We start from the raw sequence: 123,799 nt of genomic DNA on the forward strand, positions 1-123,799 counted from the left end.
GTGTGCCGATCACCTCATCACCCGAGTCCTGGACACCGACGTTTTAACCGAGCGGCTGGAGACGGTGTTTTCCTGGGCGAGATCGATGGGAATCTCGCTGCGTTGATGGTGGGAAATATCTCGGCGTAACGGTGGTGTAGCTGTGGATGAGGGGGCCATGGGCGGGGCGGGGGCGTGGTGCCGCGGATTCAGTGGGGGATTCCTGCATCTTTTGCGGTGGACGCGGGTCGCCAAGTTGGGTGGTTGGTTGGGTCCGCGAGGATGGATTACTTCGCCTTTTTTTCCTGCCTGGTTGGTGGCCCGGTCGCAGCCATCTGTCCGTCCGTGACATCGGGTTTGGGCTATCAGAGAATTTTTTGCGTTTCCTGTGCTCATCCACCACCCCCTCTCGAGCGTGGCATGTCTCGATGGAGGCTCGTGACTCGTAAGACGGCGCCGCTCGCGTGCAACGATGTAAGTACGTAAACACGAGGTGGGTCATCGGCCATCGTCCGGAGGCCGTACTGCCGCCGATGGATGGATGATCAGTGATGCCGCCGCCAAGGGGGGCACGGTGCACGATAACCATAAGGAACGATCGTGCCCGTGCTCGTGCGGCCGCTCAGCAGCCTACAGATAATTAAAAGGGGTGCATTTTTTCTTACCGGCGTAATTAAGGATGAGGAAATCTAACAAATAATATTAACAAACAATTAATTTGAAAAATATTATTGATGAGCGTGAGTTCTGCAAAATGTCATCGTACAAATGAATTTATCTTAAAAAAACATCATCGTTAGGGTGCCGTCAATATTTCTTTGTTAATTGCTATAATATGAACATTGTATTTAACATCAGAGATGGATAGAACTCTCACGATGATGTTATTTTTTTAGACAAAGTCGTTTATATGATAATATTTTGTAGAACTCACAGTCCTCAAAAACATTTCTTAGATTTTATCTTAAAGGAAGGCTAGTATATGTATGTGAAGGGTGGTGTTGGCTGCACGCATGATCACTTGAGTTAAGATCCACCGGTGCAAAAAGGACGCTCCCTCGACAAGCATACAGGAGATGCGAGTGGTGAGCTTCACTTCCTAGCCTGAGCGAGATCATGCATATATGGGACAACACGTCAACACATGTAAAGCCACGGAGACGAGTTATTATAGAAGGCGAGAGGGGGTCATACCCCCTTTTCATCGTCCCTTCTCACCAATAGTCATAACAAGCCTAGATATAGGTCAGCAACGTCTTTGGCAATGATAAAGCGATCGGGAGTTTAAATTGTTTTATCGCGTGGAAAATTCGTGCTTCATGAAGTTGGAGCCATAGTATTTTTTGACAAACTTAGGCCCGGTTTAGTTCTCAAAAACTTTTCCTAAAAACATCACATCGAATCTTTGAACATTTAAATAAAGCATTAAATATTCATGAACATTAAAACTAATTACACAGTTATAGAGGAAATCGTGAGACGAATCTTTTGAGCCTAATTAGGAAGTGATTAGCCATAAGTGCTACAGTAACCAACATGTGCTAATGATGGATTAATTAGCCTCAAAAGATTCATCTCGCGGTTTACAGCCGGAATCTAAAATTTGTTTTGTAATTAGACTACGTTTAATACTCCAAATATATATTCGAAAACTTAATGTGATGTTTTTTTAAAAAAATTTTGCAAACTAAACACCACCTTAGAATGGATGCCTTACGGTGGGCTCCGCCATTGTGTGGCTACCAATTGACTAGAGTAGAGTATTGTGGTATCATCTCTAGCTACCATATTAGGTACTATGTATGGGCTTTGTTGGTTTCTCTTTAAAATAACTATGGCATTGTGAGTTTTTTTTGTTTGGTTTTCCATAATAAACCGATCCAACTTACTGTAAACGAAAGAGCAAAAGCTCTACCTTCGATTTAGAAATATGGCCATCATCTCAAAGGACAAAAAATTGTAAACACTGTCCATGTTAAAGGAGAGAGAATGAGGTGTTTACGTTAAATAGCTAAGAGTAGAGACAGTAACATGCTATGTAAACCAGCTATAAGTATATTTTAAAGAGATAAAATGGGAGAGAGAATGAGGTGGATTACTAATTTATAGCCAGCTTGCACACAAGCTCCAAGACAAAATATGTGTATGACATGTGAGACTATGTATTGATGTTTTATAGGTAACTATTGTATGAATTGGCTATTAGATTGACTATAGATGAATTGTAGCTAGTAGTTAGCTATACTATTGAACTTGCTCTAAGAGCAAGTATAATAGCAGGCTACAAGCTGTCTAAATGCTTACGTGGAGGAGAGAGAGGAGGAGTGGGCTATAATCTTATAGCCAGCTTGGACACAAAAACCAAAAAATTACGTGGGAGTGACATGTGGGTCCTGTATTGATGATAAAAAGTTTACTATTATATGCGTGGGCTAAAAAAGACTATAAAAAATCTTATAGTCAGTTTATTGACTATATTATTAGTCTTGTTTTAAGGATATGGCTTTTTGGATGCGTGAAGACATTTCTGTTCCCTCGAGCTAAGAGATCCCCGATCATTCCCATCCTAAGTTCACAACGGCCGTGCACGACACCATGGAATAAGATGGATGCGTGCATGCGGCACACGTACGCTACCTCATCATGGGCCGCGACACGCTCCACCTCCACTCCACTGGAACCGCACGAAGCACGCCTCAACCGCCAGGGGCCGCAGCTGCGCGCGTGTCCGCCGCGCCACTGCATCTATCTGCACGCGCGCGTAAAACCGCGGACGCATGGTGACACCAACCGTGAGCGTGGGGGCTGGCTGGCAACCGGCAGCCCAACGGGGCCGGGAGCAACTCGGTGCGAATTGAATTCGGGCGTCATCTCACGACAAGCGTAGACGTCCACGGATGGACACGGCATTTCACGGCGACGGCTGCAATCGCGCCGGCTCCAACCAGGCAAACATTCCGTCGTCGGTTCGACATGAGAGTTTCAGGTCTCGTATTGCGCAGCTCGCATAGTGGCAATCCACAGTGCCGGCCGGGGCCGTGCACACACAAGCAAGAGAGGGAATACCGCAGCGTCTCTCCACAGAACTCAGATCGGATCAGTAGGAGAGTTGAGGATTTAATTATCCACCTACCATCTCATCATAGTACGTACTCCTCCGTACCAAAATAAATTTATCTTTCACATTTTACCTATAATGTTTGACTCTTCGTCTTATTTGAAAAAAATTACGATTAATATTTTTGTTTTTATTATATGATAAATTATGAATAGTATTTTAAGTGTGACTAATTTTTTTAAAATTTCTTAAATTTTTTTTAAATAAGACGGATGATTGTTTTTATTATATGATAAATTATGAATAGTATTTTAAGTGTGACTAATTTTTTTAAAATTTCTTAAATTTTTTTTAAATAAGACGGATGATTAAATGAGAACTAAAGAATTAGTCTTATGTAGGATAGAAGAAGTATTCTGTTTTGGTGGATTGCCGAACAAAAAGGGGACAAATTCCTCGTCAGTAATAATGAGAGAACCTTGAAGCAGCCCACAGAAAAATGGCTCACATTGCACAGACTGCTGCAAAAGCCGTTGGCCCCCAGCACACAGAAAAGAAACAGTACGGATGAACATGAACTGACCGCCTTATCAAATGCAGGCAATAGGCACACGAAATGGACGGCTACAACCCTCCTTGTCCGTTCTTTAACAACCCGGCCCCGCGTTCGATCGCAATCACACACATCCATTTCCAATATGCAAATATAAAGTCACTGGATTTTCAATTCTAGCACACTCCACCTATAATTGATTATAGGTGGAGTTGCTAGAATTGAAAATCCAGTGACTTTACCTGTATATATTGGAAACCACTGCTACAAAGCCACTACTGCCTCACTGGTTTCTTCCTAATTGATGATGAAAGGAATCAGTTCAGACGGTAATAACCCTTTTATGTCGGCTTGTGTAGCATATATTTATCGTACAAATGTCATACGTAAACTAAAGGATAATTGATGACATCAACTAAATCTCGGGGATTGTCATGTGCAATTTTGCACGGAGTTAGATAACTCGTAGCCTCGTCTTTTCATTTCTGTTTATATTTATAAGCCAAAATTTAATTTTTTTTCCCACCTTAAATTTGAATAGATGTTAGGCTTTTTTTTTTTGTTATAGTTTGTTTTTAGTCTTGACTTTTATATCGCTAAAAACATGTATAAAAAATTATTTAATAAATTATCTTTTATTTATAAATATGTCGTTTGATTTTTCTATGAATAAGCTAAACAATCATCCCTCATGTAGAGTTAGATTTAACATATAAATAAAAAAATTATAAATACCACGGATATAGAAATATATTCGAATTTCATATACTGCTCTTAACATCTGTGTCTTTAAGGGTTAATTTCATATACAACTATACCGATCAATGTATACCATATCGACTGTAATCTAAGCAGGGTAGTCCATGTATTTGTGTAGCTATATTTAAATTATTTTCTTATATTAGTTATATTTCTTATATCATTTAAAATATAAAAACATTAACCCTTTAGTTCTGTTAATTGTTGGTTTCAGCGTAACTCTTGAATAATTTTCTATTGATAAAATTGATTTATATATATATATATATCACACATATATACATATATGTATGTATATATGAAAATATATAATAAAACATATTTTTATCTAATATGCCGCACACATCTTTTTCATGACTTGCTTGTTCAATGTGCGTGCAAAGAGGGCACACGTCGGCGGGAACTATGGTTTCATTTATCGTGGATCCTACTGAAACCGCTCCCACAGAAAAGCAATTATCAACGATAATTGTGATAATCGCTCAAAAGTCGCACAAATTTGAATTTGACTTTTGAACAATATTGCGCGGTAGGGGACGATAATCACGTTGTTTGGTGCGAATATCACGACGATTGTGAAGACAACGATAATCATGGTTCAATTATGATAATCACGCGGTTTGTATGATTATTGCGCGATTTTGAATACAATGATAATCACAGTTTCGATAACAATAATCACGCGATTTTGCTACGATTATCATGAGATTTCCTACGAATATCGCGATCATTTTGAATTCCTCCCCTATTGGGCCATATTGGACCTCCGCAACAGGGCGATCTTTATTTTTTTCTCACCTTTTGACCTTTTTAATTGATTTGTGTCACGCCCTGAGTTTATCCTAAGCCTTAATTCGTAAAATAATAATTAGCTTAATTAACTCAGGAAAAATCCCTCTAAAGAGATTAATTTAAGTAAATCGAGGTTCGCAAATCGATTAATTGGATTTAAACTCAAATTGCAGAAATATAAAATTTGGCCAAATAAATTAATCTAAAATTCGGCAAAAGTGGACCTTTCCTTTTTCTTTTCTTTTTCCCTTCCTCCTAAAATTGGGCTGAAGTCCAATTTTCCTCCTCACTCCATTTCCTTTTTCCTTTTTCTTTTCCCCTCTTCCTTCCCGGGCCGGCCCAGCCGAGCCGGCCCATCCCTCCGCCCCTCCAGGCCGGCCCAGCCGAGCCGGCCTGCTTCCCCGCCCGCGTGCCCCCCCATTGGCCGCCAGCTGCCCGCACGCCACGCCCGCCCGCGCGCCACGCCCGCCCGCGCGTCCTCCCTACCGTCTGGGCCGCCAGCCGCCGGCCTAACCCGTCCGCCTCACCTCAGCCCAGCGCCGCGCCCCGTGCTGAAGTCTGTGTCGCCTCCCCGCCGTGTCCGAGCCGGACACCGCCACCGCCACCGCCGCCGCAACCGCCACGCCTGCAACGGCTGCCGCCGTCGCGCCCGCGTGTGCGACTCGGGTCTCCAACGACCGCCTCGCCCTAGCCGGCGCCACCTTCCCCTATAAATCCTCCTCTCTCGCGCGACGCCGCTGTTTTCTCCATCCGCTCAAGCCGCCGCCGCGCCCGACCACCCTCACCACCGCCGATCGATCTGCGTCGCCGCCGCCTTCGGTCACCGCTGGTCGTCATTGCGCGTCCCGTTGCGGCGCCGTCGCAACCGCGCCTTCGTCGTCACCGGTGGGCATCCCCAGCGCCCGCGCATCCTTTCGCCACCCGGTCGCCGCCGCGCCCAACCTCACCGCCATGCTTAGGGTTAGTCAATGCTTAGCCATGCTTATAGTTCAACTAGCTCACCCATTCTTATTTAATTATTTGTTAGACTTTGATAAACTTTTAATGGTTGTAATCATTATTAATCTCCCAATGTGGATTAATAATAACTAAAATATTGCTTATGGTGGGCTGTGGGTGCATGGTTTTGAGAGTCGTGCCCATGGCAATTAAGGACCGGTTCTCAGGAAACCCTGTAAGTCTTACACGTACTAACCACAAGCCAGAATGGGCAACGGTAAGACTCGTAATCTAGCTTGTCTCTATTCGACGTACCAAGGCAAGGGCGAGCGTGATGGAGTATGGACAGGCAATCGTGGTGTAACGAAAGCCTCTGCTGCTTTCGGATTCACCAAGGCACAAGAGGGGACTGCCCGACTTGGAGTAAAGTAGGGGGTGAAACCTGAAGTGCGGTGCGATTGTCTAGGGAGGGTTAGGTGAAAGGTCTTATCATGGTTTCCATACTAAGGTATCATGGTGATACGTTGGGGCATGGTAACATGCTTGGGAGCCATGTCTTGTGGATAAAGTTGTACACCTCTGCAGAGTAAAACTATTCGAATAGCCGTGCCCGCGGTTATTGGGCGAACTGACAGATTCACCGGGATTAGTTGAACCATTAATAACCTGATTAATCTTGGAACTGGTTTGACCCTGCGCAACATGGTGTAACATTGACAGTGGTTTGGGTCTGTCGCAATGTGGTTTAACGTTGGACAGAGGGTTAACCCTGTCGTTACGTGCTGTAACGTTCGACAGCGGTCTGGGCCTGTTGCAGCGTGGTGTAACGTTGTACAGTGAATGAGTATTTTAAATGTTTACTTTACTTTTATTTCAGTCTATTTTGTCTACTGTTTTACTAAATTACTGCCGCTTTATGCAAGTTAACCTTAGTCTATCCTTGTTACCCTATTGCATTCATTATTTCCCTCTCTTAGGTGTTACTTGTTGAGAACGCTGGTTTGTACTCAACCTTGCTTAATTTTTTCCCACCAGAGCAAGTGCCAGAGTCTGAGTCAGAAGGTTGTTCCAGAGGTTAAAGTGAGGTTCAGTCCGCCGTCGAGAATGTCTGTGGTGTGTAGCCGTCATCGCCAGCTGAAGCTGAAGATTAGATGGTTTAGTTTGTTTCCTTTTCCGCTGCATTTCGATATATAAGTGTTTTTATTTGTTTTTAAGTCGTGGAACTGTGTATTAATTTGTCATAGTATGTATTCGGGCTGATTCCTGAACCAAGATTTAATACATGCTATTGTTCAGAAATTTGGTGTAAATTTCTGGGCGTGACAATTTATGTCTTGTTTATAAAAATTTTCATTACCACTAAGTTTAGAAAAAAAAACATAACTATCACCGTGATTTTTTAAGATTATTCTACTATTTTTGAAGGAAAATAAATTAGGACGGTATTTGCGGAACCGTATTGCCAAAAACTCTTACCATACCTAAACAATTCGTGATTTTACGATTTTGTGAACCCTAGCGGGAACACATACGTACAGTCCAACTCAGTCTAGTTCTTGCCCTTTTATTTTAACTGGAATCCAAGTCGGTACTATAACTCTATTGGAATTAGACCTTAATATGCTCCTATATTAACACCATAGCTCTAGTTCCTATTTATATATATACTGGGTATTACATCTCAGCCATTAAAATCTAGATATACTACGATACGACGGTTAAACATTTTCTCTTTTCTTGGTAATTTATAATCAAAAGAGTAAAAGTGTAACTTCTTTCAAAACTGTTTTAATTATAGATATTATATAGATATATGCGTGTTGTTTTTCTCCAGGATTATCTGATGCGTTGAAACCACATGAACATAATGTTTTTCCAGAAGTGCACGCCTTAAAAAGCCAGCTATTTTTATGCAACATGCATACATCTTTACTTTAGTTACAATACATCATTGCGGCCATGGCACACCAAAATTTTCCAATATAGCTGCAACAATTTTCTCCAAAAGACATTGGGTAAGTTGCACCTTTCATCAAAACAAATCGCAGTTACATTTAGGGGATAAGTAGTATGACTGGGAAAGAATTCGACAAGATGTCCCCTACGAGCGATTAAAAATACCTGGACCAGATGGAAAATATCATCTTCTAGAAAACCTGGCTCGTCTCCTGGTAGCAAGTGAAGCTCCGCTCCCCATATACCCACCTGTTCTTTTATCATCTTCATCTTCACTAGACTCATCGGATCTCCACCTTGACACACCTTTCCCAGATGCTGCTTCATCAACTGAAGATTTCTTACCAAAGCTACACATGATATAAAAGATAATGGTAAATTATCGTGTAACATTCCATTCACCATAGCACCACATTTGTGGTTCTGGCAACCACCAATTAAGCGGCTGCTGGAGCAAGTATCCAATATTCTAAAATCACTGCAGAAAAAATTGCTAAAATTTCACCTTTAGTTAGGAAATTTATGAATGATTTAGGCTTACTCAGGCCAAGTCCTTGAATGTATAAACTAGACTAATACTCACTCCACTTCAAAATATAAGACGCATTTTGTTTTGTTAGGATAAGAGTTTAATCATAAGAAAGTACTTGTGAATACGAATCTAATAGTATTAATTTTGTGTCGATATTTATATTTTAATAAAGTAATCTTTGGTTAAACTCTTATCGTAACAAAAACAAAATATACCCTATATTTTGAAATAGGGAGAGTAGTTGCTAATAAGTTGTTGGTTCCCTATAGATGTATCCCGCTTCCTTTTGATTGTCTTGAAAAGAGTGGCTGCCAACTATCACAAATGGGAGATAACCAAATAAAGGCCAGGGACCAAAACCTTGTTGGGAAGCAGACACTAGGGTCAGCTCCAGATAGTCCAACCAGCTAGCTAAAATTTCAAATGAAGCAATGAACACTAAAACCTGCAGTCCCTTGTGCCTGTTTCTTATGCAGCACTTTCGCACTTGGGAGTAGGAGCCACCCATGGGCTGTAACTTTTCAAGAAGGCTATTTCTAAATTCCAATTCCTAATATATGGTAGACCATTCAGCAGTACCCAGGCAAGTACCAGGGAGCTACAGCATCAACTAGCGCAAGTAGACTGCAGAATAGAAGTATGAAACAAATTGCCAAGGTAGAAGGTACATAATCATGGTTACCTAAGAAAATTCTCTTTAGCAGGTACTTTAGTTTTCTGCATGTGGTCCTCAAGAAAACCAGCACTCTCAGATATCTTTGAGTGGCCGTTTTGACCAGCACCTGTGCCACTCAAGATGAAAGGTTTCTCAGCGCGTGAACCGAAACCAAACTCCCCCTTTCTGATAGAATCTTTTCCTTGAAAGGGAGTGGTTTTGTTAACCTCAGTCCTCAAAGAACTCGATTGGTAATCTTTCATAGGTGTATCACTAGAACCCATGTTGAAATACATAGGGATTGAATCATAACCAGTAGGTTTAGTTCCTTTTTTAAAACCAGACTCTCCTTTCATAAAACTGTGTTCTTTAGTGCCCTTTAAATATGGACCCTCTCCATTCTGTCCCACAGAGGGGAACAATGATATACCCCCTGCAGTTGACCTCGTATTAGATATAGGTGAGCCCAGGGGAACTGGTCTGCATTGGAGGATAGACGGGACCTTTCTATCAAACTCTGAACGGACACTGCTGTTAAGGCCAACAGAATCATCCAATGCATTGATATGTCTTGAGTGGAGAGGACTTGACTTCTTTTGAGGAATAGGGGTGGCAGATAAGCTCAATGCAATGATAGGATTTGGTAATCTTCCCAGATGATTAGCTGGAGAAGAATTTTGCATAGTTCGTGCAGCAAACTGGTTTTTCTCTCCACTGCCAATGGCTCTCATATCCTCCCTCTGAGCCTCAGGAAGCATCTCAACGCATTTAGCCTGTATAGGCAAGAAAAAAATATTGAAGTTGCATATTAGCATATATACATCTCAAAGACAGCGATGCAGACATGCAGTAGAACACATCCTGTGTTGAAAATTATAGGTTTCTTCACTGGGCAAAGATAAAGTATACTACATTAGTTACAGTATATCATGTCTGGATACAATCACTACAATTATGAAGAACACCAGCAACTCTTGACTACCAGATTAATAAGAATTAGACAGGCACTTTGAAAGAATAAAAGTGTGGAAGCTAGGCACTTACAACCAAACTCTGTCTCCACTGAGCAATTGCTCTGATTTTGGATGCTGCTTCTTCACTAGCAGTTTCCAATGCAGTCTGCTCAAAGCTCTGAAGAGTACAATCAACCTCATATGCTTCTGTATACCGATAACGCTAAGAGAAGAGGCAGAAAAACAATTCTCAGATTTCACCTTTCAGAGTGTTTCCTTGCTATGAGAAGTAAGAAAATTGTGCATATCTTAGCAGTTTGTGGCTATGATTTAGATTGAACTGACAAATGTGTCTTGTGGTAATTTGATAGAACATAGTGAATAAATATGATAGACTACAGCAGTTAGAACATAGTGATATACACAATGTAAAGATATTATAGACACCCCTGATCCATTCTACTCAGGCTATCATTTAGTTACAAAGTTTCTGCACATAGAAACTAGGAACTCATAAGCATCATTTTCTATCTTGATCCTTAGTAGGCCAATAGTAAGCATAAACCATTTCATACACAAGAAAAGGTGCTGCTCCTGCTATGGTTTACTAATCTGAATTAGAACTGCTTTTATCATTCCTTCATTGTCTGAATGATGTGTCTAGCATTCGAAATAAAACATAAACAATCGGTAAATGTATGAGAAAACTTAGATAACAATTTCCTACAGCAGTTTCATTTATGTAGACTGCATGCACCTGAGCAACTCCTGTACTGAAATGATGCAGGGGGGGGGGAGTTTAAAGTATAAATTGTTTTTACCTGTAGGTAGAAAACAACAAGCAAACTACCAAATGGCTCCATGGGCATTTCACGAGCATAGTCAAGGAGGGACTTATGAAGATGTTTTTCTTCCTCAGAATCCCAAGGCAGATCAATCATTCTATCAACAATGCTCCTCTCAATGCAGATATTACAAAACTCAGTCATCATTACCTCAACATGGTGCATCCAAGAGCTTTTGTGACCATTAGCATCTTCAATGTGTAAAATATCTGCTGACCTTTGCTCTTTTACCTTAGAGCAGTAGCCCCTATGGTACATAAATGCTTCTGCTAGATGGCCATACTCAATTCTTACACGGACTGCGGTTACTGCCTCACTAAGAGATGCTGTGCCATCTTTCTCAATGTTTGCAGCAGCAGAGAAGGTGTCACGCCCTGTGCACTTTAACACAACTAATGCCACATCAGGTTTATGACGCTCCAGAAGAACTTGTGCTATCTTCGGGTGTGTTTCCTTGCTAGAAATCTTGGGAAGTAGAGAACATGCCACCTGCACAGAGTAGAGGTGCATGAAAAATGTACGATAATTAGATTTCAATAGTAGATCTTAGGTGAACAAGCAAGTCTTTAGTTAGAACCAAAAATAAGACTCAAGCTCTGATGCCAGGGTGCTAATACGGACAGCAAAAATGAGAGTTTTTATTGGATTTTGAAAACAGATGATAGTTACACAGCAACTAACAAAAACTGACATTTAGTGGGACCCACAAGTGAGATGAATTGGTCACAACACATCACATTGCTCTTAACACACATTAAGCAAAGTTAAATGAATTGGTAATTCGGGCATGCATCCATTTCTTGGTTATAGAAGTCACTGCAACAATACTTAGCACCAAAATTCATGCTATTTCGTAGTACTTTGCTTAGATTCCAAAAGAATAAAACCATTGACTGTTACAAAAGGCCAAATCCTTGTAGAAGTCCCGATGCATAAAGAAACAGGAGGGGAACAACAGAAGACATGGTAGATTCCAACATATCCGTATATGCAACCATGGCAACTACTACTGGCAAGCAGTTCTTCAGTTTCCCGTTCAACTAAACAGATTTATCTCATCATACATATATGTTTAATAGTTATATTATTTTACTCCAGCATCCAACAGAGTCTACACGGCCCAACAATTCCAAGAAAGGAAAAGAAAATCAAAAGTTGCAACTATGCAAATCCATTTATAATTTGCCTATGAAAGAGGTATGTTGCACCATCACCCATAACATATAATATGACTATGGAAAGCTAAGGCAGATGCTTATGATATGTTGATCACGCAAATATGAAAAATTTTCACAAGTCTGATGTGCGCAAAAAAAATGTGTATATCAATCAGATATTTGCATGAGGCATATATCAGTAGTAAAATATAGGTAGAAGGAGCTACCTCTAGAGCATGGGAAGAATGATCATCCAAAAGACAAAATACCAGACATTCAAGCAATATTCTCCTAGAGATCCCAAAGGTGGCAGCAAAATCATCCACAAGATGCCTCCATTCTGAATCTGGTCTTGTCCAGTGACAATCAAATAGATAATACAAGAACTATAAAAAATGTCAAGGATATACAGAGGAAATAATGTTTATGTGAGGAACCAAGAAAGTATTTTTGTTTTATCATTACATCGCGAGGCCAAAGGATACAATTGCTTGCTTTGCAATCACCATGTCAGATGCTCCATGCAGGAAAAGTACATCAACAGCCTCTCGCAAGTTCTTAAATGGGTATTTATCAACACTAAACTGATCAATTGTGGAACGGAATATAGATGATGATTGTTCACTCTGCAAACAGGCAATTTTCACTCCTTCCTCATTATCACTGTACCTTTCTTGAATCCCAAGGTTCTGTAGTGCCTGCTCAATGAAAAGTATCCCCTCGTTGTCTTCATTGTATGCAGATGATTTATCAGAGAATTCAGGCCATTTCCGTTCTTTTGCAGACGCCTTTCTTTTAATCACATCAGAACTCCAAGATGCTAAGTTAGTGTGCCTTAAGCATATGTCCTCAAGAAATTTATGCCTGATGCACCACATCATGGCCTCCAAATGCTGTAAAAAAAGCTCCAAAATGAACACTTCACCAAACATAATGACAGTAAGAATCATCTACAGAAGAAGTGGAGTTATGGAAATAAAAACCTGTTTCGCCTTCAGTGTGCTTTCCATGAGTTGATGAAGGTCATTAACATGAGCTGAAACTGCCTCACTGAAAGATGTGATCATAACTTCAACAACACTGGAGATTCCTGCTAACTGCACTGCAAACTTCTGCAGCTCGGATAACTTAGATATCATTGTCTCTAATCCAGATCTATCTAAACTATGGTTAAGGTGTCATTTAACACTATATTAAGGTGTGAAATGCTAACAAAAATGCAATAAATTACAGAAAAAACATGTTTAATGGTAGTAAGCTGCAAGTCTGCAAAAACGCTAAACGCTTGCTGTCTAATGGACATATGGTTACCAAAAAAAAACAACCCTAAGCAAATCTGTCCTCGTGAGTTCAGCTCAAGCTCCACTCTGTAAACTAACACTGAACCCACTGTAGCAGCAATTTCCAGCCTGATGCTATTAAGCTGAGATTCGGTTAAGGTGCTATTTCCTTTGGTGAAACTTGTAGTATCCTGTGAAAACATGTTTAAATGCAGCTAATAAAGAAAGAAATCTGCACTTTTCTGCAACTAGACCACAAAACATGTGTTTTCTGCAATTTACTTAAGAAAATGCAAAAACCATAAATTTCACTCAAAGTAAAACATTTGCTGGATACAAATCATGCTAATCTCAGATATCAGTGCATTAACAGCAGCCTTGCACCATTCCTTGATGACTACCTCATCCAAAAGAAAAGCCAGAAGTGGATCACTTGACACAGCATTTTCATCCAAACAAACATCTGTGATATCTGGTATAAATGTCAAGGTGAAAACCAGGGGGAAATGTAGCATATATAAAATGAACATGAGCTATAGTATCGGCCTAAAGCAGCATAAATTTCTGAAGAGGATACAGTGGCATATCAAGGATGCCAAATTGTTTTGAAGGGCAACGTCAAACAAGGAATGCAACCGCTGGACGTCCAAGTTAACAGGATCACCATGGTCTTCCTTTTCCTGAAACCTTTCATCATGCTGCTTAGAGATAAGGCCAGCCTCCAGGCACTTGTAGTAAAGGCGCAGCCGAACCCTAGTCCCAGTGCCTTGTATTGGGCTCCTGCAAATAGGACAGACATCACATCTTTGGCTGCACTCAGCACATAACGATGCATGCCCACATGAGTTAAGCACATGCTGCACATAGCGGCCACAACTACTCAAGTCCCTAGTTGCACGGCAGTGCTCGATTCTAGCCTCCTTGCATAGTTCAATGAGATCAATGGATGCCAGCTGCTCCAAAGCATTCTGCAAACAATTTTTTTTCAGAAATCAATCACAAGATTTATAACCACTTAAGAAAGCAGTTTAATTCTGAAAACAGGAAATATTTGAGAAACTAGGTGCATGGATCACATAAATGAAGTAGTTACTATTTTCATGTATGTGTCCACCTTTGCGCTGGAGGTTGTGTTTCTATGTGTGGAGTTGAGGTGTGCAGGTCTGCAGGGCAGGGTAGATATGTAAATTGCCAGAATGCATTCCCAGTTGGATTTCTCTAAAGATGCTGAAAGGCACTCACCGCAGATGAACCATGTCAGCCCCCTTGTATCATGGTCAATTAAATTAGTTGGCTGCCTTTCAGCTTATAAGCCGCTGCCAAAATTTGAATTTAAAAACTTAATTTTGGGACTTTTTCAATGTAGATTGTCTTCCAGCATTGGTTTTTAAATCTTTAAGGACTCGTATTACCCACAAATTATATTTTGGTCGAGTGTTGGGCTAAAAAGCGCTAAAGAAGTTCTGTTCAAGTTTTAGGGCATCATTACACTAGTTGAACATATTACATCGGCTAAGGTAGTTAGTTAAACACAACATGTTTGCTAGGGTAGGTGTATTAGCAGGATACTCCTGTGTTGCCAACTGCAAACAAATTAAACTTGTTGTATAAAGGAAACTAAACCAAATTGATATCAAATGCTGCCTACCTGTGGCCACACCTAGCATCGATAAATGGTTGAACTATCATAGCAGAAGTACTCCTGTGACGCCCATGCCATACTAATTTCACCCAAACTCAAATCCGTGGACGGTTTGAAAATCGGATCCCCGGGAGTTCGGTTCTACAGTGAGGAAGCAACTCAAAGCAGGGTTTCCTAATGTGGGGGCATGGGGTTTCCGCTCAACCCCAAATTTAACGAAGAAATCAAATCGGAACCAACCCGAGTAAACTGATTCGAGGGAAATAAACCAATCGAACTCCGAACGGATCTCCGCTGATGAAATGGCAGCTCAGTTTTGTTTCAGTTTGAAACTGACCTGCTCCATCTCCGACTGATCGATGCAGGCAGAGCTCTGGGCGACCTCACCGGCGCCCCGCCGACCTCCCAGCCCTGCTTCGCCGCCGGGCTGCTCCGCCGACGCCCCCCCCCCCCCCCCTCCAGCAAATCAGGACAGGACCCTCTTCGAGACCAGTAGCAGTCGGGGTTAAAGCGGCCAAGGAGTGGCCGCGGCGGCGGACTTCTAGGACCGAGGGAGGGAGGGCTCACGACGTCGACCGGGGAGGGAGGACGCGCGACGGCGGCCGGGGGAGGTGGAGAACGGCGGCGCGGCGCGGAGCGGTCGGGCCGGTCGGGCGAGGGGCGCGTGGGCGGGCGGCCCTTCTCAATAGTGGGGAATAGGGTTTAGGGATTTTGGGGGGAGGCTGATGTCGATTGGGCCGTGGATGCCCGAACTGCCGACTGACTTGTACTTCGGCCTTGTCAGCATTTTCAGTTTACGGGACTACGTGAGGTTCAATCCAAACTGAAAAACCGAAAATCGATTAAAAAATTTGACAGTTTTATTTTTTAAAACATTGTACGACTCACGGACTAATACTGGACCGACGCACAGGGTCATCTTAAGGGTGTTTAGAGGAAAAAATCAAACGACATATATATAAATAAAAAATAATTTGTGAATAAGATTTTTATTTACGTGTTTACGGCGAACTAAAAGTCAATAATTTTCAGTAAAAATCTTAAAATTAACTTAAAGTTTAAGGCTAAAAATTTAAATTTGGATTATAACAAGAGGCAATGATAAAAAAATAACCCTGGAACACTCCACGTACTTCAGAATACTGTACCGAGGAGATTGACAAGTTATCACGAATGTCTTGTTATGAACGAGTAGATCTTTTAACACTTCAAAAAAAAAACAATTAGACATAAAAACAATTAACCACAAATATGAGTATAGTATTTGACCTCGGATGGATAGATTTCATTTCACCATGGAGAGCCTAAGTAGGCAAGTAGCCTACCCACGTCAGGTGAGTTTTGGTTTTACTTTTAGTTACGAATTTTAATTGGCAGAGCAACATTCATGCTTATATTTTCATATGGAACATGCACATTTAATTGTTTTTCATGAAACAAATTTGATCTTGTCCAATCGAAGTTAATTTTACAAGATTTCTTGCTCTCTGAAGTTAATTTTTGCCCACATATTCCATGTTGGCAATTAGCAAAGTGAATAAAGTACAAGTTCAATGAGTACACAAATGGTTTATTTTCCTTGTCTGTTGATGATCAGTTCTAGCCGTTCAACGAGGGTACTCATCTTTATCTGTGCTCGAGGCAGCGAACTTAGCAGCAAAGTTATTTAGACCCAGCTTGAACATTTCAAGATTAACGCCTCCATCCCAATCAACAAGAATGCTCGTCACTCCCATTTTTGATACCTGCATATGTGAGAGGGCGAAGATAGTAATTAATGCATGCAAAATCACAAAAATGCTGGCAATTACATTTACATGTGAGTATACATATAATTTAGATGGATACAAAAGTAAGTAGATACTAGCTAACTGCAACGTGATCATTTATCACGCAACAAACTGAAATGGTATTGCTTTATGCAATTGCATTAACTTGAAAGGGCTTGTAGGAAATGTTTATTATTTAATCAAACAAACAAGGAATAGGAAAGTGAGTGTTGTATAAACAACATTGGCATGTTCAAATGTTCAATGATATATACTAGAAGACATGCACTTTTTTGCATTTGAAACCTGTTTAATTGAATAGAGTCCAATATAGACCATATCATCGACATATCCACTGGTAATAATGCAACGTTATGTAGTAGCTGGGGATAAAGAGACTCTTACAGTCATTAGGCCAGTAATGACTATATGTAACGATTATATAGTAGCTGGGGATAAAGAGTAAGGCTTGGTGATTTACCGTTATAAAATTTCTGTGCTCGTCGTCAAAGAAAAGCATGGACTCGTAGGGGATCCCAGTCGTCATCTGGATCCGTTGGAAATGCTCGGTCTTGTGAGTCCAGCTGTCGAATATTTCCTTCATAGTTCATACAGAGACCAAGGTTAGGTAAAAACCATGCTATTCTTATAGACAGAACTTATGCACTCAGCACAAAGGTGCATACCAATCCTATCATATGTTTGTGGGCAGAGACAAAAACAACTATGCGATGCCCTTCAAGAAAAACTACACGTGCATTGCACAATATGACAATATCTTAACTACTCTAAAAGCATTGTGGTTCATCTGCTCAAACCTCTCCTCACATCGCGCGAGAGTTAACCTAAGAAAACTTGAAAGAAAAAAAAATCATTTGGTTAAGAAACATTGTTCTCTATGGATCCATTTTTAAAGGCATTTCTTTTTCCTAATGGTCTGTATATCCTCATTGTAATGCACAGCCATGTTATTGGTGGCTCATTAAAATCACGATAGTTCACCCATTTATTAATAAGTTAATGATACATGCATTTCTTTCTAAGTGTAAATGTAAGATACAGCTGTGTAGGACTGTAGGTTAAAAGATGAAAAAAAAAACATTCGTGAATTTGATTCCATTTTAAGAAATTAACCAGGAATCCATTGGTTTGCTTAATTGCATCTGCATGCCCATTTCGTTGTACTATAACATAGCCAAACTGTAACCTGAAAGCCCGAAAAATATCTCCGAGCGAGTACCTCTTGTTTTAAATACTTGGTCACTTTGACCATGTATGTTTTAATTTTGATCATTAATAACTTCTAGGTATTTAATTTATAACTAATAAAAGCTATATATTTATATCAATGCACAATGAACATTACTAGTATGGCTACTGTCTTGTTTTTTTGAAAAATAGATGAGAGGCCAAAGTATTTGAAACTTGATGGAGTAAGAAGGAATCTAACGATTAACCATTTAACCCCTTACCTTGGTGACGAACATGGACTGGAGCTCGAGTTTGTCAAGAAACGCGTTGGCAATATCCGGGGTGGACGAGCGGGACGCGACCGCCATGGCAATCCCCTTCTCCTTGAGGGCGCACATGATGCCCCTGGCGTGCCGGAAGAGCATCGGCGAGTCGCCGATGGAGCAGCAGTCGCTGTCGAAGCGGGAACATCAGCTAAATCTCAGATCGAGGAAACGGAGGAAGGCGATGGTGAGGAAGAGATACCAGTATAAGGGCCAGATGGTGTGGTCGAGATCGAAGACGACGAGGCGGGGGAGGACCTGGAACCGGCCAAGGATCTGCAGCGCCTCCGCCTTCACGCGCTCGTCCCCCATCCTCGCTGTGGCTGCGGCGGCGGACTGGTCTCTCGTCGTCGTCGTCGTCGCCGGCGCCGGGCAGGTCAATCAGTTCGTCGCCGCGACACCGCGTTCGATCGACTGCGAAGAGAGGACGACGACTCCGTTGCGAAGAAAGGAAAGCATCGTGACTTCAACCCGAGTACCCGACCAAAGTCTCCGCGCCAGATTCCATGGGCTGGATTGTTTCACGCCAGCTCACTCAATGATGGGCTGCGTTCAGTTTGAATTTTTTTTCTGAGAGACACATCGAACTCATACAATCACACATTTAAAGTATTAAAGCTAGTCTAATTACAAAATAAATTTTAGATTCTACTTGAAAACCGTGAGATAATGCTGCAGCGGCTTGCGTGAGGTTAACCCAGGCAAGGAGCAACAGCTGGTTACAATCTTAGTGGTAGTTACATTCTAATGATATACTAGTACAATGTAATTATATACTAGTTACATTATAATCACAATTACAATATAATTATACTATAGTTATATGAGTTTTACTCCCATCCTTCCTTTTCGGTACCTCGAGATACCGAATCGTTTCTTACCATTGAATCTAGCTAATTAGGACGTGCATTGTTGGATCCAATGATTATAAACGATTTAGTACCGCGAGATAAAAAAAATGATGAGAGTAAAACTCTAGTTATATACTTATTTTGTGCTTTTAAGGAAAAAATCTCTCAGGTGATTTATAGCAAAACCGAATCCCTTGTTGTCCAGTACTCCAGTTATCTCTTCCCATCCCGTCTTTCCGGCGATGGCTGTTGGCAGCCGGACTTGTGAGTTGTGACTGAGGAGGGTCTGACACTCCGGTGATATGGTCCGGATTTTTAGACATCGGCCAATAGCCACATCACATAAGAACCCAACTTTGTAAAGCCAAACACGGACACATATTTGAGTTTGTGTGAGTTTGAGTATGCCACAATACACTGATCAAATCAAATTCATCTGATTCGATTGAATCGTAACATTCACGTAAATGATTTGCTCTCTGAGGTTATCCTTGCTCAAATAAATGAGCAAGGGCAATAGAAGTTACAAGGAATACATATTAACTTAAGGATTACATAAATTAAATATGTTTTTCTTGTCTGTTGGTTCTAGTTGTTCAATGAGGTTATTCCTCTTTACTTGTGCTCGAGGCAGCAAAATTTGTGGCGAAGTTACTCAGACCCAACTTAAACATGTCAAGATTCACCCCGTTCTCCACCAGCACGCTCGTGACACCCATTTTTGATATCTGAAAGCAAGAGGTGAATATACGAATTAAGGTCAGCCCAGATCACAACATGCTTGTAACTATAATTACATGTGACAACACATACAGTTTTTTAGGGCGTCATATTTGCAAACTAATTTGTAAATAAAAAAATTATATACATATTCTTATTGATCTAAAAGCAAAAGCTAAAACATAAACTATGATAAAATAACTTCAAATTTAAAGTTAAAATTCAAATTTTTGGTTATAAGCATAAGCAAAAGCGAAATGATAGGCTGTTCGATGGATATGTATGAATTGCTAACTGCAACATTTTTTTTCCTTTTTTTTCTCGAAAACGCAAGAGAATTGCGTTTCATTTCATTAAGGGGAAGAAAATAAAAGAAAAAAGAAACGGATACAAGGATGGAGAGACACAAAACTCTCCTACTGCAAGACAGTCCCTGGAAGACTTGCTGCCATCGTTTCTCACCCCACTAAGCATCTTTTGAAGGTAAGATGCTCACCAAAGATTACCCTCTAAACCTACTACCTGCAAGACCGATGCAACACTTGGACGGGTTTTACTGAAAACACAGTCATTGCGATGTTTCCAAATCTCCGAAGCCACTAAGATTACTAGGGAATTGAGCGCTTTTTTCACTTCTTTCGGCCAGTGTTTGGTGGCTTGGTTCCACCATCTCAAAAAACTATTGATTGAAAGCTGAGGTGCTGCGTTTGGGATCCCTAGCATCAAGAACACCTGTGCCCACACTTGGCGGGAAAAAATACAAGCAGCCAGGATATGTTGAATGGTTGCTAACAGCAACATGATTACGTGTCACTAAGGCAACAGCTGAGATGTAATGGTTTTAGGGGATTGCATAAGTTCGACACCAGACACAATTATGGGGTTAGTTTTGGAGCTTAATTCAGTAGTAATAATAAGTCGTTGATTCTCATTCCACTGGAAACCACATCATGGTAGCTTACTGAGAAACCTTCATCCATGATAAAACCATGACATAGAAAATTTTTAAGCTTGTGGTGAGGATATTTATTTTACTCAAAAGGAAAGGGTACAGAGGCTCAGGCGGTATAAACAGCATATGGCATGTTCAATAAAATGTATGCTTGAGATATTTTTTTTTCTGAAACCTGTTTAAATGAATAATGAATTCAACATAGACAATATGACTAACATTCACTGTAAGGTATTTTGACAATTGGACAATAGCTGGGTAGCAAGATACTGCAGTAAGAAGTAATGATTTACCGATTCAATATTTCTGTCCTCGTCATCAAAGAAAAGCATTGATTTGTAGGGAATCCCAGTCTTCCTATGGATCTTTTGGAAATGCTCGGTCTTGTGAGTCCAGCTGGAGAATATTTCCTATATACAATTACCAAGTAACATATTGTATTACTGTGCTATATGAGAGAGAGGCCTAAGTAGGACTTATGCATCAAACAAAAGGTATATACTGTGCATTTCATATATCTGCAGAGTAGAAAAAAGTTTCATATGGTGGTTTCCAAAAACTACATACACAACGGATTGGTCTGGTCCCCCAACCCAAAAGTCTGCGTATGTAGCATCGGTATGCATAGCATGTAGTACATAAACAAAAACCAACAGCGTAAAAGAAAGAAAAGCCCAAGCACGAGGGCCGTGCACCCTCTATGGCTACCAAAGAATTTAGGGAAGTTGATTATGGTCCAGACTGCATACATGCAGCATGCTCCAATCCCCAAGATTTGCAATAGTGCTGTCCACTAATGTTATGAATAGAAAATTGATTGGGCACATTGATTTTATGCTGAGAAAAACATTGAACAAAACAATTCTCTATTCATGGTACTAACAGAGAGTGCTCTCTCCGATCACGCTGAACAAATCTTCTATAATTTCTGTTGCCTTTAAGTAGTAAAATCTCATACGAGTATCTTTTTTAGACTTCTGATAATATTAATAGGAAATGAAATTATCAGTTATTTCTTACTACAATATATATTTCCCCATGAAAAAATATTAGCTTTTACAGTTGCAATAAAAAATAAAAGGTTTGAGCTACGGGTGCCAAAACATAGAAAAATGAACGAAGCAAACAAAAATAATTATAGGTAAATTTTTTATACATGTGTTATTAGCGGTTTAAAATCCAAAGTTACAAATCAAGTTTTAAAATTTAAATTTAGGTTGGAGACAGATAAACCATCAAGCAAATGATGAGAGGCTAAGGACAGATTTTGAGGGCCCTAATTATTATCTTGCCCCGGGCCCCTGAAATGTCAGGACCGGCCTATTAAACATTCAGAGTTTGATGCTACGGGCCTTATAACATATAATTGTGGCTGCAACAATGGTAGCCATGCAGGTAAGAGAGCGGTTTACTGCTTCTCGCAGCGCTCATCCTTTTTATCTTCCTCGGTTGTGTAGCAGGCTAGCAGATGCCATCAATGCAAGTAAACGAGATGTGTTGAGGGGAAGTCAGAGCTGCTGCATCAATGGCGATGAGCTTGACAACGACAACACACAACAGGTTTTGTTTGGTGAGCAGAGATGTCAGCTGTGAAGCAATCGCTCGGAAGTTTTGGTTTGGAGGTGGCTGCATGGGGGTATTGACTTGAGGCCGCTGTGGTGGCAGCTATGGATGTAGGTAGAAGCAGTGATCCGCCTCTCGCAGCACTTGCCTATCTGACCTTCCTTGGTTGTTTAGAGGCTTCCATCGACAGAAGTTGAGGTGAAGTTGGCTGCTGCGTCAAAGGGATGAGCTCAGCAATGATGACACACAACATTGTTTCTTTTTGTGAGCGGAGGCATCACTTGTGAAATGACTACAGGGAGGCCTCAATTTGAAGATGGGTTGCTTAGAGGTAGTAGAAGTCCGCGGTAGTGACAGCTGTGGCAGTAGTCTGTAATAGCTGTGGTTTTCGCCTAGTTTTCTCTAATTAGGCCGCGTTCGGCTATGCACACAAGTTAACTAAGCCAACCTTGTTTTCCGCGTGCACGCTTCCCGAACTGCTAAACGATGTATTTTTTGCAAAAAATTCTATAGGAAAGTTGTTTTAAAAAATCATATTAATCTATTTTATATATTTTTAATAATTAATTAACCATGTACTAATCTATTACTACGTTTTTCGTGCCAGGCATAAGTTAACTTACGCCTCCCCATCCGAACGGGGCCTTAAACCGCGTTCTAAAGTTTGTCCTTGTTTCTTCTTAAAATGAGGCACCTTCTTCTTATATCGACGGCAACACCCAGCCCGTTCCAAAAAAAAAACAATAATCTGCTTGAATTTTGGTATGAATGCAGTGCACAATTGACATGCTACACCAAAGTATGTGGGGGGAATTGTCCATTACCTGGGCAACGAACATGGACTTGATTTCCAGTTTGTCAATAAACACCTTGGCTATGTCCGGGGTGGGGGAGCGGGACGCAATCGCCATGTCGATCCCCTTCTCCTTGAGGGCGAACATGATGCCCTTGGCGTGCCGGTACAGGCTCGGCGACTCCCTCTTGGAGCGGCACTCGCTGTCGAAACGGGAATCGAGCAACAACCGCTGGATTAGAGACACTCCCCAACCCTAGAACTCTCGCTCTCGATCGAGTAAGAGAAGGAGGGGGCAAGGTGCGAGGGGGAAGCGTGCTGCGTACCAGTAGAAGGGCCAGAGGGTGTAGTCGAGGTCGAAGACGACGAGACGGGGGAGCACCTGGAACAGGCCCAGGATCTGCAGCGCCTCCGCCTTCACGCGCTCGTCCCCCATCCCCCCCTCCTGCGACGGCGAGCGGCGGACCCGTCACCCGCCGGCGGCGCTCGTCTCGTCGGCTCGTCGCTGCGGCTCGGATGACTGGACGGGGCTGGCTCGCGAGGGGTCGGCTCCTCCGGTAAAAAAGATCAACCCGCGAACTGGGCCCAGCTCGCTTCCCATTGGGCCGGCACCTTAATGGACCGGGCCGAGCCGAGCCGACCCGGGGCTAGCTGGGCTCGCGCCGCGCAGGCTTAAGACCAAGCCCGTCTCGGGCGCGACGCTGAGGCGGCTCGGCTGCTGCTTCTTCTGTTTCCCCAACCCCAAACCGGCAAAACCCCCCCTTTTTCTTCTTCCGTTCTCCGCGCGCCGGCGCTCTCGCCGCCGCCACCGCCGGAGCGCGGGCTAGCGGGCGCGCGCTCTACTCGGCGGATCATAGAGTAGTGTGGTGTAATCTGATCCGGTCTATCTGGGTGGTGGGCGTCTCGGAGTCGCAGCACTCGGGCGAGGGCTCGATCGGCGCGGGAGAGTGAGGGAGGTGAGGTGCAGCCGCGGCGGCGGCGGCGCAAAGGATGGCGGATTTCCGGACCTCCACGCATCGGGAGAGGTGGATCTTCCAGACGAATGATCTGGTCAGGCTTCCTTTATTTGCTGGGGCTGCTCGGTTTGGGTGTGCTATGGCGATATCCCGTGGGTTGTGATGCTGGCTATCCTCTTTGCTTTGCAGATGGATAGGTGGGGGGCGGCGAACCAGCGGGCCACGGAGACGCTCGCTCATGTTGGGTTCCCCCGGCGCTCTGAATGGACTTTTTGATGTTGAGCTTGGATAATATGCGCTCATTATTTTTTTTTCTTTTGTTTTCTTGGTGAAGTACGGAACGACTCTGCTGAAGGTGGACCCTGTGGATGGGTCGCTGTCGTACCCGGAAGCTCCGTCTGATCATGGTACATTTAATGATTTTGATAGATTATTATACATCTTGATGCACAATGTGTGACCATCAAAATTAGCATCTTCGTGTGAAGTTCACTTGAAAGTTTTCGGCTTTAGTAGTTTTATGCTTCCATGGGAATTCATTCAGTCAACAACTTGCATTTAAGCTCCAGTATTGAGGCGTTGTTTTGTACTCGGTTGTAGGGAGCTCAGGTGTAAAGCCTCTATCTTGTGAAGAGGAGCGATTGATGCGGATATTTTATGAGCAAAAGATTCAAGAAGTATGTGCAGCATTTAAGTTCCCTCACAAAATACAGGTAAAGCACTCCTCTTACCAGACTGTGCCTTTGCTATCCTAATGGTTCTGTGCTAACATTCTCTTATTGCTGTTCTGTAGGCTACTGCAATAATATATTTCAAGAGATTCTATCTGCAATGGTCCGTAATGGAACATCACCCAAAGCATATTATGTAAGATACACGTTCTATAAGAAAAAAAATGTTTCTATTGATTGGAACAAAAATTAAAAGGGAACACCTGATGAGTAAATTACTTGTGCTTGTATCCTAGTCGAAGAGAAAATTATGAATGTGTATAGTGTTCTGTTTTCTCCTGCAGTCATGGTCTTTCCTGATTCAGTAAGTATATTTTTTTCAGTTAGATATGAAGTTTATCAATTTTTACTTGACAGGTTAACTTGTATATATTCTTCTTGCAAAGTGGAAGAAAATCATGTTTCTGCCGAGGAACTTGGTAAAGGAATTCAACAGGACCACCAGATTATTCTAAATAACGAGATGATTGTTCTCAAAGTATGTCATTTCCGAGTTTTGTTGTTTTACCTCATACAAGCCACAATATAACATTGCATTTCTTACCTTATTGCAGTCTTTAGATTTTGATCTGATTGTTTATGCTCCATACCGATCTATTGAAGGATTTATTGATGACATGGAGGTAAGTTTCATATATTTGTTTCTGCAACCAATGTTTCACCTTTCCATTTTCCCTTGTATGGCTAGTGAACTATGGGAGTGCTGTACTGTATCTTTGTCATATTTTGCTTATCATAGTGTAGCTATGTGGTCTCCAATGGTTAATGTTGTTTCTTTTGTACGAAGGATTTCTGCAGAGCGGGTAATGGTGAACACCAACGGCTAAAGGTCATCCATTTTTTATACCCTTTTTACGATATAATCCAATATCACAACATTAAGCTGTATATGTGTTTGCTTTTGCCAATATGCTTTGATGACACTAGCGTAGCTAAATCATATTCATTTCTATTATATTTTCCACAATATTTCTGAAAATTCTAACCACTTGCATCCAGTTTGTATCCATTATATTGTACGTAATTCTGAACATTTGGAATTATTATGATATTTTTTTGTTTAACCTTGAACTCAAAGATGAAGGTAGCTTCACAGGATTGGCAGCTTTAGAGGCTTTACTAATTTTTTATACTAATTTTGCCATATAACAACAAGGAAAAGAGCTAATTTTATGGTTATTTTATCTAGATTTCATAGATGGCTGCCCAAAATTTCAAGATAATAATGGATAAATCTAGTCCTGCAAATTCAATTGGACACCAGCTTTAGGCATGTAGTTTTGCATCAATCTAAGGACATCGAAAGCCTAATAATACAGAAAGACAAAAGTGCATAGGGTGTCTATTTTAACATGTTATTCAATGTCTTGTGCTGAACTTTACTTCTCACCTTTCAGTAGACAGCTTACACATGATAGAATGCCAGTTCACCGCATAAGCATATCGGATAAAGTCTTGTTTTTAATTTCTTGAGCTTGCTCAAACAGTAATTATATGCATTGGATAAGGAATGGCTATAAGCTCTTAATCAAATTGCAAATAGATATCATGGATGCTATTTCAGCTTATTCCCTTGATGCAAGTTTTATGCTACCTTGCTGATGCTTCAGATGCTTGTAGGAATTACGTCAAACTGCGATATCTCAGGTTGACAAAATGATGTTGACTGATGCTCCTCTTCTTTATACTCCTGGACAGGTAATCATGAACAGCATGTTTAAGCTCAAACTACATTCATTTCCATTTTTTCTCCTTTTATAGATATACTAGTATATTAGTGTCTGATAAGACATTTTTTAAGTCCTATGTGCAAGTTAGCTTATTCAAACGATCAAGTTTCGCCAAATCTGAAATCTCAAATGTCATCTGATATTCTGATTATGCATTATACCTTAAATTTTACAGTTGGCTCTGGCAGCTTTGCACAAGTCCAATGATATGCACAGGATCCTCAGTTTTGAAAGGTATTCTCACGTGATTTTCTTCCACCTCCATTTATTTTCTCAGTTTTGATGTCTGTAAATTCGCTGTTGTTCACAGGTACTTGGAAAGTGTTTTTTCAAGGCAACATTCTGACTGTCCAGTCGAACAATTTGTTGGGTCAATCAATATGATCAATTATTTGGTAAGAACTTTTGTCTGGCTTGGTTAAATACATCTTAGTATAGTCATGTAGAACCCCATCAAGAAAGTCATGTATTCGTGTTTTCCTACACCAGAAGACACGGCTAAAGCCTGTTACTGTAAATACTTAGAGAAGCGTTAGTACTTTGTTGAGAGGTTAAACTATTGTCTTTCTGATGTTTAAAACTCTGTCAAGGTCGTACCATTGCTGGCAAAGACTAGAGCTTTCATATGGTCAACTTTTTATATGGATGTAGCCATTGGTATCCTCTATTACATTACCACTTCAATGGCTACTCCTAAGGACATGAGGCATATTGACCGCATGCTCTTGCATTCCTTTTTATGTTATTTGCATACTCTTGCAGGTTGACCAGCTTAAAATACCTACTCCTAAGGATATGAGGCATATTGACCGCAAACTTAAGCATTGTTTGGATCCAAGCTCACAGGATGAGTAAGCTATCATAGTGCCAAATATAAAAGGCTAGCATGTGCTCCATAATTTTCTGTCATCATACTCATTTTATGGTTGGTATACCCTTACAGTCATAAGAAGAAAGAGAAGAAGTCAAAGCACAAATCAAAAAGGGCAGCTAATGAAGCCCAGCTGTAAGCTCATTCCACTACCAAGTCATTGTACACGTGTTATTTCTAGCTCTTGTTTCTGAATTGCTTCTCTACAGCGATGGGTAGAAAACATATGGTTGAACTGTGTTAGAATCAGTTCTTTAATCTGTTGTGGTAAGGACTTCAAACTTTGTTAGTATGTATGTTGTTTATTCCATCATGCCACCAGTTTATAAATATTCAATGTGCAAAGTATCTTTCTTTTACTCAGGCCATAATCGATCGAAAGAGATGCTTTCCTCAGCAGATGAGCTTCCGTTTAAGCCGAGCACAACCAATTTTGAGATGAAGCGAGATGATAGCCCATTACATCGCCTTCTTGTATGCCTAAAAACCCTAGCAAACTTCCCATTGCAATGGGTATTGTACTTTTTTTTTTTGGATAATTTATCCCTCTTCACAAGGGAAGAAGAAGCAATCTTGGATCTCTCAAAAGGGAAGAAGTAATCTTTGAGGTGTAACATTAGATTATTGACACCGCATATGAAAATGAAAATGACAGTGCTGGCTTTGCGCTAGCCGAGAGACTTGATCGATTGCATTTCTCGTTTACAATGCACACTATTATTAAGTTGTCTCGAGTGTCTGGATGACTTGTGAAAGCTGGTCGAAACTTGAACAATGTCACAACATTCTCGTGTGACTAAAGTTTGCTTAATTCACAAGGGCTTCTTTGTTACTGCTATCCTTGCCATAGCTGATGTAAGTTAAGTTTGTCACGAGAAGAGCTATCAGCTTTCTTGTACACCGAACTCATTATTTTATGCACCGGTGATTCAGGTTACAAAGTTCGTTCTTTACTTCCCTGTGTACTTGTCTTCAGCCAGAGCAAGGAGTTTACAGCTCCAAGCTCAAGTAGAGCGAATCAACAGAGAACATCAGCTAATGACAGCTGAGTATAGATGCATCCTACATTATGATCTTACCATTTGTCGGCCATGTGTTTACACAAATGACATGTCACTGGAATCTGGACGTCAAGTTTCACATTATTTCAAAACGCCAACTTCAGCTTGGCATGCTACTTGGCTGTGAAGTCGGTTCATCTATCGGACAAATATCACCGTTTTCAGTTGCCGGACTAGTTTGCTTCTGCTCACACATCAGCCTCGCCGCTTCTTGAAGAGATGCGTGTAACTCATCGTGCATATTTGATTTCTGGAAATTAAACGTATTGCCGTTTATATGTGCACAAGGTCCTTTTATTGCCTTCTCAAGTATTTGTTTAACAGCCTGCATCCAATTCAAATGACAGAAAGATCATCAGCTATGGAGTACTATAAGATTTGATCTCTTCATATGATCTTTATCATCTACTACTGGCTACTTGAATGCCAAATACGTTACTCTGAGTTAGCATTGTACCAAATGAGAAGAGCTAACTATGCACAAATTCGAGCCAATAACCAATGCCACGCACTAGCAACTACGTAATTTTGCATGATCAATCTTTATAGAAATATTCTGAAGCATAGAGTACTGATACCAGGTAATGCTTTGGACAAAAATCCATTTTTTTGTAAAGTGTAAACCGATAAGATGTGATTTTCTTTAGACTTATGGATGAAAATGATTTTTTGGAAAGTTTGAAGGTAATAACTGTAAGTCTGTAACCAACGGTCCTCAGCTAAAGGAGATGCAGTAATATCATGGCAATAAGAATATGTTCTTTTAGCCAGCTATGTCATCCTAAATTCACAGCCACGCAAATCGAACAGAAAGTACATATAAAAGGATGTCAATATCTGCCACCAAATCTGGTAGTGCAAACCAACCATAAGCATCACTTTGTGAGTGAATCTTCACAGTAGTCGTCTGGCCAACGATTTCCATTTCCCATTATTTCTTTTGACCACAAAACACTAATAATCTTACAAAATAGTACTCCGTCCATTTCATATTATAATATATTGTGGCTCTCTCTAAATTCATTTGCATATGTTTAGATTTATAAACATCGATATGAATCTGGGAATGATCAAAACATCTTATAATGTAAAACGGAGGTAATAACCTTTTACTTGACCCCTAATTTGCAGTTGACTCTGGAGTTACGAGCGAGAATTCCTTTAGAACGACTAATTATCCTCAAGCACAATGAGCAGATGCTCCTATTTGCATGTTGCAAGGTACTGATCCAGTGGAAAACTAAAAACACTTCAAAATGTATTTGATGGAAATTTCCATATCAATTCTACAGAATTTCGAGTTGCGAGACCACCATTCCGGCTCTCACATGTGATGCAGTTAGTAAATCAGCCAAGAGCAATATGAGCAAGTAAGATGATGATTATAATTTACTCTTATAATAAAGATTGCATTCATCAACGATCTCAAGTTCCATGGGGTGCAAACCTGCAACATCTTTGGATGGAAAGTGGGCACTCCAACCTGCGAAACAGCAGCCGCTCCGAAGAAGTTGCCTAGAAGCGCGGCGTCCGTAGCCGACAGCCCCCAAAGCAACCCGGTCGCGAAGCCCGCGAGGAAGCTGTCTCCGGCGCCGGTGGGATCCACCTGCACAGCGGGGAACGGCGCCACGCGCGCCTCTCCACCGTCCCAGTAGAGGCGACACCCGTCCCTCCCCTCCGTCACTATCACGCAGCACCGCCGCCTCGCTGTTTCCACCCCGACGTACGGCGCCTCCTCCGAGGACGCCTTGAGGAACGCCAGCCGGGGGAGAAGCCGCGCGTACGGCGTCGCCTCCAGCGCCACGTGGCGTACGGCCCCGCCCTTGCCACCGCCGTCGAAGGCCCGGATCAGCGCCTGCGCGTCCACGAGCACCGCGCGGCAGAGCCTGATCATCCGCTCGAGCGTCTCCGGGAGCACCTCCCCGGCGACGCCGACGGCGAGGCCGTAGGCGAAGCGGCGATCGGGGAGGTCGGCGGGGTAGATCGGGTCGCAGGCGTGGACGCGCCGGAGCTGCCGGTCGGGCGCGTGCGCCGACGCGGCGGCGTCGGAGAAGCGCGCGTGGAAGGACGTCGTTGGCGAGGCGCAGATCACCGGCGGGTGGTGCGCGGGCGCCGGCGCGGAGGCGTAGGCGAAGTCGGTCCCCACCTTCGACACCACGGCGAGCGATGCCTCCGCCGGCGCCGCGGCGTCGAGCACGTTCGACACGAACGCCGCCGCCCCTCCCAGCGTCTCCCCCACCACGCGCTCGCCCCGCAGCAGCACGTCGTGGCAGTAGCTCCCCACCACGAGGCCCTCAAGCCCCGCAACACCTCCCCCCTTCACCCCCCTCTCCTCCTCCCCCACCACCTCAACCTCCGCCTCATCGGGCTCCGCCGCGACCGGCATCGCGGCGGCGGCGGCGGAGGCCGGAGACGGCGCCATGGCTGCAGAAAGGGACGCGGGCGTGGGGGAAGACGAAGAGGAGGAGAGGAGAGGCGCGACGGCATCGCGTGGAGGGAGGGAGGCGGGAATAAAAGGCGCCGGTTCCGGGAGGCGACAAGGGGGGCTTTACAGATGCCGCGGCGGAGCGTGGTGCGGCCGGCACGTGGCGGCGGCGCACGTGTGAGCTGGAGCGGCGGCGGTGGCCGCTGCCGCTGCTGACGCCGGCGGTGCGTGGAAGCTTGTGATTCAATCTGGGCCGTTGGGTCGGCGTCCCCGGGGGGGATCGGCCGCCTTCGCCGGCCACCATCCTTGCGCGTTTGCGGCTGAGCTGTGTCCGCTCGTCTCGTCGTGTACTACAGTTGGCAGCGCTCAGCAACTGAGATTTGGTCTAGTTTGCAATTTTACAAGACTGCCTTTGGGTCGGATCCTCTATAATGCAGAGGATCACTGTTTATGCGAGGACTATAGTAAATTATTGTAATGAACAAAACACTATAGCAACAGTGATTCCAAGCACGGTTTGCTACTGTAGTAATAACTGTAGCGGTAAATCTCAGTCATCTTTTTTAATCCAACGGTTGAGAGGTGTACCTAATGCAAATTACTATAGCACATCTGCATTTTATACTCAAATACAGAGGATCCCATCCCCTTTAAAGTTAAAAGATGTGAAAAAAGGTACCAGTATCAGAACAGTGTAGTTTATGGGTGGCCTTATCGCTCTTTAAAGATTTGATGAAACTAAAATAGGGCAAATGTCTCTTATTTGAAACAAATCAATTTTTTTAAAAAACTAAACAAATCCATTTTAACATAAGGGAGAGGAACCTCTAGAAGAATGAGTAAAAAATGCACTGCTAGCTACGATCTCGTGATTTTTCTATATAAGAGTATAACTAATATAATCATTTGAGAAATATTGAATAATGGCAAATTATGGATAGCATGGTAATAATTAATATTGGTTTATAATGTCACATATCTCTCTCAATGTTTTCCTTCTTTTCATCGTCGAGCTCATGTATTCTCTAATATAGAACTTGTTGGTGTTATTCTCTACACAACCTTTTGTTTGTTTCATACTCACCCCTAACATAGGCTATCACTTATTTCACCTGTTTGACGTTATTTTTCTCTACCCTTGGTTACCATCCTCGACCTAGCTATAACCGATGAACATGGTGATAATCAAGTTATCATGACTTGTAAGCATAATAGGATTAGTGATGAGCAGATGTTATAATCCGTTCAAATATATGAAAACCTCATGATTTTTATGAAACTATTAGGGACCGGTGGTTATGTAAAGGCTCTAACTTGCTTTCCTATGTAGTTGATTGAAAGTCGATAGTTTTTATTTTTTCCGTCCACTTTTCCACAAATCAATCAAAACAAATTTTTTTATCCTGAAAACAATAATATAAAATATGTGCTAAGTGGATTGAACAAATACCTATGTAGTGCGTGGACGTTTTATGGAATAGGGTCTATTGAGTGATACATTATTAAACTCTAAAATATTTAAGAGGCAAATAACTAATTACCTTGTGTCGAGCATTAATCGTCGTAAATAAATCTTTTATCTATCAGGCACATCTCTAGCTTAATTTGTATAAGATATACTTATCGTTACTATCTTCATCCTGATAAACACTTCACATAAAACTTTTTCTCATATACAGAAAACACACAAATGGAAAATGGTCAATAAAATACATGTATTCATATGACTCCATTAAAAACACAATTAACTATTGGGTTGGAGCCAATTTTTATCATGCCAAAATTTTAACAATATAAAATACTATTTTATAGTTACTTGGTTTACAACCAATTTTACTCACAGAAGTTCAATTGTAGAACTAAAGATTTGAGCTCCATCGTTTCACTTTTTATAAAAAAAAAACAAAAAATGCGTCTATACAAATGAAAAATAATTTGCAGATACAAAGTTTATATACGTGTTCATAGCAACTTAAAAACAAAATTTGTAAAAAACACGATAAAAACTATAAAACCAAGCCCCAAAATTAAATTATAAAATTTAAATTTTGATTTATAAGCAGTTATAACTGCGAGACGACGTGGGAGCCTGGGTTAGAGTAAAAATTGGCTTTAAACCGAACAAGCCAAACGCTCGCAATTTTCTCAGTTTGCGTGAATTCTGAACACCACAGACCACAGTGCTAACCACGTAAAATTCCACATAAACAACCGAAATTTCCCAGAAAACCCCCTCGTCTCTCTGCCCTCCGATCCGCGCCCCTCCAACCTCCGATCCCCCGCCGTCCAACCCCGCCCCGGCGCAAGCCTCCGACATGGCGACCGCCGGGGGCGCCACCGCCGCGCCGCAGGCAATGGACGAGAAGGCCCGGCGGACGCGCGACCTCCTCGCCAGCTTCTACAACACCGACCCCTCCGCCGCCGCCGCCGCGGCCGCGGCCCCTTCCCCCGCGCGGCCCTCCCCCGCCGCGGCGTCAGCGTCGTCGCCGCTCGACTCCATCAACTCGACCTCCTTCGATCCCGACGTCTACATGAACGTCCTGGTTCGCGAATATGATCCCCCGCGCGCGCGCGCTCTCTCTCTCTTCTTCCCCTGGTCTTCAGATCCACCTCGCTGTATCCCGCTCGGATCTTATTGTTTGGTTGGGTAGGCTTTGAACGCGAACCTGTAATGTAAGTTAGCTATCAATATACTCTGGTTCGAATAACCTGATTGATGACTGAAGGAATTGAACTGAGCTCAAAAGGCGGTCTCAGCTAACAAATGCACGGTACAGTATTAGATTTGGTTTTTATAATAAATCATATGGAAGCTCATAGTCAAGTTTGGAATCGAATCTAGGTACGCGGAGAGTGTTCAACGAAAACATCAAATTTACTGTCATGTTGCCTAAGCATTTTCTGTTCTTTTGTGTAGCTTATGTACGTTATGATCATCAGAGCTTATTTATGATCTACCAGTGGATTTTCTTTAGTGATTCCATATAACTGCTGCATCCATTCGTTTTTCAGTCTAACTGGTTGAGTGTGACATCCTGGCCTAATTAGGATATGGCCTGTGTGGCCTATGAGAGTTGTGTGCGCATGTTTATACTCACATCACTCAAAGTAGTGTTGGATTTCGAGATGAATGCTTACTTCCCTTTTGCGTTTTTTTAGGTGCAGCAATCAAATCTGGAAGCTCTTTTACAAAGGCATGTGAAAATGGCTGCTGAGATCAAGAATCTGGATACGGACTTACAAATGCTAGTATATGAGAACTATAACAAGTTTATAAGTGCAACTGATACCATAAAAAGGTGTGCTATTTCGTTAGACCTTCATATCCCATATTGCTCCTTCCTGGTGCCAACAAGTTTGAGTACGTGCTACTGTGCTAGTGATGGTGTTTACTGTAGTTGTATGTGTCTGTGTTTGCTGCAGGATGAAGACTAACATTGTTGGTATGGAGGCAAACATGGAGCAGCTCCTTTCAAAGGTGTGTACTATTTCGTTACTGATGTATATTGTCAGTTATTTTTTTTTGTTATAACTGAAGTAATCAGTGTTTGCCTTTTTCAGATAACATCAGTGCAATCAAGAAGTGACACAGTGAATACATCTCTTTTTGATAAAAGGGAAAACATAGAGAAACTACATCGTACACGCAATCTCCTCCGAAAAGTTCAAGTAAACATTGTTCAGTCTGTTATTCTCCTCAAAAACTATATAATCCTGTTTGTATTGTTGTCATCAAGAACTAATGATTTACACAGACAAATTATGCTATGTCGATTCTTGCAATACCAACTCATTAGTTAAACCGTAGTAGTATAATATTGCTGAACAACAATACCCCGGTGAGTTTTATCGGAGGCCCAAGTGATTCTATGTGTTTGGCTTGGTTCAGTGTTGGAGTTGAATTTGGCAATAAATCAATAATGGCATTCAAATCCAACCTAAGCTTTGAATTTCATCTTGCCATGAAGCGAGGGCATAAGTGCAATTGAGTTGCTCCAAATGTGTAGTCAAGCTGCTTGAGAGTTGACTGTAGCCTATTGGGAGGACCATTATGCTATATAGCATTACATTAATCGTGTGTTTATCAATGCGATTGCCTTTTTCCCATTCTTTCATCCTAATAGGACCATTCATAAGCTATTTGGAATCATTTTGTCATACATGAAATGCGCCAAACTATATTATGCTTGACTAGCATGAGTTTTATTTTTTCTTGATTCCTTGCTACAAAAACTCCATGAAGCAAGCCAAACTAACTTGATATATCTTGAAATGTTAATTTCCATTGAATTTTGTTGTAGTTCATATATGACCTGCCGACTCGGCTTAACAAATGCATCAAGGCAGAAGCATATGCAGATGCTGTCAGATTTTTTACTGGAGCAAAACCTATTTTCGAGGTTCACTTTTGACTTTATTTCCTCCAATCAGAAATTCCCTCCAAGACATCTCTATCATTAGTTTTAGCATATCTTTCTTCCCGATGATAGGCTTATGGTGACACTTCCTTTCATGACTGTAAAAAAGCATCCGAGGAGGCAATCGATTTAGTTATGCAACACCTGCAGGTAATTGTTTGCATTTTGTCTCAGAATTAGTTGTTCAAATGATAATATCCTTACCACATAAATGTACGCGTTACTCATTTCCCTGTATCCTTGTAGGCAAAATTATATTCAGATTCTGAACCTATTGAATCAAGAGCAGAAGCTGTAGTTCTGCTTAAACAGCTCAACTTTCCGGTAAATATTCCATATATCTCTTAAGTCTTCATGATTTTTCTTTGTTCTGTTTACCTCTACTATCCCATGCAATGTTAGTTATTACTAGCTAAATTCATGGGTCTTTTCTACTGATAATTGAACATGTCCTGTCATTATTTGAATGAACGAGTGTAAGTTATGTCCCCTCAACCTCAATTGAACATGGGGACGTCACATGTTTGCTACATGGAGCACATATAATTTTACATAATTCCACCTGTAAAAGTTATCTTTTACACTGCATATGCAGGTCATCTTAGATTTCTCAGTGTTAAGTTGTTATTTTAGAGAGTGAGTAAGAAAGTAATATATAATATCGAAGAGCTTCAAGGACTCCTAGAAAAAAAATGTAGGGCATAATGAATTGTTGGGGTGGCAACTCACTGCCATTACCACTATTGCATTCTTTTAAAAGGAGTATAGACTAGCGCTTTCACAACAAAATGCTGGAATGATCAACAGTTCAACTTGTTCTCAATCCATGCAAGTGGTACTATTATCGGGGATGGCCACAGTTCATACATCTCTTGAAAAAGTTTCAGAACTGATCCTCCTCATACAATTTCTCATTCTGCAAAATTCCAACTTGTAGAATTCATTTATTCATATAAAAAAATTCTGCTATTTTGATTCAACTCATGATGCCTATTTTAACTTTTGTGCATGGGCTTGTAACTTCTATATAATAGAACTACCTTATGTGGATAAACCTTCCATAATCTATAGTGGTTCATTCTGAGCTCTTGCTATATCTTGGGAAATTTTATTTGGTACACATATGACCTGTTAGCTTTTAGTTAGATATCAATATCAATGAAAATGACCAGGTCACTCATAACAATTCCTTATGCAAATGCATTGCTTGCTTTCCGCAACAGCATTAAACTTCATGTTTATTTACTGTTATACTTATACACCAATAGCACAATAAAAGCTATTATTTTCCTGAATCCTAAAGATTTTCCACAATAATGCTGTCAGTTGGTCACAAGAATCTGCGTAAATATGTTGAATCACTATTTATAGTTTTTTTATTATGAATGATGAGGCAGTGTTGTGGAAAACGGAATACGGATGTCGGACGGAGAGGGTGCCGTCAAATGATTAATCGGAACACGGACGATTAATCAGAATTATACGGAAATATAATGTTTATATTAATGTATGTATACATTAGTATTACTCTTTCTTTTGGGGATATTTAAATGTCTAAGATCATATAAAATAGATGTATTTATACCATTATTAATTTGAGCAATCATAAAAATAATCATGTCGTGTAAAGGCTAGAATTTCATTCCAAATAGTAATATTTTTAGTTTATTTTTATTATAAATTGTAAAAAAATATAATAAAATATAAATGGTAGTAAACATAGGCACAAATATAAGTATAATTAGTTGCCAATGAAAGAAATGACAAACATACCAAAATAAAATGTATAGAGTCTATAGGTTAGCTATTGTGGCGGCAGATTTTTCTATTTATACGGATTATGCGGACGATTAAACGGAAAAACGGATGATTAATCGCTAAATACGGAAATTTAATGTTCATAAACGTAAAATGACGACCGTATCATCGATACGGGACGGTTTTACTACCGTCACCGATTAAACGGTCGACTAAACGGTCGAGTCGGCCGTTTTCCACAACACTGCGATGATGCAATGCCCAAAAATAAAAACGACTTTCTGTGAAGAATGCAAACAATAAACACAAATAACTGCATTGCTTTGATGTGCACACTGGAGATATTATTTTATAACTAGACTATATTGTCCTGATGAAAAAGCTAATATATTTACACTACTGGCACATATTTTTCTTTGTTTTTCTGTAAATCTTATCTTGTTTAATTTTTAACTCAACAGGTGGACAACCTGAAATCAAACCTACTGGAGAAGTTAGAAGATTGCCTCGTAAATTTCCAAAATGAGCCCACAAAGGTAAATATATCAGATATGTTAGAATGAGTCGACAGATTCCTTTTTTTTTAGGTGAAAATTTCACAAATAATGACCTATTTGCAGGACTCAATTTACAATCCTTTTGCCAACCTCCTTACCAACTAATACCCTCATGTATAACTTTTTCTTAGGCTTCAATTGGTGATATTTCAAAGACGTTCCGTGCTTATCTCATAATATTTCCTGATTCGGAAAAGCGTCTGATTGAACTTGCACAGGCTTTGTTCTCAAAGTAAGTTAATTTTATGCCTTATGCATTCAAACCATCAGCCATTTTTAGACCATGAACAACCAAGTCCTCTCTGAAGTAGTTGCTGTTTTAGGCTTAGTTCCCACATTATTGCTACCGTGTAAAGTGACATGATAGTTCTGCCCTCATTAAGAAATGACCATCTCTCCACATAGTGTTAAGTGTTAAGAACAACCAGTAATTGAGGTATTTGATATGAATGAGATGTTTTGGAAGAAACCAGCTAGAAATGTCAAATAACAGGTGTTTCTGCACCGTTTCTTGTTTTGTAAAAGGGGAAATAATCTTAAAGTTAATAGTAAGTAGTGTTTTCTCTGGTTATAAATACATGCAATTTTTGGACTTAAGTGCAGCAAAATCTAGAGTGTTCCCTCTAGTTATAAATGCATGCATTTTTGGACGTTAGTGCAGTCAAATTTAGAGAATTAATATCTTTTTTAGACTGGACACATGAAAACCTTGTGCAGGTTTGTCTAAAAAAAATACTTCCATACTGTCATAATTTTGTAAGGTTTTACAAATGTGCAAAATAAGTCAGTGGTCAAAGTTGCAATTTGGGCTCCATTTCAATTTTCAAAACAGCGCATGTTTGTTACAGAGGTAGTAGATAGTACTACCTCTGTCCGAAAATATAAGAACTTTTAGGGTGGGTCGTATGCATTAAGGAAAAGGAAGTAGGTGGAATTAAATGGGGGAAGGCTGTGATTGGTTAAGAGAAAGCGGAAAGTGGAGAAATTAAATGGGGGGAAGGTTGTGATTGGTTGAGAATAAAATGTAGGTGGAGGAGTTGCTATGCGAAAAATTTTGGATGCTAGAAGTTGCCATTCCTATAATTTGGGATGGAAGGAGTAGTACATTATACCTTGATACACCTTCAGCGTGTTCATCCTATTTGCTTCTTGTTTTAACTTTCATTTTCACTACGTGAAGTTTATCATATATATATTGTCTTACTATTTTTTTCTTCTTATTTTACATGAAGCCGTTATGAAACAGTCAGAGAGAATCTGAGGAAAAGAATTCCATCAACAGATCTATTGGCTATGTTACGTAAGAACGAACTTATGTTACTGTACCATACCATCTTGATTCTGTACTGGATATGTGTAGAGTAAACCTTTAGTCCAGGATCAAGAATGGTTAAGTTTCGAAGAAATGGACTTTTGGGTTTTGAATTACTGAATTAGTATTATGTAAAAAGTTGATGTTTACCTGTGGAGTCTTCATGTTGATATTAATGCAGGTTGTAGGATTGTCCATGTCCTTTGATTTTATTCTGCTCCTTTTTTATGATCTCAGGATCCTTATGGGAGGATGCGACTGCCATTGATGAAGTTATACCTGAGGCTGCATTACCAGCTTTTTCTCTGGAGGTTTGACCTTGACCCTGTGACAGTCAAGTCATGTTTCTAAATTATAACATACTGTGACCTACTAAAACAAGATTTTTCATTTTCCTCCAATGATTTGGAGGTCCTTGAACTATTAGATTTCATATGATGGTTCTCAGGCCGCGTTCGCCAGAGTATACAAGTTAACTTACCTTCCTTGTTTTTCACGCGCACGCTTCCCGAACTGCTAAACGGGGTATATTTTGCAAAAATTTTCTATAGGAAAGTTGTTTTAAAAAATCATATTAATCTATTTTATATTTTTTTAATAATTAATTAATTATATACTAATCTATTACCACGTTTTCCGTGACACCATAAGTTAACTTACGCCCCAGGGGCCGAACGCGGCCTCAGTCGGTTAAATTGTTCTGCCTATAATTAATTGATGAATATCTGGTTGCATTATTGGTCCTTCCTGGTTGTTTCTTACTACTTTTGAGTATTTGATAGACCGCACAGTCCTCCCTGGCTGATGTGTTGCTAGGTGCTAGCACTTGACCACAAAGGTTATATTGCGTAGCCACTTTGGGGTTAGGGACAATGCTGATGGAGGTAGCAGTGTAGAATCTAGCAGATAATTTTGTGCCAGGTGCTGTGAATGTTAACTAAGCCATAGAAGTGAACCAGTTGCATGGCTAAGTTTAGTTTGGTAAATGGATTCACTTAACTTATGTCCATAATTACCCAAATTGTTTTCGTAATTACACACGGGGTTTGCTAGAGGAGTATGATATCTTATCCTGAAAGCTCTTTTATGAATTTACAGATGAGCAAAAGGCTGTTTGGAAATATATGTTTAGCTGAGAATATTTTGTTAGTATACTCTAATTCTACTGTTAATTTATTTGCCCTTGTTTTTTATTACTCAAGTGATAAACTGATTATACTTCTGTACTGCAGTTGCTTTTTTTGGGTGTCCTTGTCCAGTGATCTGTTTATATATCTTGATAGCTGACATTGATTTCACATGTTCCAATACCTTTTTTTCTGTGTCAGACTACTCGGTATATTATTAGGCAACATATTGCAACTGCCTTTCTTCATCTTCAAAGTGAAATATCAGGTTGCGCTCCTCCCATCACAATTTGTTTTAGCTTGCAAGTCATGTCCAGAGCTAATTAATGTGATTTAGATTTGATTTCTTTTTGCAAAATAACTCAGTTATTTAGGCTTTTAGCTTGTAATACAGATAGGTTTGAAACCAATGAAGCATTTCCCAGGGAGAGAAAAAAGGAGACTAATTTGTGTCTTGTGTGGGTGAGCAGATGTACTCGTCAGAACACCCTCAACTACTAAGTTAGAAGAGTCGCAGCTGCAAACTTCCATGGAAACAAGCAAGGTTAAAGTATTGCAAGGATGTATAGATCTCCTCCAGGTATATATATATATACTTGTGGATAATCTGCTAATGAGTGTAATTTTGTTCTCTTACAAACTACTAATGAGCCTATGCTTGCATAAGAGCATATATCCCAATGTTCTCATCTTTTACTGTTGTCTCTAGGAATTTCACCATTTGATAGATGGTAATACCGAGTTACTTGTAAAACTGAGAGACTTGATCATTGATTGGGTACAAGAAGGTTTTCAAGATTTCTTTCAGAGACTTGATGGGCATTTTCATATGCTTTCTGGAAGAAGCAAGACTCCATCTCAAGCAATGGAATTTGTGCAAATTGATAAGGTTTCAACAGCGTTGGTGCTTATGCTAGCACAACTTTGTGTTTTCATAGAACAAACAACGATTCCCAAAGTCACAGAGGTATATTGCTAGTTTCACTTGCTGATTATCTTTTTTTTTTCAGTAGCTTGTTTATTTTGGGTGAATATGTGATGAACTGATCTTTTATATTGCCATCTTTTAGGAGTTGGCTTCTTCTTTTTCTGGAGGTGGCGCGCGTAGCTATGAATATGGGCCACCTTTTGTGCCTGGAGAGATATGTCGGTTGTATCGTTCATCTGGAGAGAAGTTCTTACATCATGTAGGCAAACTTAGTTTTCATTCTTTCATTTCATTATATTTTATGGTCTCTGTGTCGTATGTTTGTCTCTACTTCTATTCAGCAGACTAGGGCGTAACCCCATTATTTTGCTCCATTCCTTGTTTGAAAAATTATCTCATCAGCACTATGTGGCTAAGGGGCTTAGAGTAGTTATGACACAAGTGGGTATGGTTGAGCCAATCCATTGACCCATCCTACCTTTTGCTTTACCATTAATTCAGGAGTCATGTGCACAAAGTGAATCCAATTTAATAGGAATGACCAGCCAATGAAGTGGAGTGGGCCAATGGGTTGGTGACCCACTTGCATTCTGAGTAGCCATATATCATGAAAAAAAGTGTGGATCTTAATGTCATAACTTGATCTAGAATCTTGCTTACAAAAGCAGTAGTTAAATTTGAAACTTCCAATGTTGCCAAGTGCCAGTTTACATGTGGGTTTGTGCCAATCCTATATCATGAGAATATATTTGATATTACTGTTTCTTTTCTTATATCTGAAGTACATTTTTCTTGAGCTTCTAATGCCAAATGACAAAACATTACCTTTTCTTGGGGCAGTACATAAATATGAAGACACAGAAGATCTCCAAACTTCTTAACAAAAGATTTACAACACCTGTCTGGATAAAGGTTAGCCTTTTTTTTTGACAAGAAATAGTTGTAATTTCAATACTACTAATCTAGTCTTGCTTTATTGGACAAGTTTGTATGTTGTGACATCTTCTGTATTTATTTGATCAAAATAGCACAAGGAACCACGTGAAGTGAATATGTTTGTTGATCTGCTTCTCCTAGAGGTGTGTTCAGCCATTTTATTCTATTGAAATTGTGTGTGCATGCACATGAACCTGTAATCAAGCATGTGTTATCTTTGTGATTTGTCAATTTAGCTGTTGGGGAGTCTTGCAATGCTGCTGCTTCTGCTGCTTGGTTTTGTCATTTAACATAGTGCTTTCCCTTTCTTTTCTTTAGTTCAATGGAGTAGTGTCTGAAGTCAAACAGATATTACCTGGTTTGATTCGGCGACATCGACATTCTGATAGCACTGGAAGCACAACCTCCTCAAGAAGTAATCCAATGCGAGAGGACATGTTGAACAGATCAAATACACACCGTGCTAGAAGTCAATTTTTAGAAAATCATCTAGCAAAACTGTTTGAGCAGAAAATGGAAATATTCACCAAAGTTGAATACACACAGGTAGATGTCTGTTTCCTTCTTTTGTTATCTCCTGAAATAACATATTTCTTTTTACTTCTATAAAATATGGAATATGTTTTGCACCCCCTGTTTATTATGAGCTTGATACTTGCTACTGTAAATATTATATTGGTTTGGTCTCATTTATTCTGTTGACATTCTAAAAAAGAGGATGCAATTGCCCCCTTCTGTCAAGTTTACATGGAACTTTGGCCAATATTATAGTTTCGGGCCATTTAACTTTTTGCCACTTTTACAAATGGATGATAACAGATTTGTTGCTCGCTGTCTATGACATGTGGACCCTCATGTGTCTATGACATGTGCATCCAATGACAAATCTGTTATGATCAAATGCAAAAGTGACAAAAGTTAATTATTCCTATAGTTTCTGTTTTCAGTCTTCAGAACTAAACATTTTGGCCAATAATTTCTTTTACAATTTATTGCTACTAACCACAAAACCATGGTGATGCACAAAACCCGATTCTTTTGTTTTGCCATTAAACATATTTTTTCGTACTAATTAATTTCTAAAATTTCTGTTTTGAATTTTATAAATATGCGCGCCTTAGAGAAACAAATAGAATAATTAATAAACAATACCGCTGTAGATATATTGTGTTGACATTAATTAACAAAATTGCATCTTTAGGACACGAAAAATGTAAAAATGTCAAGAATTTTCTCAATATGGATGGAACCATATTTAAGCCACACTAACAACTTTTTCCTTGTCAGATTTTCTCTTCTGAATGAGGTCATACGTCAGCTTATTGGTTGGATTTGTCAATGTATGTTGCAGCAGGGTTAGGGCTGGATAACGAGCCAGCTCGGCTCGGCTCGGTCTAGCTCGTTAAGATAACGACCTGGCTCAGCTCGGCTCGTTATCGTAACGAGTTAAAAACCCAGCTTGGCTCGGCTCGTTATAAAGCTCGAGCTGGCTCGTTAGGCTCGTGAGCCATGCATAAAGGGTTAGCCTAAATAATTTTTTAATAGATTATACAAGCAAATTTTTATTCCAAACATGCAAATCATATGAAATTGTATTTAAATATTAAAGTTTGAACCAACAAATCACATGGTGAACCTATAAAGTACTAAACACATGCATTCCAGGGTAAAATCAATGAACACCGGTGAATCGTGTGTCTTTGGTCTAGCTCGTTAGGCTCGCGAGCAGCTCACGAGCCAGCTCGAGCTGGCTTGTTATCTCTAACGAGCTAAAATGCTAGCTCGGCTCGTTAGAAAAATGAAACGAGCCGAGTCGAGCCGAGCCGAGTTTGTCACGAGTCGAGCGAGCTAACGAGTCACGAGCTTTCTGTCCACCCCTAAGCAGGGTTGCTATAGTTCCTGTCTTGGTTGACTTGCTTGGTGTGATCAAGTTTTTTTTTTTTTTTTGAGTAGAAGATCAAGTTAAATTTCCTTGTTGATAACATTTCCATATCCATTTCCTAAAAGTAATTCTTCATACTATGAGTAAATTTCAGGAATCTGTAATTTCTGCTGTCCTCAAGCTCTGCCTGAAAAGCTTGCAAGAATTTGTTCGGCTTCAGACCTTCAACAGAAGTGGATTTCAGCAAATTCAGCTAGATATGGAATTTCTCAAGACCTCCCTTAGGGAGTTTGTCGATGATGAAGCAGCTATTAGCTTTTTACTTAAAGAGGTTAGATACAGTCACCTACTTGCCACTTTGTTTCTTCTAGAGATGGTTCAAAACAATTTGCAGTAGTTTGTTTGTTCCTTACTGTAGTCTAAGAAATAGACATGAGGTATGACTTACGAGAACACATCTATCTTAATGAGTTTTCAGTTTTTATGCACATATAACATTTGGATAGAGTTTTGGTCTATCATGTTAAAAGAAAGTGCATAGGTCATTTGGTTTCCTCTTGAGAACTTGCCTCAGTTATTTGATCATTCATATTCATTTTGTTCTCCTCTGCAGGTGAACAATGCTGCCCACGAGAGATGTCTTGACCCGATCCCTCTTGAGCCACCCATATTGGATAAGCTCATAAGTGCAAAACTAGCAAAGATTAAAGAGCAAAGTCCAAATATGCAGTAGCTATGCCCAATTGGGCATCTCCCCCTTTATCCATCGGAAACAGTTCCATCTGGTCATACACTGTTCACAGTATGTGCATATAGTTGTGAGCCTGTTACCTGTCGTCTGTAAATCTGAAGTCAAACACTCGAACTGAACTCTGAAAATGTATACTTTGTTGAGCTCTCAGCATCCAGAAACATTCCGGTGTGCATTGTCCCAAGTTCTATTGATGACCTGACGACTTGAATTGAATCAAATGCGAGTCCACATTAATTCAATGTTGTAAGGAGCAACAGATGTACAAGTTGAGGTAAGCATTCTACAAACTACAGCCCTCTCCGGTATACTATATTCGAATTGCTGATTCATATTTGAACCTAACGGCATTCTTCTTTGTACCCTTTTTTGCAGATTGGCTGCACTGTGATCACTAACACATGCCATCCACTCTGGATTTAGGCTTTGACGTTTGCACGTATGGATTCTCTTTTATGTCCCCATCGGTTGTATCATTGGCGTTTCCCAGCTAAAATGTAATGTGTTAAAGATCTTGCGTACATAACAATTTTTTGGCCTTTTTGCCACCCGTTTCCATGCTATTCATTCATGTCTGTATCATGAATTATGATTTTTTACTGGTTACTCCGGGCTTTACGTTATGCATATATATTATCTCCGCAGAGCAATCTGTCATACACCACGTGACCACGTCCACGAATGCTCCAGTCTTGTATCTTCAGTGCTCTTGAAGTTTTAACTAGGCACACATTGAGTTGCCATAGGGCAAGACACGGAAATTGTTGATCTGGCAAGCGAATCAACACAAAAGTAGATATGGAAAACCAATTCATAATCCATGAATCTTCATAATGGCTGGGTCTCGGTACAGATCTTCTGTATTGAACGCCAGTAATTTCATTGTTCTCAGGAGAAACATAGAGAGCAATAATCTGTCATGTACCCAAGCAATACAAACAAGACAACCAGCTACTGATTCCATGATGCTTGACCTGCGCACGTAAACGAAACACAACACCTAGTGTAGATTGATATCTAGAAGCCCTAATGATGGCAATCCTGAGGGGCTGCACAAGCGAATGTACAGAAAGAGGTTAACAGTAAAACAACAATAACAGCACGGTACAGAGATGGCACTGCAGAGTTATACACTTGGCATTGAGGAGCAAACAACAACGTAGGCCAAGTATTGGAGAGCGTCTTGCAACTTGCTGACAGCACTGGTCTGATCGGAATTTAGATGGCTGGATATGTGTTTAGCTTTCTCCTGCACCGAATTTTGGTTCGAGAGACCATCCTTCTTGTCAGCGAGAGCATTCTGTATAGCTGCCATATAAGCTTCAGCAACATCTGATATTCCTACAGACACAATAAGATGAACTTGTTTTCAGTGTTGAAGTTCGTTCGTGCATTATAAAGAACAGAAAGACCATTACACGTATACCTGTAGCAAAACTAGCAGACACCTTTTCAATATCCACGGAGATGGATTGTGCTTTCCATCTGATGATTTTGGCTTTTGAAATAGGATCCTCAGGCCATTCAATTTTCATGTCATCTTCACCGTCTTCATTTTTTGGTTTAGAAGAAGCAGAAATAACGGATTTTCCAAGTAACAGAAGTTGAGAAACTGCAAGGCAACACATTTCTGACAATCTCTGCAACACAATATTTTTATAAGCAAAATTATTTCAAAGAGCAACGGATAAACAACTAAATATTACTATATAATATGGACGTACGTGAACACCCTCCGAGTGAATTGTCTCTAGCCTGTCAGTAGTCCGTTTGATAATCTCATTTGGAGAGAGCCCACCCAAGGCAGTGGTGAACCTGAGAAGATGATAAATGCCAGTATGTAAACTTTAAAATTTAATTTTAAAGGATAAATTTAAATATATGAAGGTACTCAACAGGGTTGAAACTGATTTTAGACAATACACTGCTAAACATTTAAGCATGGATGTTGCTTTCACACATGCATATGGATTTCCCTAACATGAAAGTTACTGTCTTAGCATGACTAAAATGTTTACTTCATAATCCAAGTAATCCTTCTTAAACCTTTTAGCATAATGCTCTAGTATTACCCATACTTATATTCTCCATTTAGCATTGTCATTAACGGGCATTTCAGCAAAAAACAAAAGCAGTTCATATCAGTTGAATATGCTTGGTCTTGCAAAATACGATGAGTTTGTACATTGGATGATTGGTGATGTAATATGGAGTTAGAGTGTGACACCTACCCCGCAGCCATTTTTGCAGCCTTGCTAACACTCGAGTCACATAACTTCTTCATCTCTGCGTCAGAATCAGTATCCGCTGATTCAATCTTTTTCCCTTTGCTAGAGTCTGGTCCATCTTCATCAATCTTGGAGCCAAGACTAAAAATCTGTTGTATTTCTTTGAGCTTTCCATCATAATATGTTTTCTGCTCAGCAACAAGTTTACCCTTTTTCCTATTAAATAATAGTGCATAGTGGCTTGACAGTGCCTCCAACTCCTAGTAAAAGATGACCATGACCAAGTAAACAAAAAAGGAACAAATATTTGTAACAAAACAAACTAAAATCTTGTGAAAGAAAGGGAACCTCTAATTGATCAGGTCCTCCATAAATATAGAAGCATCTATCAAATGAAACTTCTTCAAACTGCTCCTCTTCTGCCTGCGGATCACCTTCACCAGTACCTTTGTCAACATCCATACCAGTCTCTTCAATGATCAACTCCATTGTCTCTTTTCCAACACGTTCAAGCACTTCCATTCCTTTAGCTGTAAATGACTTCCCTGTCTGTGATTATAGAGGCACTAATATTAAAATGACACTCACCGATGTGTGGAATAAGCATTAATGAATTTTACTAAATCGTAGGGTTTACCTCTAAAATGGTTGGTGCTATTGCAGATGCTTTAGCAGGTAGTTCCCCTTGCTGAATGGTTTCAGCAAGACTTGAAGCAGAAGTCTCCAATCTAAGAGAGTAACAACATTTTATATAAACATGGTGAAGCTGACAAAGTTTCTACTTCAGCTGCAGCTTTGTTGCTAACGAGATAAAACTAACTGTTTCAGCAGTAAAGAGAACTTGACAGGCTTATAGTGCAAGATGATCCATATGTAAATAGATTTGCATTCTCGATGGACCACATTTGGAACCCTTTCACCAAAATGTGCATCATCAATGGATCAATAATTCGTTACATTAATCAAGGATATAATATTGCGATGGATTTACCGCACACTACTTCAGCTGTTTCATACACTGTGATTAAGAACTAAAGAGATATGTCAATATCTCATCCAGTTCTAAAATGCACTCACAGAATCACAGCAGAAAGAGAAACTGAGTTAAGAAGAGCACTATACTTCTGAACAAGCAGCGAACCGCTCTTCCAGGCACTCCCGAGTGCTTGCCATGTCCCAGTCGTGATGCTCTCGACCGAGCTATCGAACACCTTGAGACCCTGCAGAACAACACACACACAAACATTACAAACTCAAATTAAACACCCACCGCCGGCATGGCCGAGGAGAGCAACAAGGGTAGTGGACTAGTGTCTAGTGGTGTAGTGCTAGCCTGTCCCAGGAGCGAATCCTCACTGGCCTTCTCCAGCTTCTCCAGCGCCGCCTTCCGGCGCTCGTCCCCCTCCCCTCCCTCGTCCTCCTCCTCCTCCTCCCCGCCTCCTCCGGTCCCCACGTCCTGCTCCGGCGGCTGCTGCATGTCGGCGATGGCGGTCTTCGCGACCTCCACGGCCTGCGCCACACGCCACACCACACCACATCAGAGAACCCTAGCGAAACGGGCTGCGAGAGATGGGGGAGGGAAGCGCGCCGCGTACATTGCGGGAGATCTCGGAGAAGATGGAGAGGCCCCACCCTCCCCATCCCCCTCCTCCTCCTCCTACTCCTCCTCCCTGCTGCTCCGCTGCTGCTGCAGCAGGCTGGTCGTCCTTCCCGGTTTCCGCCGCAGCGGCGCCGGCGCCGGCGGCCGTCTCGCCGGACATGGTCGGGGTGCGCGCGCGCGTGCGAGCGAGCGAGTGAGCGTCGCGTGGCGTGGGGGTTACTCTGCCCGAGGCGCACGGATCTAACCCTGCACAACGCAACCACCGGTCGCGTCGCGTGAGTCGTAACTGGCACGCCCCGCAGTGGTGGGCCCCACCTTTTCACCCACCCACCTGGGCCAGGCCCTGCCTTATGGGCCCCACCTCACGGCCCGTACAGAGCCGGCCCGCCTGGAATTTTTTAAAATTTTGATTTTATTTATTAAATAATTTATAAATTTAGTTTAGCATTTTAAAAATCACAAAACTAACCTCATACTCTTTTTAGGAGGGCGGAAATATGACATAGCAAACTACCGCTCGACCATGAGGACGGCAGCAAACGGTGGCTCAGGTTTTTTTTGTATTTAGCCCTTTGCCGTTCTCTGTAAAAGCAACGAGGGGAAAATGAAAAAACGTAGCCCAGCCAAAGAGACGAGGGAGGCATGGTGACAATTTTTTTAAAAAAATAAAAAAGAGGCTAAATGTAAAATCGCCGAGCCGCCGTTATCGTCCGTTCTTTGCCGTCCGCCCCGCCGTATGTTAAGTAGGCTTTCTGCCAGGGTGGTAGGAGATTAGATCTGTGATTTTGAAATTTTTTCTAAATTACTGTATTTAATAAATAAATTCAAAAATTCAAAAAATTCGGCCCGCCTGTACGAGATGGATGGGCCGGAAATAGTTGGCCCACTTGGCTCCCTCTCTCTCCCCTTCTCTAAACCCCAGCTTGGTTGCCGGAGCGGGACATGGAGGAGCAGGAAGCGGAGGCGCCGGCGCCGGAGTGCACGGACGCCGTGGGGAGCGAGGCGGCGGCGGGGGAGGAGGAGGATGTGGCGACGGAGGCGGCGGAGTATTCGTGGCCTCAGCTCCGGTTCGACGCCCCGCCCCGCCGCCTCTACCACTTCGCTCGCCAGTTCCGCTCCCCTTGCGCCGCCGCCTCCGCGGGGAACTTCCTCAAGGGCGTGAAGTGGTCGCCTGACGGGTCCTCCTTCCTCACCGGCTGCGACGACAACTCCCTCCGCCTGTTCTACCTGTGCGTCAGCTCGCTTCCATCTCTTCTCGTGCCTTGTGGGTGGCTGTCTCGCGGTGTCGAAGCAATCCAATGGAGTTATTTTTTCTCTCTCTCTTTCTTTCTTGTTTATTGGGACAATGAGCAGGCCGGAGGACGCGTACGGTACTGCCGCTGAGCACGTTGCTGAGGCCGCCGTTGGAGGTGAAGGTGCGTCTGGGATAAATAGTTTTCTTTTTCTTTAAACTGGTATAGATGTTTTGTTCTCCAATGCTGCAGGATTTTAAGTTTTACAATGTATTGCGTTGTTCGTGTGATTTAGGATGCATTGTTCTTGAATTTTTCCTGCAGATTCCTACGGTGCCAGCATCCAAGTGAACGAGGGTGAGCCTGTATATGACTTCTGCTGGTACCCCTACATGTCTGTGTCTGGTGGGTGGATTGCTTCCTATGTGCTTGAATTTGTGATTTCAGGATCATTCTATATTCATGATTCTTTGGTGAATATGGGATGCTTGAATTTGAGATTGTGTGTTGTTTTGCAGATCCAGCTACATGTGTATTTGCAACCACCAGTCGTGATCATCCGATACACCTCTGGGATGCTACCACTGGAGAGGTAAAACCTGTGGCTTGTGTTTGTTTCGTTTGGAGTTGATAACCAGTTTCATTTGTGATGATCTATTGCTGGAATTGCAGCTTCGGTGTACTTACAGAGCGTATGATGCCATGGATGAGATAACAGCTGCACTTTCTATATCATTCAATTCTACCGGTACTAAGTATGTACAATGCACTCAACCTTCTTGAATGCATTTATATTGCAGGAGTAAATTTGCTAATGCATTTTTGTGGAATCATGAGATTCTTTTCTAACCTTAGTTGGACCCAGTGGTTTTTTTACGGATTTGTGATTTTTTTCTACGAAATATTTCTGGGTTGTACCAAACAAAATTATTGGTTCAAAAATAACATATACAGCGTCTGTACCGGCCTACATTCCTGGATTGTAGAGTCTACTTATGCTAGTTATGATAATAGACCAATGTCTGTGCAACTACACTGAAACTGAATCTTCTTGGCTGTTATACTCAATGGAGATATGCTATTCTGTAGGCTCTTTGCTGGGTACAACAAAGCAATTAGAGTGTTTGATGTTCACCGCCCTGGTAGAGATTTTGAGCAGCATTCGTTGCTTAAAGGAGGTGAAGGGCTGACTGGTAAGTAACAGTTCAAAACTTCCATTCATAAGTTTGATGTGCTTGATATACTTCACAGCAGCACATGTTTTTTGGCGGGGTTTGGAAGAATTGGGATGTATGAATGGTTGTTTGATCATAATCATTTTATACCTTTGGAAGTCTGTTATACTTCAAAGAACTATCATAATGTGTCTGCTAATTTGTAATGAGTACCATTAACTTAAAGCATGTTTCATGCTCACGCATGCACTGAACATTTATGCACCGATACTTTTTGGTGTTTGATCTTCTCAGATCACTAGTGTATTATTGATAGGCCTGAAATGATTTTCTTGTTCTGTTAGTGTCAATCTTATACCTCTTTGTTTGCTACACAGGTATAATATCTTCCATTTCATTCTCTCCTCACAATGGGATGCTTGCTGTTGGTTCGTACAGCCAGACAACAGCTGTGTATGCAGAGAGTAACATGGAGCCTTTATATGTTTTACATGGTCAGCTTGGTGGTGTCACACAGGTTTGTAAGGCAACAATATAAATTGGGGTTGACTCCGGTGTATTTTACTGCTAGTAGAATTTAATCCATACCATTGATCTATTTTTATTGGACGACTGTGATTAAATTATACTACCAACAATATTATGTGTAGTAGAAATTTGAAGGGGTAATATCGTCATTTTTATTGTGATCTTTATTGAAAAAAACAAAATTACAAAATACTGCTAATTAAGTAATTAACAAAGTATAAAAATACCCTTTTTCTACTGATAGTATAATACTACCAGTAAAATGCACTGGAGAGTTGTCCATATAAATTTAGTTTTTCTTGTATAAACAGAAGATAACATGAATGGAAATTGTAGGTACTCTTTTCAAAAGATGGAAACTATTTGTACACTGGAGGGCGTAAGGTAACTGAAACTCACATTCTTTTAATGATTGATCTTTTGGGACTAGCACTGGCAGTTCAATCCCTCTATATATGTCATGAGATTGATTTGCCCAATTATTTTAGCATTTGAAGATGCTTATGACCTTTTTGAATTCACATCTGTCATTTCTCCCTAGGATCCATACATACTATGTTGGGATATTCGCAACACTGTGGATATTGTTTACAAGTAAGTATCATGTAACACACCCTCAAATTTATATTCTATTTTTAATTTCCCAATGTGTCATTGAGGCACATCTTGTGAATATTTCCTTTTGTCATGGAAATCCTCATTGCTTATTTTGGTGAAATTCTTTGATCAGGTTGTACAGGTCGTCTGATACTACTAATCAAAGGATACATTTTGATATTGAGCCTTGTGGCAGACATCTTGGCACCGGCGGTCAGGTTCTCTCCGCTCCTCTTGCCTCCATATTTTCGTTGGGTTTATATTTTGTGCTAGTTCATCTTAAAACAGTTAGTCCTCTTTTTTTTTTTTGATAGGATGGCTTGGTGCACATTTATGATCTCCAAGGTGGTCAGTGGGTAACTGCCTTCCAAGCAGCAGCTGGTATGCATTGCTGGCCTCCTGTTTCTAGAGGAGCTGAGCATATATGTTTATGCGGTGCTCCCTTTGTGATACTTATCTGTTTGATCGTAGATACTGTCAATGGGTTCTCGTTTCATCCGTACCTTCCTTTTGCTACAACATCTTCTGGACACCGAAGATTTGGCATGGAAGATGAATTTGAAGAAGAGTTGAGCTTGTCAGGTGTGTGCTCTATACTTGCTGTTTTCCAAACTATGGTTTGTGCTGCTTTAACGACAGATGCTACACATTTTTCCCCGTTGTGCGCACCTAGGTGATGAGAACTGCTGCTCCATCTGGAGATTTTCTTCCTTGCAAGAATCTTGAAACTCCATCAAGCATTTGAGGGATGAGCGAAAAATTTGGATGTTGAAAACGATGCGATCGGTTGGCAATAATAGATGGTAATACCAACACTCTAGTCTCTAGGCAGTAGATCAAGCCATGACTACAAACGCAGTCCACCAAAGATCACACTGTGCCAGCAGCCACGAGGATATTTAAAAAGGAAAACTCCCAAGGAGGGCAATAGAGAAGTTGGTGCTCGTCTGCATGGGTGCATTGTAAAATGGCTACTCTAGATGTTCCACATCGTCGTCGTTTGGGTAAAAACAACCGATGATGTGATCAGTAGAAGCCAGTAATGCATAATGTATTCATCAAAAGCTAAATTTTGCCCCCATATATATTGAACTGCTGATCCACCCCAAGTGCTTCAACAATATGAGATGACAGGGGAAACATAGTCAGGCCCCGGTCACAATGAGGGATCTTTTCTTGATTTCTTCCTTTTGAAATTGAGCTGTTTCACATGATATTCATGTGCCAACTGAGGGCTTTTATTTTATACCTTCTGTAATGGAAACACTTGCAGATCGTATGGCCTATGAGCTAGATTTTGTCCAAAACTCTGTCACATAAAACGTAATCGAAATCGTGAGAAAGATAAGAGTTCAGGAAGATCGGCACCATAGGATACAACTGGACAAGACAGCGAAATCCACATTCTGCGTGCGCATCCATGCCTTTGCCTTATTAAGCAACAACGTGGATGTTTAGTTTTGTTTATTCTGTTAACTAAGTACTGTGAAGTCATGTCTAATTAATGACACCGAAATCCACAAATTAACCTGTTTAAAATACTCGACTGTTGAATTTCTTAGACCTTAATGATGATATTTTAGGCTTGTAATATTTAACCAATCGAAATAAACTTTTTTGTATGTTTTTTAATCTTATTTCTTTGCTTTGCAGAAATTCAAGAGAAATACAAATGGGTAATTCAGAATTTGAAGCTAACAAGGCATTCATTCACTCAGGATATTGTGGGGGTGATTGTTTGGGGAGTAAAGTACATGGTCGGTTCTTAAACTTTTGGCGCGGTAACATTTAGGTCCATAAACATAGGAAATGCATGTTAAGGTCCATTAACTTATTTTAATGTACCATCCAGGTCCATGAACTTGTGTACCATTCAGGTCCAAAAATTCGTTTTAATGTACTATCCAGGTCCATGATTTAAACGTTAAAACGAGTTCATGAACCTAAACGTGCATTTTCTAAGTTTATGGACCTAAGTGGTACCGCGCCACAAGTTTAAGGACTGCCCATGTACTTTACTCTTGTTTGGACATATTTGCAAACAAAAATATTTTGCAAATAAAATTTTTATATATGCATTTTTAGCGATCTAAGAGACAAGGTTACAAAATAAGTTTTAGTGAAAAAAACTCCAAAATCAACTTTAGATTTAAGATTTAAATTTTAAATTTTAGCTTATACTCAGAAGTGAAAAGATTTTTCATGTTAGCAATGGTGCAATTAACAATTAACACTCAATGGCCAAATACATATATTCCTTGCCAAAGGCACGATGAGTCTTTTTTTCTTGCTCACGTGTAAGAACATATTTCTCCCTTGCACAATTTTATTCTCAAGTCCAAACGCTTACTAATTTATTTCTTTAGATTTCTAATTAAGAAAAAAATTGTGAATGTTTTACATGGACATCTACGTCCTAAACAAGGCTATGGACAAATTATCCGATGTTTTTCTCATGATATTTTTAGATTTTCTAGATTATCTTGTGATAGCTACATGAGAGTATAAGCAATTAAATTAACTGATATAAACTTAAAAATTACTTAGATGAAATGAGAAACTTTTATATAGAAAATTTTTACACAAAATATATCATTTCATAAATTTAAAGGAGAAAATTTTTACACAAAACATATCATTTCATCAATTTAAAGGCGTACCAACAAAAGTCCAACATCTGCGGTGAGTAAAGAACCTAAACTTAGAATGGCCCAATTTCAGTTGGACGCGTCAAGGCTGCACTTTTGTTTCTACTTTCTTTACAACTGGATGGATACACTGTTGCTGCGAGAGAATTATGTGATAATATAGTAAATATGATTTTTTTTAAAAATCTTCTTACCTACTATGCAATTGTTTTTCATGTGTTTATATATTTTTGTGCTATCAATTATTCATATGTTATAAATGGTTAGGTTGTATGGTGTGTCTTTTAGGGGAAGAGATGTAATTTATACTCTTAATGAATCATCCAAAGACTAAAAATAATCGAGATGATGTGAAGAGATACAATTTACACCCTTAATGTATTATCATAAGGATAAAAACAATTGAAATGATATGGCTTAATTTACACCCTTGATTTATTATCTTAAGGCTAAAAACAATTAAAATGATGTGGCTTGATTTACATCCTTGATGTGGCTTTATGAGAGAAGAGAAAATGACAGTAATTTTATAGAAAATAGGGATATGTCATTGGACAATTGTTTTTTTGTCAATAAATACCCAAAATGACCTTAAATACCTGCAAGATTAAAATTAATTTAAAAACTTAGAAGTTTTTAAAAATTATGATTTTTCATAGCTTCCTTAAACGACATAAAAGTTTACTTCAATAAAGTTTTTTTTCAAAAAATATATACTATTTTGCATACAACAGATTAATTATATTCTACAATAAAATAAAATACAAATGTCTTTAAAAATGCTACACACGAAATTTCATAAACTTTTAATTTTTAATTGCTGGTAAACAGTGAAAAGACTTGGCTACAAAAAAGATTATCAGCGTGGATCATCTCATCTGTTTGACAAGGCTTCGAGCACAACAGTGGACCGTCCATTAGGCGGAGTCTCCAATCTCCGCCGTGAAAAGAGAGGATCGGACGGTCCAAAACTGACGACGGCGTCACGAGAACTCTCCTCGGTTCTTCGGCCCTCTCTCTCTCTCTCCGGCGGCTGGGCTCCGCCTCCGCCTCCGCTGGTTCTCTCTCTTCTCCCGTGCCGGCGGCGAGTTCGGGCGCGCTCCGGCGGGCGATGTGACAATGCAAAACCCCCGGCCCCCCTACGCCCACCACCAGCTGCAGCAGCACGTCGCCTCCCTCCTCTCCGCCGCGGCCGGCGAGCCGCCGCACCCCTCCGACGACGCCTCGCGCGCCGCCGCCCTCTCCAGCCTCCGCCTCTCCCTCCTCCACCCTCCCAACCGCCCGCTCCTCCCCTCCATCGCGCCCTTCATCGCGCCGCCCATCTCCGTCCTGCTCGCCGACGATGCGTAAGTCCCCCACCCTTGTCGCCCTCGCCCATCTGTTGCGTGTGTAGTTTGCTCGGCTTACCCGCCTCGTGGTTTGACGCAGGTCCTATGCCGTGCGGCGCGCTGCGGTGTCGGCGTACGCGGCGCTCTGCGCGGTGCTGTGCGCGCACGAGGCGCCGGGGGGCCTGCCCGACGGGTTCGTGGCCTGGGGGCTGCCGCTGCTAGGGGAGCCCGCCTCGGCCGCGCTCGTCGCCGAGGGGCTCCGGGAGCTCCTGGCCACCGGGGACGCTCCCGCGGTCGACCGCTTCGTACCGCCCCTCCTTGCTGCCTGCCGTGACGTGCTTGAGGATGAGCGGACGTCGCTCGCCGTGCTCCGGTGCCTGCTCGGCCTCCTTACTTTGGTTGCCGCCAAGTTTCCCCACTGCTTCCGGCCGCAGTTTGTCGATATTGTGGACTTGCTACTTGGGTGGGTGTTTGTGCCAGACCTCGCTGAGGCCGATCGCAACACAATCATGGACAGTTTCTTGCAATTCCAGTGGCATTGGCTCGGTAATCTGCAGTTTTCGCTTGGATTGCTGCCGAAGTTCTTGGCTGACATGGAGGTGCTTGTGCATGATCCTAACCTTGCAGCCAGCCATAACTCTGGCCGACTTCGCCCACTCTTTGCTTGCTTCTCCACAGTACTGCAGATAATGGCATCTGGTGTGGCTGAGAGAAATAACCTAAAGGAACTTATAGCAGGGCCACTTGAGGGGTTGGCTCCTCAGCTTCTAAGGTGCGGATCAGTAATTGCTTCTAAGCTTGGGTGGTCTGAGAGGATGGAAGAAGCGTCCACATGTCTAGTCTTGCTAGCAGAGATCCTTCAGGAAAGATTTGCTGAGTTCTATACTATGTTTGTGGATGTATTAGCCCAGAGCTTGGAAGTTGCCTCATCAGTGCAGTTGGTGAAAGCACTTAAGACTAACATGCAAGTTCTGTCATTGCAAAATTTGGGGCTCCGAGCATCTGCTGTTGAAGCCTTGCTAGATTTTAGCTCGTTTTTATCTTGGTTACGTCTTCATCCAAACCACACCGTTGTCACAAACGTGGCGACCACTTACCTTTTTTGCCTGCAACATGGATCGGAAGATGTAGTTGATCAAGCCATTTCATCACTTATGAAAGAGTTGGAGCTATTGAGATCTCTGCTTGAGAAGGGACAAGCAAGCTACCCTGATATCCAGAGTCTCTCTTTAGGCAGTAACAGTGGAACACAAAGCAAGTCAAAGCTATCCACACTTTCTTGGGTAGGGTATTCAGAGCATCAGTTGCTTTCTTTGATGAAATTTGATCTGAAGATTCTTCTGGCAACTATTTCTGTTGATACCAAAAAGAGCAATGACAAACCAGCTAGTCTGACATCATTCATTTCAGCAAAGCTTGACCCGTTTGGCACTCCATTTCATGATTTCCTTGAGATGCAGTTTCATATTTTCTCTACACTACACAGATTGAGCAGGATGGACCTCTCAAATACTATTGCACCATCTAAAGCAAATGGCTCTGGTGATTCAGGTAGTCAAACTCAACTGGTTACTGAATCAAAGAAGTCTTTTTGTGACTGCATAAAAAAATTTATGCATAAATATGGAAAATTCATAGTCTGGGGCCTTAATGCATCATCATCTATGACACTGAAATTAGAAGCTCTAGATTGGATAGATACATTTGGAAACCTGGTTCTTGGCTTGGAAAGGGATGTTGATAAGCTCAGTATCTCATACGAAGTCCATGAGGGTGCTACCCTTCTGAATACTATCCTTTTTGCAATCTTGGATTGCGCATATGATAGAGAGCCTAAAGTAAGATTTCATGTTGCAACATCATTGGAAGTACTCTTTCTCAGTAGGCTTATCAATCCCATGGATTTCTCAGTTGTGACACAAGTTCTTCTTGACAAGCTTAGCGATCCTGATAATTCTGTAAAGAAAGGATTTTCAAGGTTACTTTCAATTGCTCTTCCTATTACAACATACACTTTTGGCTTGATTGAGAATCGATGGAGTTACCAGAATTCCTCTACTGCTAACATGAGCAAGCATTGCATGAGCTGGAGGCATGTGCTTGCTGTGAAGCAACAACCCAGGAAACTCCATTGGCAACAGCTTGTTTCAATTTTGAGTTACCTTTCTCTCAGATTGAAATTACCTCTTTCTTCTTGGGTCCAGCGTCTGTTCTTTAGTTACCGTGGCAAGAAAGATATGTTCTCTGGTCAAACTGATGTTTCTGGGGATGCTGATGGGAATGAATTATTTAAAGGGCCTGATGTGGACAAAACTGTTATTGATAGGATATACTCAGTTAACAATCTTGCTGCGGTTTGGTGGGGCATCCATGAAGCTGCTCGCCACTGCATAAACCTTCGACTTCGAACTCATCTTGGTGGTCCGACACAGACATTTGCAGCTCTAGAACGCATGCTTTTGGATGTACCGAACCTTCTAGCACCGGAAGCTACTGAAGGTGAAGGCAGGTATATAGCACCATCTGATGTAAGCTTATTACCTATGCGCCTGCTATTGGATTTTGTTGAGGCGTTAAAGAAATATGTTTACAACGCATACGAAGGTTCCTTTGTGCTACCGGCCCCTCCAAAAGCAAGTTCCTTGTTTTTCCGAGCAAACAAACGAGTCTGCGAAGAGTGGTTTTCTAGAATTTGCGATCCAATGCTGAATGCGGGATTATCTTTGCAGTGTAATGATGCAGTCATCCATTACTGTTCACTGCGTCTTCTAGATCTCAGAAATCTTGCTGCATCATCCCTCAAGGACAACAGTTGCATGGGTGGAGCTACTGAAACTCATCATGCTCTTAGAGAGAGGTTAGAGGCAGATTTTCTGAAGGTCTTGCGACATGCTTCTCTGGCATTGTGCAGATGTCATGAAACAGATGCCTTAATTGGACTTCAGAGGTGGGCCATGTCAACATTCTATACATACTTTGAGCAGGACAAACAACTAGTTCAAGGTGTGTCTGATGGCCAGAATCGCCTCTCCTGGATATCAGGACTCATCTATCAATCCCAAGGGAAGTATGAAAAGGCTGCTGCACATTATTCCCATCTTCTACAGTCTGATGAAGGCCTTTCCTCCATGGAGTCTGATGGTATCCAGTACATCATAGCACGTGTTATTGAGTGCTACACATCCCTATCTGATTGGAAATGTTTAGAGGGCTGGCTAGCAGAATTGCAAGCTCTCCGTGCTGTACATGCTGGCAAACCTTATTCAGGTGCTTTAACTAGTGCTGGCAATGAGCTAAATGCTGTTCATGCCATGGCATGCTTTGATGGAGGGGACTTCCATTCAGCTTGGGGTTATCTTGATTTGACTCCTAAAAGCAGCTGTGAACTCAGCCTTGATCCCAAGGTTGCACTTGAGAGAAGCGAGTTAATGCTCTTGCGTGCAATGCTTCAGTCTGACAGCAAACCTGACAAGGCACGAGAGGAGCTAGATAAAGCTAAACTGATTTTGGACGAAGCACTCTCTGTGGTTCCACTCAATGGATTAACTGAAGCTGCTGCTTGTGCTGGCCAGCTTCATTGCATCTTTGCATTTGAAGAAGCTGCTGGATTGGCATGCCGAAATGGAACAAATCAATCTCCTGTGCTAATGGATTATTTATTGAGACTACTGCAGGATCCCATTGATAGAATTAATCAAGACTGCAACATTTGGCTGAAAATCTTCAAAGTGTATCGAACTACACAACCATCTTCTTTACCCACACTTCTTTTATGTCAGAAACTTGCTAGTCTTTCCAGAAAGCAGAGCAACATGATGTTGGCTACCCGCTTAAACCAGTACATTATAAACCACCCTTTGAGTTCATTTGATGAGATGGAAAAAGAATTGCTTAATTTGAACATTAAGTATGAAGGTGCCCTGCTGAAGCATGGTGAAGGAAAGAAGGAAGAGGCTTTGACTGACCTGTGGTCACTGGTTCGTGCTAGTGTTCTTTCTACTGTTAGTGATTCATCTGGTGTTGGCACTCCATTGATTGCTAAGGCCTGTTTGAAACTCTCAACCTGGATGGAACGAGAGAGTTCGACTCCTATTTTGAATACAATCCTTCTAAAGGTAATAGAAGATTTTAATGATTCCGGTGGCTTCCGAAATGGAGCTGAGAAGCTTTTGTTTGGTGATAATGGATCAGTTTCTGCATCAAATTCTCATCCGGTTGCCCAAGAAATCATAGGGATTGCTCGAAAGACAACCTGGCAACTTTGTCCCAGTATGGGTAAAGCATGGCTTTCTTATGCATCCTGGTGCACTACTCATGCCAATGACTCTCTGTCTGGAACTGATTCAAAGTTGCAGAATTCATTGTTCCCTGCTCTCCAGTCTGAACTTTCTCCAGATAGATTTCACCTGACAGACAGTGAAAAATCTGAAGTGAAGGAAATAGTAAGAAGTTTCTGTTCTGATAAAGATGGAAATTATGTGGACTGTAGCATTTCGACAGCCACAGGATGCAGTTACAATTCTGAGGTGGATCCCATGACTTCACTAACTGAACAAACAATCCATCTGCTAGAAACTGCAGCTGGAGCACCAGGCTCTGAGGCCTGTGACGGTGAAGCGCCCTCTGTACGGTTATCATCAGAGCTAACTGTTCTTTTCTGTAGCTGCGATTCTGCAAAGGACAGTAGCATGACTTTAATTGACAAGCTTATTGAAATTTGGTGGTCTTTAAGATGTAGGAGGGTGTCACTTTTTGGGCATGCTGCTCATGCCTATTTTCAGTACCTTTTGCATTCATCAACTGGGCTTCAATCCTCATATCACCGTGATGTCTTGAAAGGGAAAACAAGGAGCTACACGTTGAGGGCATTGTTGTATCTCCTCCGTATAGTTTTGAACTATGGGGTGGAGTTGAAGGAAATAATTGAAAGTGGGCTTTCAACAGTTCCTTTGTTGCCGTGGCAGGTACATTGTGATAGCGACAGTAATTCTGTATTATGATATACAGTGTGTAATCATATGCTTTGGATATATGCAGGAGATTATACCACAACTTTTTGCTCGCTTGAGCTCCCACCCAGAGAAGATAGTTAGGAAACAGTTGGAAAGCATATTGGTGAAGCTAGGGAAACTTTCTCCTTGCTCAATTGTATATCCTACTTTAGTTGATATCAATGCTTGTGAAGGAGAACCCTCCGATGAGCTTCAGCGCATATTGGACTTTCTGGTATTTAGATTCTTTGAATTACATATATCTGTTTAGACTATGAACGATATGCACAGGATTTATATTTTACCATCTCTCTCTCTCTACATATATATCACAGGTTAAACAATACCCCAAGTTAGTTAAGGATGTTAAGCTTGCAATTGAGGAGTTAGGAATGGTCACTGTTCTATGGGAGGAACAATGGCTGAGCACTTTACAAGATCTCCATTCAGGTAAATCTCTTCTCTGCTTTTGCTGTCCTATGGAATCAGCTAGAGGAGGCTAGCTGTAACTGAAAATGTAAATGCGTAGATATGAATACATTTACTAATAAGGGGTACTACATAACTTGTAAAGTTATTTGTGCTTCAACTGCAAATGCCTGACACACCCTAAGGCTCTATAATAACCTCCATGATTCATGTTATTGCTGCATCTCTCCATATTAACATGAAATCCTAACTAACTATGGGTCCTGTATTATGAAATGGTGATCTGGTGAAACGCCTTGCTGCATAAGATCTCTAGGTTTAATTGCTTCCCTTTAGAATTTTATTAGACCCTTCACTTCACTAAATTCCAACTGTAAATAAAATACTTATGTTGCAAATAGAACTTCCCTTATCACTTGCAAATTGTAATAGACCCTTTTTGATGTTGGCATTATAGGAATATCATCTAGTGTCAGAACATTGTATAAATTCAATTTATCTATGCAGCGGTTTATATAGGGCATTGGTATTCTTTGCTGCATTTTTTTACACCTTGTCCCTTGTAAAACTTAATTTACAAATGGAAAAAGTATTCTAGAATTGGACCCAAAGGTCAGTGCAAATACATGCCAACATATAACTAGTTCCTGCCAAGATCATTGGTGCCAACCTATGTGGACTGGACCCTCCAACCTCTCTTCAACCAAATGGTCCATAGTTCAGATGCCTGGACGAGACCGGCTGGCGAGAGGTCAGCTCCAATGATCTTGGTGCCAACTCGTATGTCCGCACTACTTTGGTGCCGCCTTGAAATAAGTTTTGCTAAGGAACTTCTCCAGATACCGGATTCTAGGAAACAAGCAATACTTTCCCAGCTCCGCCGAAGAATAATTCTAATATATAGAGATAGGAGATAGGGGAATCTTCCCTTGCGAATCTCTTCTTTTAGTTGATAGAGTGAGGTCCACATATGGTGCATTTGACTCCCATTCATAAAATAAGTTCTACAAAAGGGACAAGTTGCAAAAATTGCTGCTGGTATTCTTTGTATGAATTGTCCTTTAGAGTCTCTAGGCCTAGATGGCCACGCTTATTTAATTAACTAAACTTTAATTTCAGTTCAGGCCACCCACTCTTTGAGGTGGCCCCGCAAAAAAAAAATTCAGTTCATGTGTTAATGATGGGACATTTTTTTTCTTTCTGTATAGATGTTTTGAGGAGAATTAACATACTTAAAGAGGAAGCTGCAAGGGTTGCTGGAAATTCTACCCTGAGTTCAGCTGAAAAGAACAAGATCAATGCTGCAAAATACTCTGCTATTATGACTCCAGTTATAGTAGCCTTGGAGCGCCGTCTAGCATCGACATCTCGTGAACCCAAAACATCTCACGAGGTGTGGTTCCATAAGGAATATAATGCTCAGTTGAAATCTGCAATCACAACCCTTAAGACACCCCCTGGATCTCCATCAGAATTAGGAGAGATTTGGCGCCCTTTTGATTCGATTGCAGCTTCTTTAGCCACTCATCTGAGGAAGTCATGCATATCATTAAGTGAAATTGCGCCACAGCTAGCAGCTTTATCAACCTCTGATATTCCAATGCCTGGTTTTGAGAAGCAGATATCCAGTTCTTCAGAATCTTCTTTTGCTGGAAACCATGGCACAGTAACAATATCTTCCTTCTGTAAAGATGTAACAATACTTTCAACAAAGACAAGGCCTAAGAAGCTTGTTTTGCAAGGGTCAGACGGCCAGAGGTATACATATCTACTGAAGGGCCGCGAGGATTTACGCCTCGATTCTCGGATCATGCAGCTGCTAGAGGCGATAAATAGCTTTTTATATTCATCTTCTGACACTAGAAGTCGAAATATGGCAATACGGTTCTACTCTGTTACACCAATCAGTGGAAGAGCTGGACTCATCCAGTGGGTTGAGAATGTAAGTAGCATCTACAATGTGTACAAGTCATGGCAAAAACGTTCTCAGTTAGCACAGGCACAGCTTTCTTCAGTCAACACTGTTAACAATAATATTCACAAATCAGTACCACCTGTTCCCCGTCCAAGTGATATGTTCTATGGAAAGATAATTCCGGCACTGAAAGAAAAAGGGATCAAAAGAGTAATCTCACGAAGAGATTGGCCATTAGATGTTAAAAGAAAGGTTCTATTGGATCTTATGAAAGAGACCCCAAAACAGATTCTATGGCAAGAAATGTGGTGTGCAAGTGAAGGGTTCAGGAACTTCAACTCCAAAGTAAAAAGGTATATGGTGCATGGAACTTCTGTTCGAACACCATATTTACATTAATCACTTGGCCATTTCTTGACAAGTTCAAACCTATGGTTTTGCTTCTTGTCACTTTTTTAACAAGTACACAATTTCGAGCTGGTAATTCAAGTTAATCATGGCTACATGCCTACATGAAACATATACTGTATATCTAAAATTGAAGAATTAAATTATGCATTCTTAAGCCATAATGACTTTATTTAAATAAAAGGCAAAAGAGAAGAAAAATCATCTACTCTTTTTGTAGAGGCACCCGCTGAATTAAGTAGTTGTGGCACTCCCAAGTGATGTATGATCTGTGGGAGGCAAGTTAATGACTGCTCTTTTCTTCTTCATGAACCTTGGCTCATTGGCCAGCATGCTATCGCTATTGACAAGCTGTCATGTGATTTTGGTATGCATGGCAGATAATTTTCTTGTTCATGCACGAGGAATCTTGATATGATTCATATTTATTGGGGTAAATTTTGTTGGTGAACATGCTTTTAAAGTTATACTTTCAAAGCTTTGAATTAATATCTTTGTAATATTTAGGTTTGACAATTGACACACATCGTATATCTACATTTGTCTTCAGAAGTACTTTCATAGTATTATAAGTCAATTGAGTTTACCAATATATTTAAAAGAAATTTGTAATCAAAATAAACTGTGTATGTATCCTAAATGACATGTTTTCATGATTGGCTGGAGTATTTTCTTCTCCACAATACACTTTCTCTAGCTATCTAAACTTTCCAAATAGAGCTGTATAATATCTATTGAAGAACAATAGCTGAAGTTTCTTTCTTCCCTTTCATTTTACTTCATAAGATCAAATGTATCATTATCCATTGGTGCTTAGCTATCAATTAATTCCCCTTGCAGATTCTCTAGCAGTGTAGCAGCCATGAGCATTGTCGGCCATGTACTGGGCCTTGGAGATAGACATCTGGACAATATCCTTATGGATTTCAGCAGTGGTGATGTGGTTCACATAGACTACAATATATGCTTTGATAAAGGGAAAAGGTTGAAGATTCCAGAGATTGTTCCATTCCGTCTTACTCAAACTATTGAATCAGCTTTAGGATTAACTGGAGTTGAAGGTGTTTTTCGAGTTACTTGTGAAGAAGTTATGGCTGTTCTCTTACAGAACAAAGATGTCATCTTAATGTTGTTAGAAGTATTTCTTTGGGACCCGTTGATGGAGTGGACACGTGGAAATATCCAAGATGAAGCTGGAATAGCTGGCGAGGAGAAGAAAGGAATGGAATTAGCAGTTAGTTTGAGCTTGTTCTCTTCTAGGATCCAAGAAATCCGAGTTCCTTTGCAGGTAATTTTGCCTCTTGGGGTTGGGAATTTTCTCTTGTACCTACTTGGTCATAATATTTTTCAGTGTTATGTGATTCAGTCTTGCAGGACTAAGGAATATATTGCAGCTCTTACTTTCCCTAAATTTTTATCAAGTTATTTCTTAACTTTATGCTTTTTAATCGAACTAAACTGCTTCCAATATTCAGGAGCATCAAGATCTTTTGGTAACTAACTTGCCAGCTACATTGTCTTCACTAAAGGTACTATTTTCAACCTTGTAAGTACAAACTATAAGAATTTCAAATAAAACTCACTTTATTCCATTTTCTTAATTATTAATGCAGAATTTTTTGGATACTCTAGAACAATACGAGGTTATATCTACTATGTTTTATCATGCTGAGAAAGAGAGATCAAGTGCTTTGCAGAGTGAAACATCAGCAAAGTCAATCCTAGCCGAAGCTAGTTCACTTGCCGAAAAATCTCGCACTTCATTTGAGCTTCATGCTCATGAATTAGCAGAAACAAAGGCAGCAGCAATTGATGAATCAAACAAACTTGCAGTGTGGGTGGAAAAACATGGAAGGGTTCTTGAGGCCATACGGGACAATTCAATTGCAAGTGCAGAGTCATTCATGCAATTAAATAGCAAGGATGATGCCCTAAGCCTTATTTCAGCTGTTCTTGTATCAGAAGTCCCTCTTACAGTTGTTCCTGAGCCAACAAGAGCACAATGCTCTGAGTTGGATAGGGAGGTTTCTCAGCTAATTATTGAGTTGCAGGGTGGGCTATCCACTGCCTTAGAGTCACTTGGTGAATATGCTCTGTTATTGCAGCAAGTTCTCCCAGCTAACTACATTACAAGCAGCCCAGTTACTGGTTGGGCACAAGCTTTTCAGCTGTCTGTAAGCAGTGGATCAGAAGATATGCTTCCCCTTGCCAAGAGGCAAGCAGCAGAAGTCATTGCTAAGGCTCAGGGTGAGGGTATTAATCTAGTGCAGCAAAGATATAGGGATCTGTTAAATCAAATGGAAAGTTATGTTGCATGTGTAGAAAGACTTGCAAGGGAACGTTCTGAACTGATGAATTCTATTGGATTGGATAATGAAGTGCGATCTAAAGAGCGTATTCTTTCTGCATTCATGAACTCCCTTCAATTGTCATCACCAAAGAGGGATGGGGGTAACATTCCATTTTCACAATCAGGTAACGTTGGAGTCAAAACACCAGTCCATGAGGATATACAGGATGAAACAGGCATTGCTCTTTCTATTCTTGGAATTTCTGTGGGTCAACTATATAGTGACATTAGAGCCAAGGTTTCTGAGCTTTCAAGTAAAGCTACTGGGATAGCTAAATTTAGGACAGAAGAAGCTGGCCTTCAGGCTGATGCTGGAACAAGTTTGCAGTTGTTTGATCAGCAGGTTGAAAAATGTGCACTAGTTTCAGGATTTGTTGGTGAAGTGCATGGAGTTATGGAGGCAAAATTAGTTGAAATGAACACTGCTCATGCAAAGCCTCAGCCTGTGCAATGGGCTTCCACTTTTCAGCGGATTTTGTGCTCAAGTAGTAACATGATTGAACAAATGACGGAAGTATTCCTTCCAGAAATTATTAGATCATTTATTTCATACAATTCAGAGGTGATGGAAGCCTTTGGTTCAGTTTCTCAGATTCGTGGCTCTGTCGATACAGCTCTGGAGAAACTGGTTCGGATAGAACTTGAGAGAGCATCGTTGACTGAATTCGAACAGAGCTACTTCATGAAAGTTGGACGAATCACTGAGCAGCAAATAGCTCTTGAAGAAGCTGCCATGAGGGGTAGAGATCATCTATCTTGGGAAGAAGCAGATGAGCTCGCCTCTCAGGAGGAAGCATGCAGGACACAATTGGAGCAACTCCAAGAAACATGGGGCCAGAAAGATATGAGGATTTCATCACTTAAGAAAGTAGAATCCACTGCCATGAGTTCATTACTTTCTTCTAAACAGTACTTCTCATCTTTGGTGAATGTTGATCAAGAAAGTGAATTTCATTTGAGAAGAAGCAAGACTCTGCTTTCAATCTTGATAAAGCCAATTGCTGACCTGGAAGCACTTGATCATATGCTGTCATCATGTGGCGCATTTCCTTATCACGTAGATGGACCCATTTCTAATCTAACAGATGTTTTGTCATCAGGTTCTTCATTATCTGATGTGTTGTGGCCTTTTTCTGGCTTGTTAAAGGATCATGCTTTCTTTGTTTGGAAACTCAGTTTGCTGGATTCAATTCTTGATTTGTGCATGCATGAGATTTCATCTTCTGTTGAGCACAGTTTTACTACTAACCAGCTTTATATCGCTCTTAAAAAGAAGCTTACAAATCATGTGGAAAAACAAGTTTATCAGTACATTATGAAAAGGATCGCTCCTGCATTCATCCTAAAGTTAGACAAAGAAATTAGCAATTTTCTGCAATTGAGTCAGGGAAGAAGAGAATCAGGTCAACCTAAAAGAGATTCTGCAGCTGCTGGAAGGGTTGCAGTAATGCTTGAGGAGTACTGTAGTGCTCATGAGACAGCTCGAGCTGCCAGGACTGCCGTATCTCTAATGCAAAGGCAATTGAATGATCTCAGAGAGGCTTTGCACAAAATTGTCCTAGAAATAATTCAGGTGGAATGGTTGCATGGTCTTTCATCTCCTCACGTGCAGAAGACTAAGGTTTTGTCACAAAATATTCTTAGTGATGATAAGTTCATATCTGTGCTCCTAAATATAAGCAGAGGCAACTTGTTGGATAAGATCCAATCTTCAGTGTCGTTGGTAACTAGATCAATTGAGTGCCTGCAAGCTTGTGAAAACACTTCAGTTTCAGCTGAGGGACAACTTGAGCGAGCAATGGGATGGGCTTGTGCTGGTCCAAATACTTCTGGAGCAGGCAGTGCAACCACAAAGGCTTCAGGAATTCCATCGGAATTTCATGATCATCTGTTAAAAAGGAGGAAATTGCTTCGGGTCATCCAAGAACAGGCATCCGATCTTGCTAATATCTGCACATCTATTTTGGAGTTTGAAGAATCGAGAGATGGACTTTACCTTAATACCGAGGATAAATCTTCTGGACAATCTACTGACAGAGGCAGGATATGGCAGCAAACGTACTTGAACCTCCTGACACGTCTAGATGCAGCATATTGTTCTTTCACATGTAAGTGACTACTTTTCTGCACTTCTGTTGAACATATGTTTGTTTAGACCAAGGAACCCAAACAGTTCTTGCCATATAAAACATGAATCCCTATGTCCAAGGCGGTTTGTCACCAGGAGATACAGGCATACAATGATTTGTCCTGTTGCTTTTTCTATTTTTGGTTACTGTTTTTCAGTGTTACTCTCTATAAGACAACAGTAAATGAGTGGAGGCCACCAAAGTATTGTCAGAATTTGGAAGTCATGCACCTGTTATAGTTGATCCTGCTTTATGATATGATTTCTTGTCTTTTATAATAGTTTTATTTTTGCTTGCTGCAAGCAGGTGCAGAACAAGAGTGGAAACTTAGCCAGTTCAACATGGAAAGTGCTGGGAAAAGCTTGTATTCAGTAACCAATCAGCTCTCTGTAATCTCTTTGAGAGCAAAATCTTCTTTAGGTCTGCCATCCAACATGAATCTGTTGCTTTATTTTTCTTATCATTAAATGTAGGGAACGTAAATAAATATTATTTTTTGTTCCTCATAGAATGATGTTCTGTATATATTTTCCCAGCTAATCTACAGGATACTCTTGTGTCCATGTATGAACGAGTTTCTGAAGTCACTGCATCATTATCTGGGTTCAGACATGTTTCACAGGAGCGCACTGCTTTGACTTCTGAATGTGGTTCGTTGCTTGAGGAGGTACATTATTAAATATAATCTTTCAATGATTATAATTTTGTTGAAATTTAGTGTGACTGGATTGGAGATGCTAGTTATGAAGTCAGCTGTGTGTTTTCAGCTGTGCAAGGTTGTAAATGGTTTTGAACATTTTGGCAGTTTGACCTTAGTTTAGGAACTACATATAGTTTAGCTAGCTATTTTACACAAAATTTGGAAATTAGATATTTTATCTCTGTTTTTGTCAATTTATGTAGTTATGGCCCTTTTTGTGGTGATCAAATTCAAATTCTTATCTGTAGTCGTTGATTCCTGGGAATTCTTTTTGCAGGTTTTGGCAATAGGAGAGGGGCTGCATGATGTATACATCCTGGGAAAGGAAGCTGCTGCTATGCATAAATCTGTTATGACCAATCTTTCTAAGGTTTTTTCACCGTTACCCTTTTGTTCTATTGCATTTCCTTCACTAAAAATCAATATGAATACTTGTTCCTGGATACTCAGTGGCAACATTGAACCTGCACCTTTTATGTGCATGCTGTTCAGAGACTTCCACTGAGAATCGCATTGATTAAGGCTGGTACAGCCATATGTATTACTCGTACAAGCATCATTGGAATGTGCCAAACATTCTCAAATGCCAGAACTTAGGAATGCTTGACACCGTTAGTGTATTTGGATCACTAGAAATTTTTCGTTCTTTATGAGTATTTTTTTTATTTTGATGCTTGACAGGCAAACACGACTTTACTTCCACTTGAAGCCTCACTGTCTGCTGATTTAACTGTTATGTCTGAGGCGATCTCAAAGGAAAGAGAGAAGAATAATACCAGCATGCCTCTTATTCATGGAAAGGCATTGTACCAATCTTACATTATTAGAATACGAGATGCTTGCAAAAATTTAGAACCTCTGGTGCCGCCACTCACTGACAATGTGAAGGAGCTGCACTCCTTGATGACTAAGCTTGGACGCCTTTCTAGTATTCATGCAGGGAGCCTTCATAAGGTACTTAGCTAACACATGATACTCTGAGACGTTGTTGATTATTTTATAGAACTCTTTGTTAATTATTTGCAGACTTTCAATTGCAATAATGTATTTCAAATGCTTGGTCCGATTTGAATATTTTAGTCAATTTTCACATTTCTTTGTGAAAACAGCAGTTGGCTTTGTGGATTTATGGAGCTCTTCCTTGCTTTGGGGACTAAGCCCTGAGGAGGGGGAATACTATTCCCTTTTAAAACCTCACTCCCTTTTCTGGAATACATGCCCATCTTAGATTATTTAATCTGGAACATATTTGAAATTTTGATAGTAATCTAAACAAAACAATAATGAGAATATCAATGTAAAATGTATCAACTTAGGATTTAAATACTTCAAAGATTTATTGATTGACTGCTTGATAATTAAAATTTTCATCAACCCAAGATTCAAAATTTTGAGAACCATAACACTTTGTTTTGGTCTATGCTGTACAACTACAGAATTGACCATGGAATGAATTTTATGTTTTTTATACTCGATTCTTTAGGATGGGAATTCCAATTTAACAAAATGTCTCCAGAAGTTCACTTATCATCTCTTTTCTGCAGGCTCTAGAAGTTCTTGGAGAAAGTGAATCTGTGAGATCACAGGATATGCCTTCAACACATGCAGATATTTTGCAGAGTGATTCATCAATTGAGAAGGACAAAGGTTCTTCTGGGAGCAGGGAAGGTGGCTCTCAGGATTTAGTCATGAGCACTGATCTTTCTTTACAAGATGAATGCTGGATTTCTCCTCCAGAACACTCATATACAAGCAGTTCTGGATGTACCACGGAGTTAACCCAGATCAATTCTTCTGAGAACTTAGAGAATATGGATCCCTTATTGGCTGACAGGCCTGTGATGCAAGCTCCTGATGCTAATGGTCAGGAAAGAAGGGCTGGTTCTGAATCAGATTTAAATAAGCAGTTGGTCTTAAACAATGTCACTTTGACGAACGTTAACAGTATTTATGAGGTTGAAACCTCATTGGCAAAGGAGAGGACATCTGAAAATGAGAATACAAATTTGCCATACAAGCAGGTTAGAGGACAAGAATGTGATAACAGTGACCCTAAATCCTATCCAGATTCCATGACCCGAGTGACAAGAGGTAAAATGAATAACGGGCAGTTAGATATATGATGCTAGATGTTGCTATTTATTTTTCTGAGTTGTTTCATACTACCTCCGTTCAGAAATATAAAGCGTAGTTTGACTATACAAAACAAGCTTTGACCGTTAATTCCTGTTACAGTATTTCGCTTACAGTTACAAAAATCATGGTCATAAGAAAGTTGTTTCAACGCAACTCAATGGTATCAATTCTTTTACAGCAAAATCTATATATTATGGATTAATTGTTAGTCAAAGTTCAAAATTGGACAGCCAAACTACATCTGTATTTCTCGATGGAGGTAGTATTTGATGGTAGGCTGCCTCCTTTAAGCAATACAAGATGTTTCAAATACTTTCTTTGACATTTTGATCTTTGCCATTTTGATCTAATTGTGTCTGTCAGCACCATATTAACACTATAGATAATTCTCTTCTACAAGTAACAAGGAAGAATTGCATATACTACTGAACTTGATAACACAGCTTTAATTTTATCAACCTTTTGTGCTTAATAAGTAATCTAAGTATCTATTAGATTTTCATGAGAAGACCAATGCAAGAAATGAATTTAATGTTTCACACTAAATTAACTATTTGAAAATGAATATTGTTATCATTTTAAGACTATGTTTTTACTCCATCCCAAAATAAATCAATTTCTAGTGATAAATCTGGAGATCCAGTTGTCCAGATTCATTAATAGAAGTTGATCCTTTTGGGGACAGAGGGAGTACCTCTCAACTTATCGTTGAGTGTTAGGAAGCCGAGACAGACTTTGGAGCTAATGCTCGCTTGTTCATTTTGATGGATACAGGTAAAAATCCTTTTGCTTTGTCCATCCTGAAGCAAGTGGAGCATAAGTTACATGGATGGGATGTAGATGGCACCAGGTGGGCAAATAAGCATCTTAGTAGTCATCCAAATGTTACCTTGTATTATCCAGTTTTTATTGATCATTACTGTTCCTTCTAGGTCCTTGAAGGTTTCTGAGCAAGTTGACCATCTTCTCAAGCAAGCAACAAGCATTGACAATTTGTGCAATATGTACGAGGGGTGGACACCTTGGATATGATTCAAAGATACATATCTTTCTACAATGTGGTTTTTCTAGGTATCAACCGAAAATGTAAGATCCCTCTAAAGTTGACCATAAAGTGAGCTATGAAGAATCGTCTTCATTTCTCTATGTTTGTTTAGTACCTTGTGGTAGAAGGGGTTGTTCAAACAGTAATATTTTCTGATTAAACCTATATTGTTGTGGTCATCAGTAATTGGCATTTTTTAGTGTTTAACCTAGATAAGTCAGTCCTAGATAACTAGCGAAAAAGAATGTAAAGGGGAACTGCAGTATATTGCTAGCATATTCAACAATATTCATTTACCAGAAAAACGTACCAGACTAGCAGTTCATACTTGTAGAAGAGTGAAGCACACTGGATGTCCCTAAACATGTTGTCTTACTTAGGTCACTATACTTTTATTATCGTAAGGAATTCACTTTGGTGATTTGGTTAGTCAAAACAAGAAAGAAAATATTTTGAACTTCTCATTGTTTGCAGGGCCAGCTGAAGTTGAGACCTCAATTATCATAAGGTGTTACGATATCCACCTTGAGCTTGCCTAGTTAGTGTATGGCCACCTTTCCTGAGTTGATATCTCCAATTCCTATGTTAGCTCAGTGACAATTTTAACGCATGCATGTCTTTCTGGCAGCACTAGTCAACTTGCTGCTGACCACTTTCCTGGATCACTTTGTCAATAGTCTGGTATATCTCCTCATATACATATGACTTTATTTTTCATTTGACATTATTGACCTTAAGTTTTTATGATATAATTCTGACTACTATTTTGTATATACTTATAATAATACTGTAGTATTGGCCCTCATTCTTTTTTACTTGACATTTTCAATTTTCATAGTCGCCATATGTAGTCCTTCTTTCTTTTTGTAATTTATATTAAGTTATGTTAATAAAACTATAATATCATGAAACTCTAATGATATGATTTTCATACAGCCGTTCTCTTTATTTTTGGCTATCTTGATGATCGACGTCTGGAAAGTTTGATGGCATGTATTCTATTCTAGGTGACAAGTAGAATAGAACAGAGGAAGTAAGTACTTCTAGAAAAAAAAAATAGCAATGTAATTTCAATATTGTCCGATCTGGGTATTGAACTTTTGTGCTCTTTGACTACATGGACCATAGGACATGAAACAAATAAAATGGAAGGTATGCTCCTTTTGTTTTGTTGAGTTTTTTTTTTTTGACACGTGCATATGTGTACATGCACTATTCGTTGTGATGTCATGCACAAATCATGAAGCACGTTGGATGGTAGGATAGTGCATATGCATAGATGCATTTTTGTTTCACATAGCTATAACTTTTTTAAATGCTCAGTTTTATTCCTTTTAGTTTTTTTCTTGCAAGGACCTTATTTTAATGGGTGTTTATCACTCGGTGTTCTCACTTATAAGTAGCACCACAATATAAGGGATGTACCTAAAAATGCTATTCCATTTTCAGAGTTTGGACAAGACAATCCATAGGGGGAACAAGATTACTGCATCATGTCGAGCAAAAGCAGGCTTGTTGCTGCAGCAAAGAGGTTCGGTTCGCATCTGCTCTTTACCTTTCTTCAAAACAAACGCTGGGGCTAGCTGCTTGAAGTTTTAAACATTTTATATAGGAGTGTTCGTACTTGATCCAGCTTTACAGGAGAAAATTGCTATTTTACCATTCTCAAGTCACCATTTGCTCAATACCCCAGCAGCACGATATGGACTGTTCAGTATGAATAGCTATGGATGGATCCAGACAGAGCAAGGATCTGAAGTATTTTCAGTTTTCTTGTACGATGCCCTCAACCATTCAGCAATATATTTTAGAATCCAGACATCACTATTTTGGGATATGGACTGGTTTTAGCAATGGTATGAGCAGAATACCGGAGCTGAGAATTTGCACTTCACATGGACAGTTATGTCACTGGCGCGCACTCCCAGTGGAATGAAGACTTCATGATCTGTAATAGACTACTAGCCGGCGAAAGAACATGAAGATTTTTGGCAAGCACGTTTTAAACACAACTGAGAAATATGGTTCGAGACTCTGAGTAGTGTACATAATACTTTTTTTGCACTTACAATTTTAGAGATCCCTTCCATGACTGTGTAGCATCGATGTAAAGATAGGTGTTCGATATGCAATTCTGGAAGTGGGATTCTAATTCTAAGTATCACAATATTTTCTTTCATGCGCACCTCAAATATGATGTACTACCATCCTCTTAAAATACTAGGTTCAAATTTGAACCACAAAGTTAGTAGTATTATTTTGAGATAGAGGTAGTAATTATTTTTTTCATGTCAAGAAAAGGTCCACAACAATATTCAAGTGCAACACAGAAAATTTGTCTTGTATGGGATACATGAAACAATTCAATTCGTGCAAGAATAGATTTTTTTTTCCTTTTATGTTCTAGACATGGCCTCAGTTCACTCTTGTTGCTTCTTTGCTTGTGTGTACGCGTTGGTCTGAAGTTCTCCGAGTGTATATATATATATATATATGTGTGTGTGTGTGTGTTCCATATTTGAAGAGGGTTGACCTCTGTGCTTCTCTCATGGTACAATCCTCTTCCTGCTGAGCCCCCTTTCTTCTCGGTCCAAAGAGAAAAAAATGTAGGACTGGTGCCGGCAGTTCATCACGGAAGAAAGAACTCACAGAGCCGGGATCGCTAACTATAACTAATAGAATAGTACTACTAACTAATACTAATATAAGATATCTAGAAATAGAAACGAACTAATATATAGATATGCATCGCGACACGTTGAATTGTGGTGTCCCATTCCGTTAGCTGAAAATTTCTAATTTCCAACATGAGGGAAAAAAATCTTTCTGTTTATCGTCGTGCATAATTCCAGCCCATTTTATTACTTATTATTTGAGACGGAGATTGATCGCTTTATCTGAATTCGAGTACGAACTGGTGGGCAGTGTTCGTGCTGTTGCCGATTAGTGGTCATGGACAAGATAGGGCTCGGGTGGCCTGGATGCACGTAGGCAGTGCAGCAACACCCTGGCCGCCTCCTCTCCATAGACATTTCGGATAAACTCACCTTTCTTTTCCATGCCCTTTTTTTTTCATCCATCCTGTTTAATTTTTACCCTTCCATTTTGTATGGCACAAGAAGCATGTGCCTTTAGTAATTCTCTAGTAATAAATATAGTGAAGTTCTTTAAAATATACGAAATGGAAATTCTCATGAGGATAATGCTTATACTTCTGACCCCCTAGAACTGTACTGATTAACACACTTCCATCCCTTTTTTTTATATCTTTAATTTTCTCGGAAGAGGTGTGAGATGTCGCATTCGGGATGTTAGGTGATTTTTTTTTAATTCATGCGATGTCACGATGTGTTCTTCCGAGTGTTAGGTGATGGATGACAAAGCGTTGTGACCTGTGTGATCTGTAAGTTGAGTGGTCGAGCTGCTGTTCCCTTTTGCGATTTGGCACCCTGCGTCCTGATTAGCGGTAGCTAATCGCAGCAATTATATAAAAGCGAAGCATATCTCTAAGCGCACAGGATCGCGGTTTGGTTCGACCCATTTTCTCCGGTGAAGAATCTTGCCCGCTGCTTGGGTTGGTGGCGATCGTGAAAGCTAACACGCACATAAATAAACTAGAGTACTCAATAAACTAAGCTAAATGGCAGAGCACCCCAGTTAATTATTTTTCCTTCTTATGGGACCAACATCCTCGATACTTTCAGCCATTTGCTTAGTGTCATTAGATATGAGTATATAATCTCGTTATGCGAATTTTCCCTTATTTCTTTTCTGGAACATATTGTTTAAATTGCACCACAATTTACACTAAATCAAGAGATTGTTTCCATCCAAAAGTAACCATATCCATAAGAAAGTGTGTACGTTACTACTAAACAAAAATGGTTGCGCTGGAAAAGAGAAAAAAAAATCGTCATGGGCGACATGCTAGTGGCAAGCAATAAAAAGAGCAAGAAAACAAAACGACCAATTTACATGCCTAACCTCCCAACAAAATAGAATAAAATAATTAACGAGGGCTTGGTATTTAATAAATAAATAAATAATCTTTAGATAAATAAATAAAATATGAACAAATAAATAATTTTTAGATAGATAAATAAAAATAATTTTTAGATAAATAAATAAAATATGAACAAATAAATAATTTTTAGAAAGATAAATAAAAGATGAACCAGAGGTTGGTGATGCTGATGCGTCCGGTCCGGTGTGGTGGTGGGGGTGCTGGCTGATCACTGCAGATAAAAACTCACACGAATCCACTACCTCCCAAACCCCCGAGCGGAGGAGGAGGAGGACGCACCCACCACCACCACCACCCGCCGCCCACCATGGCCATGGCGACGGCGCTCCGCAAGCTCTCCTCCACCGCCCTCCGCCGCCAGCCGCTCTCCCGCATCACCCCGCTCCACTACATGGTACGCCCGCCGCCGCGCGCTCTTTTCCTCCTCCTCTTCTTTTTTTTTTATTGGGCTCTTGAGAAATGGTCATTAATCCGTTTCATGGATTGGTTTTTGGGTTCGCGCGCGCGCGTAGGCGTCCCTGCCGGCGACGGAGGAGAGATCCGGAGTCACCGTACGTGCTTGCTCGCTCTCTCCTCTGACCATGTGCTTCGTGTGGGTTTTTGATGATTCATACACTCATCGTTGTGTTTGGTGGCGTTGGGCGCAGTGGCCGAAGCAGCTGAACGCGCCGCTGGAGGAGGTCGATCCCGAGATTGCCGACATCATCGAGCACGAGAAGGCCCGCCAATGGAAGGTCTCTGGCTTTCCAATCACCAGGAATGCTTTGGATTGCTTGGTGTTTTGTTCGCCAACACATTGCTGAATTGCGGCAACCCGTTTGGTGCAGGGTCTGGAGCTCATCCCGTCGGAGAATTTCACGTCGGTGTCGGTGATGCAGGCGGTGGGATCCGTCATGACCAACAAGTACAGCGAGGGGTACCCCGGCGCCAGATACTACGGTGGAAACGAGTACGGTTGATTGCGCTCTATCAGTTTCTCTTTGTTCAGATTTCGTGCTTGTCAAAATGTTTAATCCGAAAGAGAAACCAATGCTTACTGGTGTGATTGATGTCAATTTCTGGGTGGCTCTGGTTTTTCTTGCCTGCAGGTACATTGATATGGCTGAGTCATTGTGCCAGAAACGTGCTTTGGAGGCTTTCCGTTTGGACCCAGCGAAATGGGGAGGTGAACTGTTTTTACTCTTCTATGTTGCGTTGTCATCATGTTCTTCTATGAGCTCCAGCTTTCATGTGCACCATTAGCCTTTAGCCCTCTTTTATTTCCTGCTTTGGGTGATGCAAATGAGGAAAAGGGTTAGGGGCAAGAAGGTTCTTTTGAATAAGAGTACTTTTATAGTTCAAGGAAAGTATGGAAGTGTTCCATGGTTCACAAACTGTTAAGAGTACTTGATCAGAAGCCTTTTTACTAGGTTCTTGATTTACTTTAACTTCCTCAATAGTACAATGAAAAGATTACACCATTTATAAACTAATCAGTTGTTCATCACCCATACAAAGTTGTTCCAAAACCTGCATACAAATGGTGCACAAGTGGTTAGTGGTCCTATTAATTTTGTTTTTTGAATTGTTATTTGTTAGCATCGATATTAACTGCTTTGTTCTTAAAATTTTAGTTTGCTTTCTCCAAAAAGGTGTCATTGTAACTTAACCAATTTGTATCTCTGCAGTGAATGTGCAACCTCTATCCGGGTCACCTTCCAACTTCCAAGTTTACACTGCCCTATTGAAACCACATGATAGAATCATGGCTTTGGATCTTCCTCATGGTGGACATCTTTCCCACGGTTACCAGGTACATGGGTCTGGATCTTCCTTGTTGTCTTTCTTTGTCCTTGCAAGTTTTGTGGTTGCTTTCTATATTTGTTATGTCTATTCAATTCCTGTATTGTTACTTGCAAAGTTACAATACTTGAGTGTTAACTGCACTTGCTATTCTTATATAGAAGTATATGACAATGAGTTCCTTCCCCCCGTAATTCTTAGTTATGTTCAGATATAATGGTCTGACACTCATCATCCCATGGCTCAGTTGTTCAACTTCTTGATGGTTGCAGACTGATACTAAGAAGATTTCAGCAGTTTCAATATTCTTTGAGACAATGCCTTACAGATTGGATGAAAGCACTGGCTTGATTGATTATGATCAGGTGTCCTGTCCTCCTCATCTGTTCTGTTCTATGCCATTTGAGTTCATCATTATTTTGTAGATATGGTTTTTCATGAAAGTGGGCAAAATATGTTCCTGTTGCATTTAGCAGATCCCACAGCTGAAACAAAATGATTTCAATTAGCATTATGTAGGATATTTTTCATTTATTCATCTCTCTCTCGATTGTGAAATTATTTCAAGATGAACCTAGGAACTGCTAACAAGCTTGATTTTCTACTTCTGTGCAGTTGGAGAAAAGTGCCGTTCTTTTCAGGCCAAAGTTGATCGTTGCCGGTGCAAGTGCATATGCGCGCCTTTATGATTATACCCGCATGCGGAAGGTGGATTGTACTCTTTGATAGTGCATTCTGGATATTCATCTTCTGTAGTCAGTCAAATAATCGCTTTTGCTATTCAATCTGCAGATATGCGACAAGCAGAAGGCAATACTTCTGGCAGATATGGCACATATCAGTGGGCTCGTCGCAGCTGGTGTTATTCCATCTCCTTTTGATTACGCAGATGTGGTGACTACCACTACTCACAAGTCACTCCGTGGACCACGTGGAGCCATGATCTTTTACAGGAAAGGAGTCAAAGAGATAAACAAGCAAGGGAAAGAGGTATACTTGAGAAAAACAATAGCAAGATAATAGCATAGGGTGTTGTACTGTTTCTTCTTTATCCTGTGACTCTGCGAGGTCATGCTGTAATATGTCTTTTATTTTTTAAAAATAAGAAATTCTAATGACCCTCGACCATATAGGTTATGTATGATCTTGAGGACAAGATCAATGCTGCTGTCTTCCCAGGTCTGCAAGGTGGACCTCATAACCATACCATTACTGGCTTGGCTGTTGCACTTAAGCAGGTCTGCAGCACTTCTTATCGCTGATGTTTTATATTATTTTCACATCACATTGTTTGCCTTTTGCCTTTGACTCAATAGGAGTTCCTAATTTCCAGGCAACTACTCCAGAGTACAGAGCTTATCAAGAGCAAGTTATCAGTAACTGTGCAAAATTTGCACAGGTACGTGTTCAAATTTTGCTAGAATTATTTTGCTAGCTTATGTTCACCTCAGCATGTAACCAAATGCAAAAGATTATACCCCCATGTTTTGACTTTTGCTTATGCTTATAAACCAAAATTTGAATTTTCAACCTTAAATTTAGAGTTGATTTTTAGGTTTTCCATTGTAGTTTATTTTTTAACTTTGGCTTTTATATCACTATGAACACCTATATAAAAGCTTTAATTGCAAATTATTTTCTATTTGCAAATTATTTTCCGTTTGCAAATATGTTGTTTGGTGCTCGGCCAAAAAAAAAATGCTGTTTGGTTTTTTATTTTTAAAAGCCAAAAGATGACCCATTCAACATTTCAACATGATGAATTGTACTTTAACATTTAGACAACTTCCTTATCTGATGGCAATTTGTTACTTCCAGAGCTTGACAGCAAAAGGCTACGAGCTTGTCTCTGGTGGGACTGACAACCATTTAGTGTTGGTGAATCTCAAGAACAAGGTAAGGCGCACATGTGTGAGGCTTTGGGTGTTTTCAGATATTTTGTTCCTGCCTTTAAACTTTTCTTATGCTTGCTCACCAATGAGACTTGGAGAAAATTTCCTTTTTAACAACATTAGTTGCTGTCTATTGATGTATATCTAACCTCAAGCATGTGTAATTGTGTATAAATGATAGCTAAATGTGCTTCACAGATTTGATTTTGAATTTTTATATCATATGGGGACAAATGTCATCCTTGTCCAATTTTGTCTAGGGCATAGATGGTTCAAGAGTGGAGAAGGTTTTAGAAAGCGTGCACATTGCAGCAAACAAGAACACAGTTCCTGGTGATGTTTCAGCTATGGTACCAGGAGGCATCAGGATGGGTAAAACCCGTCCCTATGTAGTATTATTTTCCTTAATTTACTAATATAGATTCACCAAATCTTAATATCAGCTTCATGATCATTCAGGAACCCCGGCACTTACCTCAAGAGGATTTGTTGAGGAAGACTTTGCTAAGGTTGCTGATTTCTTCGATGCTTCAGTGAAGTTGGCTTTGAAGGTTAAGGCCGCAGCAGGTCAGTCAAATTCCTAGGATTATTTTTGTTTGGAAATGTTGCCAATACTGTACAAAACAGTTTTTGCATGCATCACACTAGGATCATCGTATTCATTGTGGTGTTTTTCCTCTGGCAATTTAGGTGGAACAAAACTGAAGGACTTCGTTGCCACTTTGCAATCTGATGGCAACATTCAATCCGAGATTGCAAAGCTTCGCCATGATGTGGAGGAATATGCGAAACAGTTCCCCACAATTGGGTTTGAGAAAGAAACCATGAAGTACAAGAACTAAGAAACACTGAATTGAACAGCAAGGTATTGTCCTGAGTGATAAATCGGCTCCTCCAGTTCAGCACTTCTCTTGTACTTTTTGTTGACCATTCTGCATAAGTATATTGGTTGTTACGAAAAAGCAGAAATGCCTAAGCCTTGGCTCCGATCATGAGCTATGTTTGCTATTCCATTGTTTCGTCAAGTTTGCAGCCTCTGCTTCCTGTATGCTGTTTTACCATTCCCAGAAGCAAATTAACTGTGCATTCTGCTACCAGTCACCGAATTCTTTTGTTGCCTTTCTTTCAGGAAGCAAGGTATGATGCTGAATTCCCGAGGTGAATATTGGAGTTCTTGCAAGAACAAGTGGGTGTAAACATAAATCCATCGAGTGCCATCTTATGTAAAAGGGACCTCGGCATTTTACATCATGTGGAAACTTTGTCAATAGTTCTTATTGTAGACACCTACTGTAAGATGCTATACTAATGCTATATTAACGTTCACTCTTCTCGGACAAGCAGTTGCACATACTCTCGTGTATTCTGTGAATAATTCGCATGATTGCGAAATTTTTCGTGTTCGTCAATTGTAAGCGTTTGGTCCTATCACAATTTGAAATTCCCCGATCCGACTTAGACTACTCAATTGTGAGTAATGGCCTATTCGATTGGGAGCCAAAACAGATGATTTGATATGGTAAGGATTAACTAGGAAGAAAGTTATTCGGTTCGTATGAACTAAGTATATGAAAAACAAATGAAAATTTTCTTTTCTAGAAGTTATAGGGAGAAAACATAAGAAAATTTCACTTGAAACATAGCGAAAAAATTGATGTAGGATGCATTTATATTCCTCCACTTTTCCAATTTATACCGGTTTAAATTCGCACCAATGCAATGTTGCTGGCGACGACTTAAGCAGGGATATGAGAGGGACAGATGCACAGATTTCTCGGAGGAGATGCGTCGGATTTGTTCGTCACTGACTAACTGCCGATGGAGCAGCGCCAACAACTCGGCGACCCTATGGGGGTCAAGTTGTGAGCTAGACCTACGTGAAACTCATGTGCATATGAGTAAAATCTAATCCATAGGCCTCTCGCGGTGGGGACTCACCATCGCCGGAGCTGGAGAAGAAGAATGGAGGGAAGAAGGGAAAAGAGGATATGAACTAAGAGAAAATCCAGTGTACCATTGACTTCGGCCAATTCCAGGAGTTGTTACCCTAACTTCTACACCTTTTGTTCTAGAATACAAGCAATTCTAGAATTTGAATATTATTCCATAATATAAGTATTTTTTTTATATTTGTGGTACTACTTGTCCTATGAATCATTTCTTATTTAAAATTATTTTTATTTTATCCTCATCTATTCTGCTATTTCCCATCCGCTTCTTATTTAGTAAGGGGAGCAACGGATCTTTTTTTCAAATCTTTACTAACAAAACTAAAAATACTTATATTTTGGAACGAAGGTAGTATAATTTATCATCTCATCTGGTTAGTCCCGGTTAGCATAGTACACTTTTGTCCTAATGATCCATAGGACGAAAACTCCTAAAATTTGAATTTTTTTTTGACAATTTTGTTCTAATGAAACCTCCTGGCTCCCCAGATTAGATAGACACACCTACCTCTCTGTTGCGAAGCCCAGCTCTAGCTCCGCGCGGAATGGCACCTACACATTGTTTCGACTTAACTGCTATTAATTTTTATTTCCTATGATAAAAAATACTTCATTCAAGATGGATCAAATTTATAAAATCATGGCTGACAATTTTAACTAAAATAAGTTTATAAAACGGAACTGCTATATATGCTATATAGTGTCTCAATAAAACTGGAGGGAAAACTTCCAAATTTTCCACCAGCAGATTCGTACACATGATGGGAATAAAAAGAAATTCAAGCGCACGTCCGGCATGAGTGAGTAGAGCTCTGAGCCTCTGAGACCCCGCGGGAGCTACCATGGGTTTGCTGATTTACGTAGTAGTCCCTCTGTTTCACAGTGTAAACGTTTTCGCTATTTTTAGATTCATCTATATTTATATATGTGTCTCGATTTTAGTTAAATAAATTCTTCATCATTATTATTGTTCTACATATATTATTTCTTAATTACTTTTCACAATAATCTTTTCTTTTCAAAAAAAAGAGAGAGTGATGGGCTGGCTGGTTCCATAATCATTTTTGGTTTTAAGACAACATGGAACTTAAAAAGAAAATTTTCTAAATATATCCCTCTTGCACGCTATCTTAGATTCTCAAGCTGTATCCAATGGTTTAAACTTAAAAAGTTTTCTTCTCATTTGTTTTGTTAAAGGAAATTTTCTCCTTTATACTTATGCCTATAAGCTAAAATTTATATTTAACTTTAACTTAAATTTAAAGTTCAATTGAATTTTTTTGTTTTTAGACTATCAAAACACACACACACATATATATATATATATCCATAAATTAATTATAATTATTAATAAATTATTTTCCTTATGTTGGCTGATAGCAAAATGGACACCTTATGGCAAATGCACATTTCGCCGTCAGTACTGCCATGTCCCAAAGTCGTGCGGCATGGTAAAAGCATCTCCAACAAATTATAAAATAGAGAATAAAAGATAAAAATTGAGCTCTAGCAAAACATTCATTTCATTCTCTATTTTTAGATATCATCATATTTAAAAAGAGAAACTCTATATTTGGATGTTCTCTCTCTATACTAAGAAAAATATAGAAAAATATAGAGAATGTCATATATGAATGATCTGCTGAAGTACAAATAGATATAGAGAATAAAACTGTTTTATACGATCATCCGATGTTAATGACTAAATTTAGATATCTATTAGTATGCTTTAAATGTTTTTTCCGGTATGACTATTCTACGCTGTGCCAACCCACAAATGGCCACAGCGACACTAGCAGTCACCACGCGTGTACCTACCCTTCGACCTCCACGTCAACCACGACGCCGGCCGCCCCCACACTACATGCATGCAAAACGCAACGATGCACTCGCGTCGCATGGGCCACTAGCTACACGGCCCTACTTGAGTATTTATATATTCTTTTTTCTAAAATCTTCAGCTTAAGATTTTAATGAGCGGAGAGTCGTGACTTCTAGTTTATTTTACATATTTTAAAATATTTGGTTGTTTTTATTGAAAAAACCTAGGCATCGGCCTCGTACTAACCTCTCGATAATATTAGCTACATGTTCTCTTGATATATGTTAACGTGTTTTTCAAACCGTAAAATAGTGTGTTTCGTGCAGAAACGTCCTATATATAGTTTCTTTCAAATATTAAATAAATTAAACTTTTAAATTTTAATGCTTAATTCTTAATTAATTATATATTAATCGTATTTCTCGTTTTACATAAGATAATTAGCTAATTCTAATGCTAGTATCAATACGCAGTTTCACTGCACAGTTCCCAAAATAGCTGCCTCAAAGAAACGATGTATGAAACAGTCATACACAGTGCAACATTTCATTGTATCATTTTTAAAGCTAAATAAAATATTTAATTACTGCTGGAAGTTAGGATCATATGCACCAACCTAGGCGAGCACGGGGACAGCATGGAGGCCACGCAGTCGAACCTCGGCCGCACGGGATCACGATGAGTCGACGAACCCCAAGCCCCTCCACATGAGTTTTACTGTGTTACCAAGTACTAGTTACGGTGCTCAAATATTTCATAAAATGAATTTCCCCTCTCTTCTTCTATTTTCATACAAAGATTCTCTGATGTGTTATCTAATTAATATGCATGACACTTTCATGACTAACCTAATAACTAGAGAAAAACGTGGCCACTGAAACTTTATTGATGGTCCCAAATCAAAAATAAAACGGTTAAAATCTTTAGATGTTTATGAATGCAGAGAGTAGATGTTCTATTGCCATGGATTATCGTGTAATTTCCACGTGATCTCTCTCTCTCTCTCGGGACCAACAACAGGTCATACATAACGTGATTATTTGAACATGTCCGGATAAGTCGCCGGTCACTCACCCACTGTCCATTTTATAGTACAAGCCAGAGGGAGCGAATGCGAATCTCTCGTGCTTCTCCTGTTCTTCAGGGATAGCATCGTGTTCCATGCATGCAGAGAGATAGGAAGAAGTTTGCTCCGTTTAAAAAAAAAATCTTAGATTATCCGTTTATCACATAAAGACTTTATTTTTAATTAACTGTTGCATTAAAATTTGATAAAACATAAAACACATGCACTTATATTTGAAAAGTAATTGATAAATACATTAAGGTTTGAAAAAGGAAAGAGTATTTAATTCTTTATAGTTTTGTATAGGTATACGTGAAACAGGTTGGAAATGAAGCTTTTCTTTAGATCAATCCTAATGGGAATTTTATGGGGCAATAAATAGAGTGTCATACAGATATTTTTAATAATGTGGCAAAGTATTAATGAAAAGAGATGAAATAAGTTTCATGAAGATGAAACATTGTATACACTGTTATCTAGACAGCTTGTATCTTGTATGTAACCTAGAAAACAATAATAGATAAAACTATTATATTGAGAGAGATGTTTTATCCTGGTTTCAAACTTTTTAGATGGCATGTCACTAATCGTGTCCATAAAACTTACATTACGGAGGGATCGAGTAGCAAGTTGCTATAGCAATCACATCTTGCGCGGTGATTATTATTGTTATTACAAGGCTCCAAGCCTTTGGATCCACCCATCACCCATGCCTAATTATTTACTAGACAACAGTACTGTCTCATGGCGCATTGTGCACAACTTTCTCATAGTTTAGTCGTTGTTTGGACGGATACACTTAAAAAAAATGTTGGCACGAGCTCTCTGTCTATTCCATCAAGGAGTCGATCCAGATGAAATTGTATGTCAACATGTTGATTTATTTTCAATCGCAACTAATTACGGTGTCCGTAGGCCGGGGTTTTTCAGTGTGAACTCTATTTTGATCGATGTGTATATTTTCTTAAATTCTTTATCAATGATATGAGACAGAGCTTTTGCCTATGTTTCCAAAACAATTCAATCGTGGCAAACTTAGCTTATGTTATTTTTAGCTTATTCACTGCATTGTTGAAATTCATTATTTTCTCCAGACTTTAGAATAAATGCTTTCTCAAATAAATATACTATACTGTTTAGACCACTTGTTTTAAACCATTTTTAAGGTTTATTTTTTTTTAAAAAATAATATATTTCTATAATCATACCTATCACTTAGGGGATGATTGTTTGGCTTTTTAAAAAAGCCAAATGGTATATTTGTAAACAATGAATAACTTATAAATAAAACTTTTGTATATGTATTTTTAGTGATCTAAAAGCCAATGCTGGAAAATAAACAACCCCTAAAAAATTCAAATTTAAGGTTAAAATTTTAAATTTTGACTTATAAGTATAAATAGAAGCAAAAAGACAGTTGTTAATAATCTGAATCAAATGAGACCTTAAATGTGTCGATAATTATAAAAGCAGTGGTGATCTCCAAACGCTTGGACTATGAGATCGACTAGTTCATATACATAGTAGTATATATGTAATATCTGTTGTCATTTATACGTGCTAAAAGCTAAAATAGTGGGGGCAAAAAATATGTGTATCCTCCAATCTGCAGGTTATATATAGTTCTTGCACAAATACCCACCATTGACCATCTGCCGCTATATATCTATCACTGCCGCTCCAAGATCGATGTGTGCAATATATATAGTTCAGGATCTACCGAAGCAATAAAAAATACTGTATAATTTTGAAATATATGGTTATTAAGAGACACATTTTACCTCGTTGTTGGTGTGCACGTGGATCCGTAGTTTAAGTACACGGATCCAGTAGAGTTTGGTTAATCATTGTTTGTTATTAATCCAACAATTTAGGATGCTGCTCTTCCCGTTTCCCGATATTAATTTTGTCGCCGTTCATATGCAAGCTCTCGACCGGACGAAGATAGGTAGGATCTAATTTTCATATATAATATAAAAATATTATATATAAAAATATATGCTACCGATAATCTCTATTAATCTTTATAGTCGTTTATATAATTGTATTTTCTATAATTTATTTATAAATATACAGTTAAAGAAAAAATACTGATAAAAGATATACATCAGATAGAGACTAACCTTATATCTGTCCACTTATGCTTACGTACTTATTAGTCACATTTTTAATTTTAAAACTTAAATTTAAACTTTATTTGATTTTGAGATTCTTTTTTATCGTTGTTTATTTTCTTAACATTTGTTTTTAGATTTAAGACCACGCATGTAAAAATTTTATTTTATTTTTAAATATTAACAAGTCATTTCCACGTATGCTTACTTTCAGCAACACAATGTGGCCATATCAACATCCAAAACGTTAAGTAAAAAAATAGCGAAGGGACGTACCATATGCATAGGGTGTTGTTTCCAGTTGTGCTTTTAAAAGGCTTGTGCCTCAATCTCGAAATCAACTGAGTGGGTCGAGTTATAGTATACTAACGGGCTTTCAAAAAAAAAAAGGCGTACATATACACGTACACACATGTGATCCACGCATCTAAACACACGATCGCTCTTATCTCTTTTGCTGCACGGACTAACATGTCAATCTCTCCTTCCATTTTATTTTGTATATAAATTTTTATTAGAGCCAGCCAGCGTGTATAATAGATTATATTCCTCCTGGTTCATATTATAAGATTTTTTAGACTTACCTAGATTTATATGTGTGCTAATAAATCTAGACATATATACATTGATACATGGATTAATCTAGACAAATCCTAAAGTATTATAATATGAAACAGAGTTAGTATTTAATGTTGGTTTCACATCTTTTTTATCTTTTCTCCCTACGTATGCATTTAATACATATATCTTATAGCATTTGTAGAGCTAGCTTTTATATAAGAGAAAAACGCTCTTTGTTTTTTTTTCCTTCTCTCTTTGCTTCACACGCGCTGCTTGCACTAGTTGGTTTGTAGTGTACCATTATATTATGGGATAATTTCGTTCCTGCCCTGATTTTCAAATCTAATATTGATTTTACTCCTCATTTTTAGGGTTTTTGTTTTTGACTTTTTTTAACCGAATGAACCGTTTGCCCCTATTTTGGATGGAAGTTATGTTGACCGTCAGTTGACCAATGTATTTAGTTTAAAAAATAAAAGATTTAATTCCCGAAATAATTAATGATGAAATTACCCCTATTTAAAAATTATAAGTTTTTAAACATTTGAATTAATAATATATTGCTTTTGTATATTTATATGAAACTTATAATTTTTTTAACAAAAATTGACATAGTTTTGAAACTCTGTCAAATATTTTAAAAAATTAGAAGTGTTTAAACATGTCATTTGAATTAATAATATATGATTTTTTATATTTCTATGATTTAGAACAGAGGGTAACAACACAAATGACTAAAAAATGGATCAAAATGATTTTCTCGTGCAGAGGTAAAATAGTCATTTAGTGTCGTTTAACACTGTTAGTCCTTTCCTTCAAAAGAGGGGCAACCGGTTCATTCAATTAAAAAAGTAAGGGAAAAAACAAAAACCTAAAAAGAAAAAGCAAAATTAGTATTAGAACCTCAACCAGGGACATAAACGAAACTGCCCCTTATACTATTTGGTTGTATACATACCAAGGAAAGGGAAAGGGAGAGCGTAGTGAAACATAGGCCTTCGCAGCACACACATCATCAAGTGAGCCATGCTCAATCATGTACAGATAGATGGTCGTGAATCACACTTGCTTTCCTAAATAACATATTTTTCCTGTGCAGATTCGTCTATATGTACCCATGTTATTGCTTACATCAGTAATTGATATATAGGCTATGAGAGGTTGGCACATCTATTATGGGAGAGAGAATTTTCTATGTATAAAATGGCACCAAGGATCCAAAGTGAAAGGTCTACACTGTTTTTGAATTGGTTGCTTTGAAATAGCACGATGGTGTAAGCTATTTCTAATTGGTAGTAAATGGCAAACTCATAAAGCAACATATTCAGCATTGAACAGTTTGTGACCCCCTTTGAAAAAAATGGATTTACGGATGAATTTTGTAGGATGTTAATCATGTGGGAATTTTTCTTATTTGGCCTTCCCAAACAAAGGATTGGAATTTCCAGAATCTTAGAAAGTTTTCATTGAGTCTATATAGCATCCAATTCCTCTGTTTTCTCATGTGGCTTATTTAAACGACCAGCCCTATATTTTCTATGTTCTGTTGTTATCTTTTTCCTATTTCTTTGTTTTGCAGACGTGTTTAAAATAAGCCCTATGGAGGATACTAGGATGCACAACTAAAAGAAGTGTCTGTGAAGGATTATTTGTGCAGTGAAAGATGACTCTCTTTTGATAATAGAGTTTTCCCATGATAGCACATATACCTCATAACCATGAGTCTCTAAGAGCATCTTAACAATTCATCTAAATTTGGTTATACATATCTTCATTTGGATGATCATCTAAAACAGTTTCATCTTTCATATCTTTTTGTACTCTAGCAAATAATCCGTATATGAAATCATCCATATCTCTTTAGAGGATGAAGAGAGAACATCTAAATATAAAGTTTCTCTCTCCTGATATTGATGACATCTAAAAATAAAGGATACGATAAATGTTCTGGTGGAGCTCTACTTTTATCCTCCATTCTTTATTTTTAAAATAGAGAATAGGATAAAAGAGTTGTTGGGGATGCTCTAACATGTTTAAAGAAGAGTGAATTTCACTATATAAATGCATGTTTGACGAAACCAAAGAACATGAAACATATGATTTTAATAGAAATATAAGTGCAAAATAGAGGACTGTAAAATACAGAGAAAATATAGAAATAACTATTTGAATAGTCCATAAAAAATAAATTTTACTACATGATACCCAAAGTGTAATTAGTTCTGGAACATCGAAAAAACTTGGCTCGACTTTAAGATACTTCAAGAATATGAAATTTACTTAAGGACACTAAATTCATTATCTTTTTTCAATAAAATAGAGAGACATCGTAGAAAAGATGAGTTTGCCTATCAACACCACACCGTTTTGCCCCAGTCGTGGACTCGTGCTGGCACCGGCATTGCTGTGTGCTACCGTACGTGTGGACCATGTGCTGCGATGCCTGTGTTTTTTGTTCTCTTTTTACCAGGAGAACGGAGGAACAGTGGGACAGAGGGCTGAGGGGCATTCTCGTCTTTTAGAAAAAAATTCTCTTTGTTTCGCCTGAAAATAATAAACCAATGCATTTAGTATCCAACAACTTAATTACATGTTTTTCGAGTTTATTGTTACACATTTTTTACCAAAAAGGACATAGAAACCAAATGAGAGAAAGATTCAAAGAACATTTTCCAAGAGGTTGGAGCTATTGCTAACTTAAATTCCTCTAAAACTCACATTCATTGTGCCATTCTTTATAAATTTCATAGGATAGGAAAACTCAAATGACTAAACAGAAAAAGGATTCCAATTCAATGAAATTTCTCCATAATCCTTTGTTTTAAAGAGATGTAGGCTATTCGAAAAAAGCATTATCAAAGTTTCACTTTATACCGCTCTTTGTCTAATATTTCCACTTTGAACTAATTAATATTACCTTTATTGTATTTTGGACCACCATATCCCGTTATCTTTTAACTATGTTTAGCTTCTTCTTCAGTAAAGATATGAAGTGCGTATAGGTGAGGGAGTTAACCGATCTGCTCAAAATCATTGATATGAAGAAGTTATTTAGGGTGGTCAAAAGTTTTATGAAAGCAAAAAATAACTATTCCAAAGTGAGAAAAAATAAAATTGTAGCATATCATGCAATTCATTAAAAAGAACTCTTCACAGGGATAAGGCATAGTAAACGCGCGTCAATAATTTATAACATAGTAATGAAGCTCCAATAAAACATATAAGCATCCATTCTGTCTCAGTCGTTTCCATGAAGTTCGAGAAAAAATCGAGTGCTGCAATTATCCTCTCTGCTCTCTAAAATACCCTTTGAAAAATAAACCCTTCACATGTTTACTTCTCGTAAAAAAGGGAAAAATATATCCACTGTGTCCAGCTACCGCAGTGCGCCTCATCAGGGTGGAAACTCTTTTGCAAATTAAGATATTTTTATATCACACATTTAAAATATAAATTTATGGCACCTTTCATGGTGTCAAAATGAAAAATAAAAAAGTGATACTCCATTCATAGATATTTGACTTTACGTACAAATTTTGGTAAGAACTAAAATTTTGACCGCAGATGATTATTAATTTGACTCTTTATAGAATAATATGCGGAATTGTTAGAACTTATAAACTTATAGTAGTGTATAATTACTTACGACCAGAAAATTTTAACCGAATCATGTCCAATATGTCAAATATTTATGACAATTCTTTAAACCCCTTATGATATGCAAACGAAACAAGTTGTTCCTGACGGAAAAGAGAGGCTTAAATGTGGATGTTATTCTTATTTTGACCAAGCAATTCAAATCCGCACCCCGTGGCCGGACCTCTCCTAATATGGAAAATGAAAGAAAACAAGGGAATCTCTTTCCAGAGTTATTGTCCAAAAATATTATTATGGTATTTCTTGTTATAAATATTGTAAAGAGAAAATCTAAAAAAGCCATTGACAAACACTAAATTCTAAGAAATACCGTGAGTTCTACAAAATGTTATCGTACATACGAATTTGTCTAAGAAATGTCATCGCCGTTTTGGTTCCGTCAGAATTTTTCCGTTAAGTGATATAGTATGAACAATGTATTTAACAACAGAAATGGTTGGAAACCTAACGGCGATGGTATTTCTCAGACAAATTTATTTATACTATGTCATTTTTTAGAACTTGTATTCGTCAATAACATTTCTCGGACCTAGACGTTTGTCAATGGCACTTTTTATATTTTCTCTATTGTAAAACATTTATCATTCTTCCTCTCTCGTGCCCACACACTAATACTAGTAAGAAATATGAAAAAAAAGGAAGATATTAAAGAGTGTATCCCATATATATGTGTGGGTAGGTATGGCCTCTTCGAAGCACAATAATAATTTCGCATGAAATGATTTAAATCGTTTATATTTCTCTTTGAAAATCCTCCTAGCGAAAGAGTCCGTACGGTACAAATTAAATCATGCAGAAGAATACCATATTATGCCGAAACAGCATATGCATGCGTCTCGCAAGACGATGATGGACCAATCTGCGCTCGCCAAAACGTAGCGTTCGTCATCGACATTTGTTTCGCCAAAATTAACTATAAGCAAAACAGGCTATTAACAATTAAAACGTAATTTATGGATAAAACTTTTATTACGTGTTCTTAATGATTTAAAAGTAATGTTGAAAAATAAATTATAATAAAAAAACTCTACGATCAATTTAAAATTTAAAATCTAAAATTTAAATTCGAGCAAACGACGGGGCGTTGTGTTAACAGGCAAGCAGACACCATGGAGGAGCCCCAAAAAAGAACACACAGCCTCTCTAGTTCATCTTGCTCCTAACGTTCGCACAGCAACCAATCATACCAGTTTCCTAACAATAAAATTTTCCGCACGGTTTGCATGCGCTGCACGAACACGTACCTGCGTCGTCAAGCCTTCGACCCGACGAGCCGCGCTCGCCGCCAAACCAACTGAGGAAGGAAGCACGCCGCGATGGCGCGCCATGCAACGCATGTGCCCGCGCGATCCACACGCCTCTCTCTCACACACAAATCACCAAAAATATCTTGTACTCCTACTACCTTAATTAGTAGTGGCAATAAACTAGTCGAGCTCCCATGGCGGCATCACAGCCTCGCTCCCTCGATTCTCCTCTATAAATAGCGGCCCGGTTTGCTCCTGGACATCACACACAACCATAGCTAGCTACTCATCCCCTGCAACGAACTAGCTAGCAACTGAGCACTGCACTCTGCTGCACGCTCTAGAGAATCTAGCTAGAACTGAAGCTGCATTGGTTAGATTGATTTCGCAAGATGTTGGGCGGGATCATCGGCGGGCTGACCGGCAACAAGAACGCCCGGCTCAAGGGCTCCGTGGTGCTGATGCGCAAGAACGTCCTCGACATCAACGACTTCGGCGCCACCGTCATCGACGGCATCACCGAGTTCCTCGGCCGCGGCGTCACCTGCCAGCTCGTCAGCTCCACCCTCGTCGACTCCAGTAATCAACTAACCACTTGATCCATCTCATCTAATCCTGCCATGGCCATGAATGGCACGAGCACTGACCTCTGATCTGACGGCGAACTCTCGGGCGAGCAGATAATGGAAACAGGGGCAGGGTGGGGGCGGAGGCGAGCCTGGAGCAGTGGCTGACGAGCCTGCCGTCGCTGACGTCGGGGGAGTCCAAGTTCGGGGTGACGTTCGACTGGGAGGTGGAGAAGCTGGGCGTGCCGGGCGCCGTCGTCGTCAAGAACAACCACGCCGGCGAGTTCTTCCTCAAGACCATCACCCTCGACAACGTCCCCGGCCGCGGCACCGTCGTCTTCGTCGCCAACTCCTGGGTCTACCCCGCCTCCAAGTATCGCTACAGCCGCGTCTTCTTCTCCAACGACGTGCGTGCAGCCGTGCAGCGAATGATCAATCAAAATGCAACCGCGATTAATTCCATTCATTTATGAATCAAACCGTCTAAATTAATTACGTGGTGCGTTGGTGGCGTGCAGACCTACCTGCCGAGCCAGATGCCGGCGGCGCTGAAGCCGTACCGCGACGACGAGCTCCGCAACCTGCGCGGCGACGACCAGCAGGGCCCGTACCAGGAGCACGACCGCGTCTACCGCTACGACGTCTATAACGACCTCGGCGAGCCCGACTCCGGCAACCCGCGCCCCGCCCTCGGCGGCTCGCCGGCGAGCCCCTACCCTCGCCGCGGCCGCACCGGCCGCAAGCCCACCAAGACCGGTACGGCTCACTCCCTCTCCCTCTTTTTCTACTCTCGTATCGGTACAGATCAGCCACTGACAGGTGGGACCGCGTCGTCGTGTAGACCCCACCGCGGAGAGCAGGCTGTCGCTGCTGGAGACCATCTACGTGCCGCGCGACGAGCGGTTCGGCCACCTGAAGATGGCGGACTTCCTCGGCTACTCCATCAAGGCGCTCGTCGACGGCATCGTGCCGGCGATCCGCACCTACGTCGACCTGTCCCCCGGCGAGTTCGACTCCTTCAAGGACATCCTCAAGCTCTACGAGGGCGGCCTCAAGCTGCCCAGCATCCCGGCGCTGGAGGAGCTCCGCAAGCGCTTCCCGCTCCAGCTCGTCAAGGACCTCCTCCCCGTCGGCGGCGACTACCTCCTCAAGCTCCCCATGCCGCACATCATCAAGCAGGACAAGAAGGCGTGGATGACCGACGAGGAGTTCGCGCGCGAGATCCTCGCGGGCGTCAACCCGATGGTCATCACGCGCCTCACGGAGTTCCCGCCGAGGAGCAGCCTCGACCCGAGCAAGTACGGCGACCACACCAGCACGATCACGGCGGCGCACGTCGAGAGGGGGCTGGAGGGGCTCACCGTGCAGCAGGCGCTCGACGGCAACCGGCTCTACGTCGTCGACCACCACGACCACTTCATGCCGTTCCTGATCGACATCAACAACCTGGAGGACAACTTCATCTACGCCACGAGGACGCTGCTGTTCCTGCGCGGCGACGGCACGCTGGCGCCGCTGGCCATCGAGCTGAGCCTGCCCCACCTCCAGGGCGGCCTGACCACGGCCAAGAGCGCCGTGTACACGCCGGCGGCCGGCACCGGCGTGGAGTCGTGGGTGTGGCAGCTCGCCAAGGCGTACGTCAACGTGAACGACTACTGCTGGCACCAGCTGATCAGCCACTGGCTCAACACGCACGCCGTGATGGAGCCGTTCGTCATCGCCACCAACCGGCAGCTCAGCGTGACGCACCCGGTGCACAAGCTGCTGCTGCCGCACTACCGCGACACCATGACCATCAACGCGCTGGCGAGGCAGACGCTCATCAACGGCGGCGGCATCTTCGAGATGACCGTCTTCCCGCGGAAGCACGCGCTGGCCATGTCGTCGGCGTTCTACAAGGACTGGAATTTCGCCGAGCAGGCGCTCCCCGACGACCTGGTCAAGCGCGGCGTGGCGGTGCCGGACCCGGCGAGCCCGTACAAGGTGCGGCTGCTCATCGAGGACTACCCGTACGCGAACGACGGGCTGGCCGTCTGGCACGCCATCGAGCAGTGGGTCGCCGAGTACCTCGCCATCTACTACCCCAACGACGCCGTGCTCCAGGGCGACGTCGAGCTGCAGGCGTGGTGGAAGGAGGTGCGCGAGGTCGGGCACGGCGACATCAAGGACGCGGCGTGGTGGCCGGAGATGAAGACGGTGGCGGAGCTGGTCAAGGTCTGCTCCACCATCATCTGGATCGGGTCGGCGCTGCACGCCGCCGTCAACTTCGGGCAGTACCCGTACGCGGGCTACCTCCCGAACCGCCCGTCCGTGAGCCGGCGGCCGATGCCGGAGCCGGGCACGAAGGAGTACGAGGAGCTGGGGCGCAACCCTGAGAAGGTGTTCGTCCGCACCATCACCAGCCAGATGCAGGCCATCGTGGGCATCTCGCTGCTGGAGATCCTGTCGAAGCACTCCTCCGACGAGGTGTACCTCGGGCAGCGCGACACGCCGGAGTGGACGTCGGACGCCAAGGCGCTGGAGGCCTTCAAGCGGTTCGGCGCGCGGCTGACGGAGATCGAGAGCCGCGTCGTCGCCATGAACAAGGACCCTCGCCTCAAGAACCGCGTCGGCCCGGCCGACTTCCCCTACACGCTGCTCTACCCCAACACCTCCGACCACAAGGGCGACGCCGCCGGCCTCGCCGCCAGGGGCATCCCCAACAGCATCTCCATCTGATCTGATCCCGTCGGCCGGACGGATCATTCGATCGACGCCCGGTGATTCCACCAAGATTTAATCTTTAGTTTCATCAAGGCTTGTACTTCTACGCACGTAGTATCTACCTCGATGGTACTCTCTTCTCTACTCTAGCTACTTCCAATAATACTGCCACGGAGAATGAACTTCTTGTAATTTCCCCTTCTAGTTTCTAATCAATAAAAAATAAGGAAGCATTGTTTGGATACTCCAGATGTGTACCATTTCTCAGCAAATCCCTACCGTGTTTTCAACTCAAGCACTGAAATCATTTGTCACATTTGTTTTGGATGGTGCAACGGATTATTACTAAGAATTATTGGTTTGATTATTATAGGATAAATTAAATATCTAGAGTAGTATATTACTTAAATAGTTGAAAACAAGTGGTTTAATTAAGAAATGAGAAATTTTACTGTTCTCGTGAAAATACCAAAATTTTGTGTAAATTTTTGGTATAACTAGTTACCTAGTGTGTACCAATTTTTTATAGCGGAAAATATGGTAACTACATGCACATTATCGATGATGATTTAAAAAGCTCTTAAGAAAAAGTTTTTGGATGAAACATATTTTGAAGCGTGGGATAAATATTCCATTGAATAGACTGAAAAGAACGGAGCTCTGAAGTATGCTGTATAGCAAACTATCGAATGATATGTGAACCGTCAGTAATCTTTTCAACTGATGGCAACAAATTGAACAAAGAGCAAAATATTCATCTCAGGTCATAAATAAATGATATGAACTGACAGTAAATTGATGAAGCTTAAAGTGCTTTTGCTCCACTTGGTGTCCCTGTAGGTTTTCAGTCCATTTTTATAGCTGCAGAGCCTCAAAATCACCCTCCTTAATTTTAAAGAGAAAAAATATCTAAGTGGTGCAAAGAACAGATGCTTCAAAATATGAACCAAGATGATGACTTGACACTGTTGATTAATCATTTTTCTATTGATCAAACATTTGATATTTTTGTTCTTCTGTCAAACACGTGTGTAATATATGAGAGCTGGATGGGTTGGACGTATATGGAATTTTTGACTTATGTATATATCTTCACATTATAATCCAATGACAATGACATGATTTGATTGATAGAATTAAAATTTTTAATTTGATTACTGGGCGGACCCTTGATTAATTAATCTCGATGTCTTTTTGTCTCCTGTTAATCAAGGCATAAACTAGGATTTTCTAAAATTGGTTAGCCTCCTAAACTGACGAAAGGGAGCAATCCGAGGAGGTGGGCCCACAGGTTCCTGCCCGCCCCCAACCTCGTAACGGTCTCACCCGCTTTCTCGCTTCCCGCCATTTTCTCGCCGCCTCACGCTCCCTTTCCCGCCACACATACACACCCCAGCTCTCCCCCTCCTCCCGCAGTTCTCTTCCCCCGCATCACCGCCGGCACGAAGGACCGCCCCGATCGATGAGAGATTCCGACGGCGAAGGGGCCGGCAGCGGCCTCCCGCGCTCGCACCCGTCGAACCTCCCGCTGCCGGCGCCGCACTCCGACCCGAACCTCCAGTTCTCCGGCACCGACGATGACTTCTCGAACCGGCACAGCAGCTCGTCGGCGAACGGTGGCGCGAGCCCCGGGTACTACTCCGACTACCCGTCCAGCTTCAGCGGCGAGTGCTCGCCCTACAACATGTCTCCCTGGAACCAGACCATGGCGTCCCCCTGGTCGCACCACAGCGAGGCGTCCGGGATGGGCGGCGCCCCGGCCATGGCTCCAGGCACGAGCCTCATCGCCTCGCTGGTGAGGGAGGAAGGGCACATCTACTCGCTCGCCGCCAAGACCGACACGCTGTACACCGGCTCGGACAGCAAGAACATCCGCGTGTGGCGCAAGCAGAAGGACTCCGGCGGGTTCAAGTCGTCGAGCGGCCTCGTGAAGGCCATCGTCATCTCCGGCGAGCGCATCTTCACCGGCCACCAGGACGGAAAGATCCGGGTGTGGAAGGTGTCGCCCAAGAACGGCCTGCACAAGCGCGTCGGCAGCCTGCCGCGTCTGCGCGACTTCCTCCGCGGCTCGCTCAACCCCTCCAACTACGTCGAGGTCCGCAAGAACCGGACGGCGCTGTGGATCCGGCACAGCGATGCCGTGTCTTGCCTGAGCCCGACGGACGGGACGCAGGGCTTGCTCTACTCCGGCTCATGGGACCGTACCTTCAAGGTGTGGCGGATCGGCGACTCCAAGTGCCTCGAGTCCGTGGTGGCGCACGACGACAACGTGAACGCCATCGTGGCGGCGTTCGACGGGCTGGTGTTCACCGGCTCGGCGGACGGCACGGTGAAGGTGTGGCGGCGGGAGCTGCAGGGGAAGGGGACCAAGCACGTGGCGGTGCAGACGCTGCTGAAGCAGGAGCACGCGGTGAACGCGCTGGCCGTGAGCGCCGTCGCGCCGGTGCTCTACTGCGGCTCCTCCGACGGGCTCGTCAACTTCTGGGAGGGCGAGCGCCACCTCGTCCACGGCGGCGTGCTGCGCGGCCACAAGAAGGCCGTGTTCTGCCTCGCCGCCGCGGGCGCTCTCGTGCTCAGCGGCTCCGCCGACAACACCATCTTCGTGTGGCGGCGCGACGGCGGCGTCCACTCCTGCCTCTCCGTGCTCACCGGCCACACCGAGCCGATCAGGTGCCTCGCCATCGTGGAGGACAACAAGGACAACGCCGCCGTGCCCATCGACGCCGTGGACAACAGCTTCGCGTCGGGCTCCTCCACCCGGTGGATCGTGTACAGCGGAAGCCTCGACAAGTCCATCAAGGTGTGGCGCGTGTCCGAGGACGCGCCGGACGCCCTGCTCCATGGCCCCGGCGCCGGCGACGCGCCGCAGATGTTCGACCGGTACCCCGGCGACCCATTCGGCGCCAGCAGCTCGTCGTTCCGCTAGAACACGCGTTCAATCAATCGAAGCACCTTTCTGAACTTCTGATCAGTTGCAAGAAGAAAAATTTTCATCACCTTACAATGGACAGATCAACGTTATGAACTTTGGATGGTTTAACCAAGGGAATTGCTGGGTTTTGTTTGCTATACGTCCTATATATACTGTGCTGAAGACGAGTGAGAAGCGAATGGCATGAGCATCTGAAGCTGCAGGTGATAGAACTGTGAAATGAAGAACCTCTAGGTAAGTTTTCTTTCAGAAAGTGACCCAAAGGGGAAATTTTTGGTACATGCTCACATATCTGATGTGTAATAGTCAGAATTGACTTGTTTTATCTCAAGGGTCGATTTGAATCAATAAAAGGGACAAATTCTATACCCGCCATTTCATATTATAGATCATTTTGGATGTGTCCATCATTGAATATACTTTTATAGTTCGCTTGTAGTGCATTTATTTTGTATTGAAAATTTTGCTTTTTTTAATAAGATTTTTGAATTTAAATATGTTTGATTTAGGAAAAAATCCAAAATGATTTATAATATGAAACAAAGTAACTGTTTTAGCTTGGAGCTCACATTAAGGAGTATCTCATGTGTATATTCATATGTAGTTAGACACTAATTTCTGTTTGATTGTGATGTTCAATGCAAGTAACTACAATATAAGTCACTTGTTTTGCATCTTATTTTTCCTTTTTTTTTACTTGACACTGCTACTTGTAACCTCATCATGATGCTGGATGTACGATGCATATACTACCTCCGTCCTGAAATAAGACCATTTTTCAGTTTTTTGATACAATGTTTTGACTTTTCGTCTTATTTGAAATTTTTTTGCGATTAATATTTTTGTTCTTACTAGATGATAAAGCATGAATAGTACTTTATGCGTGACTAATTTTTTTATGTTTTTGTAAAAAGTTTTCAAATAAGACGAATGGGCAAACGTTGGATACGAAAAAACGAAAAATGATGTTATTATGGGACGGAGGTAGTATTAATTACCCTGTCAATCATATATAGCGATGAGGCCCTTAACGAGAATAGAAACGGGAGCCCAAATTCGGCCCATAGAAATGGGCCCATGTCTAGCTGTTGTCGCATCACGTCACCTGTTGTCCTGCACAGCCCAGCCCAGCCCATCCTAGCCCAAATGGACCAGCCAACTCACCAGAGGACCACAAATTAATAAATCCAACTCTGCAGCAGACTGCAGTCCATCTCTACTCCAGATTCCGTGACAGTCTGCACAGAACAATGCAGCAAATTTTTGCTTTTTTCTTTTTTAAAAAACACGGAACAGTACAGCATCGTAGCTGGAAGCCCTGGAATTAATCACATGCTGCCCTCACTGCACCCGATATTCCGATCCATCTGTCCAAACTCCAAAACCTCTCGCCGGTGGCCGATCGACGGAGCCAAGGATTAGGCCTGGGCTCTTTTGTCACGCAGAGATAAAAGATAAAAAATTACTTCCTCCAGTCAGTCAAGTTTGTTTGACGTTTTGGACTGTCCTAAACATCAATTAATTAAGTATCTGTTTTTATAGTCACAACTACAAAATTAAAAATCTAATATAGAAATTTGATGATCAACTTTTTTAAAAAATAGTTTGGAAGACGTGAGCGTAAAAACTGAGAAATTATCTGCATTATTTCAGTGCAATTATGCAAACGAACGCAGGTTAGATGGCCGCTGTTTACATCGATCCGGCACCAAGTGCAAGGCAATAATTACCAATGCACTTGCCAACCACTCTCCTGATTCAATCATCATTAGATCAGACGGGATTAGAGACCTAAGCATGTATCGTCGTATCTGAGGAGGATGCATGCATGACACCGACGCTGCACCAGCCCACGGAGTAAACAAACAAATAGCTATAATCATCATGCAGAAAAAGGGAAGGCAACATATGTTGAACAAAAAGGCAACATGATTAAGGGGATGATTGTTTGGTTTCTTATGAAAATATATAAATAACTTATTTATAAATAAAAATAATTTATGAATAAAACTTTTATATATGTATTCTTAGCGACCAAAAAATAAATTTTGGAAAATAAACACGTTGAAAAAACCCCAAAATCTGGTTAAAATTTAAGTTTTTGGTTATAAATATAAGGATGGGGTGTAATACATGTGCTGGTGAAGAAAGTGTTCAGACAAATCGTATCAAGGCCCTTTTTTTCTTATCGACTTTAAATTATAACATGATGGAGTTGTTCCTTTTTCAGTTGAAGATAAAAGATTATCTAGTGTTTATGATAATTATTTAATGGTGTAAACGAGGAATTAACATAAAGTTAAAATTCTATTTTAGAAAGGTAAGACGATGAATTTGTATATATGAACTTTTTGTAAAATGAAACGTTTAATACTTCGAGAAGCGTGCTAAGCCCAGGAAAATATGAGAATAATTAGAGGAAAAGAACGAGGCTGATGTTACCCGAGTTTTCAAACGGTACGTTTCGTAATCTGATCTTTCTAAAGTATTTCTTAACTATATTTGTAAGTAGCAGTAATTAATTTAGTTGTTTATATACTCAATGGGGTGATCTTTTGGTTTTTTTTGAAAAAAGCCAAACGACGTATTTATAAACTTATGGATAAAATTTTTATATACATGTACTTAGTGATCTAAAATACGAGGATGAAAAATAAACTACGTTAAAAAAACTTCTGAATCAACTATAAATTTAAGATTAAAAAATTAAATTTTTGTCTTATAAACATAAACAAAAGCAAAAAGATGTTGATGAATAACTACCACAAAATTAATCATATAATCCCTATAATCTCACGAGAAAAGAGCCATATCTAGTAACCGTGGACCATAACCCCTCCGGTTCAGGTAAACGGATTGGAACTTACCGTTTACCTCCCGCTCGATCGTGTGTCGTGCTGCGTCGATTGTATGGCTCCAGCTCGATCCCACCCGGGTCCCGACTCTCGCAGGGGCGGCTCACATGCAGAGCTGCAGATACGCAACCACCGCGGCGGCATGCATTCAATCTGCGGCAGCAGCTCCTCTCCGATGCAAGGAGACAATTAAATCTCTCTCTCTTCCCAGGGCCATGTATTGTCCAAGCCCCAGATGATGCCAATTCGCCCGTTTCTCTGCTTGTTTTTGTAGCACTATGTGGCTTGGCTGATCGAGCTATACTTAAATTAATTACCTAGGCTAGCAAAACAACAAGGCTTGAAGGACATTCTGTTCTCTCGGATAGTTCCTCACAACATTCCAGAAACACATTTTTTTAACGGGAGATCGAATTAACCAAATCTGGTGGATGCTGCCTGCGGCTATTAGCGATTCCATCCCTTTGTCCCATGCTGCCTGCATGCACCTGATCGAACAGTGGAGTAAGTGGTACTGCTGCTAATTTACTAATCAGGTAGCTCATCCACTGAATTAATCCGGGGCCAAATCGAACAACCTGACGTCGCCATTAGCCATGCATCACATGTATGCAGTTGCTCACCGATAGCATTATTAGTAAGCTTTAGCTAGCTAGGAGAAATGACAAAGCCTAAAGTGCCGGATAATACGTGTGCTTCTTGCACTGCACTTACCTCTGCTCTGAAATCAGAGTAACGGGAGATGTTTTGGTCTGAATGGCAGAGTTGAATGCAGGGACTGTTTATCAGTTGGTGTAATGGCGGTTGGCAACATGCATGCAATTACTAGCAGGGCCATCCATGACCCATTTGAATACCAGTTTTATGCAGGAGGCCTCCAAGAACACCATGGTCCTGCAAGCAAGGAGGCACGCTATACGTGCCAGCCCAGCCACCTTTGTTTTTCAACTACTAGTATGGCTGCATTCCTCGGCACGGCTACAGTAGAGATTATTTCTCTGTTTCTATGCATATGTTTTCTAAACAGCTAAACTGATATGTTTAGAAAATTTTCATTTAAATGTTTATCGTCTCACCATTTTTAAGTTAATTTTTAACTTTATGGTAATTAATATCATTGTTCTCCTTATTAAATAACTATTAAAAAATTAGATAATCTTTTACCTTTCGTTAAATATACTCTTTATCAGAATTATCTTGAGAATCAGCTACATGAGAGTTTAATCTGCAAGCCACTGCAACATTTGTTTTACGCCCTTATCTTATGCTTACGAGTCAAAAAATAAATTTTCAATATTAAATTTAGAGTTGATTTCGAGAATTTTTTAATCATAGTATATTTTTTAGCATTTGATTTTTATCACTAAGAACACATATATAAAAGTTTTATAAATTATTTTTCGTTTGTAAATACATTGTTTCGATTTTTTTCATATAAAAGCCAAACAATATCCCCCTTAGAAACTCTTTTGTAATTTGGCCCTAGTTGCATCTTCTTCGTGAGATTCAACACATGATCAAAAGTTCCAATAGTTTGGGTCTAAGTTTCACCATTGAATTTAATTCGACAGCTATTTTTTTATACATATATTTTGTATATAAATGTAACTCTGTGGTAATTAATATTATCGTTTATATCATCTATAGACGATAGACGATAGTAAATTTCATTCGTGATTAAGTATTATAATGATATAATCTTGAAAAAAATAAGAAAGTTTTGTATACGATATTTCTATACAATATGTATTATTTATCAGTTTAAAAAGCATATTTACAGTAAATAGTACTACCTCTGTTTTATATTGTAAGACTTTCTAGTCCTATCTAAATTCATCAATTGATGAATGTATATAATTTATATATATGTTTAGATCCATTAATATATATATTAATAAGGCTATAAAGTCTTACATCGAGAAACAAGGGAGTATTAGTTTCATCCACGGCAGCGCCCACATGTTTGGCACGTTCCCTTCCTCTCCAACCACCACGCATTAGTCTCTACTGCCATTGTGCCAACCCATCCGGTCAGATCATGCCACTGTCCCGCTCTGATGCGGGTATCCCATGAGCCCATGAGGTAGCGTGTTTTCTATTTGTTTCTAGTTCAAATTGACAAATTGTGCTACTCCTACCACATTTACATACGCGTACCAATCTATTCTGTCCAAGCCTACAGGGTAATAGGTTTACTCGTAGTCTTCTCTCTTTGTAAGTTCATGACTAGCTTAGGCCGTGTTCTGCTCCTCCTATAACTAACACAGGTTCACTCGTTTTCTGCGCGTATGATTCTCAAACTGCTAAATAGTTTTTTTAAAAAAATTATATAAGAAAGTTGTTTAAAAAATCATATTAATCTGTTTTTCTTTTTTATAATTGAATAATTAATTAATTATGTACTAATCCATTACTATGTTTTTCGTGCCGCATAAGTTATCTTATACGGAAGACAGCCTTAGTGCTCCCTCGTACGAAGATAACATCATACTTACACCCTTCTCTTTCTTATTACAAAATAAATTAACTTTTGAGCTTTAATGAGTATAGAACAAATGCATTATAGCTAAGATCAAGTGACCGAGTGAGAGACAGTTGCAGTGTGATTTGATAAAGTGAAGGACATACTTGTCTTTTTTTTTTAAATTGGTAGGTGTGAAAGTTGAGTTATTTTGCCATGCGTTAAGTATGTGAAAAGCAATCCTTCACTTAATGCAGTTAAAAAAAACCATCATAGCCATTTGTTGCCTCGGTGAGAATTTTGTTCCATATCTTGAGAATGGTAACCTATCTTATATACTTGTTATTACAAACTTCAAAAATAGTTTTATTTGATTTTTTTAAAGAAAATTACATATAGAAAACTTCTGCACGAAACATAGGGTTTAACCGTTCAAGAAATGTATTGGATATAAACCGTGAAAATTCCTTAAGCAGGACCAGGAACTTTCACCTGCAAATGCAAAGCAACGAGTCAACGGCTACGCAGAGCCATGACCTCTCTGTAGAGTCAGTGACAGTGTGATCTCACCATCAGTCTGTAACTCTGTGTCACGTTCACGAGTACGTAACCATCTTGGTTCGTCTTGAATGCGCCGTATCAGGTACGTAGCATTGAGCAGCTGACCTTTCGTTGTGATCTCATCGACTGTTCGATTGTCCTACCGACGTATACACTTTAATTTTTTTAAGACCATGTTTAAGGCTGTATGCTTGCATTTGCATCATGTAATTCACAGCTTCATAATGGCGATCATGCCTTGCTGGTTGGAAAAAAGATAGCAGAGAAAGAAAAGGAGCAAGCAGGAGAGGAGACCAGCGCTAAAGCAGTAGGACTTGCACACGAAAGTTTCAACAGGTTGCCTGAATCTAAAAGCAAAGAAAAAAAGGCACAAAAAATGGTCAAAACCAAACATTGTAATACATTACTGCATTCTATTGCAAAATTGGGGTCAAAAAAACAAACATCAATCGGCTCTGACGAGTACCTAACACAAAAAAAGTTATCTGAACAAGAGACGCAAAATTCATATCTGCATTTGGATGCAGTACTGAACCACTACTACTGATCATGGTTTTTTGCTGAAAAAATTGTTTCTTCTGCAAGATGAAGAAGAAGAAGATGACCATTCTGCACCCCTGTTCCTTTTGTCTCCTCCCAACCTTTAATTCCGTTTTTTTTTTCACAAAGCTTTTGTAGTGTGTTGACGCAAGAAAAGAACACGGATGCTTTGCTTTACTTTCCTTTTTTTTCTTTTATTCTCTCTTTTGTTTGTAGCCTTTTCATCGCTGTCCAAATCCAAAGCGTAGACCGCGCCAAGCAGGTCTCTCCCCAAGAACTTTCCAAGCGTCCCAATTTAATTCCCAAATGAAAGCAAAGCAAATCAAAGCAGTGGAGATGTGATGATCCCATGGCGGCATGGAGTGGTTAGCTCACACACCTCATCACAGATTCACAGTATCACACACACAGACACACAAAAAGCATAGCCATTAGCCATAGCCATGGGATTATCTACTGCTAGCAGCAGTCAATTAGTAGCAGGAGATAGATAATTAAGTGGAAGCAAATGATGAGAGGAGATTTGGTTAATCCATGGAGGGAGAGAGAGAGAGAGAGAGAGAGGAAGGAGATGTAGCTTTCCATTACATGTCATCGCCAGCGAGCAATAACTCCGAGCAGATGACAGGCGGCTCAACGGAAGTGGGATTCTGAGGCCAATTTATTCGCGCCCTAAATACGCCTACCCACCCTCTCAATCAGAGCGAGACGCCGGCGTACGTAGCTCGCCGTCCCCTCCTCCTCGCCCCGAATTGCGGCGCCTCGGAGAAGGAAGGAAGTCCAGGAGGGGGCAGCAGCGGCGGCGGTGGCGACCATGTCGTCCGCCGGGCATGGCGCGACGAGGGGTCAGGCGTGGTGAGGATTTTGCCCTATGCGAAATTGCGTTGGTTTTGGGTGTTCTTTTTTTTTTTTGGTTCAATTGGGCTTTTTTTTATGGAATTTTGGTGGCGGCAGGTTCTGCACGACGGGGTTGCCGAGCGACGTGGTGTTCGACGTGCAAGACATGAGCTTCCACCTCCACAAGGTAGGTTCTTGCGCTGCCGCCGTGTGTGCGCTCTGTTTTCGTGGGGTGGAATTCGGTGAGGTCCCCGCATTGTGCTCGACGAAATTCCCCTGAGGGTTTGAATGGATGCGCGTGCAGTTCCCGCTCATGTCGAAGAGCAGGAAGATACATCGCATGGTCATGGAGCAGGAGGAAGAGCAACCGCCGCGGAGGCGGCGGCGGCGGCGGAGGAGGAGGAGGACGACGAGTGAGGGAAGCAATGCCGGTGAGGAAGGTGCTGAGCAGACGGAGATAGAGGAGGCAGAGGAGGTGGAGGAGGAAGACGAGGAGGAGGAGCAGGCGAGGAAGGAGGAGGGACGACCGTACTGCATTGTGTTCCCGGACTTCCCCGGTGGGCCGGGCACGTTCGAGGCGGCGGCGAAGTTCTGCTACGGCGTCCGCGTCGAGCTCACCGCCTGGAACGTCGTGCCGCTGCGGTGCGCGGCGGAGTACCTGGAGATGACGGAGGAGCACGCCGAGGACAACCTCGCGGCGCGCGCGGAGGCCTACCTGGAGCAGACCGTGCTCCGGCACCCCGGGGAGGCCACCAAGGCGCTCAAGTCCTGCGAGGAGCTGCTGCCGCACGCCGAGGAGCTCGGCATTGTCGACCGCTGCGTGGAGGCCATCGCCGCGCGCTCGTCGGCCGCGTCGCGCTCCTGGTTCGACGACCTGGCCGTCCTCGGGCTGCAGATGTACAAGCGGGTGATGGCGGCCATGGCCGAGCGCGCCGACGTGAGGACGGAGGCCAGGGAGAGCTGCCTCGTGTCGTACGCCAAGGGCACTATCCCTGGCCTTTCGAGGTCGATGCGGCGGCGGCTCGCGTCGGCGCCGGTGTCGTCGGAGGTGGAGCAGAGGGAGCTCCTGGAGGCGGTGGTCGCCAGCCTCCCCGCCGACAAGTGCTCGGGGCGCGTGGTCACCGCCAAGTTCCTGTTCGCGCTGCTGCGGACGGCGCACATCCTGCGCGCGTCGAACGCCGCGCGCGCGGCGCTCGAGCGGAAGGCCGCGACGCAGCTGGAGCACGCCACGCTGGAGGACGTGCTCATCCCGAGCTACTCCGGCGCCACGGAGACGCTCTACGACGTGGACTGCGTCGAGCGTGTCGTCAGGCACTTCCTCGCCGAGGAGGAGGAGCTCGGCGAGGCCGAGGCGTCGACCTCCGCTGCCGCAATCACCGAAGAGGCGGCGGCGGCTGCCACGACGCTGTCGCGGCCGTCGGCCGTTGCCATGGTGCACGTGGGCAAGCTGGTCGACAGCTACCTCGCCGAGGTCGCGTCCGACGACAACCTGAAGCCCGCCAAATTCTGCGAGCTCGCGCTCGCGCTGCCGGACCACGCCCGCATCTACGACGACGGCGTCTACCGCGCCGTCGACATCTACCTCAAGGTAAAGAAGCGAAAACCCTGAGCTGCTACTGTTCGAACAATTGCTCACCGGTGAACTGATCGCCGGCACAGGCGCACCCGCGGTTGACGGCGGAGGAGAGGGACAGGGTGTGCGGCGTGGTGGACGGCCGGAAGCTGACGGTGGAGGCGTGCACGCACGCGGCGCAGAACGAGCGGCTCCCGCTGCGGGCGGTGCTGCAGGTGCTCTTCTTCGAGCAGCTGCAGCTCCGGCGCGCCATCACGGGCACGCTGATGTCATCCTCCTCCGGCGCCCCACAGGCACGGCAGCACCGCCACTACCACCAGCAACCCCGACCGGCGGCGCCGTCGTCGTCTCGGCACTCGGTCGATGGCACCGGCGGCGACGCGTGGCGGCCGGCGGCGATGCAGGAGAGCCAGGTGCTGCGTCTGGACATGGACAGCATGAGGAACCGCGTGCAGGACCTGGAGCGGGAGTGCTCCAGCATGAGGAGGGCCATCAAGAAGATCGACGGCCGCGGCAGCAGCTGCAGCGCCGCCGGGTCGCCCCGCCGCAGCGACGCCGGCGACGCGTCGGCCGACGGGTCGGCGCGGCCGGCGAACTGGCGGTCGCGGTACGGGTGCAAGTTCAGCACGCAGGTGTGCGACTCGCACGCGCGCAACGTGGTGGCGTCGAGGGCGTCCAGGATGGGCATGAGCCCATAGCCACAGCCATCGCCATGGCCCGTTCGACTCTACGAATCGTCAGAATTCTCGACAGAAATGTACGCCCGAGATGAAATTTTTTTGATAAATTCTCCAACATCGTGAATCCAAATCCAGCATGGTTCGTGCACACGGTAGGGATCCAAATCCAGCATGTGGTGTATCATATGTACGTACGGAATGCCATTTGTGAATGTGGTTACGGGTTCTTTCATGGCCTGTCATCTGTTCGTTCCATGTGTGTGTTGTTAACTTTTGCTTTTGTGCGGAAGATCGGTCTCAATGCATAGTTTATAGTATAATTATCAAAATTATAAGCTAGTTAACTGAGCTAGATAAGTTTTATAGGGATGAAACTATTCTCTCATTTAATGACACTGTCAAATTAGCAATTTTGTTGATATGATACCCTATTTAATATGCACGATACTTTCATAAAACATACATTGAGACTGGCCGAAGCAGCCAGAAATGAGTTGTCAGGATGTGCAATACACGTGAAGGTGTTGCCGGCCTCACAGGGCGCTGGCTGCAAAACGAATTTACCCGCATTCGTACACACCAAATGGATCTATGTGCCGTAATTAGATCAATGAGTACAAATGTACAAATCGTTCATATCTCTCCCTTCTCTCTCCTTCGTGTTCTGAAGATCGAGACAAATGACCTTTCCAATTTAGTACTGGATTTCGACCCACGGTGGTATATAACATTTTTCATCAAATTTTGGTCAAATTTTACTATATCAAATCTAAATTCTTGAAAACCATTAAAGATTTAATCTACTTTTGTCCTGTGTCAAAACCTTAAAATTTCACGGGCTCATTGAAAGAGTACTCCTGTAAGCATTACAAACAGACTGTTATTTCTGCCTTTTGTTTGGACACCCCAAAAATTCTCACCTGAATCTTTTGCTGGGCTAAAGCCTGAAATGTATCAGAAAGTAGGCACACAGCACACTCAATCCGCTTTGTCTGCACAGTCCACTGTTATGGGTATTCTTATCTAACATTTCTGCCTACTTTACATCGCCACTGGTCATTCCCCAAATGTATCTGCCGGGTTGGCAGATGTGGCAGCTCTATTGGGCCAAACCTTTGTGGACCTTGTGGTTGCCTTTTCTTCTGCAGATCAGACGCACTCTTCGGATACTATAAACACATGGTCATCTTTTGGATTTGTAAAAGAAAAAAAAAATCAAACCACATTTTGCAAACGGAAAAAAATTATGAATAAAACTTTTATATACGTGTTCATAGCGATCTAAAAGATAAACCTGAAAATTAAACTTTAATAAATAACCTTAAAATCAACTCTAAATTTAGATTAAAAATTTAAGGTTTACCTTATAAGCAAAAACAAAAGTCAAAAGATAGAGGTGCAAACAATAGTCAGCAGGTGCTACGTGGCATAGTAGTATTTAATATTATTATCATAGCTTTGCTAAAGGAATGGGAGTCTAAACACTCATGAGTCCTAAACAGATACTACCTCCGTCCCTAAATATTTAACGCCGTTGATTTTTTTATGCACGTTTGATCATTCGTCTTATTCAAAAAATTACATAATTATTAATTATTTTTATATCATTTTATTTATTGTTAAATATATTTTTATGCATATATATAGGTTTATCTATTGCATAAAAGAATTTGAATAAAACGAATAGTCAAACGTATATAAAAAAATTAACGACGTCAAACATTTAGAGACGAAGGGAATAGGTTAGTATACAGATTGACTTTTATTAACGGCATCATGCCATGGCCTACATATATGAGTATGATGTGTTCGATGTGGGCTTTCAATTTATGGCATGTTGCACGACTGTTGGAGCTAGAAGGCAAGGAAAGGCCCATGAGGCCGTGACTATTGGGCTAAGCAGGCTTAGTCCAGATAAACGAAGCTAGCTTCTGTTTTCTTTTCACTTCCATCTTAGAGCACGAATAGATTTTCATTCCAAAATGGTTAGCAAAATGTAAGTATAATTGTATTCAAGATAAAGGAGAATTTAAGTTTTATTAAGAAAAGATGGACGAATACTTCTTTTCTCAATTTATGATTTTTTTTTGGCGGTATGGCCAGACGGCAAAGGAGGTGATTGTAGACCCTTTGTTCCAAGTTCAATTCTAGGTGCCGATCGATCAATAAAACACTTGTCTTAGATACATTACATTTACATATGTTTTACGGAGTATAATATATATTATATATATATAATATGTTCTAGCTCTCATTAAATTGATATATATGCTACTGGATATGAAGTCATATATAAAACATAAGAGTGTTCATTAATCTAATCTATAGATGAATTCAGATATGATTAAAATATTTTGTAATAAGTATCTTCAACAAACTTAGAGGAGAATAACTAGGCTCGGGCGTCTGTATAATACAATGAAGAAGGCATATTCAGTACCCAATGTTGAAAGAATCTGCAAGTTCTCACTACTGTAGACAACAACCGTCTAGATTCATTGTCCTAGTAGATGTCACATTCCTTCCTAGGTTTGCTTTTCGTGGTACGGAGGGAGTACAGACGATGCTTGACTGCTAGGGAAAGAAGAAGCTACTATTACCTAGAAGAAGGATATGTCAGTTCTTTAATACTCCTTACGTTCTGTATCGTAATACTTTCTGAATTTGTTTAGTTTTATTTAAGGACGGAGCTAAGTAATAAAGAAAGGTTTCCCATATACCTAGGTCAGACAATTTTATAGTTAGAGTTCATGTATTTTTATCATATATATATACATCTCTCCCGATCCAAGCTCAGTCATCCGTAGCAATCTAAACTCAGTCTAAAATACTAAAAAATAATTAAGTGACACCTCTCTATATTTTATTCTAGCTTAATTGGTATGATTCATCCATATACCAATACATATGTTTTATATATGTGTGTTTATATTTATTAACACGCGTATGAATCAAGTTATACTAGAAAGTTAATAACGTGGAATGAAAGGATTAACTGTGAATGGAATTGTTCATTCTCCGACGTCGAAACGAACGGCAGCCGCAAGAGTGCAGGAATAGACGATCGACCTGACCAGATGACAAACGACAATGCTGAAACGAACGCATCACACTTCTTGCAGCTACTGGAAGCATCTGCTATAGCAGCAGGAGTAGTTGCACTCGCTGCTGCTGTAGGTGGAAGTACTCTGCCAGTAGTAGCAACTGGTAGGAGCAAGTAGCTGCAAATGGCGTACGAGATCCTGACTTCTCAAGGATGGACAAGTACGTAGGCCTCCCTGAATTGAAGTTAACGTGGCGATGGAGAAGACGCCGATACGTGGTAGGCAGGTTCAATGTTTGATGCGCCTGCACCGACCCGGTTCAATGGATGCACCACAAGTCACTAACCCGCTACATCTTTTGCTTTGTCATAACTCAGTCGCTGACAAATGTGCTAGCATGCGCTGACAGAACATGTACAGTAGACTGAGTGCTCCTCCGTCTCAAAATTCAATCAGAGCTGAATACAGAGATTAAAAAATCATGTGAAAATGATTAGGGAAATTTTGTAGTTTTGTAATTTGTTCAGAAGAGAATCAGGGTCATTGCTTGTTTTTACGAGAAAAAGACCAAACGAAATATTTGCAAATGAACAAAAATATGAATAAAATTCTTATGTCTGTATTACTAGTGATCTATTAAAAACAAAGGCCATTAAATAAACAATGATACAAAACCCCTAAATCTAATGTTGAAAACTCGAATTTTGACTTATAAGTATAAGCGAAAGCGAAAATATATGTCCCAATATATCTGAGAAAATTAAATGAATAATACTTATGATTGATGGAAATGATGAGGTAAGTGGAGAAATAGGTTTATTTTAAAATTAAAGATATAGAGTAGAAATAACTTTAATTCTAAATGAAAAATAAAATGAAGAAAGTATATACTCCTACTGTTTGATCTGTTATAGAGTGCTCTGGAACACCGACAGTTCAGATGGAAATCATCGACCGGATCGAAGTGATCATGCAGGGTTGCACGGGGCAGAAGCGGCTCGGACGGATGCGCATATGGAGACGACGCCACCATACTCCAGCCACCAGCCAGCATGCAAAGCCCTTAAAACGGACACATGCACCGGTCTGTCAGACGTTCCGCTTGATGGCAACCGGGTGTCCGATTTTTCTTACGATCGATTTCACGAAAATTTAACACATATGATTCGGCTTCTGATTAACCTGATCCAAAGTCTGCAGTCGTAGTACCACATCAAAATCAGATTAACCTTGCCGAGCAAGCTAATCCCTCCATATAAATCAAAGAACATCAGTAAGAACAAGAAATATAACACCTCAATTGCATACGAATGGTTAATCAGAAACTCAGAGCTGAGATAAACGTAACCACAGCTATACGTATAAACTTTTATCGTCTCTTGAGCCCATATTTTAACGACAACAACGTCAGGTCGTCACACGTAATCTGAATCCCCTAAGATACGAGCGGCCCGCGTTCGCCTCACGTGCCGCCCTGAGCGTCTTCCGCCGGGAGGGCCAAGAAACCCCTCTTCCCACCGCACACGTCCTCCTCCCTTGTCGCCCGCATCCTCGTCAGAATTCAGAAACCACCCACCACGCCGGCCGGTCCACGCGTGCGGTTGGCCGCCGATCGATCATTCCGAGAAGACGGGACGGGGACGGGGACGGGGACGGGGGCTTGTTCCGATGGACGCCAACGGCGCCCGACCATTTCGCGGCCGATTTCTGGAAGGAACGGCGCCTGGCCTACCGACACACCGGCGATCTTTCGTCGTCTGGAGTTTGGAGCCTTCTGCTCTTTTCCTCCGTTCGCGTGCAGGTCTCCAGATCGAACCCGCCTTTTTCTTTCGCCGGCCGTTGAATCGTTGATCTGTGAGCTTCAGAGTTTAGAGCCTGATTGACGACATGCAGTAATTCTCCAGGATCACGGGTAACCATCCTCTAACCACACCTAGAGCAAGTACATCACTGTGATGTTTACAACACGAAAAATTAGGAGTCAAGAAGTACCGAGCTACCGGGACAATTTAGATGGCAATCTTTTTAACTTTATCAGGGATTAAGTTAAACGGTGTATTTACGAATGAAAAATAATATATGAATAAATATTTTATAGATGTGTTCATCTAAAACATAAGGCTGGTAAAAAAACTATGATAAAAATACCCTAAAATCAAATACAAATTTAAAATTAAAAGTTCAAATTTTGCCTCTTAGAGCAAGTCTAATAAGTCGTACTCAGCAGGCTGAAGCATGGTCCACCTCATCAAAACCTTACGTGGAAGAGTGAGAAGGGGGGAGAGAGAGCGGAGCGGACGATTATCTCGTCGCCGGGTGAAAGCGCATGGCACGAGAAAAATGTGCCTGCTTCCAGCCCGTTGCGAGCGCTAGGTCGACGCTTTGTTCCTCTTCATGTGATGGCTGTTTATTATAAATATTCAATAGTGGCAAACTAAGAGCCAACCTAATAGCCCGTTTATTATATATGTGATGGCTGTTAGAAGACCGTTGATGATATGGCAGAATTAAATAGCCCGTTACTGGCTAACTTATTAAACTTGCTCTTATAAGCATAAGCAGAAGCGAAAATATGAGAATGTTAATACGTATCACCTTAGTTATATGTTCCATCTATTTCAAAATATAAACATTTATCTCTACACCTATAAATATCCCCACCGGTGGTGGTGGGCCTAATTTTTAAAAGGAAAAAAGACTATGTATTTACATGCCAACCACATCCAATGACTCTATTTTTCTCATGAAAAAATATGTAATAAATAGACACACATATCAATAATAAATATATACAGTAATTAAGAGATGATGTATATAACAAATAATATTAATAGAACGGTAATTAAATGTTTCAATAAAATTCCGTTTGATGCATGGTCAGTATGCTAGAATGATTTAAATATTGTATAAAATATAAGCATTTACAACAGTATTCACAATACTACTTATCGCATCAAATCATTTTCCATTTAATATTCTTCATATTTTAATCATATCTCCCTTCTACTCCATTATGTTCCTCATTTATTAGCGGACATAATAGTATTTTCTTCTTAACCATAGTTTCAGCTGAAAAGCCTAGAAATTCATATATTTTGGGACATGGGTAGTAGCACATTTGTCATATTGGAACATTTTCAGTGGCATAGATGATCCACGACAGGACTAACAAATAAGTATGGTGTTCTTTTCTAGTTGAAGATGAATTATTATCTGATTTCTATTATAGCTATTGAATGGTTGTAGTTTTGAAAATCTATTTTATAAAGACAACATAACATACTTTTGTATAGAATCTATTCGAAAACATGCACCATTTAGGAGCTTTTCGGTTCACAGAATTTTCAAAACACATGAATAGACAAAAAAACATAGAAATATCGTGGGAATGCAGGTGCAAAATAAAGGATCTAAACATTTGAATTTTTCCTTCAATACGCTAAGCAAAGATGATGAAGTGGATGTTTTTATTTCTATAAAATTAGTCTATTTTAGAGGATCAATACATGATTCATATGAATATTTTCCTTGGAATCCTCTAAAACGAATACATAAACAGTACCTATTCGAAAGTAATAGATATTTTTTATGGCCATGCCAGCTCAGCAAAAGTACGCGTAAAAACCAAAAAAACCCTGAGAATAAGCTAGGGCAAGAAAAAAAAACTATTTAAGCAACAGTTTGGACGTCAAAGAAACCGCGGCGATACCCTTTAGATACCGTTTCTACCGCCTACCGGTGGCCATCCCTGGACAAATCCGCACCAGCGACAGGCCACCAAGACACCGATGCGATTGTCATCTTCTCTCCCGTTCGCGGTTCACCGGCTCTCTATTCACCTCTCCCCAAGCCCTGCCCGTTTATTCGCGGAACCTTCCCAGCTTGCAATTCGCCACGCGTGTCCCAGATGATCCCTCGCCTCCCCTTCATACGTATCCGCGACCATATATACGGCCTCGACTCCACACCGCTTCTTCTTCCTGCGGCTCGAGTCGAGAGGCAGCGCGGTTGCCGCGGCGAGGAACGGGACAGAGCGGAGCGGAGAGGTAGCTAGCTGACAGTGACGGTGTTTAGCTTCAGCTTCAGCAATGGCAGGAGCGGGAGCAGGAGCTGGTGGCAGCGGCAGGTTGCTCAGAGGAGGAGCAGCCGCCGCGAAGGCTTTTAATGGAGACAGCAGCCACCGTCATCTGCCGTCCTCGTCGGGAGCGGCTGCAGGCACCGGCGTCACTGGCCCGTGTCGCATCCCGTCTCTGAAGTTCCCGTCGCTGTGGGAGACGGCGGCGTCGAAGAGGCAGGGTGGTGTCAGCAGCCGCGCCGCGGCGGAGCGGAAGGCGGCGCTGATCGCGCTGGGAGCCGCCGGCGTCACGGCGCCTGTGAGGGAGCGCGGTAGTGGGGTGTTCTTGCCGGAGGAGGCGAGGAGGAGCGCCGACCTGCTGCTGCCACTGGCGTACGAGGTCGCGAGGAGACTGGTGCTGCGGCAGCTCGGGGCGACGCGGCCGCAGTGCTGGTCCAAGATCGCCGAGGCCACCATCCACCAGGTAATTAGCCGCCTCAAATCATCTACAAATTTACGAATTTTTACGATCCAAGATAGCCAAAAGTTTGCAGAATTACCGATGACGATCATATGAAACGATAAAATTCAGGGTGTCGTCAGATGCCAGTCGTTCACCCTGATCGGTGTTGCTGGATCACTCGTCGGATCAGTGCCATGTTTTCTCGAGGTAAACCTTCTTCAATTCCTGATACAATTGAAACCATTATTTAACCAATCGATGATGCAAGAATCAAGATTGTATCGAGTGAAAGAACACTCCAGGCTCAAAGATCTCATCTTGAATTATGTAGGGTTGTGGTGCAGTTCTCAGGTCATTCTTCCTGCAGTTCCGTGCCATGTCACAGACAGTAGACCAAGCTGAGATCATAAAGCTGCTCATCGAGGCATTAGGTACACCCTTACCATCACTATAGACAGTATTATTATTGGATTAAGCAGCTTTCATGAAAAAAACTGGTTTTAGTTTGTGCCTACTAACTCGTGGTAAATCAAACTCGGCTTCTCCTTCTTCAGACATGTTCCTGATTGGCACTGCTCTTCTCACGTTCGGCATGGGAATGTACATCATGTTCTATGGCTCCCAGAGCATTCAGAAACCAGAAATGCATGTTGATAACTCACACCGGGGATCCTTCAACCTAAAGGTAACTGAGCCTTGCCAATAATTAATCCGTACACACGGCAACAGAGATCACCATTAGCCATGTGTTTAGCCAGTTGATGCTGACAAAAGAATTGCAAAAAAATCCATGGCAGAAGCTGAAGGAAGGGGCCAGGATCCAGTCGATCACGCAGGCGAAGACGAGGATCGGGCACGCCATACTCCTGCTGCTCCAGGCAGGCGTCCTCGAGAAGTTCAAGAGCGTGCCGCTGGTCACCGGGGTTGACATGGCCTGCTTCGCCGGCGCCGTGCTCGCTTCCTCCGCCGGCGTCTTCCTCCTGTCCAAGCTGGCGACGACGCAGCAACCAAGCAAGCGAACAATTTTCGCATGAACACATACACATGACGCATCCCCCCATCGTGTAGAGACTACGCAAGAATTTACCATTTAGCTCTGATTCATTAATTCTTTCATGTCAACACCAGGAATACTGGAATAGTTAGCAAAAGTTGTAAAAAAGAGAAATTGTAGCTTGTAGGCTTGTAATCAAAGTGCCAATAAATTTTCTCAGGAAAGAAGAACCAGATTTTCTGTTTGTATTTTGAGGGCCGTTTTGCGACGCAGGATTTTGTCGCGAGATTTTCAGATGTATATGCATCTGCAGATCTGCTACTGCGACGTTCAGAAATTTTAAAAAAAAAAGGAAGACGAAGACGTGAAAAATGATACTCCACCAAAGTTACTAGCGGACGCGGGTAGGAACTCGGACGGGTCGACGTGGTCTCGTCGCTGTCGCGGGTGAAGCCGGCGCCGGAGATGACGGCTCGACGGCAATCAAAATCACGTGAGGCGGTGGTGAGAGCTCAGCAGCGACGGCCAGAAAACGCACGGCTTGCTGCTTTCCGGCGGCGGAGGCGTGACGCCGTTGACGGGGCCCGCCGCAAGCCCGCACTCGTGTGGGCGTGGCGCTCGCGACTCTTCGCGGCGCCGCCGCTTGCGGAAGCGAAGCGCCCCCGGCCGGTGAGGTTGGGCCACACGGAACGTTAATACGTATTGCTGCCAGGCCGGGCCTTCCTTGCCCGTGTGGCCTCGCGCAGTCGTGCTGGGCCGTCTGGCTTGTGGAGTCGAAATGGCTAATCCCCGCGCGCGGCACTTTTCTTTTTTTTTTAACCTTTTTACTCTACAAAATAGGTTTTTTTTTCTTTATTTGTATAAATTTTACATATATAAATTTATATGTATAAATATTTTTTAATATTAATTTTATATCTATAATATTTTGTGTATATGTAATATTTATATGTATGTAGATTTTTTATGTTGAGAGTTTGTGTGTGTGTATATAAGTTTGTGTGTATAAATTTTGCATATATAAAATTTGTATGTCTAAAGTTTATTTGTATAAAGTTTATATTTATAAACTTTATATGTCTAAAGTATGCGTATATGTATATATATGTGTATACCTTACTTCGCCCACACGCGCATTAGACCTGCCCCCGGTTAATGGCCCATATTGAGCGAATTTTCATTTCACGGGATTTTAAGTTTGGACTGTTTAAGTGTTTAAAGTGGAAATGCTTCACAGAGCGAGCCAACGAGATATCAGAAAACGTACCCCCATGAACTCGCCAGGAAATGATTTCAGTACTCCGTTCAATGTTTAACTAGATAGTAAAAGGTTATCCCCATAATTCTTCGGTTCTTTATAAAATTTTATTTATTTAGTTGAGTTAGAGTTAATCCTAAATTACCATGAGTTGACCCACGCATACTCTGGATAACAAATAAAGCATATCCAAATATGTTCAGGGTTTTATCTTTTTGTTTGTAAATATAAGTTAAAATTTAATTTTTTAAATCTTCAATTTGGATTTAATTTTTGAATTTTTTATAGTATATATTTTAGTCTTTAATTTTCGATTGCTAAAAACATGTATATAAATTTTATTTACAAATTATTACACCCTCAGTCTCAATTCTCAAGCTTGCACACGAAAAAAGGACTCGATCACTCAACCACAATGTAACTCCCATTAAAAGTTTCTAACAACATTTGTATGCAAACGTGTGTATTTCCACAGCAACAAAGCCGAGTTGTATTTTCCCCGAAAAATATAATACGGAATCAACAATTTTGCAGAAGGTAAAAAGAGGTGAAAAAAAGGAGGAGCAAATATCGCTCATGCAACGCTCAGCTCAAGCCGCAGCACCTTCCCCGCGGCGGCACCGAACAGCCGCAGCGCGCACTCGACGCGGAGGACGGCCTCCCCGCGGGCGACGAACGCGAACGCGCCCGTGCCGCCCACCACCCGCAGCGCCTCCGGCTCCCCGCACTCCCCGCGCCGCCTCGTCGGGCGCGGCGGCGCCTTCTCGCCGCCGCCCGCCGCCTGGATGCAGAGGCTCCCGGACATCCCCGCCGCGTCGAACGCCAGGTGCACCGTGTCGAACACCGTCACCGCCGAGCCCGCCTCGCCCGGGAGCGCGAACCCCGTCGCCGCGCCGACCGTCCTCGACGCGCTCGCCGGCCCCGCCGTCATCCTGTGCCGGAACACGAACGCGCTCGCCGCGCCCGCGCCCTGTTCTTGCTGCTGGTGCTGCAGCGGCACAGTTCCGGCGATGGACGACGCCGCCGCCGGATGGATGTACACGGTGATAGTCCGCGTATGGTCCAGGCCGCCACCCTTGTGGCGCCGCGGCAGCGGCGACACGGTGGCGAGGAGGACGACGGCGAGGACGGCCGCGGCGATCGCCACGCAGAAGATGATCCTTCCCAGCATCGTACCCGCCGTCTCATCCTATTTCTGGAAGCCCAGCGCGGCGGGGGTGGTCGCCATGGCGACCATTCTAGCAAGTTAATGATTCTTGGATTTCTTACGAGGAAGAGAGAACGGAGCAAAAGGTAGATAGTGAGTGGCTGGGAGAGTGGTTGAATTCGCATGTGCTTTTACTTAATCCATCGCGATGGATTAGAGTCAAACATAAACTAAACCATTGACGGAAAAAGTTGATGCGATGCAAACGCATGGTGTTAGTGCGGTGGGGGTGAGTGATGAAGCCATGGGCGCGTCTGGTTCTTGGCCTTGACAGTCTTCGCCTTTCGAAGCGCCCACCATGATTTCCTTTTTGTTCAGAAAATCTCACGTAGAAGTACGTTCAGATGGGAAGCAGTTTCCACCCGTTGCCCAGTGTCATATAAATAGTTATTAAAAAATATAAAAAAAATTGATAAGATAGATTAATATGATTTATATCTCTCCACAAACATGCAGGTTTAAATTCAACTTCTACAGGTTCTAACAAAAACTAACAAAAATAATTATGAATATGCGTATACTTAGTTTCAGTTTTCTTTGTCTTTTTTGCTACAACTTGTAAGTTAAATTTAAACTTATATGTTATATGTTTATGGAGTGATATAACTCATATTAATTTATCTTGTTAATTTTTTTATATTTTTTATGACTATTTAGATGGCATATAAGCATACGGGTGGATATCCACCCGTGTGCTATGAACTATTTTCCTGTTCAGATGGTCTCCCATCTTCCACCTATTGACGTTCTTCCCTTCGCTTTTCCTTATGTTTATAAGCTAATATTTAAATTTTTGATATTAAATTTAGAGATAATTTTAGGGTTTTTTATCATAATTTATTTTTTGGTCTTAGTTTTAACAAAGAATTCGTATATAAAAGTTTATTCGTAAATTATTGTTTATTTATAAGTACGTCCCACCCCTCGATTCTTATAACCAATAAAAATGGATTGAATCACAGAGGCAACAATACAAAGGTCCTCTCGTACCAATGATTAGGGATGGTAGGGAAGATCCAAGATCCATGGTCCAATCAGACCAAGCAAACCATCATTGAGCAATGTTCACTGCACTGTGCAAGTGGATCCCATCAAGATCTCTCTAACTCGCTCCCTCCTGCAGGGAAGCTGGCAGGCTCACAAAAAAGTCACAGCAAATTTATGAGCCTCGATTAATCTAACCTATCTCTACTCCTGCAATAACAAACCATACCAGCAAATGCAATGCAGTACAGCCACTACTATTCAGTTGACCCCAACCCTCGTGAATTCTGAAACACACAAAATGCAGAGAGCGTTCAGAGGACAGAGAGGAGAGATCATGCTCTGAGCAAGTTCAATAGTATAGCCGATCACTAGTTGTAATAATCTAATAGTCAATTTATACAATAACTATCTATAAAACATATACTATCATGTCCCAGTCATAAACACGGTGTGTCTTCGAGTTCGTGCTATAGCCGAATATAAATTAATCTATAGTTTACTGCTATCATTTCTCATCTCTTTATCTTATTAAAATATATTTATAGATGACTTATAGTTTGCTATTGTACCTGCTCTCATGCATGCAGCTGTGACCGTGACTCTGTGAGAGGCCAGCCACTGCTCGCTCGGCGGCTGCGGCCTCACCTCACCCGCTTGGATATTGCGTCGGCGCGCCGGCGCGCGGTTGGACTTGGACGCGTAGCTGCTGCTGTCTGATTGAGCTGGTCGTTGCCTACTTGGCTAATGGCTATAGCTAGGTGATCATTGTTTGATTTTTTTTTAAGAAAAAGCGAGATAATATATTTGCAAACGTAAATGATTTGTAAATAAAAGTTTTATACATTAAGCTATCTAAAAGATAAAGCAAAGACCGTAAAATAAGATACGACGAAAAACCTCAAAATAACTCTGACTAAATTTAATATTAAAAACTTAAACTATAACTTATAAGAATAGTTAGAAAAAAAAAGGCGAGGGTGATAATGTCTCCTCCGACATGGAATTTTCTGGAGTGAGAAGACGAATTGAAAGGGAAGGCGATGACTTTGATGGGCATGGGAATATGGGATGGGATGGGATGTTCTGCCGATCTCGATCGATCATCACTCTACATGCTTTGCTTTAATTGTTGAACAGTGTCCCGCGATGACTCTACTGATCGATCGCTTTTAATTTTGCGATCGCAGTGGGACTAGTCATGCTAATGGGTTTAATGGGTTAGTTTTAATTTGGATTGTGTTAAGTTGGGTGTAAATAGATTGTAACTTTAAATGGTCTGAATTACATTGGGTTATAGAGACAAATGAATTAGTATGGACTGGATTTGGTTAGTTTATTTTAGGTTCTAAATAGATTTAACCCGTGGAGGGTAAATTGATCCTTTAATTAGATAGCTAATAGATAAGATAATAGACCTATGTGGGGCCCACATGTAGAAATTGACCAAAATTTGTATAAAGTTGCTTTTATATATAACAGATCATCCCACTAAATTTCAGTCAAATTTGATAAACTTTTATAGTGTGAACACGAGTTTTAAAATTTTAGGTCTGAGTTTATACATATCAAATGGTGCATCCATTTTGTAAGAGTGGATTGAATCTATTTTAACCAAATGGATTGGTGCGGGTTGGGCTAAAATTAAAGTTGAATTGGTTTGGATTGGATCCCAATGAAGAATAATTGGTGCGGTTTGGTTGGGCCGACTAATTAGTAAAGAAATGGATTGGAACGGATTTGGATTGGATTATCCACTGGCAGGCTTAAGTGCGACTGATCAACTGATGCTCCAGGCTGTATGTAATGCTGTGCGACTAGCATTCTCTCTGTAGCTCTCGTCTTAATAAACCAACTGGAGAGCTGCTTACGTAGAGCGCCGTAACATCAAGAACATTGAACTGGAAAAGGAAGGGTGAGAACATAATAGGAGAGATTAAAGTTTGCACAGATAACGGGATGTTTAGATGGGACTAAACTTTTTAGCCTAATGTCACATCGGATGTTTGGACACTAATTTAAAGTATTAAACATAGATTAATAAAAAAACTAATTTCATAAATGATAGCTAATCCGGGAGACAAATGTTTTAAGCCTAATTAATCTATAATTAGTAAATATTTACTATAGCATCATATAGAATAATTATGAATTAATTAGGCTTATTAGATTCGTCTCACGAATTAGCCCAAGGTCATGTGTACCACCTATATTCATTGTGTTCCTGATGTGACTGTGGCCATCTAGGCCTTTCGCCTGTCGATCAACACAGGTACTCCTATCTATCTTTGATCTTTGACTGATGTTTATAAAGTAAAATTTAAATTTTTAACCTTAAATTTAAAGTTAATTTAATATTTTTATTATATTATATTTTTTATTTGTTTTTATATTGCTATAAACAAGCGTATAAAAATATTATTCATATATGCTTCGTTTATAAATATGTCGTTTGATTTTACTGGTCGAATAGGCGAAAAGATGACCCGTGATAGGGGCGAACCTATAGTCATTCTTCTAGGGTCCTCGGATCCGGGTAAATTATCCGATTCTTACTAAATTATATCATATTAATTAGTGTATAAGTATAAAAATTAAATAATTAGTATATATTGAATCCTGATAATTTCTATTTTAGATTCGCACTGAACCACGATGCAGGTCACCCTCCAACTCTCGCCATATGCTCGGCTGGAGCACGCAAAACACCAAATTGCATGGGCAACTGCAGGTGACAATAAGCGATGTGATGGCACGTTGAGTGAGACATTCCACCGCTGATTCTGATGCTTATTCTATCAGCTGCTCCCGTAGGAATGACAGCGGAATCCATCCACTATTCGCACCCGCTCTCGTATGTGGTTCAATTTAAAGAAATCTTACACCTCCATTTCACAGTATAGTATTTCTTGTTTAGTAGTAGCATATACTAATTTTAGGTTCAAACATCATCCTTTAGTTATTTCAATGGTTAATTTATGAATTTTATATTCTTTTGATTAGCTTCTTAAGCACGTGATAGATTATGGAATCATTAGAAACTTTAGAACTGGAAATATTTATATTATGATACAAAATTCAAATCATAAACATAGTAATATTTTGAAATAAATGGAGCATCTTACATGTTTTGGCAGAGGTTTTTACAGTTAACATTTTTTTCTTTAACTAAACATATTGATGAGCGGTCCGAATTCATTGCTCATCCATATCAGAGTTGTCTGAGAGAGAGAGAGAGAGAGTTGTAGGCTCCGTTTTGACATGGCTCTAATTTCTCTAGGAGCAGAGTTTGGAGTGAATTTGTGGAGCTATTCAAACCCAACTCTACCTATATAATTCATTTTTTTCATATCACTCTAGTATACTCCACTCATATTTTATATGGAGTTGAAACTATTTGGATAGGATTCAGCTCCAGAAAATAAAACTAGAGCCAGAGATATTCCAAATAGACTCATAATCAGCAGTAAGCTATAGTACTGATACATGCCATGAGTTATGAGTCGCATCTAATGGGATTATGGGAGCTGTACCTAAACTGAAGGCCTTAAATTTACGCAAAAATAGGAGAAGGGGCAAATTATGTGGATCATGACTAGCTGGATGTAGCTAGCTGGTACCTTACCTGTTGCTGCTACTTTTGCAGTTCGAGTGACCACTCTAGCGCCTTGCACAAGATCGGCTTCAGTTTGCATGGCTGGAACGGGAGCTCTGCCGTTGCGTTTCCGATCCAGAAAAGAGTATAATCTCATCCCCACTGTCTAGAAAGTAATTAGTTCTGAATTTTTGAAGATCAGATATAGCATGCCAACTTTGCAAGGATGACATT

General features: G+C 41.2%; 15 protein-coding genes across 25 annotated transcripts; 9 read left to right on the forward strand and 6 right to left on the reverse strand.

Moving 5' to 3' along the window:
• Nucleotides 1–7,950: 7,950 nt before the first annotated feature.
• On the reverse strand, nucleotides 7,951–15,532 carry LOC102706372 (E3 ubiquitin-protein ligase HOS1). Of its 4 annotated transcripts, XM_015835496.1 has the most exons (12): nucleotides 14,701–14,755; nucleotides 14,573–14,621; nucleotides 14,036–14,426; nucleotides 13,796–13,930; nucleotides 13,162–13,337; nucleotides 12,664–13,071; nucleotides 12,406–12,564; nucleotides 10,998–11,510; nucleotides 10,268–10,399; nucleotides 9,251–9,996; nucleotides 8,202–8,386; nucleotides 7,951–8,106 (listed from the first exon to the last, which is right to left on the reverse strand). In XM_015835496.1, exons 1-11 carry the CDS (start codon nucleotides 14,712–14,714, stop codon nucleotides 8,221–8,223), a joined length of 2,889 nt encoding a protein of 962 aa, XP_015690982.1. In that variant the 5' UTR covers nucleotides 14,715–14,755; the 3' UTR covers nucleotides 7,951–8,106; nucleotides 8,202–8,220. The 4 variants fall into 4 exon arrangements, with proteins under 4 accessions (XP_015690982.1, XP_015690981.1, XP_006651795.1 ...); XM_015835495.1 differs by having other exon boundaries at nucleotides 7,951–8,386; XM_006651732.2 differs by lacking the exons at nucleotides 14,573–14,621; nucleotides 14,701–14,755 and adding an exon at nucleotides 15,438–15,532 and having other exon boundaries at nucleotides 7,951–8,386.
• A 945-nt stretch (nucleotides 15,533–16,477) lies between these two features.
• Nucleotides 16,478–18,862, reverse strand: LOC102710105 (magnesium-dependent phosphatase 1-like). Its single transcript, XM_006650494.3, has 4 exons — nucleotides 18,586–18,862; nucleotides 18,342–18,513; nucleotides 17,351–17,467; nucleotides 16,478–16,845 (listed from the first exon to the last, which is right to left on the reverse strand). Exons 1-4 carry the CDS (start codon nucleotides 18,693–18,695, stop codon nucleotides 16,708–16,710), a joined length of 537 nt encoding a protein of 178 aa, XP_006650557.2. The 5' UTR covers nucleotides 18,696–18,862; the 3' UTR covers nucleotides 16,478–16,707.
• Nucleotides 18,863–19,587: 725 nt separating this feature from the next.
• Nucleotides 19,588–23,812, reverse strand: LOC102710387 (magnesium-dependent phosphatase 1-like). The gene is made up of 4 exons (XM_006650495.3): nucleotides 23,589–23,812; nucleotides 23,294–23,465; nucleotides 21,200–21,316; nucleotides 19,588–19,962 (listed from the first exon to the last, which is right to left on the reverse strand). Exons 1-4 carry the CDS (start codon nucleotides 23,696–23,698, stop codon nucleotides 19,840–19,842), a joined length of 522 nt encoding a protein of 173 aa, XP_006650558.1. The 5' UTR covers nucleotides 23,699–23,812; the 3' UTR covers nucleotides 19,588–19,839.
• Nucleotides 23,813–23,984: 172 nt separating this feature from the next.
• LOC102706645 (cyclin-H1-1) lies at nucleotides 23,985–28,001 on the forward strand. Of its 2 annotated transcripts, XM_006651733.3 has the most exons (15): nucleotides 23,992–24,312; nucleotides 24,408–24,458; nucleotides 24,553–24,625; nucleotides 24,819–24,931; nucleotides 25,012–25,085; nucleotides 25,307–25,427; nucleotides 25,504–25,572; nucleotides 25,737–25,778; nucleotides 26,570–26,647; nucleotides 26,855–26,913; nucleotides 26,990–27,074; nucleotides 27,442–27,530; nucleotides 27,623–27,685; nucleotides 27,760–27,817; nucleotides 27,915–28,001. In XM_006651733.3, exons 1-14 carry the CDS (start codon nucleotides 24,253–24,255, stop codon nucleotides 27,767–27,769), a joined length of 987 nt encoding a protein of 328 aa, XP_006651796.1. In that variant the 5' UTR covers nucleotides 23,992–24,252; the 3' UTR covers nucleotides 27,770–27,817; nucleotides 27,915–28,001. The 2 variants fall into 2 exon arrangements, with proteins under 2 accessions (XP_015691152.1, XP_006651796.1); XM_015835666.2 differs by lacking the exons at nucleotides 27,760–27,817; nucleotides 27,915–28,001 and having other exon boundaries at nucleotides 23,985–24,312; nucleotides 27,623–27,689.
• A 71-nt stretch (nucleotides 28,002–28,072) lies between these two features.
• Nucleotides 28,073–31,368, reverse strand: LOC102706929 (inositol 3-kinase). The gene is made up of 2 exons (XM_006651734.3): nucleotides 30,059–31,368; nucleotides 28,073–28,936 (listed from the first exon to the last, which is right to left on the reverse strand). Exons 1-2 carry the CDS (start codon nucleotides 31,031–31,033, stop codon nucleotides 28,712–28,714), a joined length of 1,200 nt encoding a protein of 399 aa, XP_006651797.3. The 5' UTR covers nucleotides 31,034–31,368; the 3' UTR covers nucleotides 28,073–28,711.
• A 1,924-nt stretch (nucleotides 31,369–33,292) lies between these two features.
• LOC102707203 (vacuolar protein sorting-associated protein 51 homolog) lies at nucleotides 33,293–45,349 on the forward strand. Its single transcript, XM_006651735.2, has 21 exons — nucleotides 33,293–33,579; nucleotides 34,196–34,335; nucleotides 34,460–34,514; nucleotides 34,598–34,705; nucleotides 35,338–35,436; nucleotides 35,527–35,604; nucleotides 35,701–35,778; nucleotides 37,674–37,748; nucleotides 37,901–38,001; nucleotides 39,002–39,069; nucleotides 39,319–39,392; nucleotides 40,410–40,476; nucleotides 40,679–40,788; nucleotides 40,918–41,175; nucleotides 41,279–41,395; nucleotides 41,977–42,048; nucleotides 42,165–42,215; nucleotides 42,391–42,618; nucleotides 44,109–44,285; nucleotides 44,568–44,979; nucleotides 45,081–45,349. The coding sequence occupies exons 1-20, from the start codon at nucleotides 33,352–33,354 to the stop codon at nucleotides 44,685–44,687; spliced, it is 2,304 nt and encodes a 767-aa protein (XP_006651798.2). The 5' UTR covers nucleotides 33,293–33,351; the 3' UTR covers nucleotides 44,688–44,979; nucleotides 45,081–45,349.
• A 151-nt stretch (nucleotides 45,350–45,500) lies between these two features.
• LOC102707480 lies at nucleotides 45,501–48,766 on the reverse strand. The gene is made up of 9 exons (XM_015835804.2): nucleotides 48,529–48,766; nucleotides 48,267–48,443; nucleotides 48,056–48,153; nucleotides 47,571–47,661; nucleotides 47,282–47,482; nucleotides 46,937–47,193; nucleotides 46,430–46,520; nucleotides 46,132–46,345; nucleotides 45,501–46,046 (listed from the first exon to the last, which is right to left on the reverse strand). The coding sequence occupies exons 1-9, from the start codon at nucleotides 48,691–48,693 to the stop codon at nucleotides 45,832–45,834; spliced, it is 1,509 nt and encodes a 502-aa protein (XP_015691290.2). The 5' UTR covers nucleotides 48,694–48,766; the 3' UTR covers nucleotides 45,501–45,831.
• A 709-nt stretch (nucleotides 48,767–49,475) lies between these two features.
• On the forward strand, nucleotides 49,476–53,360 carry LOC102707761 (telomerase Cajal body protein 1). Its single transcript, XM_015835039.1, has 13 exons — nucleotides 49,476–49,762; nucleotides 49,887–49,948; nucleotides 50,090–50,170; nucleotides 50,284–50,357; nucleotides 50,438–50,520; nucleotides 50,855–50,958; nucleotides 51,318–51,457; nucleotides 51,805–51,852; nucleotides 52,010–52,062; nucleotides 52,199–52,283; nucleotides 52,380–52,446; nucleotides 52,537–52,647; nucleotides 52,739–53,360. The coding sequence occupies exons 1-13, from the start codon at nucleotides 49,476–49,478 to the stop codon at nucleotides 52,789–52,791; spliced, it is 1,248 nt and encodes a 415-aa protein (XP_015690525.1). The 3' UTR covers nucleotides 52,792–53,360.
• A 2,352-nt stretch (nucleotides 53,361–55,712) lies between these two features.
• Nucleotides 55,713–74,542, forward strand: LOC102708047 (serine/threonine-protein kinase SMG1-like). 7 transcript variants are annotated; one of them, XM_040521934.1, is made up of 21 exons: nucleotides 55,713–56,059; nucleotides 56,142–61,005; nucleotides 61,079–61,267; nucleotides 61,368–61,482; nucleotides 62,670–63,729; nucleotides 64,625–65,072; nucleotides 65,260–65,313; nucleotides 65,398–68,242; nucleotides 68,570–68,683; nucleotides 68,800–68,930; nucleotides 69,241–69,333; nucleotides 69,645–69,917; nucleotides 70,508–71,054; nucleotides 71,874–71,949; nucleotides 72,032–72,185; nucleotides 72,619–72,688; nucleotides 72,773–72,825; nucleotides 73,081–73,177; nucleotides 73,273–73,296; nucleotides 73,594–73,675; nucleotides 73,778–74,542. In XM_040521934.1, exons 1-15 carry the CDS (start codon nucleotides 55,833–55,835, stop codon nucleotides 72,129–72,131), a joined length of 11,136 nt encoding a protein of 3,711 aa, XP_040377868.1. In that variant the 5' UTR covers nucleotides 55,713–55,832; the 3' UTR covers nucleotides 72,132–72,185; nucleotides 72,619–72,688; nucleotides 72,773–72,825; nucleotides 73,081–73,177; nucleotides 73,273–73,296; nucleotides 73,594–73,675; nucleotides 73,778–74,542. The 7 variants fall into 7 exon arrangements, with proteins under 7 accessions (XP_040377868.1, XP_040377870.1, XP_040377873.1 ...); XM_040521936.1 differs by having other exon boundaries at nucleotides 55,833–56,059; nucleotides 73,757–74,542; XM_040521939.1 differs by having other exon boundaries at nucleotides 55,833–56,059; nucleotides 73,841–74,542.
• Nucleotides 74,543–76,460: 1,918 nt separating this feature from the next.
• LOC102708325 (serine hydroxymethyltransferase, mitochondrial) lies at nucleotides 76,461–81,283 on the forward strand. The gene is made up of 16 exons (XM_006651738.3): nucleotides 76,461–76,562; nucleotides 76,681–76,719; nucleotides 76,816–76,902; nucleotides 76,996–77,117; nucleotides 77,257–77,333; nucleotides 77,836–77,960; nucleotides 78,223–78,315; nucleotides 78,566–78,658; nucleotides 78,743–78,940; nucleotides 79,084–79,188; nucleotides 79,284–79,349; nucleotides 79,769–79,846; nucleotides 80,103–80,214; nucleotides 80,302–80,409; nucleotides 80,533–80,707; nucleotides 80,972–81,283. Exons 1-15 carry the CDS (start codon nucleotides 76,476–76,478, stop codon nucleotides 80,682–80,684), a joined length of 1,542 nt encoding a protein of 513 aa, XP_006651801.2. The 5' UTR covers nucleotides 76,461–76,475; the 3' UTR covers nucleotides 80,685–80,707; nucleotides 80,972–81,283.
• Nucleotides 81,284–92,623: 11,340 nt separating this feature from the next.
• On the forward strand, nucleotides 92,624–95,687 carry LOC102710961 (linoleate 9S-lipoxygenase 2). Its single transcript, XM_006650496.3, has 4 exons — nucleotides 92,624–92,837; nucleotides 92,939–93,231; nucleotides 93,343–93,580; nucleotides 93,666–95,687. The coding sequence occupies exons 1-4, from the start codon at nucleotides 92,651–92,653 to the stop codon at nucleotides 95,540–95,542; spliced, it is 2,595 nt and encodes an 864-aa protein (XP_006650559.2). The 5' UTR covers nucleotides 92,624–92,650; the 3' UTR covers nucleotides 95,543–95,687.
• A 1,250-nt stretch (nucleotides 95,688–96,937) lies between these two features.
• LOC102711240 (protein JINGUBANG-like) lies at nucleotides 96,938–98,894 on the forward strand. Its single transcript, XM_006650497.3, has one exon. The coding sequence runs from the start codon at nucleotides 96,990–96,992 to the stop codon at nucleotides 98,451–98,453; it is 1,464 nt and encodes a 487-aa protein (XP_006650560.2). The 5' UTR covers nucleotides 96,938–96,989; the 3' UTR covers nucleotides 98,454–98,894.
• A 6,327-nt stretch (nucleotides 98,895–105,221) lies between these two features.
• Nucleotides 105,222–108,370, forward strand: LOC102708607 (BTB/POZ domain-containing protein At5g66560-like). Its single transcript, XM_015834575.2, has 4 exons — nucleotides 105,222–105,731; nucleotides 105,831–105,900; nucleotides 106,018–107,301; nucleotides 107,373–108,370. The coding sequence occupies exons 1-4, from the start codon at nucleotides 105,691–105,693 to the stop codon at nucleotides 107,982–107,984; spliced, it is 2,007 nt and encodes a 668-aa protein (XP_015690061.2). The 5' UTR covers nucleotides 105,222–105,690; the 3' UTR covers nucleotides 107,985–108,370.
• Nucleotides 108,371–114,601: 6,231 nt separating this feature from the next.
• LOC102708885 lies at nucleotides 114,602–116,769 on the forward strand. The gene is made up of 5 exons (XM_015834972.2): nucleotides 114,602–115,548; nucleotides 115,657–115,734; nucleotides 115,859–115,958; nucleotides 116,082–116,212; nucleotides 116,325–116,769. The coding sequence occupies exons 1-5, from the start codon at nucleotides 115,099–115,101 to the stop codon at nucleotides 116,559–116,561; spliced, it is 996 nt and encodes a 331-aa protein (XP_015690458.1). The 5' UTR covers nucleotides 114,602–115,098; the 3' UTR covers nucleotides 116,562–116,769.
• Nucleotides 116,770–118,140: 1,371 nt separating this feature from the next.
• LOC121053974 lies at nucleotides 118,141–119,270 on the reverse strand. The gene has a single exon (XM_040522714.1). The coding sequence runs from the start codon at nucleotides 118,948–118,950 to the stop codon at nucleotides 118,354–118,356; it is 597 nt and encodes a 198-aa protein (XP_040378648.1). The 5' UTR covers nucleotides 118,951–119,270; the 3' UTR covers nucleotides 118,141–118,353.
• Between the last annotated feature and the right edge of the window lie 4,529 nt (nucleotides 119,271–123,799).

The sequence above is a fragment of the Oryza brachyantha genome, chromosome 3 (assembly GCF_000231095.2).
Source record: "Oryza brachyantha chromosome 3, ObraRS2, whole genome shotgun sequence".
Lineage (NCBI taxonomy): Eukaryota > Viridiplantae > Streptophyta > Magnoliopsida > Poales > Poaceae > Oryza > Oryza brachyantha.

Coding starts and splice junctions, on each gene's coding strand:
- LOC102706372 (XM_015835496.1), bottom strand. Junction 13,931..14,035: donor GGCATCCTTGATATGCCACT/GTATCCTCTTCA, acceptor CATTTATACCAG/ATATCACAGATGTTTGTTTG. Junction 9,997..10,267: donor AGTGGAGACAGAGTTTGGTT/GTAAGTGCCTAG, acceptor TTGCCTATACAG/GCTAAATGCGTTGAGATGCT.
- LOC102710105 (XM_006650494.3), bottom strand. CDS start 18,695: ATGGGGGACGAGCGCGTGAAGGCGGAGGCGCTGCAGATCCTTGGCCGG. Junction 18,514..18,585: donor ACCATCTGGCCCTTATACTG/GTATCTCTTCCT, acceptor CCGCTTCGACAG/CGACTGCTGCTCCATCGGCG. Junction 17,468..18,341: donor AGTCCATGTTCGTCACCAAG/GTAAGGGGTTAA, acceptor TGAACTATGAAG/GAAATATTCGACAGCTGGAC.
- LOC102710387 (XM_006650495.3), bottom strand. CDS start 23,698: ATGGGGGACGAGCGCGTGAAGGCGGAGGCGCTGCAGATCCTGGGCCTG. Junction 23,466..23,588: donor ACCCTCTGGCCCTTCTACTG/GTACGCAGCACG, acceptor CCGTTTCGACAG/CGAGTGCCGCTCCAAGAGGG. Junction 21,317..23,293: donor AGTCCATGTTCGTTGCCCAG/GTAATGGACAAT, acceptor AATTGTATATAG/GAAATATTCTCCAGCTGGAC.
- LOC102706645 (XM_006651733.3), top strand. CDS start 24,253: ATGGCGGATTTCCGGACCTCCACGCATCGGGAGAGGTGGATCTTCCAG. Junction 26,648..26,854: donor TTCTTTATACTCCTGGACAG/GTAATCATGAAC, acceptor TAAATTTTACAG/TTGGCTCTGGCAGCTTTGCA. Junction 27,075..27,441: donor TCAATATGATCAATTATTTG/GTAAGAACTTTT, acceptor ATACTCTTGCAG/GTTGACCAGCTTAAAATACC.
- LOC102706929 (XM_006651734.3), bottom strand. CDS start 31,033: ATGGCGCCGTCTCCGGCCTCCGCCGCCGCCGCCGCGATGCCGGTCGCG. Junction 28,937..30,058: donor TCCATCCAAAGATGTTGCAG/GTTTGCACCCCA, acceptor AATTGGATGCAG/GCTGTTAAACAAATACTTGA.
- LOC102707203 (XM_006651735.2), top strand. CDS start 33,352: ATGGCGACCGCCGGGGGCGCCACCGCCGCGCCGCAGGCAATGGACGAG. Junction 39,070..39,318: donor AGATCTATTGGCTATGTTAC/GTAAGAACGAAC, acceptor TTATGATCTCAG/GATCCTTATGGGAGGATGCG. Junction 40,789..40,917: donor GATGTATAGATCTCCTCCAG/GTATATATATAT, acceptor TGTTGTCTCTAG/GAATTTCACCATTTGATAGA.
- LOC102707480 (XM_015835804.2), bottom strand. CDS start 48,693: ATGTCCGGCGAGACGGCCGCCGGCGCCGGCGCCGCTGCGGCGGAAACC. Junction 46,521..46,936: donor GCTGCAAAAATGGCTGCGGG/GTAGGTGTCACA, acceptor TCATCTTCTCAG/GTTCACCACTGCCTTGGGTG. Junction 46,346..46,429: donor TTCACTCGGAGGGTGTTCAC/GTACGTCCATAT, acceptor ATTGTGTTGCAG/AGATTGTCAGAAATGTGTTG.
- LOC102707761 (XM_015835039.1), top strand. CDS start 49,476: ATGGAGGAGCAGGAAGCGGAGGCGCCGGCGCCGGAGTGCACGGACGCC. Junction 49,949..50,089: donor GGCCGCCGTTGGAGGTGAAG/GTGCGTCTGGGA, acceptor TTTTTCCTGCAG/ATTCCTACGGTGCCAGCATC. Junction 50,959..51,317: donor AGGAGGTGAAGGGCTGACTG/GTAAGTAACAGT, acceptor TTTGCTACACAG/GTATAATATCTTCCATTTCA.
- LOC102708047 (XM_040521934.1), top strand. CDS start 55,833: ATGCAAAACCCCCGGCCCCCCTACGCCCACCACCAGCTGCAGCAGCAC. Junction 63,730..64,624: donor TTCAACTCCAAAGTAAAAAG/GTATATGGTGCA, acceptor TTCCCCTTGCAG/ATTCTCTAGCAGTGTAGCAG. Junction 69,334..69,644: donor TTATGACCAATCTTTCTAAG/GTTTTTTCACCG, acceptor GATGCTTGACAG/GCAAACACGACTTTACTTCC.
- LOC102708325 (XM_006651738.3), top strand. CDS start 76,476: ATGGCCATGGCGACGGCGCTCCGCAAGCTCTCCTCCACCGCCCTCCGC. Junction 76,903..76,995: donor AGAAGGCCCGCCAATGGAAG/GTCTCTGGCTTT, acceptor CGTTTGGTGCAG/GGTCTGGAGCTCATCCCGTC. Junction 78,316..78,565: donor GCTTGATTGATTATGATCAG/GTGTCCTGTCCT, acceptor ACTTCTGTGCAG/TTGGAGAAAAGTGCCGTTCT.
- LOC102710961 (XM_006650496.3), top strand. CDS start 92,651: ATGTTGGGCGGGATCATCGGCGGGCTGACCGGCAACAAGAACGCCCGG. Junction 93,232..93,342: donor GCGTCTTCTTCTCCAACGAC/GTGCGTGCAGCC, acceptor GGTGGCGTGCAG/ACCTACCTGCCGAGCCAGAT. Junction 93,581..93,665: donor CCGCAAGCCCACCAAGACCG/GTACGGCTCACT, acceptor GTCGTCGTGTAG/ACCCCACCGCGGAGAGCAGG.
- LOC102711240 (XM_006650497.3), top strand. CDS start 96,990: ATGAGAGATTCCGACGGCGAAGGGGCCGGCAGCGGCCTCCCGCGCTCG.
- LOC102708607 (XM_015834575.2), top strand. CDS start 105,691: ATGTCGTCCGCCGGGCATGGCGCGACGAGGGGTCAGGCGTG. Junction 105,732..105,830: donor GCGACGAGGGGTCAGGCGTG/GTGAGGATTTTG, acceptor TGGTGGCGGCAG/GTTCTGCACGACGGGGTTGC. Junction 105,901..106,017: donor TGAGCTTCCACCTCCACAAG/GTAGGTTCTTGC, acceptor ATGCGCGTGCAG/TTCCCGCTCATGTCGAAGAG.
- LOC102708885 (XM_015834972.2), top strand. CDS start 115,099: ATGGCAGGAGCGGGAGCAGGAGCTGGTGGCAGCGGCAGGTTGCTCAGA. Junction 115,549..115,656: donor CCGAGGCCACCATCCACCAG/GTAATTAGCCGC, acceptor GATAAAATTCAG/GGTGTCGTCAGATGCCAGTC. Junction 115,735..115,858: donor CAGTGCCATGTTTTCTCGAG/GTAAACCTTCTT, acceptor TGAATTATGTAG/GGTTGTGGTGCAGTTCTCAG.
- LOC121053974 (XM_040522714.1), bottom strand. CDS start 118,950: ATGCTGGGAAGGATCATCTTCTGCGTGGCGATCGCCGCGGCCGTCCTC.